Source organism: Prinia subflava, chromosome 1 (assembly GCF_021018805.1).
Source record: "Prinia subflava isolate CZ2003 ecotype Zambia chromosome 1, Cam_Psub_1.2, whole genome shotgun sequence".
NCBI classification, from domain to species: Eukaryota; Metazoa; Chordata; class Aves; order Passeriformes; family Cisticolidae; genus Prinia; species Prinia subflava.
Genome location: NC_086247.1, coordinates 3,369 through 142,098, shown reverse-complemented (window position 1 = coordinate 142,098; position 138,730 = coordinate 3,369). Strand labels below are relative to the sequence as shown.

Here is a 138,730-nt window from a genome sequence, read left to right as displayed (position 1 = left end):
GGCTGGCTGCAGAGGAGCTCACAGGGGCTTTGTGCAGGGCTGGCTGCAGAGGAGCTCACAGGGGCTGGCTGCAGGGGCTTTGTGCAGGGCTGGCTGCAGAGGAGCCCACAGGGGCTTTGTGCAGGGGCTTTGTGCAGGGGCTTTGTGCAGGGCTGGCTGCAGGGGAGCTCACAGGGGCTTTGTGCAGGGCTGGCTGCAGAGGAGCTCAGCTCCCATCTGATCCATTCCAGGGAGAGTCTGCCATAGTGTGAGGAGTTTAAGGTTTGCATCTTAGTCTGGACCAAATGAACTTTGACCTCCACTCACAGAACCATAAAATCACAGCATGATTTGTGTGCAAAGGGACTTTAAAGCTCATCTTGTTCCACTCCCACAGCCCCCGTGGGCAGGGACACCTTCCACTGTCCCAGGCTGCTCCAAACCCCATCCAGCCTGGCCTGGGACACTTTCAGGGATGGGGCAGCCACAGCTTCTCTGGGCAACAGGGAAAGGGATGGTTTTGTGGTGGGTGGTTTCAGTTAGGCTTGAGATCAGCCATTAACACATTACCATCCTTTTGGGAATAACAATCTTACTGGCCAAGGCATTCATTTTTGGCAAAATAAATGTTTTCAGTGAGTTGCAGTAGAAGAATTTCTCCTTCTCATATTAAAAGGGTGATGGGATAAACGCCTGTCATGCTCTAAGAATGTAATCACAGAATCACAGAATGTGATTGGTTTGGGTTGGGCAGACCCTAAAGCAGGGAGACCTTCTAGGCCACACTGCTCAAAGCCTACCATGAGTTGCTTCTTGTGGTGGAAGATAAGCAAATGGAATTAAGGGTATTTTAAAACACAGTATATGAAGAAAAAATTACAAGAATCTGATTAAAGTGCAGATTCCTTGATAATAAGATTCCACTTTGGTTTTTTCTTTTTTCCTGATGTTTGAAAAGAATTATTCAGATTTGATGCTGTACCAAACAACTAACTGTTCCAACTGGATCATTTTTTGTTTATGAGAACATCAAGTTAATGGTTCAGGACACTTCTGCCACACTCCCATGTGCTTTGGGCTTTCAAATATTGTATCATTTCCGAAGTGGGAAGGTGTGGAAGTGTTCAAGATAAGGCTCAATGAGGCTTGGAGTAACCTGGACTAACGGAAGGTGTCCCTGTCATGGCAGAGAAGATGAAACAAGGTGTGCTGGTCCCTTCCAGCCCAAACCAGTCTGGGATTCTGAGAGAGAGGCTGGTGAATTGGTAATGCAGCATTCTGGCACTTCCACATGGATATCAGGGACAAGGGTTTTGCTCACTGAAGGACACTGAGTATAAATTTTTTGGGAAAAGTACTCCATTTTGTAGTTGAGGTAGATATACCAACTAAAGAAGTCCTTGAGCCCAGACAACCCCAAACCAAGCTTCTTTCACATTAAGAATTTAAAAATCTGTGGGGAAAAAGAAAACAACAGTAATTCTAAGGGGTTTGTCCAAGCCCAGCAGGAAGCCAAGCCTCACAAAGGTGTCCCTCACGATTCCCAGCAGCTGTGGTAGAAAACTGTAAAGGTTTTCAACTCTTGGGTTGATACAGTTTTAACAGCTACAGCAAACCTGCACACACAGGCAAGACAAAATAAGGGATCCCTTCCCTGCTGCCCATCAGGCAGCAGATGGGAAAAGAAAAGCAGAGCTTGATTTGGGAAGATGAACACCATAATCCTGAACATCTTCCTCCCTCATTTCCAGCCCATCTCCTTCTGTTCAGTCCCCCCCAGACTGCGTGGGTGGAAGGGTTGTGCCCCCAGGAGTGAGATCTTGGGTTTGTCTTTTTGGAGGTTCCTGTTGGGACATCTCCCCAGCCTTTGGGGTCCCTGACTGGTGTCACCTGCCGGGTGCTGAGGGTACACACTGACTGTCCAGGTCATTGCTGACAGGTGAAGACAGGAACATCTGCTTCACAGAAGGATTATCACCAGCTCACACCCTGGGTGACACGACTGACTGGCTTTTTGGAGCAGAAACAATTTATTGCCTTGTCAAATTCTCTGCAAAGATGTGATCCCAAATCAGTCAAGCTGTTAGTTTTGGGAACAGTCATGTGTAACAAGTAGCTGCAGAGGATTTTTCTGCTGTTATTTTGCCCTATTTCTGCCTGGCCAGAAAATTTAGAATTTGCTTCAGGTGAGCAAATGTTTTAATGAGAACAGGTACAGCTGAGTAACTCAGTGACTTCTGTTCTCTCTGCAGTTTCATGTGGTCGTTTGAGAAGATTCACAGGAGCATTGCACACATCTTCCAGGGGGAGCTGGTGGCCAGCTTTGACGAAGAATTCCGCATTTTGTTTGCACAGTCGGAACCTCTTGTTCCCCCAGCCAACCTCCTGGCAAAGCCAGAGAACACGTTCGCCATGGCTCCCTTTGGCAATAACATGCCTTTCTTTCCCAAAAAAGGCCCCCTGATGTTCCAGAGGGACGAGAGTCTCTTCCCCTCCTTCATGGACAGAGTGGATCCAGACAGGTACTTCCTCTCCAACTTCCGCCGGGACGACATGCTGCGGCACACCGTGGAGGGCTCGGCCATGCGCATGTACAAGAAGGTGGAAATGGAGAACTCCCAGATGGACCCTGTCAGGGGCTTTCTCCGCTCCAAGCAGCTGGAGCTGGACGCCTTCAAGAGACACAGTTTTGCAGAAGGAACGTTTGAAAATTTTGCTTCTGCCAAGCAGTACACACGGCAGATGTTCATGAACAACATGGACGAGTTCAAAATCCAATCCAGTCACTTCCAGAAGGACCAGTTCTACCAGTACCAGTTTGAACATCCCCATCTTTCTGGTAGACCTCAGGGATTCTTTGAGAGGATTCGAGGGGGGAGGCCAGGATTCAATGAACTGGAAGACTACGTAGAGGGACCCCGATACCCCGAACTGGAGCCCAGTTTCCAGCAAGAGGGTTTCCCCTTGCGACTGGATTACGTGCCTTCAAATTCTTCCCGGGAGGTGAGACATGGCTCTGACCAGCTGAACCCCGCGGGCAACGGCCCCATGGGAATGATGCTACGGAGGCAGAATATAGGACAGAAGTTCATTTGCCAGACTTCTCCCACGCAGAAGCAGAGCCTGGAGCAGCGCCTGTTCCTACAGGACAAGGAGGAAGACCAGGATGACGACAAGAACACGCAGGAGAACAGGACAGGGCTACGGAACTGGAGGATTTCTTCGTACCTCAGCGCGTACCAGTCTGAGCCAGAGGAAGGGCTCCCGATGCCGATGGAGTCCGAGGCGTACAACGACGCTCCTGGGGATCCCCTCACAAAGCACCCCACTGACCTTGTCCCAGCATTCAAACCCCCCACGCCTTTCCTTAGCAAGCCACTGGGAATCGACAGTGCCAAGGAATCTGCAGATCCTGACAGAGCAGGTGAAGAAACCTCCATAATGAAACCAGATGCCTTCAGGTCCAGAATAAATCCCTTGATCCAGAGGAGCTCCAGGCTCAGGTCCTCTCTGATTTTCAGTGCTGCCAAATTAGATCAGCCCAACACCACAATAGAGAAGGTGCAGATGATCCAAAAAGAGCAAATGTCCAGTGAGTTAACAAAGGACAATGAAACCATCAAGACGGCTGCCTCCTCCAAAGTGGCCGAGCTGCTGGAGAAGTACAAAGCTGTGGGCAAGGACATGGAACGGGTCACCCACACCAAAGCTGTTTCAGGCTACCTACAGGAGGAATCCCAGAATACAGAGAAGAAATGTACCAAATCTGTGCAGTATAAGATTCTGGAGAGCAGGGTGCTGGACTCCAAAGACTCCTGCAGTACTTACAAAATGCATGGAGAGCTGGACAGAGCGTTTGGAGTGGCCTCATCCACCCCCCAGCTTGGGGACGCCTTGAGTAAAGATCCCCTGGCACACCTTGGCACCAAGGTGGACAAGCTGTCATCCCGATTTTACCCCATCGAGAACAAACCTCCTCTTCCAGAGAAGGAGAGCCTGATATTTGTAGGAGACACTCAGAAATTGGCTCTTCCAGAGAAGAAGGACAGAGTGACCTTCAGAGAAGACTCTCCAAAATTAGTCAACACAGAAATGAAGAAACCACAGGTTAGGACAAGTACTACATCCTCAGTTCTAGAAAGCCTGTCTAGAAGTCCAGGGTCTGACAGCTCTCTCAACAAATCTGAGGAAGAGTGTTCAAAACAAGAACAAAATCCCATGGAGTTTTTAAGAAAAGGGTCACTACGGCTGAAGCAGTTTTTGAACCCAAAAGGTGAAAAGAAACTGGAGGAGGAACCTGCTTCTGAGAGTGGGAAATGTGACAAGCAGGCAGTGGTGCTCAAGCGATCATCCACAGGAGACTGCCAGGAAGCAATGGAGGAAGAAAAATCCCACAAATTCGCAGCACCGCTGCCCCCCAAGAGCAGCCAGACAACACAAGGGAGGTTCCCCTCCTCCACAGCCAACATCCTGTACAGCAGCAACCTGCGTGACGACACCAAGGTGATCCTGGAGCAGATCTCTGCCAACAGCCAGAAGAACAGGGCCGAGCTGGCCAAGCAGCTGCCCTCCACCAGCAACCCTGACCTCTCCAGGTCCACCACAAGCTTGGAGAGAAAAGGGGAGAAGGAGAAAAGCTGCAACATCCACAGGTCTGAGAGCTTTGGGAGCCAGAAACGGAACTTCCAGCGGCAGCCGTCCGAGGACAGAGACACCCTCCTGAAGAAAATGGAGAACATGCGGAAGGAGAAGCGAGTGTACAGCAGGTTTGAGGTGTTCTGCAAGAAGGACGAGCACACAAGTCCCAGTGAAGAGGAATATGACACAGATGCCAAAGACAAGAAAATGGGAAAATTCATGCCCAAAATCCTGGGGACCTTCAAGACCAAAAAATGATCCTAGAGATCCTATTTAATTCCATTTAATCACTGACTGTCACAGGGAAACGAGGAAGAAACTTGTCTATAATCCTGATGGCTATGATGGCTACAATGGCAATGCTCTTTTTGGTTAGTGAGCAGAAATATATCCAGCATGAGCCTCCCATGGCACAGTTTGCTCAATAAAGTCAGGTGGTATCAAACAACTTTAACACAATATGTTCCAAATAAAACAATTAAAATGACAACATGCTTAAAAAACAAGTCTCTGTTACTGTACAAAGCTAAGTGATAGTCTCTGTTAAACCCAAGGAATATTTTCAGCAGAAAAAAAGATTCAAATTTTAGAAAAAAAAATAGAATAATAGAAAATTCCATAGTTGCATTTGGGCCAGAAAAGATAATACACACATAGGTATTAACTGGAAAAAGTATTTCTCGGGTGAAGTTACTCTTTTTTTGTATCTCACAGTGAATCAGAGATAGGAGGCACCTTTTTGAAGGTTTACATACAAAAAAGAGTTGCAATCAACGTCTTGGCCTAATCTGGTTCTGATCTTCCCCAGCAGCACAAGCCCAGCTTTTGTCTTTAGCAGTTCCTGAGCCTGCAGGGTCTGGTTTGCCTGTGGTTTGTTCCTTTGTGTGCAGGGAATTACTTGCTTTAGGGGCTGAGCTGAAAGAAGCTGCTGAGATGCTGTTGATGGAGAAGGGCTTGGTTTCAGGAGGCCTTCTCAGGTCAGTCTGAGTTTAAAGAGGCTTCTAAAGTCAATCCTGCCTTGGCCAAGCAGTGACTTCCTCGAGAGTGAATCTGCAGTTCATGAGCTGACGGGTCTGGAGCACCATGAGCAGTTGAGAGAGCTGGGGGTAATAACAATCATTCATCACGGGTAGAGTGAAACCTCAAGAGCTTCAGGCTAATGGGGAAAATGTATCCAAAATCACTGAAACAGGAATTTAAAGTTTCCTGTAGTCCCACTGTAGGCAGGCAACACCTTTATGTCTCAGCAATAGTATCTCATGAAACTTTGCTTTCTGAAAGCAAAAACAATAAAAAGGACCAATTACTCATTGGAGAAGACACAGCAAATGCTGCTTGAAAGACAAAGATTTTCTGCAGTGCAATATAAAGGATTTATTATTACAATATTACACACTAGAGAAGCTGTTAAATATTGTAGAAGAACCCACCAGTATTTCAAATGCTTTTCTACTTGATTTTAACAAAACCAGACCATAATGAATTCTGTTCATCTAGCCTGGAAGAGTCACAGAAATGAGTGAAGGGCTGTAAGATTATCTATGAAGAGTTACATCTTCAAGGTCTTCAGAGAACAGTTACCTGTTCAGCTCAAAAAAATATCCACATTTAGGCAGACTGCTGAAGAATCCTAGAATGTGTTGGAAAGGAACTTTTAAAGTCACCCAGTCCCAACCCCAGCCTGCCATGGCAGGGACACCCTCCACTATCCCAGGTTGCTCCAAGCCCTGATGAACCTGGCCTGGAAAACCTCCAGGGATGGGGCAGCCACAGCCTCTCTGGACAGCCTGTGCCAGGGCCTGCCCACCCTCACAGGGAAGGATTCCTGCCCAGTGTCCCATCTAGCCCTGCCCTCTGGCAGTGGAAAGCCATCTCCCCTTGTGCTGGCACTCCACACCCACGTCCCAAATGCCTCTCCAGCTCTCCTAAAACCCCTTCAGGTATTACAAGGGGCTCAAACATCTTCTGGAGCCTTCTTTCCTCCAGGCTGGACACCTCCAGTTCTCCCAGCCTATCTCCAGGGCAGAGAGGCTCAAGCTCTCAGAGCGTTTTCCTGGCCTTGCACTTGGCCTTGTTGAACTGCAGGATGTTCCCCTGGACCCTGAGTATGTCTAAAAAACATTTAAGTATCAGAATAATGCAGTTTTCTGTGATTTTTTGCAGTAGTTCAAACAAGGAGTATGAACTGACAGCATTCACTGTTCTCAGGGTGTGAGAGCAAACAGGCTGTGCCCCTGAATGCTGAGACTGGAGGGCAGAGGGCTTGGACTCCCTTTCCTATTAGCCTGTCCAGAGGAAAGGAGGACGTTGCCCTAAGCACTGATTAAAGCATTTCCTCCTATTTTGCTCTCTCCCGCTGCCCTTGCTCAGTCAGAGGCTGAGGGAGGAGCTGTACTTCACCTGTCTGGAATTCTCCACAGTCACTGCTCAGGGGTTTTGGAGGCCTTTTCTATTGGGAGACTCTGCAGCGCAGATTCACTGATGGTTCCATAGGCCTGCGAGTAGCTGCCCATGGATGCCCTTGGATCACCTGCAGCTCCCACGTTGGCAGTGATCTGGAACATCTTTTTACTGGGCTTCAGGAGGGGACGAACATCTTTGCTGTGACACTGAGAGTTTCTGGGATTCTGTGTGAGAAGAAAGGCCAAGAAAAGTTAATAACCTGGAATGCAAATTGGCTTTGGTCAGCACTATCCTCTCAGGAAACAAACACAAACTCAGGGCACGTGTAGGCTGATCTTCTCCCTCTTCTGCTCTTCTTGTCACAGAAAATTGGTCACAATTCCCTAAAGATTTGTCCAAATGCATGGGTCGTGTGTACACCTGCACGTGCAGCAAGCTCCACAATCCCATCTTGGGACTAAATGGCTTCTCTTTCTCTCAAAACGTTTTGGGAGGGGTTCCAAAGCAGAGGGGCTAAAAGGTGGGTTGCAAGTGTGCTACTGGACATGCTTGAAAGTTTCTGACAACCTGGGCTAGTGGAAGGTGTCCCTGACCATGGCAGAGGGGTAGAACAAGATGAGTTTTTAGATCCCTTCAGCCCAAGCAGTCTGTGATTCTGTGAATCTGGGGTGCCTCCTTACATACTCTTCCTCTGTCATGAGCTTCCTCCAATGACCTCTGCAGTGCCAGCAGCAGAAGGCAGCAGGCAGACAGCTCAGGAAGAGAAAAAGCAGGAGCAAGAGGTCATTAAAGAGCCCAGTGAGGGTGAGGACTTTTGCAAGGAAGGATGGCCAAGCTCAGGGAAGAGGAGGAGCAGAGGACAGGACTGACATCCTGACAGCTCAGCAATCACAATCCATCAGAACCACAGAATCATGAAGTGGAAATCATTGAGGTGGAAAAGCCCTCTGAGCCTGTGGAGTCCAGGTGCTCCCCCAGCAATGCCAAGGCCACCACTAATCCATGTCCCCCAGTGCCACATCCATGCTAAATCTCCCCAGGGGTGGGGACTCCACACTGCCCTGAGGCAGTCTGTGCCAGGCCTGCACAGCCCTTTGCAGGTGGATTTTTTCGAATATCCAACCCAAACCTCTCCTGGCACAACCTGAGGTCACTTCCTCTCATCCTGTCACTTGTTTCCTGAGGGCAGATCCTGATCCCCACCCTGCTACACCTCCTGTCAGGGAGCTGCAGAGTGAGAAGCTCCTCCCTGAGCCTCCTTTTTCCACAGCTGCTTCTCCAGGCCCTCCCCCAGCTCTGTTCCCTTCTCTGGACACACTCCAGATCCTCAGTGGGGCCCCTCCTTTCTTGCTGTGAAGAGCCCAAACTTGCCCCAGGGCTGGAGGTCCCCAGCAGTGTCTAGCACAGGGCACAGGCACTGCTCTGGGCCTGTGGCCACACCGTGGCTGGCACAAGCCAGGGGCCATTGGCCTCTTGCCCACCTGGGCACACCTGGGCTCCTGTTCAGCTGCTGCCATCAGCACCAGCAGGGGACCCTTTCCAGCCACTCTGCCTGGAACACTACAGGGCCTTGCTGTGACCCAGGTCCCCACAACAAGGGCTGGAAGTGAAGCTGCTCACATTGTGAAGGTTCTGCACGCCTGTAGGAGAGAGCCGAGTGTGTGGCCATGTGATTTGTCTCCCCAGTTTCTCATTGTTGGAGATTGTGCATTGCTGAGGTGGTGCAGAACAGTTCCTGATCCCAGCACCAGGATTTGCATTTCCTGCAGAAGGAAAAACATGAGAGAAGGTAGGAAAATCAGAAGAACACGGAACACATTGACTGAGGCAGGGACAGTCCCATACACAACACTCATTCAAGAGTGTTCTGTTCTAATTTCCCTCCCACACTTTCAGCCCCTCATTTTACCATGCAAATTCCCTTCATTTCTTTTACAGCACTCGTCTCTTCCCCACAGCCATCCCCCAAGGTGGGTCACACCCCGGGGTAGGAGGGTGCCACCTACTCTGCACAGTGGTGTGAGTGATGGGATTGTAGATCACCACACTGATCTGTGACCTCTGGCACACAGGTCTGGCCAAGTCCTTGCTCTGGCTGGACCCTGCTGGCTGCACCCCAGCTGTGGCACCCGTGGGCTCATGAGGAGGCTTTAGAGGAGGGGGTGCTGGTTCTTGGTGGCCTTTTCTGGTGGGTTCAGTCACTGAGCTGAAACCTGGGAGAAGTGTGCTGGGTTCAGAGTGCTGAATGTCTTCTCTCCACTCTTGCTCCTTTGGAAGGCTCTTTGACTTCTTTTCAAGGATCAGCTGCAGAACAGAAAAGTTTGTTAGACTTAATACAGCAATGCAGCAGAAAAAAAAAACATCAAAATGAAAAGGAACACTTATAAATATCTGCAGTTTATTTTACAGGGTAAGTAACAAGTATAATTTTGGAACTAGACGATCTTTAAAGTACCTTTCAACCCAAACCATTCTGTGAATCTTTCTCAGACATCATGCTTCAGAGATTTTTCTTTGCCCTGGGGGAATCTGACACTCAAAGGTCTCTCAAAGATTATGACAGTATGGAATTGGCTGATCAAACACCAAGGTGTAACTGTGCCAGCAGGTACAGAGAGCCAGGGGAACACAAAGACAAGACGATGACAGAATTTGTTAAGTGTGTGCAAGAATGGCAGGCTACCTGGAGGATTAGGATTTGGGAAAATAGGATGAAAGTACCTCATATAATTTATTTCTATATTCTGCCACAGACAGCTGGACATCATCACCCAGAGGAAGGATCACATCAAAATCCAGAGAGGGTTCCTGGGAAGGACAGTGGAATCTGAGGAAATGAGAACACATCATGTAACTCACTGACTGGAGGCAGATTATTAAAATTTAAACAGGATTGTTAAACAATCTCATGTAAATAAGGCTGGAGAAAATAAAGAATTAGCTTTGCCATTTTTTCTGTAATACATTTAAAGAAAATTTGTGCCAAGAGCAGGTTTGTGATGTCTCAGAAGACATCAGGGGAAGCTGCACGCTGGTGTCACTCTCACCTGCTCACATAGGGATGCTGCAGAGCCTGCTCTGCTGTGAGCCGTTTGACAGGGTTAAACACCAGAAGTTTCTTCAGCAGATCCAGGGCAGGCAGTGGAGTACAGGGTGGGAAAATCTCCTCAAATGCTACTCGCCGCCTTGAAGTCAGAAAAAAATGATACAAACTCTCAGCATCTAATTCCCAGTGAAGGCAGGAGTGGCAGTTCCAGGATCAAGGTGACACCAGACACAAATTCACTCACAAAGTGTGTCATGATCACTGAATCCCAGAATGGTTTGGCTGGGAATGGACCTTAAAGCTCATCACCTTCCAGTCCCATGATCCCACAGATCTAGACCCGATATTATAGAAACACACTTCTCAGTAATTTACAGAGATAAATTTAAAAGATAACATTTAAAAATCTGGGTTTGCATTTTGAAATCCTAAATATAATTGTGAACATAATGAAGAAGAAAGTATCTTGAAAAAAATCAGTTTTAAGCACCAAATCTTACTCATATTTTAAATAATTTTTATTTAAGGAGACAACTTAGAGCCCCTTCCAGTGCCTTAAAAGGGAGATTCCAGTGCCCAAAAAGGGATTTTGGACAAGGGCCTGGAGTGACAGCACAAGTGGGAAGGGCTCCCCACTGCCAGAGGGCAGGGTTAGATGAGGTATTGGGAAGAAATTATTGATTGTGTGGGTGCTGAGGGACTGGAATGATTTCCTGGAGAAGCTGTGGCTGCCCCATCCCTGGAATGTTCAAGGCCAGGCTGGATGGAGCTTGGAGCAGCCTGGTCTAGTGAAAGGTGTCCCTGCCATGGCAGGGGTGTGGAATGAGATGATCTTTAAGGTCCCTTCCCACTCAAACTGTTCTGTTTGACTCCATGGTCCTACATTAGATGATCTGAGACACACTGACACCTCGAGCTTACCTTGAGCTCATGTGGTTAATAACCGAGGCCTTGTACTCTGACTGCAGAGCCAAAATATCTGCAATAATAAAAAGATACTGTTACTGCCAAGATGAGGACTAGCAGAGCTACACAGTTTCTGAAGGAAAGCCAATATTTGATATTAACACAGGAAATTATCCTCATAAAACTTGGTCAGAGATCTATGGGAGAGGGATGGAATACTTACTTACACATTTTCTAAGCTGATTTTTGAATTCCTGTTTATTAATCATACACTTCATAAACTTGCATTCTCATAGTAACAGATGCAGAAGTACCATGATATGTGAATTTCTTATTTTCCTCTAACACTAACATTCAAGATGAAGATTCTAATTTCTTTGGAAAAGTGCCAGAATGAATGAGAGATACCTTCTTCCCTGACCCAGCCAGGCTGATTTCTTCCACCCTTAACCCCTTCTTTGATACCTTTCCCCACAGCAGTCCTACCTTCTGGGGATGGAGCAGGGATGACCCTAAGGATCTGCTCTATTTGATTCATTGTTGATGTTCCAGGGAAAAGAGGCTTTCCAAGCAGCATCTCTCCCAGAATGCAGCCAATGCTCCACATGTCCACACCCTTAGTGTAACTACAAACAGGAATAGAACAGAGGTAGGATTAAATCAGGCAAATATTTTCCTGTACCTGGTATTCACATCACCTACATTGATTTATTTGCTAGAATGAATGCTTGGTGACTTCTCAAACATTATGTTTTTTATGTTTCATGGTTTGAACCATAAATTGAATAACATTTGGGAATCATGAGACTGGCAAGCATGAAACAGAAAGGAGATTTATCCTACTCAAAGTCTAGTCTAAGAAACCATAAAAAGAAATATATTACAGGGAAATGCCAGAACAAGGTAATATATTAAAGGTAATGCCAGAACAAGGTATTACATCCTTTTCATATGACCAAGAATGAAGATACATGTTGTTCTTTCCGAACAATTGACTTTGGTCATAATGCACGTACAAAGTAGTCACAATTACTTAAGAATTACATTTTTAAGCAAATAAATGCCAAACAGTGGGTATAGGATAGTTTGCAAAACATCCACATTTAAAATTTGGGAAACTACCCTGCTTCTATTTATTTACTTTTCTGGTTTTTCATATTTAATTAAAAAAAGGACTAGGCCTGACTAACAGGCAGGTGGTTTAACATTTGATTAGGGAATGATATTTCATGAAGGTACATCAAAAAACACTGCTTCAATTAGGAAAGAGGACTAATGTGTTCAAGCAGATTTTGTAAAGCTGTGGGTTTAGGGGAGAAGAAGTAAGTCTGGTGGGAGAAAGGGTGACAAACAGATGAGCTGCTCACGTATATACACTGACACGCTAAGAACACAGGAAGAACATGCACATGTTAAGAGGTGTTTATGTCGCAGAATAACAGTTAATTAACACAGTTAATTGTGTACTGGGAAAACAGACTGCTGACATGACACTGCATCTGCTGACAGTGAAAATTGAAAGACTGAGGACTTTCAGACAGGAGACTCTGCAGTGGTGGAGAAGGGCCAGGTGCCTCACCTGCGGGCGGCCAGCAGGATCTCGGGGGCGCGGTACCAGCGCGTGGCCACGTACTCGGTGAGGGCCGGGCCGCGCCGCTCGGCGCCGCGCCGGCACAGGGAGCGCGCCAGGCCGAAGTCGCACAGCTTCACACGGCAGCGCGCGTCCAGCAGCACGTTGGAGGGCTGCAGTGAACACAGCACAGGCAATCAGCCCTTGGCTCTCTGAACAGCACAACGCTACTGTCACGGTTCTTTTACTGATCTCGTATTTCTGTATTTCTTCATGCTTTTCCTGTGGAGACAGGCTGGGACAGCTCGGGGTATTCCTCCTGGAGAGGCTCCAGGGGAGAGCTCAGAGCCCTTCCAGTGCCTGAAAGGATTGCCAAGAGAGCCTGAGAGGGACTTTGAACACAGGCCTGGAGAACACAAGGGGAAATGGCTTCCCACTGCCAGAGGGCAGGGTTAGATGGAATCTTGGGAAGAAAATCCAGAGAAGCTGTGGCTGCCCCATCCCTGCAAGTTTTCCAGGCTGGGTTGGACAGGGCTTGGAGCAACCTGGGGTAGTGGAAATCCCCTGTCAATGGCAGGGGATGGGAATGGATGGGCTTTGAAAGTCCCTTCCATCCCAAATCAATCTGTGATTTTACGTAGTGTTCAACAAAAAACTGGAGTGAAGGATACAGACCATGATCAAAATGTACCTTCTGATCCCTGTGAATAACATTCCCTGAATGGATGAATTTAGTTGCCTTCAGGAGTTGGTAGAGAATATAACACTTGTGGATGTCTTTCAGCAAATTCCCCTTCTTAATCACAGCATGTAAATCTGTCTCTGTAATACACCAGTAATATATTTGCATCAGTAGGTATCAGCAGGATCACAAAGATTCATCTATATCACCCCACACCACTGTCACAGTGATAACAAGGATAACTCCCAAGGGAGGCTGGCTTTGAGTGGCTGCTGCAGTGCTGAGCTCACCCATGGACTCGAAGACGAGGTAGATGTCCTTGTCATTTTCTGCTTGGATAACATCGAGCAGCTTGATGATATTTGGATGTTCTCCAAACTCCTGCACAGGGAAGAGACCCAGCTGTCAAAATCGTGTTCTGCTTGTGAATCACAAAAAGGGACAATAACCTATTTCAGTTTGTATTACTGTCTAGAACAGACATGAACATGTTATCTCCTCTTTAGGGTTCTTCTGAAATAAACTTTAAAAAAAGGATTTAAGTTTGTTCCATAGTAGGAAACCAGTCAGTTAATCAAACAAATAATCTCTGTTGAATGAGACATCAGTTCCAACACTCCATCTGTAGCATTTATAATAAAATCCAGCCCCTTTATGCACCTCACATTTCCTACTGAACCCAAGAATTATTGTGGCATGAAAACAGATCACAGTTGCCATCAACATTCACAGTTAGAAACCCAAACAATCAGGACAAGCCACTCTGAGGGCTGGCTCAGACACTCACAGGCTGCCTTGAGGACCTGACTGCACACAGAGATCCCTGAACACAGGTATCACACTGCAGGGGAGGAGTCCACCCTCACATTTCTGCAGACTGACAATCCTCATGGGATCTTTAAGTTCATCCCCAGCTTTAACAGCTTTTTTTCCCACCTCTGCGCAGCCAGGGACACCGTAAACACTTTATAATGCTCTGAGATTTTATAATGTGTAACACCTAGGGAAGTTCACAAAACAACACACCCACAAAGCAATGATGCACAGCCAGGCCATCACACCTTCGTTTTCATTCTGAGATAGTCACAACAACCATCCCAATGATCTAAAGAAGGTTTCTACCCAAAAGGGGATATTGCTCTAGAGATGCAGCTGAATCGTGACAGTGTCACTCGAGTGCTACTTAAGAAGGAAAATTCCACTGTCTCACACTGCCTTGCCCTGGAACTGTTAACAGAAAGCCATGAAAAAAATTCAGCCTGTACTAAAAAAAACCCCATGTTACCTTGAAAGAAGTCTTGTCAGGGCCAGTTCTATTAATCTTTTCTTAAAGAACAATAATGCTACTAACATACTTACCAAAATGACATTCTAAAACTGGCCTAAAATACACCCATAGATCTACAACTATAGCAAACACAAAATCTGCAAGCAACAACCACAGCCTCAGAGAATCATTCACATCCCAGATTTTACAGCAACTTCTCAATTAGAATAATTGAGATATATAACATAAAACAATAACCTAGTCCATCAAATGACCTTGTGATAAACATCAAGATTCACAAAGCAATTATTATGCCCAAATTAAGACAAACATACAGTTATGAATAACAGCATATTTTTTACATCTTTTCCGTTCTGAGCCCTCAGTCTTGAATCTCAAGAAAGAGGTTTAAAATAGGAGGGAAAACTAAAATTCTTAAAGTCTATTGAGCACCAGAAGTTATGGAAGTATGGTCTGAACAGCACATTCCCTTCCCTCTCCCTGCCCTCCACTGCCAAGTGACTCCTTCTTTCCTTCAGAAGAAATATCCTTTTCTCCCCTGCTCCTCCACCATCCATCCATTCCAGAAGTGCTGCACTTTCAGAGATGATCTAACTTAGAGGTAATTCACTTCTAAGGAACTGTTTGTATTTTTACCTTTAAATTTTGCATCTTCTATTTCAGGCTTCAAGAATGACTAAAAAGTTTTAAAAATCATCTCTTTTGCACTTAAACTTGGCAGTCTTAGGAAATACCTCTTCTATGAGCCCTGCCTCACTTGCATCCTTAGAAAATCACAAGTTATTACAACATTATTCCAAAATATTGATGTTTCTACATGGTAAGTCTGAGGAGGAGTGGACAGATAACTGGAATGCCACTGTTAAGGTCAATTATAACAAAACAAGAGTAGTCTTAAAGTATTCCTTGCAGAACTTCCCTTTTTCATTTGGTTTGATTATTTTAAGTGATTAAATTGCTTATAGCATGATGGAGGAAAACAATTTTGGAGTGTAAATCCCTGTCCCAACTCAGCCTCTCCTCCAAGCATGGCAGTTAAAATGTAAGAGAAACAGTTTCCATCCACAAAGAAGCAAGAAGTGACAGAAGGTGCTGATGTGCTGATGCTGCAGCAGACATTGCTAAAATGGGGAAAGAGCAGGAAAGAGTAAAAACAAGCCCAAATGGAGAGTGTTTCATTCAGGTGGGTCACCCTGAAAGGCTCTTTGCCAAGATGGTGCAGAGAAGAAATTAAAGTTATCAACACTAATCAATGACTGCTACATTTTGGAAAACAATGGGAAGAATAGACTTAGACATCAGAGACAATAAAAAATCAGAGAAGAGGGGGAACATGGACATTACCTGCAGGAACATAATCTCTCGAAATGTTCTCTAGAAATAAAGAAAAAACAGACTATTATCACCTCAAGAGAACGGCAGAACAGAGATGCAGTCAAATGACAGGGTGAAATCCACTCCTCTTTTGTACATGCCATGATACACAAAGCCTGATATTTATCACTTGTTTTTATCCCAATGTAGTTTTTATCCCTGCAGACTGTACTGTTACATGCATGATCATCATCTTTCAGAGACAAAAGCCCTGAAAATATCCATGGGATCCCACCACGTCTCAGAATACATCAGGACAGTAATTTCTCACCTGAGCATCCGTTCTGTTCCTGAAAGCATCAAAAATCTTTTTAATGGCAACTGTTTCTCCCGTCCTGCGGTCGGTGGCTTTCCAGACGATGCCGTAGGCCTGCGGAGAGGCACAGGCAGGTGAGCAGTGCTGACACAGCTCAGGGCAACCACAGCGTGCTCAGCACGGACTGGAGGCAGAGCAGGAGACAGAGAGATCAGGCCAAGGAGCCACTGCACTCAGGAGACAAACTGAGGGAGCTGGGGTTGTTCAGCCTGGGGTAGAGAAGGCTGCAGGGAGATTTTAGAGCTTCTTCCAGTGCCTGAAAGGGCTCCAAGAGAGCTCCAGAGGGACTTTGGACAAGGGCCTGCAGTGACAACACAAGTTGGAAGGGCTTCCCACTGTCAGAGGGCAGGGTTTAAATGGGATTTGGGAATAAATCCCTCTCTGGGAGGGTGGTGAGGCCATGGCACTGGTTGCCCCAAGAAGCTGTGCCTGTCCCATCGCTGGAAGTGTCCAAGGCCAGCCTGGATTGGGCTTGGAGCAACCAGGTCTAGTGTAAGGTGTCCATGCCAGTGGCAGGGAGTAGAGCTGAGAGGGGTTTAAAGTCTCTTCCAACCCAGGACTCTGTATGGAGAGCAGCCCTGAGAAGGACCTGGAGTGCTGGTGGATGAGAACCTGGAAATGAGGGGACAACATGCACCAGCAACCCCGACAGCCAGCCATGTCCTGGGATGCACCAAAAGAACAACCACGGGATCAGCCCCAGCTGGTGCCAGGCTGAGACAGGCAAGTCCTGCCTGACCAAGCTGCTCTCCCTCTGTGACTGAGTGACCTGGAAGGGCTGCATGGATGGGATGGAACCGATGGGATGGGATCAGTGGGATGGAATCGATGGGATGGGATCCGTGGGATGGAATCGATGGGATGGGATCAGTGGGATGGAATTGATGGGATGGGATCAGTGGGCCAAGGCTGACGGTGCAGGGGTCAGCAAGGCCAAGGTCTCGCTCCTGGGTCACAACAACCCCACAGAACACGCCAGGCTTGGGACAGAGTGGCTGGAAAGCTGGAAAAGGACCTGGCAGTGCTGGTGACAGTGGCTGAACATGAGCCCAGGTGTGCCCACGTGGCAAGATGCCAATGGCACCTGGCTTTTACCAGCCTTGCTGTGGCTGGCAGGTCAAGAGATGATTTTTCCCCTGCACTTTGGTGAGATTCCGATATGGAGCACTGCATCCAGCTTGGAGCTACTCAGTACAAAAAAGACATGGACCAGTCTGAGCAGGAGCAGAGAAGGGAGATGCTCTGAACTCTGGAGCCAGGCTGAGACAGCTGGGGGTGTTCAGTCTGGAGAAGAGACAGCTCTCAGAAGAACAGTGGTCTTTCAAAACTGAAAGACGGTCAGTAAGAAGGATGGAGAGAGGGTTTTTACCAAAGTCTATAGTGACAGCATCCCAGAATTGCTGAGGTTGGAAAAGCCTTCCAAGACCACTGGGCCCAGCCACTGACACAGCACTGTCAGGTGCAACAATAAACCTTTTTTTTTGTTTTGTTTTCAATTAAAACTGTATTGTCTATTAAGGTAATGGGAAACTTCTACCCGAGTTTTCCCTACTCTGGATGACTGTGATAGCTGCAAATGATGATTATTCAGCCTCACTTGTGGTACAGATCCAGTTTATTTTAGACCACAGATTTGAAACTTGACTTTCCACAGTCTAGGAGCTGCTTTACCTTTGCACAAACAGATCACATCCCACTCAGAAATACCCATTTAATGTTTGAATACTTGTACAGAGCAATAGAGCTGCAATGTATTATTCTAGCAGTTAAACACTCATGTAAGGACATCAAGACAGGCTTCCCAGTAACATCTGTGGTCCTGGAGCAGGGGATCGTGACCTTTGCCACGCCTCAGGCAGCACAAACAGTCGTACAAGTACTGTTATTGTTGTTGTACAGTTGTACAAGGTAAGTGCTACAGTATTACCCTGCTGGCAATTGGGAAACAGCCTCAAGCTGTGCCAGGGGAGGTTTGGGTTGGATATTGGAAAAAATCCACCTGCAAAGGGCTGTGCAGGCCTGGCACAGACTGCCTCAGGGCAGGGTGGAGTCCCCATCCCAGAAGGATTTAACAGCCACATGGATGTGGCACTGGGGGACATGGATTAGTGGTGGCCTTGGCACTGCTGGGGGAGCACCTGGACTCCACAGGCTCAGGGGGCTTTTCCACCTCAATGATTCCTTGACTCTGTGAACATAATGAGGGAAATACTTAAATACTTGTACCAACGCAACTGAATGATAACAAAGAGCTGCCAGAATAGAAAAGCAGATAACTCGGGAGGGTTTAGAGACTGTCTGGGGAGACATATCTTAGAAATTACCACTGGCTCATGAATAAAAATACATTTTATGGGGAAGATATGACTTGATGCAGCACGATCTGAAGTGACGGGATTACAGTAAACATAGAAGGATTTGGCAGGCACAGAGAGAATGTACTTTGAGACTCAGATCCATTTTACTATTTACTTTTGATCTCTTACAATCCCCCCGGAGTTCCTCTGGGTCACCTGGAGCTTCCACCGGGCTCTGAGTGACAGACAAAGTTCCCACAAGTGCCCGAACTCCCGAACACCCCCTCAGCTCCCTCGGGCCGCCTGGGGCTCTCACGGTGCCTGAACTCCACACGGGGGCCCCGAGCTCTCACGGGCCCTCCCAGCTCCCACGACCAGCCCAGCTCCCACGACCACCCCGTGTAGCACAGGCCACCCCCGGCAGGCACTCACGCCCTTGCCCAGGCGCCTCTTGATCTCGTATTTGCGGCACACGAGCGGCTCCACCTCGGGCGGGCTCATGGCGGCGCCTCCCTGAGGGCTCCCGCTGCCATGGCAACGGCGCCGGCACCGCGCATGCGCACACACCGCGGAGGGCCCGCCAGGCGCCGAGGTTAAATTTTATTTCTTTGGGTTTTTTCCCCCTGTTCTTCATTCTTCCTCCCTACCCCCACCCAATTCCAACTTTTCTAATGAGACTAAAGTTTACTTAATGCGACACTTTTCAGTCTTGTTCTCTAGAGCTTTGCTTTTTTCCCTTGTGTTTTATAGCTGGTAGAGATGATTTCTGAAGCCTGATCCTTGTCCAAATTAGATGGTTGAAATCAAAATTGATAAGTCGAATGCATTCACTAGATACATTGTTGTGTTTTTCATGAGAATATTGTGAACGTGGATGTGAAATACAAAGTTATGTTTCGTGTCAGGGAAATGAAGAAAATCTGTGTGTGATAAATGCCAATAACTCGCTTTTTGAAATTAATGAAAATTTAATAAAGAATAAAAATTGGTTACAAAAAATATAATACAATAATAAAAGTTTAAAAAGTTTTCAGAGACAGGACAAATAATGAGGCAATAAGAGCAAAGTAGGTAGCCCGGGTCTACCGTCCCCCCTCCCTCCCAGACAAAGGCTGAGAAGGAGAAGGGCACTCTTTGGGAGGAATGTCCCCTTTTTGAAGACCAAAATTTCACGATTGTGCAATCTTTATCTTAAGACAGACCCGTTTGCCCAGAGTCCCCCTTCTAATCCTGGGCGTCCAGAAGTTGGGCTTGACCAAGTGGTTCGTGTGGATTCAGTCTGGGTTGACCAGGTGGCTTCTGTGGATGCAGGGAGATATGCCTCTTGTCTTCTGAAAGTCCTAAGGGGGGGTTCTCTTCTTCTTGTTGTAACTGTTATCTCTGTTGAGAAACACCTCTGGGCCTCTCCCTTTTTTTTTTTTTTTTCTTCTTGAGCTAAAGAAAATATCTTACACACAATTCTTTTATTACTAAAACTTAATGCTAAAAATTACATTTACTATATTATTCAAATGTCAATACAGCATAACTTTTCTACCTAGCATTATTGTATATAGTAAATATCTGCATAGAGCCACACACACAACAAGCCTTTTTCACATGTGTAATCATAGTGGTGGAACACAGCCATGGGACAGTTATAAAGATGAGTTCTAATAAACAGCTGAGGAAAGCATGGAAGGAAGTTTTTGAATAAATCTTTTGCTTGCAATTATCTATTATAAGTCTCAAGCTATTCTGCAATAAGTGTCCTTTAATTATAACTTTAGAAGCTTGCTTTGTATTAAAGAATTTTAAACTGTAGTTTTAGAGTGCAAAAAGGTTTTTTTAGACAAAAGAAGGAAATAAGGAGGGGGCTCAGGCCTCACACAAGGTGGGAAAACATCCTGGACATGAAGATATGACTTCAGCTCACTGATTTATGGCTCCTGGAGAGGGAAACTGGACATCAGCATTGGAGATTGATGGACTTGAAAATAGAGATGGGACCCCACATCTGGAAGCCAGATCCCACCACCTGGAAAAAACATAACCTGGAAGTACATCCTGGAGTATTGAAATATCAGAATAGATCACAATGGTCTATAGAATTATACAGGACAATCTATAGATTTATGGCTGTTAGGTATTGAATTGTGACGTTAAAACTAGAAATGGAAACTGCTGAGAAAGCTTATGAATATGTATAAAATACCATCAAATCCAGCAATGGGTGTGCAGTTGGAAGGGAAAACCCCTACCACTGTACCCAGCGCTGCCTTTTTGCTCACACTTTACCATGTTAATTAATTAATTATTAAATTGCTGCTTGATATATTGGCCGTGTCAAGTGTCTTATTTTTAACAGTGGATTTCGTGTAATGGATTTGTATGACTGTAAATGTTTCTTTATTACTTCAGTTTTATTAGTGAACTGGCATCTTTGGTCATGCAGGGATTTGGTTTGCTGATGTGTGCTTCCATCACTGACATCATTCATTTTGTGTGGAAGTTTCCTTTATATAATGCTGAATTCTGACTCTTACAAAGAGGCTTATTCCTCTCAGCCCATGATTTTTAAGAAATTGCATTCAGTGTAGTTTAAAATGTTCATTTAGGATTCCTCGAGGGACTCACTAATTACTTTAGGCTATTGTTTATGTCTAATGGGATACTTTTATCTGCCTTATCCTGCTCTTAGAGACATAAAGTTGTGTGTGTGCAGTTTGCAGCAGACGCCAGAGTTGAGGTCTTGGTTGTGACAATTTCTGCTGCTCCGTGTGGTTCATCAGCCTTTGGCAGGATGGTACCAGGTGGGAAAAGGCCTGGCTGCTGCTGAGACTGCTGGCTCAATTCTCACCTGCACCCAAGTCTTACCAGTGCCTTGAGCACTTAAATCTGATTAAAATGTGATTTAGACAACAGCTGCCAACTCTTGACTCTACCCTCTGCATACAGTGCTGTCCTGAGGATGGTGGTGATGAGAAGAACCCTTGTACTGCATGAGCTTATGCTAAAGCTTCTAATTCATTATTAATTAGAAGTTTGAATTTTATTTAGAGAAGATATTTTAGAGAAGTAACTTTAACCTATTGTAGTGAAACTTTCTGGGTTGTTCAAGTTTTTGGTTTTTCACTCTTGACTTAATACTGTTATGGTAGTGTTTTAAAATGGTCCTGAACTGGGGGGAGGTGAAATACTTCTTGAAACAGTATTTATAAACTGCATTTAGCATTACATATATGCAAGTAGTGCATCACAGGCTGTTTAAATAATCTTAGGGCTCTGAAATTTCTTACACTTTTTAAGTTTGAAGGCTGGAACACTGCTCTTACTTCACTTTGTGTGTACTTCGCTTTGTGTCAACTGTAATGTCACATTTTTCAGGAGATTGAGGTAAATGCCACTGGCTAGCTTTTTAGTATATAAAATGGCATAGAAAGTGTTTTGTAAAAGAATACCATTTTGTATTGCAAGATAAGCAGCAAAACTCTGGATACCAACCTCAATATACTGCTTTTATAAGTTGCTGATGCCAAATTTTACTCTAGTAGGGGAAAAAACCCACCAAATTTCTTCATCTAGTCTATATTTCTGTTAACTGTCAGTTTATACAAACCAGCATTTTTTCTTTTCTCATTTACTCAGGATGTATGACTCAAACCCTGAAAAAGCATCTGAAATATCTAAAGAATTTCCAGAGTTGAAAAGCTGTTTCCCCAACAGTTAGTCACTTAAATCCATATCTCTATGTAAATGTCATAGTTACATAGTTGCCTGGAAGGGAAAGCTGTAGATAACTTGAAGAGTGTTCAAATGCAAAATAATTAATTCTAGGCAGAATGTTGGTTTCTATCTGCTTAATTTCACTATTTGAACAGTTTTTTCTGTGCCTTCAGGTTTGTTTTATTAAGACCCTGAATATCAATAACTATGTTCCTGACAGGCCTTATTAAAGTTTCAATCAATGTTAAAATATTCAGCCATTGATACTTATTGTTCCAAAATACACTATACAGTTTTAACTGTTTCCTATAATAGAGTCTCAAATCTTGAAAAATTGTCACTTATGTTTTTAAAAATAAAATAATTTAAACAGTTTCAGAAGTAGAAGATCAAAACCTAAATTGTAGGGAAATTACAGTTCAAAAAGCTCCAAAAGTGTTTTGACTTTTATTTTTCTTACAGGCTGACAAGCTGTAGGATTTATCTGAAAACAAGAAATGATGACAGTGATTGCAAGATACATAAAAGTAGATCTGGCCTGAATGATTGGAGCCTCATAAATTTGTGTTTGCACTGTCAGATGCACCTCTACCAAGGTTTGTGCCACTTTAGAATATTTATATATTTTGAAGTAAACCGCAGTGCATATAAGCTCGTGTTTCACAACACTTTGCTGGCCAAGCAGGCTGGTGCCAGTGTTCTCTCATTTGTCAGTGGCCTGTGTGCAGCACTGAGGGTGAGCTACAAGGATGATGTTTTTTTCAATAATCTCACATAGGCCTGCTGAACTTTAGGAATGGTGCTAATAATTTTTAGAGAATTACAGAGACACCTTCAGTTGCTGAGAATCTTTTTTGCACAGTGGCCTTAATAAACAACGTATGTGCCATACAAAAACTCCACAAAATGCATGCTTAAGCTTTTAAACATGAAATGCAGGTGTTTGCTGAGGTCCTTGCACCTTTACAATGCTGTTTATGTGTGAACAGTGCAAGAACCAACTCCAGAACTTTATTTTCTTTGCCTCAAGTTGTAAACCTATTGTTTGCAAACATTTGAAGAAAAGGCTGTAACATACACGATTTGTCTTAGTTACATAATGCAAGCTCCTAGCTTTTCTTTTTTGCAAGATTTTTCTTTCTTTCCTTGGAGGAAGAATCACTACTGTACTGAATTCAGATCCTCGGTACTCTGCTGGCTGGTATCTGTCTTGTGTAATTTACTACAGAGTGAATTTAGAGCTCTGAATAGATCTTTTTGCTGTCCTTTTTCCTCTGAAGTTGCAGGTCATGCAAAAACAAGGGCTGGAACTTCCTACCAAAGTGTTTGTATAGAATAACAATAAAAGGGGTTTTTTTTTCGCTTCTAAATTTACAATGAAAACAATCGTGTGTATTATAATGTATGTATCTGTATTATTTATATACTCACTGCACATGACTAATTGTACAGAGGATAAAGCCATTGCAAGTGCCTGAGCCCTTGCAATGAACAGTTGGTGACAATTATCTTGTGCATTTGCGTATGGAAAATGCGTTTGTCCTGCACCAACAGCGCGTACCGCTTGGGGTAGCCGGAGGCTAAATAAAAGAAAACAGGAAACAATAGAAAAACCAGGCGCTTTTAAAAGCCGTTCCCGGCGCCCGGGCCTCCGCTCCGGGGCCCCGCCCCGAGGAGGCCTCGCCGCACCGGCCCCGCCTCGGGAAGATGTCTCCGGCGGAGCCCGGGCGGTTCTTCTGCACCGCGGGCCGCGGCATGGAGCCGTTCCTGGCGCGGGAGGTGCGGGAGCGGCTCGGCGCCACCGAGGTGAGCGGGGCGCCGGTGTCCATCTGGGCGGTCCGGTCCGGGTGAGCGGGGAGCCGGAGCCCACCCGAGCGGTCCGGTCCGGTCCGGGTGAGCGGGGAGCCGGAGCCCGCTGGGCGGTCCGGGTGAGCGGGGAGCCGGAGCCCGCTGGGCGCTCCGGTCCGGGTGAGGGGGAGCCGGAGCCCGCTGGGCGGTCCGGGTGAGGGGGAGCCGGAGCCCGCTGGGCGGTCCGGGTGAGCGGGGAGCCGGAGCCCGCTGGGCGCTCCGGGTGAGGGGGAGCCGGAGCCCGCTGGGCGGTTCGGGTGAGGGGGAGCCGGAGTCCGCTGGGCGGTCCGGTCCGGTCCGGTCCGGGTGAGCGGGGAGCCGGAGCCCGCTGGGCGGTCCGGTCCGGTCTGGGTGAGCGGGGAGCCGGAGCCGGAGCCCACCCGAGCGCTCCGGTCCGGGTGAGGGGGAGCCGGAGCCCGCTGGGCGGTCCGGGTGAGGGGGAGCCGGAGCCCGCTGGGCGGTCCGGTCCGGGTGAGCGGGGAGCCGGAGCCGGTGCCCGCCCACACGCTCCGGCCGCTCCGGCTCGGCCCGGCGAGCACGGCCCGGGCTGCGCCGCCTCCCGCGCGGGGCCGGTCGGGCCGGAGGAGCCTCCGTGACCCGTACGGGGCTGGGGCCGCGGGAGGGGCTCACCGAAGCCCGGCCGGGTCCGATGGGTGTTCTCCCCGGAGGTGGACTGCGTCTCGGGAAAGGTGTTCTTCAGGGCGGCGGCGGGGCCGGGCGAGCTGCGGAGGCTGCGGTCGGGGGAGCGCCTGTTCCTGCTGCTGAGGAGGCGCGGGCCGCTGCCGGTGTCCGGGAGCAGAGGTAGGGCCCGGGTCCGGGCTGCGCGGGGACGGGGAGCCTGGTTTGAGTCGTAGTTACCAAATTTGCGGTGTTTGTTTTTTAACTAGTGGGTGTAGTTCTAACTGACAGTAATCGATTCTCAAGTGTCTTTCACCCACGTGTGTTTTCAACATTTTTTAACCCGAAAAGGGCTATTAAATTGTTTACAATAGCTACCTTCCAGCCTGTATTCTGCCGGCACTGAATTTATATGTGTATTTTTGAGACTCTCTCCCCCTGCCCGGTTCCAAAAAAAAGAATACTCCACCCAAAAACCAGAGTTCACTTGTGGATTTCTTGTGTTTGTTTTAGCAATAAGTCTTATTTTCTGTTAAACAAAGTGAATCCCAACCTATATCTTACGTCAATTTACTGTTACGCAGCTTCTTTCTAAGTCTCAGCTGCTTGGGTCATCCTCTCTGTCGATGTCGGAATGAGAATTTCAAGTTAGATGGACTGATGTCTGCCTGCTGGTGGGTTTTTATTTGGGAGATTACCTTCAGCTTTGAGGATGAAATTTGGTCATGATTCTAAAATTTTACGTGATAACTAGAAAGACCTTTAATTTTTGCTTGACCAGCTTTGAGATATTTTAAGTGAATTGGCCTCTCTGTTCCTCATGCCTCTCTTGTAGCTAGGACTGCCCACACATGTAAGTGTGTGTTGCAGGGTTGAAGGCAGAGGGAGGAATGGGAAACAGAAATTTTCTTTCTGAAAGAATAAACTTGTCTTTGCCTGAGATGACTCAAAGTAATTCATGTTTGTATCTGTCTTTCAATTCTGGAAAGTGTCCTGCATCTTTTAATCCTAGGCCAAGTGCTTTCTGGGGAGGGTGGCATGGCAGGCTGCTCCTCTGTCCTGGGAATGGCTCTCACAGGTGGTCTGGTTTTCTACAGCTGCTGCATTCTTGTGCAGAATTCAACCCTTGCATGATTTAATCTTGGTTGTGCAGAGCTTGTAATCAGAGGGATGCCTGTGTGGCTTCTGGTGGGTGTGTGGGTGCTGAGAGCTCAGCTGTGCCTGTGGTGTCAGCTCCTGGTTTCTGGATTCACACATAAGAAATCTGAACACAGTTTAATCTGTTAACAGCTGTTCTCAGTCGTTAGGGAAATGGAATGCCAAGGCTGAAGTACTATACCAAAAATTGTTCTTGTCTTTCAGGGAAAATGCTTCATGAGATTAAAAGCTTTGTCATTGAGGAACCAAAATACTGGCTGGATATTATCTCTGTTTGGAGAAAGCTTCATGGACACAAGGGGAAGACAGATGATGTCTCTCAAGAAAACACATTGGCTCTGAAGAGAAAGTCAGAAGAAGAGACAAATACTGCAAGTAAAAGACAGAAAACAGAACAAGTAAGAGCAGTTGTGTCTGAGCTATGTCAGGTGGAAGCTGGAGAGACCTGTGTGGCACTAGAGAGAATGAGCAGTGAGGAGTGCTGGACTGAGAGCAAGACTTCCTCAGAATTCTCTTCCAAAGGCAGTGGAGAGGATCCTGCTGCGAATGAGCAGCTTGGCTTCAGTTTCAGAGTGTCTTGTCGTTGCAGTGGAGCGATTGCCAAAATACTCACTTCACAGGTATGCTGAAGTATCTGTGTTTTAAAAATTCAACAAAGGTGAACAGAGATGTGTAGTTTGTCATTTCAGTTGTGTTATGTGTTCTGGAATAATAAACTAATGTAAGCTTTTTCTGTATTTTTTCAAAATGCCCTTAACCTGTGTTCACCTTTAACAAGCAGAAATACAAATGCTGTTTTTAATTTCTGTGCAATATTACCCTTAATGTTTTTCTAATCAATACCTTTTATTGAGGATTAGCAAAGGTAAAAGTTTGAGGTTTCTGGGCCTGTGGAGGCTGAGGAGTGATTAAGTTTACAGCTATTTAAAGGGCCATTGCAAGGACATGGAGCCAGGCTCCTCTCAGCTGTGGCAGGCAGTCTAGAGGAAGGGGTAAAAGCCAGAACTTGCAGCTTCAGTTGCCTCTGGTTGGGTATTGGGGAGAACTTGTTCTTCAGAAGTGCAGCCCTAGGACAAGTCTTGGGAGAAGTGGAGCTTGGTCCTTGGAAAAGAATAGTGGCATGCAGACCTCCAAGGGTCTGTTCCATCCAGCTCTCTTCCCACCTGTGCAAGTTTCTCTGATTTGAAAGTAACATTAATTTAGATTTTTTTTTCCTACTAAAGCTAGTACCTTGGTGAGATGAGACACATGAGCCTCCCTACAAGGCTGTTTGCCTAAATTTGTGCTATGTTTTAACTTATACTCTGAAGGTAACCAGAGCTTTCTGTATGTAATGAAGGCATTAAAATTGTGAGTTGTAGTTGTGCATTTTCAGGTTTTCTGTTGGGTAATTGGCCATAGAGCCACTGGAAGTATTTTGTGCGTGTGATTAAGAATTCCAAAATTCTGGCAATCACAGAATATTTTGAGTTGGAAGGGACCCACAAGGATCAGATCCAACTCAAGTGAATATTTTGTTGTCACTTGGTCAGGACTTTAGCCTCTCTTGCTCCAGGTGAGCATTGGTTGTTTGCTGTGTGTCGTGTTTGCTTTGCCCCTCGCTCACCCGCTCTGCCCTATTGTAGCTCTTCTGGTATGAACTGTGTGAGCTGTTCTCTTAGGCACAGAGCCTTTCCTTTCCCAGGCAGTTCTGAGAGTAGCGCCTCCAAGGCTGTGATCTGCAGTTTCCCAAATTCTGTGGTTTTTTATTGCCTGTGACTGTACCTCCACCTGTAGGAGATCGGGAGAGCCATTGGTGTCACGCTTGTGAAGCAGTGCGGGTGGCGTGCTGATCTGCGGGACCCCGACCTGGAGGTACTGGAATTGTCTCCTGTTGGTGCTTCCAGAATCACCCCTGGCACCTTTTGTTCTGTTCTCTGCTCCCTTCACAAATGGGACCGTGGCCTCTCCCTGCTGGTCTTTCTGCTGCTGAATTTAGCTGCAAATCAGCTGGAAGCACTGAGCAAAGCATGCACGTGGCCCTTTGTGCTTTCTAGAGCTGGGGAATAACCACTAGGCTGCCTGCATGGCAGGGGAAGGATCCATGGAGGAGGTGTTTCAGGATCCAGCACCCTTACAGACTGCTGGACTCTGTGTGGAAATGGAAATCACCTGAGCCATGGGGCATCTGTGGCCTCTGCAGGGAAAATGAACAAGCAGCAAGGGCGTGTTCTCAAGGAGCTGGGCTTGAGATTGCTGTTTGTGTAAGAGCCTCCTCCAGGCTCTGTCTGTGACAAACAGCTCACTTAGTGCACCCTTGCTGGTGCAGCTGCCTGGAGATCTTCCAGAGGACTCCTTGCTCTGGGCACGCTGCTTCTCCATCCCTGCTCCCAGCACTGCTGCTGAGAGATCTGAGACCAGCAGAAACTCTTGAGTTCATTACTGGCACTGCTTTTCCCACACCGAGCATTTCTCACACTGAGCTGTGTTGGGGCTCATATGGACCTCCTGTTCTTGCCCTGATTTTTTGCTCTGAAACTATTCAAGTGCTGAGGACTGGGATTTTTTCAATAGCATCATATTTCCCTTTGTGCTTTCTGGGGGCAGGGATTGCAGTCATGCAAGACCTGCTGGGGAGCTCAGTCTTCTTTTGGGATGCTTTCCATGGGACAGCAGAACAATTTCTTTTAGCTGCCTACATTTCTGGAAGGATTACTTATACATAACTTCTACATTATACATTATACATTACTTATACATAATTCAATTCAAATTGAATTGCCCCTTTGTGGTACTAGTGGGGGTAATGGTGGGGTTGTTTGTTGTTATTGTTGGGGTTTTTTTGTGGTTGGTTGGTGGGGTTTGGGTTTTTGTGTCATTGTTTGACTTTTTGTTTGGGGTTTTTTGTTTGGTTAACATTTTTATATTTATTTTGTTGCTAGTATACAGTGAATAATATTTTCCCGCTTGTAGTAAATGGATTTATAAGTAAAAATTCCCATGCTGTGTTAAGGAAAAATAGACCCCCTTATAAATTCAAGTGCTTGCTGGTGGATTCCTGGCTGACAAAATCCCCTTCAGCTTGCTTAAGCATGAAATCATCTTTTAAGTGGCATTCAGATTATCTAGTTTGATTTCGTCCAATGAATTGTTATTGTTTATAGTATGCATTTTTGTTCTTGAAAAAGGAGATCAGAACTTTCTAGAAGCATCTGTGTCTGGTTTAAATGAGTTAAAGCTATTGTCATGTCAGTTTGAGACTTTAAAATGTTTTGGTTGGGTTTTTTCCCTCTTTTAGATCTTTGTACATCTTAATGACATTCAGACTGTGGTGGGGATTCCTCTTTTCAGGTAAGCATCCTCCCTACCAGATTTCTCATGGCACTATCAGAACAGGCAAGATTTGTAAATCCTGCTGTCCACCATGAGTATTTTATCTTTTGGTTTGGTAATCACTGGTTGTCAAATCAGTCTTGTGATCTGCCTGCATTTTAAATGGACACACGGACCAGACTTTGCAGTGAGTTATGGTTAAAAGCAGACTTCTCTGTTTCTCAGTAGATCTGTCCAGTTCATTTGTTCTTTGGCATTACATGGCCTTTTCTGGGTGGTTCTGTTGTTTTAGGTAATTTTTTTGTTTCGTTCTTTGCTATCTGCAGGCTTCCACTGGCAAACAGAGAGTATATCAAAACAGCAGGACTGCGGTCAACAGTCGCGTGGGCCATGGCATCTCTGGCTGAAATCAGTGTCAGTGGATGTTCCTTGCACAGAAATGGAGCCCTGAATGAAGGGGAGGGGGTGCTGCCCATCGGGACTGGGGCTGGGTGCTGTGAAGGAGTGTGGTGATTTTAAATTCCCATTTTCCAGTGCATGTGGGCAGTGTCTGCCATGCCTGTGATGGGAGTGTGCTGTCACTGCTGTTCAGCCAGGTATCTGCTGTAATTCCAGGTGCTTCTCAGCAGAGCTGTTAATCCTTCTACAGATACATGTCTAAGTGGCAAGGTTTTTTCACTGTCCAGTGACAGTGGAAAAAATGAAACTTTGGTGTTGTTTTCCAGGGAAATGTGATACCTTTTCACAGAATAATTTGGTACCAATATCTGTCTGCAGTCCACTTGTACCTCAGGGCTGTCTGTAGTGAAGCTGTTGGTGCTTTTTACCATATTGCCTTACAAGCGAGTTTGGCCTGGGATTACCACTGATTATTGTTAACCTGTGCTGGATTCAGAGGGAGGATGTACATCCCTTTGTAAGCTTTGTCCTGGGTAAGGAATCTGTCCTGTTTGGGATGCAGTAACGCCTCTGTTTCCCTAGGCTGGTGCCCTTGTGCTGGATCCCATGTGTGGACTGGGAACGATACTACTGGAGGCTGCCAAAGAGTGGCCTGTGAGTATCCCAGGCACAGCTGGCTGCACCCGTGCTGGGAAATCCGTGGTTGTGACACAGGATTGTCTCTCATCTAGTCCAAAGGGCATTGCTGTAAAGGTGAAAACAAACCAATCTTCCTAGGCAGCTGCTAAAAGTGTTTTAGTACATGTTCTCCCAAATGAGTGAGTCCTGCTAGGCCCTATTGATTCACACTGCAGGGTTTGTGTGAGGCAGCCACGGACTTGTAAAACTTCCTGGGCTTATCCTGGGATCAGAGGAGTCGGTGTGATGGGACAGTCTCAGCGTTAGAGGCAGTGGGGCTGGCTGTAGCTAGCTGGAGGCTTGCTGTTAGGACATGCTCGTGATGTTTCTGTAATTTTAAGTGTCTTGAGCAGACCAGAACATTATAGGAGTGAAGACAGCACACACTTCCTCCATTCCTCCATCCTCTGGATTGTGAATTGCTCTGTTTAACAATAGCAGATGTCCCAGAAAGGGGGTTGTCTTGCAAGAGCTGTGCAACAAGGCAGTTCTGAGAAGGGTTTATAAAATAAATAATCTGAGTGTTAACAAAAATAATTTTCTCTTTCTCTCTGAACAGGAAGCCTGTTACTGGGGTGCTGATATAAGTGATTCACAGTTAGAGGGTGCAGATGAGAATACTAGAACTGCAGGCTTAATGGATAAGATTGAGCTGCTTAAAGCTTCTGCGAAAGGTATGTCTGTGGGCTTTCCAAGTGATTTTTTTTGTGTTTCTAGGATTGTGCAGGAAATGTAGATTCTCTTGAGGTGGTATGTTGTAGTGCTAACTCCCAAGAAATAGCCGGGTGGTGCCTCTCCCATGTGGGTGAAGGGATCATGATTTCTTCTTCCTCCCTGCTGCCTGCACCTGGGAACTTTGGTGAGAGTGAAGTCAGCAGAAGACAATAAAAACTGTCATTGTCTGGCGTGGACAGTAGTTGTCTCTCTTAATGGTAAATGTGTGAATACCACAAAGAGTATGTACCATGTCAGAGATCTTTGTATCTTAATGGAACACAGCCAGGACAAATCCACATAAAATGCAGCCTGCAACTTAAATTTGAATAATGGTGAGGACGCATTTAGTTGAGCTGAATTGTTCATGTTTTGCAGTGGGAGTGTTTTGAATGATGATGCCTTTCTCCTGTAGGAGAGAATCTGTTTGCTCTTAATTCACAAGCTAGTCTGCAGAGTTGGAATCATTTCATGACCTTATTCTGGACCTCAAAGTCTGAGGCCAAATTATCCCTATATGAAATACATGAGAGGCAAACTGGCTGTTTTTCCTTGTGCATGAGTGATGAAGTGTGCATGTTTTTATACCTTGCAGAATTTATTTCTTACCAGAATGGTAAGAAATATTATTTATTTTTTTTATAAAAATGTAGGTTTATTCCTCACTTAAAAGCTGGGTTTGACTTTGGTTTCTAGGATAATGGAAGGTACTTGGGTGTCAGGTTTTCTAAACTGAGCAAATAGTTGGTGTCTTGATCACTGCTCAAAAGCTGTTATTTCTGCATGTCTTGAGCAGGACTGTAGGTGGTGTGTCCTTTCATTTGCAGATAAAATTGATATCCAGTTGTTGTGCTGCAAATGTTGACCCAAGGATGGTCCGGGAAACATCTTCAGCTAGTTCTAGAAAATTTGGCATAGAATTTCAGCAGAGTTTATGTGAGGAGGGACTACTGGAGGTCTTTAGTCCTGTTGTCTGCTCAGGGCCATGTCCAGTCAGTTTTGAGCTGAGGGATGGGGAACCCACAGAGTCTCAGGAGGGATCTCAGCCTGGCATGTGGCTGACCTTCATCACCACAGGCACAGTGCTGTATCTTCCTCTGGGGAGCTGACCTTTGCTGGGGTGCAGAAATTCTAAGGTGACACTTCAAAAACACTAGCTCTTATGGAATCCAAGTGATCCTGGCTGTAACCAGATTCCTGGAAGGAGAAAAGGGGGATGGAGAGGAATTTGATGTGATTCCTTGCCATTCATACATGTGCACTTGAACATTTGCATTTAGTGCTCACAAACTTAGTTCTTCTTTTATATTTTGCTAAATTATTTTCATGTTTAAGATGTGCTTTGTGCTGAGACACAGCAGTTAATTTGGACCCATGTAGTGCCCTATAGTGAAGCTGGGAGCAGATAAAGATCGGGGACTAAAGAATGTGATATACCCACAATGGGTTAGACCCCATTCTTTAGTCCTTTGAGATCCACCTGTCTGATCCTCCTGTAGGTATCAGCAACAGAGGGACTCTAGGGTCTCTCGAAGGGCGGGTGCCCAGCCAGCAGCTCGTAGCACAGCACCCCCAGGCACCACAGGTCCCCTTCTCGTCATGGCCGCTGTTCTCCACCATCTCGGGGGCCAGGTAATCCAGGCTGCCGCAGAGCGTCCGGCGCCTGAGTGACAGCGCATGCACGGACCAGCCGAAGTCAGCGATCTTGATCTCCCCCTTGGAGCTGAGCAGGAGGTTCTCGGGTTTGATGTCCTGGTGGATCACCTTGTGCCTGTGCCAGTACAGCAGCGTGTCTGCCAGCTCCTCCATCACCGTGGCGGTCCTGGTGACATCCAGGTGCTTGCAGCGCTGCAGCTCCTTGTAGAGCCCTGTCTGATCCTCCTGTAGGTATCGGCAACAGAGTCTCGAAGGGCGGGTGCCCAGCCAGCAGCTCGTAGCACAGCACCCCCAGGCACCACAGGTCCACCTTCTCCTCGTGGCCGCTGTTCTCCACCATCTCGGGGGCCAGGTAATCCATGGTGCCCATAGCGTCCAGCACCTGAGCGATGGCGCATGCACGGACCAGGCGAAGTCAGCAATCTTGATCTCCCCCTTGGAGCCGAGCAGGCGGTTCTCGGGTTTGATGTCCCGGTGGATCACCTTGTGCCTGTGCCAGTACAGCAGCGTGTCTGCCAGCTCCTCCATCACCGTGGCGGTCCTGGTGACATCCAGGTGCTTGCAGCGCTGCAGCTCCTTGTAGAGCTCCCCGCCGGACGCGAACTCGAGGATGAGGAAGACGTGGCGCTCGTCGTGGAAGTAATTGTACATGCGGAGCACGTTGGGGTGCCTGAGATGTGTCAGCATGCCTTTTGTGTTCTGCACATTCACAGTCACCAGTGCAACAGTGGAGAGGGCAACGCACAAGCAGATGCTGCAGTCAGTTGCATTGCTCATGTCCCTCCTGAAAATAATTTTGTGCGAGCTCGTGAGAGCCATGACAATTTTCATCAGAATGCTAGAGCCTTGCGTCTCTATGAACGATGCACAGGGGATCGTGCGTGCTTGCCCTCAATGCAGTCATCATGGGCCAGGCCTTGGTCTAGGCGCAAACCCAAGGGGAATGAAAGCTTTAGAATTGTGGCAAATGGATGTAACTCATGTTCCAGAATTTGGAAGGCTGAAATATGTCCATGTCACTGTTGATACCTATTCTAAATTCATCTGGGCCACAGCACAGCTGGGAGAAAGAGCTTTGCATGTTGAAAGACACTTGACTGTTTGTTTTGCAGTGATGGGAGTGCCTGCAGAAATTAAGACCGACAATGGTCCAGCCTATGCTGGTCAGCGAGTTGCTAGATTTCTGCAGAAGTGGGGAGTCAAGCATACCACCAGAATTCCTCACTCTCCCACTGGTCAAGCCATTGTAGAAAGAGCTAATCGGACGCTGAAAGAATATTTAGCAAGGCAGAAGCAGAACGACGAAACAGACATAACTAGCCGACTATCAAAAGTCTTGTTTACATTAAATTATTTGTGCTTAGCAGAAGGAAGAGAAGAGCCTGCAGTTGTTATCCACCACCATGCAGTGAAAGAAGGAAGACCACAAGCAATTCCAGGGCTTTATGTATATCATAAAAATATGCGAACGGGTGAATGGCAGGGACCAAGTCCTGTGCTGTTTAATGGTCGTGGATATATGTGTGTTTCTGCAGGAGAAGCAGGACTGGTTTGGGTGCCAGATACCAACTAACAGTGGTAACCACGGTGGCAGCAGTGATTTGCCTGAAGCACCTCAAGAAGACTCAAAGACTGTTGAAGATTAATCACTATAGCAAAAATAAATAGTTGTATTATTAGTTATATGATTAGAGTTGTGATAAGCTATTGTTAAGATTTAATTTTAAGCAATAGACGAGTGTTATTTATCTAGTTTTTATAAGAGACAACTAAAACAATGAGCAGAATGTTAGGTGTCAGAATGTCTGTTTTAATTGGTGTATTAATAGAAATGGGATCAGGAATGCTTGACATCGACCCAAGGCAAAATATGTGGGTCACATGGGCCAACCAGAACAAACAAGATTCCTTTTGTTTGTCTTTGGCCACACCATCTAATCCTTTTTGAACTTGTTTGATTGGGGTCCCAGTGAGCTCCATGACAGAGTTCAGAATCTGGTCTCGAAGTCAAATTAATTCAGAAGGTGTTTTAGGAGCACAAGCTGCTGTCATTGCACAAAATCTTAAAGTCACTAGTGCAGAGCCTCAGGAGCTTGATCTTCTGGGCTCTGTGCCAGGAACTTGCTGTTTGATTTTTGGACATTTTATGATAAATTCCAGTTTGTTAATCATAAACAAGCAACAGCTAAAAGATGACAGCACTTGGTTATCTCCCCATTCCTCATTGTACTACAATTACACTGAATATTGCAGCAATTGGACTAAGGCTGTGACACCGTTAACAGGTGTTGCTAAGAAACTGCCACCAGGAATCTTTCTCATCTGTGGAGACAGAGCCTGGTCTGCAATGCCCCAAAAAGGTACAGGGGGACCATGTTATTTCGGTAAATTGACATTATTTGCTCCTACCATTCATCAGGTTTTAGGATTGTCTCAACCGACCTGACGAGTCAAACGAAGTCTGTCTCAGCTAAGTCCTGATTGTAAAGATCGAGTTACCCTATGGCAGCCTGCAGCTGTAATCTCAGCATCCGTTTTTGCCCCAGGAGTTGCTCCGGCTCAAGCTCTCACACAATTGAAACATTTAGCCTGCTGGACAGGAAAACAGATTAATATAACATCCAATTTGTTAAGTGAGCTTGCCAAAGATGTTAATGACATTCGTCATGCTGTGCTCCAAAACAGAGCCGCTATAGACTTCCTTCTTTTATCTCAGGGACATGGATGTGAAGAATTTGAAGGCATGTGCTGCATGAATTTGTCAGATCATTCGTGATCAATTTACAAGCAGTTATCGCAGTTGAAAGAAAACATGAAAAATCTTATAGTTGTAGACACTCGTTTGACAAATGGCTTGGATCTTGGGGTTTTACTGGGTGGATCAAAGATTTAATTCATTTTAGCATAATAGTACTTATTGTTATCGTTATTATCTTAATTATCGTGCCTTGTTTAATACGATGCATGCAGAAGTTAGCCAGCCATGCCTTGACGTCAGTTTGGATAGCTCAAAAAGAAAAAGCGGGAACTGTAGCCAAATTTCTTAGAGATCGCGGGCATAATGTGCTGTGGAGTGAGATGTGAGCTACCCCAAACTAGGCCTCAGACTAGGCCTCAGACCTGGGCCTGCTAGGCCTCAAACGTTTGCCCGACGTAGAAAAAGATAAGCTTGTTTTGCACTGGGAATCGTGTTAAGGTATGGGTGTTAATACCATAGCACAATTACTGAGAAAATACCGTAGCTGCCTTAAGTTGTGAATGTTTACATAGTTGCTCACGTTCCTCTGCCAATGGAAAAGCACCTGTTACTGTAAACTATTCCTCTGTATTTAACCAGCCATCTCGGGAATAAAGAGAGAAACGTATGATATGATCATAGTGGTCTGACCTACGTTTGCTTGGTCTCCGATACCACAAATAGTCCCAACTTCCCTACAGGAGAGTCTTGCTGCAGGGGCAAACATCATCAGGAGCAGGGAATCTGCAAACTAAGCAATGCTGTCATGTTTGTCTCTTCCCAGTCTCCAGAGGGGTGGTGGCTCCATAGTGGTGTTTGTGAGGGCAATGCAAAAGGAGCTGTGAATCCGTGTACATAACCCCAAAAGAGCTGGCAGACAGTGTTGAAAGGGGAGTGGGGGCATAGCTGCTGTGCTTTTTCAGACAGTCAGAGATAAAGACCTGCCTTTGTTCTGCAGCATTGCCATTGCCTTCAGAAAGCTTTGACAGTGTTATTTCGGATATTCCATTTGGGAAGAAATTCAAGACCACAAATGATGCCCAGCTCCTACCAGATATTCTCCAGGAAATGGAGAGGTATGTGTAGCCTTTGGCAGGCTTGGGGTTTGATGTAAGTGCCATGGGTTTGTGATCTGAGTATTCAGTCAGCTTCAGATTTGCTTTATTCCAAAGGTTCTCCAGCTCTGTAGTCTGACCCCGTGCAGGCTGTGGAAGTCTCAGCCCTTTACTTGTCCCTTAGAGACTGTTGTGTTGTGTTTTAGAGCTGTGAGTGCCAATGGCAGCGCGGGCTGACAAGGAATGATCCTGTGTGAGCCACGCTCACAAATGCTCTTTGCAAGGCACAATGGTGAAATATTTCTGAGCCACACTCAGAAGTGTGGCAGAAAGGAGAAAGAGGAGAGGCTTACCTGGGCAAAGTTAAAGTGTGGCCAGGCAAATAAAGCTATACTCCTTTTTCACTTGAGGCCCACTTGTATAAAATCATAGGCTTTCCTTTTTGAGGTCACAGCCAAGCTTTGAGCAGCCTGCCTTGACAGGAAGGATCTCAGACTAGAAACACTGGCATGCATTTTCCTTACTGTCCAGGAATACCTCACTAGCAACCCGGTCTGATTTTAGGTGTGTCCTTTGATCTCTCACCGTGTCATTTTGTGGCAGAGCTGAGCCCAGCTAATAGGTGGGCTGCTTCTAACAGACAGTTCAAGCCATCTTCCCCTCTCCTTTTTGCCTGAAAACAAACCCCTTCCCTAGGCCTGGTCTTCAGTGGGTGTTGATCTCACTCACCCAATGCAGGAATGTGGTGAGAAGGTGGAGTGGCTCCACAGAATGGTGTGGCAGTCATACTGTGCTTGTCTCCTGGCCTTATTTGCTCTATTGGTCCATCCTAAGCAAAATACTCCCTTGGGAAGGTGGAGATGAGGAAGGGACCATTTCCATGAGAACCCCACCAGTAAAACTGGTCAAACTACCTGCTGTAAATTTGAGACAATTTTTTTTCTCTCTCTTTCAAAGCCAAGTGTAATGTCTGGACATATTCCTAGAAAAATTAATTACAAACAACGGTTAATTTTCTTCTGCTTCCTGAGTTTGAAAACCATTAAGGATCAGTGGAACAGGGAAAGGCCAGACCTTGTAAAGTTTCCAAAAGGAAGGGCCACTTTCAGAATTACCCTACTAACCTGAGAAGCCCTTGCTGCACTGAGAGGCTGTTCCTTTGCAATATTCAAAAACCCCAGGTTTTCTGGTGGTAAAAAATGAGTCCTTCTTCCCTGCTTACCCAATAGAAAGAACTGCTAACATCAGAAATGGTTTCAGAGTGAGGATAGGGCCCTGTTCTCCCATTAGAAAGAGGTAAGAAGATCTGGGATTTAAATTCCTCCTGGAGATGCAGCTCACTGAGTTGAGCCATGGCCCACTCGGGTGTTTTAGGGCATGCAGATGCCACCTGAAGTGCCGGCAGAGGGATGCCGGGAAGGATCAACACCTAACCTTGATTTCTCCTGTGACTGCCAGAGTGCTTCGTGTTGGAGGGACCCTCGTGTTGCTGCTGAGCCGGGAGCTCCGCAGACGCGTGGATGGCCTGACCGGGTGTGCTGCAGGTGACTGTGCCGAGGCCTCTGCTGATGGTGACCCCGGAGCAGCCCCTGCACCGGCCCTGAGCGGGGATGGGAATTCCTCCTCCGTGGCACAGGGCAATGGAGAATCCCTTCTCAGCAGCCATTTCGGGTCCCTGGTGCCAGAGGGTGTCTTTGCCGTCAGTCTGGGGAAGACTGATGCCTTCATACACAAATACAGGAAGGTTTCTGCTCCTGGGCTGAGGGAACCTGAATCCTGAGGCGCTTCGGGAGCAGCAGGCAGGACTCGGTGGGGCCCTGCAGACACAAAGCCAGCGCCATCCACTGGATTGCCTCACACCCCTCGGGTGTCCTGAGGCACTGTGCTTTGTCTCCTCGGTTTTTAGGAGAGATGGAAGATGCCTACCAGTGTTTCAGCCAGTTCTACTGTACTGTACACAGTGAAACAGGATGTACTATATTGTAATGAGGCAGAGGCCTCAAATTCTTGTTTAGGCAAAGCTGCTCAGTATTGGGAAGGGTTTCTGTGGGAGAGAAGGTCTTTATTTGCAGAACTGCAAACCCAGATGTGGTAGTCCACGATCTTTGGGCTGTGCACTCCAGCTATTAATTTTAAAGTAATATTTAAGCTACAGCTTTGTCTGTTCTAACTGTTCCTAATGTTCAGATTGTTCTTGGGTGGAGGATAGGCAAGCCACGTGAGCTGCTGAGAAGGAAGGGAGCACAGAAGGAGAAAGAAGCAGCACAGACAGCCAGAGTTTCAACAAGCCCCAGGCCCTGACTCTGTTTTGTGTGTCCTGGGTCCTCCCTGCCCCTGCCTCTCGCCCTCTCTCCCACACTGTTGTGACACATTTTTTTCACATTTTTTTCTTCCCTGTACCTTTTCTCCTGATTCTTCTGTCCTGTCAAAATAGGGCCTCTAGGACTGTATCAGTGTTAAGTAAGGGGCCCAAGGCAATACTGAAATCACTCTCTCCCTTGGCTTTTAGCACCCTTTGTACAAAGGCTGACAAGCAAAAACCAAAAATTGCACATTTTCTCTGAGTACTAAACATAAAGGCTTCTCACTGCTTTCCTAAGCCACGCCAATCTGCAGGAACACTGGAGACCTTTTGAGAAGAGAAGGTTAGGGTAGAATGCTAAATACATTTCTCTGTGCTTGTGTCAAGTTTTTGACTGAAGATCACCTTAAAGAGTAGAGTTGGGTTTAATAATGTTATTTTGTTGACTTCAACAGAGTTTCTCTCAAACTTTTTTACTGAGGAAAGTATAAAATGGGAATAAATTTGCATTTTCAAACACTTTTCTGTCCTACAGTATCTTGTAGTTATTAATGTATATTTTTGCAGCTGTGCAATCTGCAATAAACACTTTCTTTTGAAACTCCACCAGCATTTTGTACTAAAGCAAACTTTGTTATGTAAGGGAAGGGTTGGGGGGGTTGTTTTGGTTGTGTATTCTGGTTTTGGTTTTGTTTCATTTGGCTTGCCTTTTTTTTTTTTACATTGAGTGTATCAAAGAATAATGTAAATATATTTTGAAAATGTTACCTTTTTTTTTAAACTATTATTTTGGACTCGGGTTAGCTATATTTTTCTAGTGTGGTTCAGCATTCTTCAGCCATTGCTGCCCACATGCAGCTGAGAGACGTTTGTTACCTTACCCATGAGATATGGGAACATGGTTTTGTGATGTTTTATCAAGTTCTTTGTGTGTATTGTAGTGCATTTACCTGTGTTCTAGAGCTATTTTGGGCCCTTTTTGTTGGTTTTTTTTGTTTGTATGAAAGCTGATTTTTCTAGGCTTGCAACACCCACAAAAAAGGAATATAAGTGGTTCTTGCAGTGCTGATCCTTACATTGACCCTCACTGTTTATGTGTGCTGCAGTTTTAGGGGCAATGAACTGATGTCTTCAGCCCCTTGCACTTTGAAGTTGTTTGATGTTTTGTGGTTGTGATGAAACCTGAAAATAATAGTGCCCTGCAGTCATACCAACACTGAAAATTTTGCAGCTGTTCTCTCTAAGTTTCTTCAGTGCTGAACTACAGACATGTTTAAAAAGTACCCAAAAAAACCCATTCTGTGGAAAAACACCTACCAAAGAAACATCTATGTGTGAAATTCTGAGACTTACTGTAAGTATAGATGAATTCTTTTGTAATCACTTGGGCCATACATTATATATCACAGTAATACAAAAATAAGAGCTGTTCTTCACAAAACTCCTTTTCTGAGGAATGACAAGCAAAGTTTTCTATATTTTATCAATGAAACTCAACTACAAATAAAAATAAATATGCACTTTTACATCAGTACTTCAAAATACTAAAATATATCCAGCTGATTAGAGACAACTTTGGAAGAAAGAAATTGGAAATGAACCCAGACCTTTGCAATTATTTGTTCTTGTACTATATACACCCTCTAGAAACTGGATACATTAAAATTATATTTTAGCAACAGTACAGTTAGTAATTGTACTGTTGTACAATTTTTAATTCGCTGTATTCACAGAATATATAAAAACTAATTAGATTCTCAATACATTTAGATATTGGATAAAGTTCTGTGTTATATATGCAAAAATATTACTTTAATTGTTAATGCCATTATGTTGTCACAATTATTTTAGTTTGAGGAGTACTAAATTAAAACTGACTTATCAGGGATTTTATAGTCAAGAGCTGCAACTTAACCAGAAGTGAGGTAATTACAGATAGATCCCAAGCTGCGTGCTACCAGCTTATAATTAGTGTTCTTTGAACAGCAGATTATGAGACATACTAGGTTTGTTACATATGGCCATTCAGAATATCCTAGTATTAAATATAGAAGGGAATGTTATTGCTGGCACACCATGCCTGGGGGTAACTGTAGACATCATCAGATCTGAAATAAATACAGAATTTCTGCTCGTACTCATTTTTATGTATTAAAACCTGTAAAGTTTCTCATTTTTATATACAGAAAAAATACTAATTTGAATATAAATAGATTTCCAAATAAAAATATTCTATACATGGCTTTAGAATATAAGAAATTATATGGAGGCTCCTTTTGCAGGCAGGCTGTACACACGTAAACAGCATTATTAAAGCAACATGCTGCTGTCTGGACTACTGATTCATCTTGTGCCGCCTTTGGGGGTGAGAAAAATTTAATAAATAGCGGTATTTATTTGGACCCTCAGGGTCCTTCTTCTTGCTGAGCCTTTTCTCTCCCTGTTTCATCCCTCTCGTTTGTGGTGTCCTGTGTCACGGGTGTTGGTGTGCGTTTGGCCCTGCGCTGCTCTGCCCTGCTGCGTAGCCTGGGTGTAGGGGTAATAGGGCATGTCCCGGGGACTTGAAATTTGCAGTGTAGGGTGTAGTGGGAGTGTAGAGGGTATTTCTAGATGGGCACGAGATGCCTGGAGCTTTGAAGTTATCCTGCAGCCCTCTGACTTTTGTCCTAACTCTCTTTCAGGTGCAGATGGATTAAATCCATGGCAGAGCGCCCATCCTGGGTGAGGGGCGAGAATTTTGTAACTCTCCAAACCTCATTGTTTAGTAACAATGAAATCAAAAACAAAGGAAAAAAAAAACCAAAAGCAAAAGAACAACAACAACAAAAAAACCCCACAAACAAATCCCCACAACACAGAAAGGGAAAATATACCAATATTATTTTCATAAAAATAAATTCTTTCCCCCTTAGAAAACCAAGCTAATTTAATTCTGATTAATTGTGGTTCTGATGTCTTAGGTTAATGAATATAGTTTAAAATATAAACAAATAAACCCAAATTTTAAAAAACTATAAAAATAATAAAAATATAAAAAATAGAATCAAGAATATAAATAAAGACTATTTATAATAATGCATATATTATTATATTCTATATTTAATACACATAGATATTAATAGAAAGTATAAATTGTTATGATAAATATAAAAACAATAAATGTAAAGAAATAATGGAATATAGCTTAAAACAGAGGGGTTTTTTGGTTTGAATTTGGTTAGTGGCAGGGTTCCTGTAGTTGTGGTTGGGGTCTTTCGGGACGTTTATTTTAGAGGATTTTTGTTCTTTTTCGCCTCCGCTCTCTGCCTGTTGCTGCTGTGTCAGCCCCGGGCTGGGCCCCGGCGCTGCCGCCCTGCGGACACAGACCGGTACTGCAGAGGTTGAGTCGTGATCATTTAATATTTCTTGAAGGACCTGGTTGATTTCACGATACTAAAACCAGTAGGAATAGAAGACTGAGCTTGGGAATCGTGATGGTCTTCTTGGGTTTAAAAAGATCTCATGGCGTTTAAAGACATTTCTATCAGACCTGGTTTATTTTTATTACACTTTTTTAATTTAAAAAAATGCTCTGATCCATCACTGCTGCTGTGATGTGCGACAAAAGCCCATCTTCCCTCCCCTTGGAACGGGTGAGAGACGGAACTAAACCCCAGAGCATTTTCTGCTCATTGATTATACCAGAGTTTTACGGGAATTGTCTGTGAAATCTGATAAATTGTACTTGAATGTGGCCGTGAGGGTAGCTGAGCATGCCAGTCCAGATCCACAAACACACAGTGCCAGAACGAGAACCTTTGAAATGTAAACCAGAATTTATTCAATTGACTCACAACTGCGTGCTGTGCCCAGGTCCTCTGTACAAATACTGCACAGGGAAAAAACAGAACTGCACATTCCTTGTGATACGTATTGAATTTTGGGAGTGGGGTAAATAAAAATGAGATGCAAGTGAGGGAATTGCTTCTGCATGTAAATATTCTTGTCCTAAAGGAGCCATCGGCTCTGTACCAAGATTGGGATAACAATTATATTCCTTTAAAAAACCCCAAGCCCTTTAGAGGGTACATTTTGTGTCATGTAGAATTACTAGCAGGTAATAGCCGTCAGGAAATCCGTGAGCCACGCCTAGCTGAGCTGAGGCGAACCAAACCGAGCTGGGCCGAGCGCAGTCACTGCCCTGAGCTCCTGCGCGGCCCCGCGCTCCCGCCCGTGTCCGTGCACGGCCGCACCGGCAGCAGGAGAACACCGAGCGTTTAACGGGGCGGCCCCGCCCGCCCGGCGCCTCGGCCCGAGCTCAGCCGAACCGGCCCAATGGTACCGAGTTCTGGCGAGCGGCACCGAGGTCAGCCGAGCCCAACCCACTTCTGCCGAATCCAGCCCAGATGAGCCGAACCGGGGCAATTCCAGGCGTACCGAACTCAGCTCAGGCGAACCGATCGAACCCAGCCGAACCTGGACGAACCTGGACGAGCACAGCCGAACCGACCCTAGCCGAGTCCACAGCCGAATGTAGAGATTAGAAGATCCGAAATTCTGCTGAACTTGTGTTTCCTGATGTGTAAAGTGACAAAGACTCTGCTGAATTCCAGTACATGAGCAACAACAGCAGCAAAAGCTCCGCGGGAAGTTAATTTACCTCCTTGGAAGCGGCCAACATTACAAAAGACAAAGCCACTGACAGTAGGTAGGCAATATTATTTATTGTTTCCTTCCACCACTCCTTGGGGGCTTTCTTTCAAAAACATTACTGACACCTTGAACATGTCCCACAGCATTCCCAAACTTCAAACCGCTGGGATCGCACAGGATTCCAGCACATTCCGGTGGCAAGCGCTCCGTCCCGGGAGCTGCTCTGGGCGCTCTCGGGCCCGTTAATTAGCGCGCGTGCAGTCACTGCCTAATGAGCTCCTGCCAGACCTTGCGCTCCCGTTCGTGTCCGCGCTGAAAGAATGAGAAGAAGTTCTTTAGAAACAAACTGTGGGCCTGCTGATAGATAAACCCAGATAGTGAAGGTGAAAGAAGTAATGAATGGAACCATAAATTCCAGAGGAATTCCACTAATTAACACAAACTGTTACTCACTCAAGGCCGTGCTAAATTCCTGGATTTACAGAAAAAGAACAGAGACACAAAAAACAGAAGGGCTCAGGGTGGGGGGAAATGGGGGAAATGTCCATGGCCTCTCCCTTTATTCAAATAATAAAGGAATAATAAATAATAATACAATAATAAATACAGGATTCATCTGTCTCCTTTTTGGACATAGACATCTGGTGTTTGTGGTTAATTTTCCTGTCCGTGCCATGGCCGGGCCGCCCGCGGGACTCGGCAGCAGGAAAACACCGAGCGCTGCGTGTTTAACGGGAGCCGGCCCCGCCCGCCCGTGCGGCGCCTCGGCCCGGCCCGCGCCGCCCCCAGGGAGCCGAGCGGAGCTGCGGGAGCGCGGGGAGCGGCACCGAGTGCGGCCGAACCGAGCCGAACCGAGCCGAGCGGAGCTGCGGGGAGCGCAGCGAGCGGTGCCGAGTGCGGCCGAACCGAGCCGAGCTGCGGCGAGGGGCGCCGAGTGCGGCCGAGCCGAGCCGAGCCGAGCTGCGGCGAGGGGCGCCGAGTGCGGCCGAGCCGAGCCGAGCCGAGCTGCGGCGAGGGGCGCCGAGTGCGGCCGAATCGAGCCGAGCTGCGGCGAGGGGCGCCGAGTGCGGCCGAACCGAGCCGAGCCGAGCTGCGGGGAGCGCAGCGAGCGGTGCCGAGTGCGGCCGAACCGAGCCGAGTAAAAAAGCAGAAATAAACCCCCAACGTTTCATCAGGAGGCCCAGCACAGGTAGGCAGGTTTGGAATTTTCGTTGCTATGCTGCAGGTGTATTCAAGACATGTTTCCTCTTTGTTTGACAGAAGCAAGATTTAAAAAAAAAAAAATCTTACCAGAAGAGGACTTTTCTTTCCAGTCTATCAAGTAGCTAAATACCACCAGCTAGCTATCCATATTTTAATATCAGCTGTAGAACTTGCATCCCAGAGACCCAGGGCCTGTCTGACAAGAACTCTGGCCAGCTCTGTTGATTGTTAGGCACCCCTGGAACAGCAGAGAGGTTGCTGTGGAAGCGTTCCAGTGTCCCAGTACCCAAACGGACCGACCTGGTCAAGCCAGGTCACTCTTGGGTGGTGCTGCGACTGACCTTGGCCCAGCCAAAATCACACAACTAAAGCTAAGATACAACTGAAAAAGTCTTTCAAAGGACAGGGAAGCTGATTCCAGACTATGTGGGTTTGGACAAAGACAAGTACAGTGACAATGTCTGATGTCATTTTTTGAGGGAAGTGTGATTTGAAGGATAAAGGCAGCTGCATATCTATGGTTCACCATGAGGGTGGTCATGCCCCACATCCAAATACTGAATGGAGTTCCTTACTGTGAGAGATCTTTCTGGAGCCAGCAGGGGGGTCCGGAGTGCTAGATGGAGCCTCTCCAAGAGCAAGAAACATGGATGAGGAGTGAGACACATGCAGATCTTCCAGCTCTCTGGGCATCCAGCTTGGGTTTCTCTCCAACACTACACTGCCTAGTTGGAAAGTGATAGCTGGAAGATTTGTGTTGTGCATGGCTATTGGGAATGCACAGCCTCCACTGAAATGCATGAGACACCTGCAAGGAGCTTGCTCTGTCCTCGTTCCACTGTGCAAAATTCCAGCCTTGGCCAGGAACCATCTCCAGCCACAAACCCTTATTTTCCTGTATCATTTTGGATGTTAATACACATTGCTGAAGCAAATGTTAATGCTCTGCATTCCAGCAGTGTGATCATCAGCTGCCTTGGCAGGCAGATGGGTTTGAAATCATTGGTCCCATGCTGCAGACCTTTTGTCTTATTTCTGTAGGATAGTGCAGTGCTGTCAAAAGGGACTGGGACATGGATACCTCACTGCAGGGCTTGGACAGGCATCAGCCTTCCCCCTCTCCCAAACTCACCCATCAACACTGGCACCAAACCATCTGGTATTGCAGAGAAGTGTGTGGTGCAATCAGATCATGGATTCGGGTCCAGGACCTCTCCGTGTCTAAGGATTAAACTGTGGCACAAGTAAACAGAGCTTTTTTGGCCTTTTGGAAGACACTTTGACAGCGACTTGTTTCTGTGCAGATGTGCAGGTAAGAACAAGGGACTCTGCTGTGGAGGGTGGAGTGCCCTTGCCAAGAGAGTTAACCCTTGGTGTTACACAGTGCGGGGAGAGATGGGTGTGATGCACAGCCAAAATGGCATCAACACGGCATCAGAAGAGGTGGGGATTCTTCCAGGGCAGGGGGGACTTTGGCCCTCTCCCCTGCTCAGGTGAGACCCTACCTGCAGAGCTGCTGCAGTCCAGTACAAGAAATACATGGAGCTGTTGGAAGAAGCACAGAGGCCATGGAGATGCTCCCAGGGCTGGAGACCCTCAGCTCTGGAGCCAGGCTGGGAGAGCTGGCTGTGTTCACCTGGAGAAGAGAAGGCTCCGGGAGAGCTCGGAGCCCCTGCCAGGGCCTAAAAGGACTCCAGGAGAGCTGGGGAGAACTTGGGACAAGGGATGGAGGGACAGGACAGGGGGAATGGCTCCCACTGCCAGAAGGCAGGGATGGATGGGATACTGGGGAGGAATTCTTGGCTCTGAGGGTGGAGAGGCCCTGGCACAGACTGCCCAGAGAAGCTGCCTCCTCTCACCACGATGGGGGCGAGCTGGGAGAGCACATGGGGTCCTGCATGTCCCTCGGCTTGACAGAGATGGATGAGCACGAAGCGAGGAAGGTAAAAGTTCTCCAGCCTTGACCGGTGACGTGAGCGTGCATTCGTTGGGTGAGTGAATCAGGATTATAAAAGAGACACAAGGTTTCCATACAGATACTGGATGATTGTCCTGCCAAGGGCAGGGGGTGACACAGCAGAGAGGATGCCAATGCAGGGGTGCAAATTTACACTGGTGGCTTCTTTCAGGCACATCACGGGGTTTCGGGGCTGGAATTGGGAGAAGGGGAATTGAAGTGGGGCTTGAAAAACAAACAGAACTCAAGCAAAAAGGACAGGTTTTGTGTGTGACTGGGTTTAATAGTTTCTTCAGTCCTAAAATTGTTTTCTTACAGCATGCTTCAAGCTTAGAAAAATGATAAGATAGGATGGTTTCAAAGCCTAAACAAATCTCATTGAATGCTGTTCTTCATTAATAATTTCTGGGCACTTCAGGAAACATTTCTAGACTTGCCCTGTTTAGAATGGCTCCTTTGATGGGCAAAATTGAATACATGAGGGATAAATATGTGTATTATTAAGCCAAGTATTTTGCTCAGTAAGATGATGAAAAAGTGAAAAAACTTAAAAATTAATACTTTGTTTAAGTCTTCCAAACACTCTGAGATTTTCATGGACACAGACTTGTGCCAGTTTTTTAGGAACAGTAAAGTTTTGGTAACATGCCTCTGTTACCCTGCAACCTCATATCTATTTCCATGTGTGTTGTGTTGTTAGTCCGCCTCCTGCTTTGTGGGTTTTTTGGATAAACTGCCTTTTTTTATTGTTTTTGTTACCTTTTGTGAGCATGCCAGAGGCCCTAGGGTGCCAATAAAGGAGTATGAGTGCTCCTTTTGACTGCTGTTTCCCTCTGCTTGTTTGTGACCTAATCCCGAATCTCTGCCTGAGCAGAATTTTCTGCGTCCTGACCAGATAAGGAGGAGCAGTGGCCAAATGCATTCGGAGGAGCAGTGTGTCAAGGGACACTCCAACCAAATACTGATGGGAAAAGTTGCACCTCTGTGCAGTAATAAATGTCTGTCATTGCTGGATCACTTGAGGCAGTGAATGTTTCCTGCAGGTTATTTTTTCTCACCAGTATCTGCTTCCTTTCTCTCTGGTTATACTTACTTTGCTGGCGTTGATCCAGAGCAGGACATACACAGTAAAATAAGGAAAAGAAAGGTCACAAAGGCAGCCAGGCCGACCCAAAAGGCAATGACGATGGAGTCTGTGGACACAGCACAGTAATTCTGTCAAATGCATTTTGCATGGCAAAAATAAAACACACAGTAAGATGATTTATCATCTCTAGTAAAGGTGTGGCATTTGATTCATTGAGTTTCTCCTTTTAGAGAGAGGAATCTAATTGCTGATTTGTTAAAGGTCTTGGGAGCCTCCTAACAGTGTCTGGTAACAGGGATGAGGGAGGGAGTGGGAAAAGCCTCCAGACAGTGTTCTGGTGACTAGAACTGTGCAGATATTTGAATTTACACAACCACAGTGCAAGAAGCCTGCGTGGTTACTGCTCAGTCCTGCAGGATCTTTAAGGAGGGGCACTCAGGAAGGGAATTCCAGCCTTGAAAACATTTTATACCACAAAAAATAGCCAGGGAAGTTTATGGCAAAGTGCCTGTGACCCTCCCAGGACATCATCAGTGCAATGGAAGAGAATGTGCCCCTTGCCCTGTCCAGCTGCAGTGCCCCCACAACCACCATCAAACAGTGCAAGATGTTGCCTGCTTTGCCAGAAGCAAATGCTTTATTTAAGGAAGAAGAGGATTGCCAGTGCCAAGGTGTGTTCACAGCTGGTTTAGTGGGAGTGTGGGGTGGCTGAGGGAGCAGAGAGCTGCTCTTTCATGAAGGCTACAGTGCTGTGCCAATTATTGCCTGAGCCTTGGGCTCACTGAGGGAGGGGAGCAGTCCACTCCCGCCCCCACAGCACATTTCACCACTGTTTCAAAAATGCTCCTTCCTGGGATCACTGTGGTGGTGGTGGCCTTGGGAAGTTTGGGTGCTCTGCCCTGGATTCGTAGCCAATGACTCATTTTAGATGAGGTGGAAAAAGAAGGGTCACTGACTCCAGAGACAAATATTGACCAAGATAAATCTTCCCTCTGAAAGTACAGAAAACATTGTGTTCTTTGAAACAGATCCAGTATGTTTGATTGAGTGTTTCTTTGTGAAAAACTTCAGTATGTGCTGGCATCAGATTCACAAAGAGATTAAGGGAATTAGCCCAGCTCCTTTTAAACCCAAAACAGAGCTGGCCTAGCTGTACCCTTATCAGAAACCTGAGTTTCAGCTGGGCTACTGAGAAATACCAGTTGGGAGGGGCACCTGATTTTATTCTTCCTTTGCCCAGGGACATTTTGAAAAGCCCAAAGTTCTGAAATGTTCCACGCCATTGGGGTAGAAATTAAAAGTTTGGATTTACAGAATTCCCTATCAGAGGTGTTTTGGCTTAATCTTTTAAAAACAGTTTTAATACATTTCATGGAATTCACTGAATCTAAATAAATTTGCTCCAAGGCTCAGGTGGAGCTTGAACCAAAATCTCCTGGGTTTAAATTCTGCAATTAGTATTTTTTTTACCTAGAATAACATATTTTCATATTTTACCAATCTATGTAAAGTTTTCCTATTGCTAAATTTTATCATCAGCTTTTGTGCACGTGTATGTGAGTGTTTTCAAATAGCCTATTAGTTCCCGGGCCAATTAAGACTTTTCATTATTTTCATACAGAGTGGAGAGAGATGCACAACATTACAAATAGAAAGCAAGGCCATGGCTTTTAACTGGGTCTAGATTCATTTTCATGAGACAAATTCAGTCTCATAAAGTTTCAGGGACCAGCCACGTAACAGGAAAAGAAGTACAGAGATTTAGGTCTGTGTTTCACATTAAAAAAATTTTAAAAACCCAGCAGGCAAACTGAATTAGGGAACTGCAATCCCACCCCAGGGTTATGGTGACTGTACACTTCCCTTGGGCTGCCCCAGCAATGGCCCTGAGCACATGAAGCCAATAATCCCAGCAGCGGCTTCTCGGGGTGTAAGAATGGAAATATTATGCAAAGACAGGAAAACCTGCAGAGTATATTCATTGCTTGAGTGGTGCTTGTACTCAAAACAAAAAAAAAAAACTGTAACGAGCTGTGGAATTGTTTCCCCTGGTGTTTTCTTTAGAATTTGTAACTCACTGTTCTCCCACTGGTATTTGGAGAAGGAAGAATAACAGTACCAAGAGGATGCAGTTTCTATTTCTCCTAGGCTGCTGACATGGGAAAATGTCTATTTTCATGATAACATAAAAACACCTGAAAGGTGGCAGACTTCTCTACTTCTTTAGGGGGAGAGAACAAGTGGGACAAAAAAGTCAAGACAAGATCCTACCCTGCTTTTTTAATGGAAATAAGGCTGATGAGATCACTCATCAGCACATATGGGGTAATTTCCTCTGCAAAACTGTCGACAAATTAAAATTAAACTTAACAGAGGGTGGGCATTTTGTCTCGGAAGCACAGTTTCCACAAATTTCAAGAAAACAGGCAGCTGAAGAAAGAGAAATACCCTATCAATTGCCAGGGAGGGAATTGCTGTAACACCAGTGCCACCTCTGTAATGCACCAGGTAGAAATGGTAGAAAAATGTTATTAAGGAGAAAACAGAGGAAAGGTTTATTCCTGATTTTTGGGTTTTGCGATGCAAGACACATGCTAGAGACTTACATTCAGCTTAGCTAAGCAGTTTGAGGTTTCCCTGGTGGAATTTGGGGGTAATAATCTGCCCTAAGTTCAAACTTGAGAGAATCAAAGGAGCTGCTCATAACTTGCCTGGTCCCAGCAGCACCAAATGTTGCTGTACAGCATTAGAGAGATGGATTTTCTGTATGGAATGATGTGGATCTTCACACCACTTTTTTTAAGGTGTGGTGCTCTAAGTTTGGAGGCAATAAACCCTCAGCTAATCTGAATGCACAGAAAAGCTTTTCTAGAGGTGGTGCAGAGTAAGTTTCTGCTCCTTTTTCCTACTGCTGCCCAAGCAAGCGAAGGACAAGCAGCTCCTGACACTGGCTAATTCAACCTTCACCATCAGAAAGGCAGTTTCTTGCATTGCTAGTGAGAGACATGAAGATATTCTGAAGGGCCATCACATTTTCCTGGAATATGTAATAATTTCACTGTAAGAACCTTGGGAAAACAATTTTAGTCTCTGAAACCACATCTGAACAGCTGCAGCCATCTTCAGCAAACTAAACAGCAATGAGTAAAGCCTGTCACTTTGTTAATTAACTGAAGATACAACCACAGGCAGAGGCTTGACAGAAATCAAGGGGAAGCACTGCCTGCAGCATAAGTGACTCCAACACACCCTATCTGCTCTCCCCTGGTCTTTGTCAGTCCATCCACCACCCTCAGTTGATCCACGGTGATGTAGCTTGTCATTTTATCTTAGCAAAACCTAACTAGTGCAGTTACATTAGAAAAACCTTTTTTTTTTCATAAGCAGACATTAAAAGACATTGCTGTTTCACTGTGCAAAGCCAGGTGTGAAATGGAACAAGCTATTGCAAGGTGAGTTGGGTGAATGCTACTTCATATCCTTTGGAAATAAACTGCCAAGCCCAGCAGAATCAGTTTCCACAGCAGCAAAGCATTTTCACAATAATGAAAATTATTACGTTATTAGTTCAGCAGCACTAAATCAAAGGAGGAAAGGTAAAACAATGTTTGCAGCTTACTGTTCCTGGCTAGTGGCAACATACATTTCCTTTACTAAAAGTCTGAATGTTTACCAGCTGCAGTGTTAGCCTTGTCCCAAGATGAAAACACAATATTTTTATGAAAACCTCTGCTCTTTCAGTGAACTTTGGTGACAGTAGCACACAGGCAACCAGCACTCCACGCCACAGATTTGCAACTCATCAAATTTTCCCAAATGACTCAAAAAAAATCTGTCCTTGTAAACAAGAATTAGTGTCAGCAGTCTTATAGCTTCAAATACTGTAAGATAAAGCCCAGAGTGTGTGTTAGTAACTTGCCAGCCTGAAGGCAAACACCCAATTCACACAAACCATGGCATGGAATCTATTGCACGGAAACAAAACCAGGTCAGCAAGACAAGCTATGCAACATTTTCCCTATGCTAGATTAGCAACTACTATTCCACAATACTTACACTTATTAACCTTCAACTTGCTTCCATCCACCGAGATTGGATCTATGTAATCCCAGTAATATTCGTAAGACCAGAAATACTCAGAGGAGTTTGTTCTGTTAGCCATGTCAGTGGTGCCTTTTAAGCCAGCTCAGAACTCCGACCCACTGCTTTGCTTCATTGTACTTCAGTGCCCTCAGAAAGAGAATTGCACAACTGATGCCTGTGCCAATCACTCCGGGGTCCCGCAGCTCAAGGACTGCCTTGGGACTGAAAACATCTCGTGGCAACGAGTATTAATGTACAGCACAGATGTAAGAGCAGCCCTGAAAATGCAATCCTCGCCTCTTGCTGGACACTCATGTCATTTCTCGGCATGTTTTACAGAGATGGATGTCCCGTAACCTAGGGACAGGGTGGACAAGGGCCAGCTGGCTCACAACCCCTTCTCTTAGAGCAGGGCACTGTTTCTGGGAGCTCCTGAACACGGCTGGGCTGAAAAACATTGCTGAACGTGTCTGGATGGAAGGGCTGGGATCTGGGGGCCACACCAGGAGCGGCTGAGGGCACTTGGCCGATTCAGCCTGGAGGAGTCTGAGGGCAGAGCTCCCCGGGGGCTGCAGCTCCTGCCGGAGGCAGCTCCGCTCTCTGCTCCCTGGGACAGGGACAGGGCCCGGGGAACGGCTGGAGCCCTGTCTGGAGGGGTTTATGTGGGATAGCAGGGAAAGGTTCTTTCACCAGAGCGTGCTGGGCAAGGCCCGAGGCTGCCCGAGCTCCAGGAGCGTTTGGACACCGCTCCCAGGGGTGCACAGGCTGGGATTGTTGGGGGCTCTGTGCAGGGCCGGGGCTGGACTGGATGATCCTTGTGGGACCCTTCCAGCGCAGGAGGTTCTCTGAATTAGGTGTGACTTGATAAAACACTTCATATAAACAGGATGTTCTGAAATACCCAGACCCTTTGCTTTGAGTCCACGACCAAACCCGCCAGGGGCGGGGGCGGCCCTCAGCGGGGCGGGCGGGCCGCGGCCGGGACCGGAGCAGTTCCGGGGCGGGCCCGGGGCGGTGTCCGCCGTCACTGCCGCTTCCTCGGCGGGCGATTCCAAGGCGCTGTCGGGTTCGCTGCCGGCCCCTCGCGGGACGCGATGGCGCTGTGCCCGGAGCTGGAGCGCTCGCTGTCGCTGCTGGAGCCGGGCGCCGGCCGGGCCCAGCAGCAGCAGGAGCAGGAGCGGGGGGCGGACGCGGCCCCCATGCCCATGGTGTTCATGTGCGCCGGCTGCGGGCGCCCCGTGGGCGACACCTCGAGCTGGGTTTTCAATGACGAGGAGAGCGGCTGCATCCTGCTGCGCAGTGAGTACCAGCGCTGCCACCCCGCGTCCCCGCGGTCACTGCCGCCATCCCTTCTTCCTTCCTTCCCTCCCTCCCTCCCTCCCGCTGCAGGTGCGGCCGCCAGCGTCGCCGTGGACCCGGAGCGGAAGGTTTCCCAGCTCCCCGGAGAGTACGGATGGTGAGGGCCGGGCCTGGCTGGACACAGTCCCGGGGGAGTCGGGGGTTCCCGGGGAAAGCGCTGGGGACAAGCCCGGCAAAGGGCCCGGAGCGCTCGTGTGGCCCGAGAGCCCCTGGAGCACTTATCTGGGGTGGGCTGTACAAGCCGCGTATGGCCTAAGGGAGAGGGATTTCTCACAAGGACATGTAGTGATGGACAAGGGAGGCAGCTTTAGATTAAATGTCGGAAAGAAATATTCCCCTGCGAGGGTGGTAAGGCCGTGGCACAGGTTCCCCAGAGAAGCTGTGGCTGCCCCTGTGTCCCTGGAAGTGCCCAAGGCCAGGTTGGACGGGGCTTGGAACACCCTGGGATAGTGGAAGCTGTCCCTGCCCAGGGCTGGGGGTGGAATGGGGTGAGCTTGAAGGTCCGTTCCACAATTTAATGATTTTCCTGGTCTTGCTGATGTCAGTCAGCGTGAGGAGCTGATGGAAATTCAGGCTAAAAGATGAGTGCTCATAGTTTACACTGTGTGAAGCATGAATGAATGTGTAAAAAATTCTAATGCATGATTTTTTTATTTTTTTAGAAAAGGGATGGGGAGAGGTGCCTCCTTTTATTTTCTTCTGAATAAATGTTATTCCTTGCTTGCAGCATGGTACAAACCCTATTCTGCTCTGGCTGCTCCAGGACCCTTGGCAGCATATACAGGTGCACTTCAAGGCATCTCGACTACAAGAGAGATTTGTTCTGTTTCAGTGTTGACTCTGTTGAAAGGTAAGTGCAGAATGTTTATGGGTCAGCCTGCCAGCTCCACTGCACTCACCAGGCATGGCACTGAGGGTGCTCCTGTTACATCTCTGGCAAGGCTGGAGGGAGCTTCTTCTGCTGCTCTGTCCCACGGTGGTTTTCTGTATTGGTGCTGTTGGCATCCCAGTGCTCAGCTGTAGGGAACATCACCTGTGTAAGGCACATCCTAGAAAATGAACCAAAACAAAACAACCTGGCCTGCCTTTTGTGTGGGAAGTTGCATTCCAGCCCAGAAAATATCACCAGGTCCAGGGCACTGGAGGGTTCCTTCCCATTTGATCCGAAGAGTTCACAAACCAAGCACCAAAGAGGCCTGGCTGGAGCCTGTTAGGGGTCCGCATGATCAGCAGGGAGTGTGGCCAGAGGGGCTCGGGCAGGACTTGGGGTGGCTCTGCCCTGTGCTGGCCACATCTGCTCTGTCCTTGCTAAGATGGGCAAAGGCAACTCTGACAACTGAGTACGTGCTTGAGACTCTCACTCAGCTGTCTTAAAATCTGTCTAGAAAATGAAAGTGTGCTTGGGTTTAGTCGGTTTATAGCACTTCAAAGTGGTTATTAAAAACTGTATCCTCAATTAAGGCTCTGCACCAGAGTCCTTTTGTGCAGGCATTGTCCTAATAGACAGTGTTTGTTCATCTGGGCTGGTTTTAATGTCTCTGGTTTTTTCTGAAGTTCCCATTTATTTTGCTGTATTGCTGTGGATATTCCCCCTGGTACTCTGGACAGGGTTTGGAGATTTTTTTCTTCATTCCACCGCTAGAGTACTTTTTTTATTGCATGGCAGTAAAATTCTCTAAAGCACTAACCTGGCTGCAGAATGGGATTTTATTGGAGAGTGATGCTGCTTCTCCCAGCCAGCACTTCACTGGTGTTCTTGCACTGTTCTTGGTGTCTTGGTGCCATTTTTCACTGTATCCCGTATCCCCAGAATCCACGGCTGTCTCTCAGGGTTCTAAAGGAGTGCTGTGTTTGGATTTTTGGCTTCAGAGTGGGAATTGCATGATGTAACCTGTGGCATCTCAGCTATATTCTAGGCACCCTGGAAAAGCAAGCTCTCATTCATGAGGAGCCACTTACTCTTGAAAGTCGAGCTGTCTTGGAAGAGGTGCTGGGAAGGGTGAGATTTAACCTTACATCATTCTTTGTTTAAATCACTTCTGAGAAATCTTAATATGCTTCAATAGTTTCTGCAGAACAGCTTATTTCACCCAGAGCAATTCTGCAGGTGGATACGATACTCAAGGCTCTGGAGACAAGACTGACCGCTCTGGAGTCGCGGGTGGCTGCTCTGCAGAGCCAGGTGTGAGAGGAATCCGTGGGGAACTGCAGGAGAATGGGAAGGTGAAGCTTGGCCCTGTCATCCTCTGGGATCTGCGGGGACGTTGCACAGGCTGTGAAAGAGCTGAAAGCCGTGGGTGGCCTGTGCTGGGGGGAGCAGGGCTGAGCCAGGCTGTGTCCCAGCCAAGGAGCTCCTCTTATGTCCCCTCAGAGGAGACCCCCAGGGTTTTCTTTTCTTAATAAAGCCTTCTGAGCAGTCAAGCTGAAGACTTCTGGTTTAATGTAAATACTGATTTAAATTTTTATCTCTGAAAGCAACTCCTTCATCTCCTGACTTCCCTGCTATTGAGTATCTACTGAACTGGGAGTGCATTTTCCTAAGCTAATGAGAAACCTCCCCATGATTCTGTCATTTCCAAAGGAACAGCATTAATCCCTTTTCTTTTTCTTGTCTCCATAGCTTTAGCCTGACTTGTGCTCAAAGTCAGGAATGACTCAATAACTGTATGCGGTGACATGTTTGTTTGGTGGGGTTTTTTGCATGTTCAGGGCTAAAATATGATGTAAGAAAAGGCTTTTTTGGCAGCATTAGATAACTGCTTTTCCACAGTGTTGAGGATCAGTTGTTTTACAACTTCAAATGGAGGGAAACCACTCCAGGCTGATGGTGACACTCCTTTAAGCAAGACTTGGTATATGTTTGAGCAATAAATTCAGCAGGTTGTGTTAATGCTGCTCTTTTGGTTGTGTTTTGTTTTCTGTGCATTTGACTAGTTGTCTGTGTTTCTCATACAGTACATGTGTTCCACCCAGTGTTTTTCAATAAAAGTGAGCAGTTGTGGTGTAAAGCAAGAATAATCACAAATTTGGTTTGGGTTTTTTTGTTACCCAACAGTACTTAGCTTTACTACTGTGAGTTTTAAAATTTTCTCCATCAACTCGGAATGAATTTCCCTCTCTGTCATGCTGCCCATCCCCAGTTTTGGTGGTTTTTATTTTTTCTATTTCATCCTGCACCCCTCTTCCATTTCTTCCTGTGTCCTCTCTGCTGCCACTCCCTCTTTCTCCCCTGTGACAGCAGGTCTGGGGAGGGACTGCAACCCTTCTGGGGGCTGCCCCCCTTTCTTATTGCAGCAGAGTCTCTTTTTGGGGGGATCTGCACTTGGAAAGGGCTGGAATAAAGTGCCGTGCTGCTGTCCAGGGCAGCTGGACTCGTCCTGTGCCGCCTTTGGGGGTGAGGAAAAAAGGCTGAGGGGAGGGGGTGGAGACTCTGGTGTCATTTGGGGCTCTATTTGGGGCTCCCCAGGAGAGGGAGCCACGCTGCCCTGGAGGAGCGGGTGAGTGGGGAATGAGGAGGGGTCGTGCTGGGTCCCCTCCCCCAGAGCATCCCAAGACTGCCAGGAAATTCACACAGAGGGGTGAGTGTAGAATACTAAAACTTGTCAAGTTTTTTCTTTTTATAGGTATTGCCCAAGAATAGGAATAGAGTTCATCTCTAAAATAATTTGGAAAGAAACCCTCTCTCTATCCATTCTATTGGATACAGGAACATAGGAAACTCTGACCAGAGATGGGGAGTAGTTTTGACAATAATGCCATAACACTTTTATCTAGGAGTGAAACCATCACGTGCCTGGAACCATAAGAACAGATGCTGGGGCTGAGGGCAATAGAAAGGCTCTCTGGCAACTTTTGCCTCTGTTCTCTGCCTGCCCCCGAAGCGCATCGCAGCCCTGGAAGAGACATTTGTCATCCAGGTTGCCAAAATGAAGACCTGTCAAATCCCAGCTCTGCCTTGTGTTTAATGTTTCTGCTTTGTATTTATGTTATCACTAAATCAAGGAAAGGGTAAATGTGATTGGATCCCGCTATTGCAATTTGAAGGTTTTTTATAGGCTGGTGTGTTTATGTTGTCTGTTTCCACTCCAAGCTTGACTTTCCCCTCCTTTTTCGATGTCTGCTGCATTGGGAGTCCCAAGGAGGGCTGGGTTCCTCAGCAGGGGCTTTAGGAGTTCCCGGCACATTCATTCCCTGGGAATTGCCCAGCTGGAACGGGAATGTGGTGTTATCTATGTGGTTTTAATAGAATATTACATTCTTTGGTGTTGTATGGTGTTTTATGTTTTGGTATTTATTTTATGTCATTTGGGTTTAGAGTGAAGATAACTTAATGGATTGATTTGTTTGTATTTGAGGTAGAATTAAGTAGCTTTTTTAAACAGACTTCTGAAACGTATTATTGGGGGTTTGTTTTTGTTTATTGTATGGAAGGGTTCAGATTGGTAAGGCCAGCTTGCCTGGTGGAGCTTTGGGTGTTTTGTTAAATGCAGTTTTTCATTTTTAAAATTTTTCTCTGTTCAGTGGTTTTAAGGTGGGGTTTGATCTTTCACTGGGTAGTTTTACTCTGTTTGGACATGAGATGTGACAAGGGATGTGGTCTATTGATTTCATGTTATGCTTCTTAATGGAGGTGTTGATCAGGTTGTGTTTGATTGGAGTTTTGTTGATTTTTTTTTTGGTGGGCTGTTCTGTATTTCAAGGAAATGTTTTCTAAGATTTACATTGGTGTCATGGGCTGTAGCCTGAGGTAGAGGGCAGGTTTTTATTGATTTAGTGGTGGCTTTTATTATGGTGAGTATGTAGTGTTGGTTTTGGTGGGTCTGAGGTAGTTCATTTGTTAGGATTTATTAATATTTTTAATGGTTTCTTGTATTATAGGGGTTTATTTATTTAGCTTGATTGCAGTATGTTCTATAGTTATAGATAATGTGGGAGGTATTGTTTATGGTTCAATTGATCTTTTAATTTGGGTGTATTTAGAGGTGGCATTTTTTGTTTGGATGGTTTGAGGCATTATGGGGTTATTGAGTTAGGAATTTATTTTTTGGTGTTGTTATTTAAAGTTTATTTCTGTTATTTTTATTTTTGTAGTTTGAATTGTTTGTTGTTTGGGTGGTTTATATTACTTTTATTTTTGGGAACGTGGGTATTGATATGGTGGATTTTTTAGGTATTTTTTTGGGGGTAGCGATGCTTCTTTTTTAGTAGTCTAGATTTTTTCATGTTGTTCATTAGTTTGGCTAATTTTATAGAGTATTGGTTATTATTTTTTCACTCAGTGTAGGGATAGAGGGTTTTTTTAGTCACGTTTAGGGTCAGTTGTACAGTTTTGAGTTTAGTAAGTTGGTTCATGTTTTTTACTATTTTTATGATTGGTTATGTGGGGTTCTCTATGGTTGTTTTTCATTTTTGTTTCATTTTTAGGAGAGGAGTTGTCAGCGAAAAGAGTGCAGTGGGATTTGTTTGCTGGCATTTGGTTGTATGGTGGAGTTTTTTAGTTTGCATTTGTTTTAAGGTTTTTCGTAATGAGATTGAAGTTTTTAATTTTTGGCTGATTTGTGATTGTTTTAAAGATTTTAGGGAGATGTCGATTTTTCCTCCGAAAGCGCTGTATGGAGAGGGTAATTTATTTGTTTTATGTGATATTGGTGGCAACAAAGAAGTTAACAAATTACATCCATGTCCACTGTATGTTAGAAAAGCCTCTGTATTTTCTGCTACATTAAAAAAACTGAACAGAAAAAGCTGTAAACATTCTGGGGCCAATTTTTGCCTTTTTTTCCCCGGACAGGACTCAACCTACCCATTTACAGGATCAGCAGCTTATCAGGTGAAGTCAGGTGTATTTCAGAGATAACAGTAAAACAAAGTAGTTGTTTAATTTTGTAACTCTCCAAACCTCACTGTTTAGTAACAAAGAAATCAAAAACAAAGCAAACAAATAAACAAACAAAACAAATCCCCCAAACACCCTTGCCCAAAAGAACACAGAAAGAGAAAATATACCGATATTATTTCAATAAATATAAATTCTTTCCCCCTAAGAAAACCAGGCAAATTTAATTCTGGTTAATTGTGGTTCTGATGTGTTAGGTTAATGAAGTCCAATAGTTTAAAATATAAATTAAGAAACATGAATTGAAAAAAATAAATACATAAAAACATAATTAAAGAGAAATATAAAATATGAAAAATAATATCAAGAATATATATACTATATAAATATTGTGTGTATTGCTGTGATTTACTATGTATTATATAGATAGATATGACTAGAAAAAATAAATGTAATAATAAATATTACATAAATGTAAAGAAATCATGGAATAGAGCATAAAACAGAGGGGTTTTTTGGTTTGAATTTGCCTGGTGGCAGGGGTTGTGTTTGAAGCGGTGGCCGGGTGTCTTTCGGGGCGTTTCTTTCGGGGGTTTCTGTGCCCGTTCTCTCCGGGGGTCCCTGTCTGCGGGTCCCGACACAGCGCGGGGCTGCAGCTCTGCCCTGCAAACCAGGGGCGGCCACACGGGAGATGCTCCGGGAGGAGGAACAAAACCTCCTCAGGCTTCACACCCGGCTCTGCCAGGCCAGCAGCGCCTCGGCTGCGCTCTCCAGGCTGGCTTTCCCTGACTCCCCCTCCCCACCAATATTACATTGTCCCATCCCTGTTCTTGTGAGATGCATCAGCACCAATGCTGGTGACGATGGCTTTTGGATTTCGAACCTGACTGGAGAAAGGTGACCTCTATCCTCTCAACCCCTACACCGGGAGAAGGGATACTTTGGGTCACCCCCCTCCCACTCCTGTCACCTCCAGCTCAGGCTGCTCCTGCATCGCTTACCTAATTCTGGGCATGGGGCTCCCCAGAGGAGCTGACAAGCTGTTCCACCTAGTCCCAAGCTGTAGGACACTGCTGGGGAGCCCCAACTCTGCCCTAAACACCTGGGGTGGGCCTGGCAACTCCCCTTTCCTTCCCACCAGGTTTGGTGAGGAATCCAGTCCCCCTCCCCAGGAGGCCCCTGTGCATGGGAACAGCAATGGTGGGAGCCCTGCCCCGGCTCTGTCCCCACGGGCACCAGTGTCCAGTGCTGGAGGGATCACGGCGTGACCAGAGTCACCCTGTCCTACACACTGTCCCCACTGGACTGCTCCTCCTGGCTCCTCCACTCAACCTGCAGTTTCTGTTTGCCTTTTTTGGGTGGTTCCTGCACAGGGGGTGAAGGCTGAACCAAAACCACAGCCAAGGGCGAGTGTGAGGGGTGCACCTTGCTACCATCCAAACACTGAATACTTTTACTTCCATGGAGCTGTCCCAGAGAGAAGTAGTGATGCTGTGGTGGCCTGGCAGGCCCAGAAATGACACCAACTTCCCCAGCAGCATGACACAGGGGATGTCCAGCTATGCCACCACAAGGTCGACGTCCCTCCCTCTAGTCCTAGACCCGGAGGAGAGTGTTTGGCTGTCAGGATGGCAAAGCGCAGCCATGGGGCAGCCAGGGAGGGAAGAGACAAGGGGGCTTTTGTCTCTGCAGTCCTGTGAGGTGATCACTTGTCCCCATGGTCTCCCCGGAGACGACTGCTGGTCACTTTGTGCTGAGCAGCAGAGAGGCCACTCACAGCCCTCTGTCCGATGTAGCTGCATACGACACTACCGGTGCCTGAGTCGCTCATAGGACAGGACCAGGCACCTGGCTTGTGTGGGTGGTCACAATGTGTTCAGCCCCCTTGGAAATTCCTTCAGTTGTCTCCCACTGATGCAGTGGATCTGCTTTAAAGTTCTGCTTCAGCCCTTCTACTTCTCTGTTGAATGTGCTTCTCAAGTTTGGAGTTCTTTTCACTTCCTTTTTTTGGTCACAACCTCTTCCTCCTTCATATTATCAGTTCTCTGACCTGAAAATGACCCAAGGGGACAGGGGCCTGTCGGTCCACGCAGACCATTGGTCCTCAGAGTCCTCTCAAATCACCATGGTCCTCAGAGTCACCCCCAGATTACCACTGGTCCCCACAGTTCCCTCAGATGACCTTGGTCCTTACAGTCCTCTCGAGTGATTACTGATCCTCACTTTGCCCCGCCCTAGAGGACTATCGGAATTTGAAATGCTCATGTGACCCCACAGGTGACATTGGTCCTTGCAGTCTCCCTGAGGTGAAGGCTGCAACCCCCCAGGCTGTGTCTGGGTGAGTTGGGGTGGGGTGGCCGGGGATGCAGTGCCTCGGGGGGCTGTACTGGGTGGGTGGGTGAGCAGCAGCATCCGCCGCACTGGGCTGTGGTGAGGTGCCCTAGGAACCCTCTAAAAATGCCTGGGTGGGGTGTGTTATTGTAAATACCTTAGGGGACATGAGCAAACACTTGCAGACCCCCCCTGGTACCAGGTGTTTGTGGGTGTGCTGCTGTAGGGTCTCTTGGGAGATCATTTCACATGAACAGCTTTCCTCAACATGTTTCCTCAGTGGTGGCACCTGCTCTCAGGTCTGCCTGGTCCCGTGGCTGCTGCAGGATGTCCCACTCTGCCTGGGGGAGGAATTGCCCCGTTTGCCCTGTGGGTGCTGAGCCTGCAGAGAGGCACGGCCACGCCTGAGAGTTTCATCTGTCTGTCCCCATTCGGCAGGGGCCGGGAGAAGCTTGGGGTCACTCCTCTTGCAGCGAAGTCCTTGAGTCCTGTGATGCCCGCAGGTGACTCTGGCTGCTAGGGAATTGCAGTCCCCCCCCAGCATTGGGGTTTCCAGGTTCTGGCCAGGGGAGAACGAGCACTGTTGGATTTGTGGTGGATATGGCCACAAGCCAGCCAGGTTTTCTGGCTCGCACTTGGCTGCCAGACTTATCCTGGGAAACTTTCTCGGAAGTTGTCAGTGAAACCAAACCTTTTGAAGCAACATGTTCAAGTTGATTGGGAGCATGAACTACATGCTTTCCTCTGTGTGTGTGAACTCTGCTATCTTTGATGGAACGGGCTTCTTTTTTCTCCTTTATTAGGAGCCTTGGGGTCACTTTACCCCCATGTGCACAGTTGCTTGTTTCCATGCAATATGTGAGAACATGTTCATATATGCACAGGCACACATGTACTGTTTTTTCCCCATGCCTTGGTGCTTTCTGCAATTAGTGCCAATAATTTGGCGGTGTTTCAGCTTCCATATAGGGCTGATCAAAACCCCTCCAAGTCCAATCAGCTGCTAAGGAAAGGCACATGACCTTAGTAAAAATATGAATGGTTTATTTCCATTTCATACTCATCTGCAGCTCCCACACATTTCACCAGAGTTTCAGTGTTACTCAGCACTTTTTAAAGCCATTCCTGGCCAGGTTCTGTTAGTCTGTGTGGAACTGTTCAGTCTCAGCACAATTATTTCTGCAATATGGTTAATAAAGGCAATTTTTAGGAAAAAATATACCAGTTGAAGGAGACAGCTTTCCAGCTTCTGACAAAACCGTTACTGAAGTAGAACCAGAAGAATTTGCCACTGGGCATTGAGGTGCCCTAGAGCATCAGTAGGTGGACTGGCCAGTGCCACAAGCTAAGAGATGATCATGTGTAACAAATGAGAAGGTCTCAGAATGAATTTGTGTCTGTTTAGAAAGTTCAAGTGCATCAACAGCTCAGGTTTCTCTTGCCAGGTTTCTCTTGTGCATCTCTGAATCGAGTTAAGTCTTGCAACTGGCAACACCTAAAACTTAGTTGAAGCAGAAAAAGTTGCTGTGAAGGCAGTGGGAGGGAATTGGGACTGTTGGCTCCCTGCTGAACTAAGCTCCTTTGCTCAGGATGGAGTTCCTGGACTTTGATTCCTCCATTGCCTGGTGCTTCTGAAATGAGAGAAGGACAGCTGGATGCTCCATGGCAGAGACCTTGTGGGAGTGCAGACAGAATCTGTCAAGGCCAAAGCCGGATCTTTGCTGCTCGGTGCAGAAATCCCCTGGGTGTTTCCTCCCCTCCTCTCTCACTGCCGCTCCATGGGGCAGGGAGGGACTCACCTTTGTCTCCACACCCAAAGCACCACCACGGCAGCCATGGCCACGGCTGCAAGCAGCCCGGCCACGAGCCCTGTGATCAGCACCACTTCGGAGTTCCCTGGGAAACATAAGGAGGAGCTGCCATGAACTTTCTGGGTTTTGCTCCATCGTGTGGGGCAGGGTGGCTCAGGACCCCCATCTCCTCCCCGAGGGTGACACCTACCCCATGGGATGAGGAGGCTGCGGGTGCCCAGGCTGTGGTGGCGCACACGGCAGACGTAGCTGTGCCCGTCCCGGGGGGCCACGGCCAGGACGCTGCGGAGCTGGTAGGTGAGGTCAGCGTTGGGCAGGATGGGGCTGGTGTTGAGCGCCGGCCCCGGAGGCACCTCCTGGCCATCCCGCAGCCAGGCCACGCTGATGGGACGCGGGTAGAAGCCAGTGACGTGGCAAACGAGCAGCAGCTGGCCTAGGCTGGGGCCGCGGGCGAAGACCGTGGCCACAGGCAGCTCTGGGGAATGGGAGCAGAGGGGTGGGGCAGGCCCCGGTGGGGCACGGCTGGGCCCTGGTGTGGGGGTGGCTGTTGCAGGGTCAGGGTGGTCTCACCTTGTCTCTCCACAGCTGCCCTCCCATACTGCAGGAGCATCTTCATCTCATCGACACAAGTATCATTGAGGATCATTTCCACCATGTCGATAAAGGCAGTGTAGTTCTGAAGAAGTGCCTTGACATACCGTGACAACGTGGTGTCCTGGGAGAAGGTCCAGGTGGGATTCTTTGTGTCGAAGCTGAGGAAATCCTGACCATTGTAACCCATGTAGGCAAAGGCCTGGGAGGTTCTGTTGGGGTGCAGTATGCAGCCTCCCATGGCCTGAAACACAAAGGGGTCTGGTGGAGCAGAGAGGAGACAGAGGTTGCATGAGGGGCTGGGATTGCCTTCCTGCAGCCATGGTCAGTGTCTCCTATACAGCACCAGCACTGTCAGATCCTTCCCCACCTCCCAGCTGCTTTTCAGAAAGGGGATGCAGTGAAGACTGGGTACTCACAGGGGACATCCATTTGCATGGCCCCTTCATTGACCATATGGTTGAACTCTTGCGAACAGACCTTAACCATGTTCTCAATGGTGTCCCAGTGAGGTTGGGGCAGGGCTGAGAGCAACCAGGGCTGGCAGAAGTGGATGGACCATGTGCGTTTATCAAGAGAACCAAGTTTGATGTCTTCCAGCAGGCCCAGCCCCTCCGTGTCCACAAACGAGGTGTTCTGGAAGGTGGAGGTCTGGAGCAGCCGGAGAGTGAAGGTCCCTGCATGAGACAAGGCTTGACAGGGAGGAGATGGGACTGGGAGAAGAGGGCTGAGGAAAGTGGAGGAGCTGAGGGATGGGTCCTTGAGGTTGCAGGGATCCCTGGGCCCCCCATAAGCCCCTTTCAGCCTTTGCAGCCCCAGTTCCCATCCCCTGCCCCCACCTGGGGTGGCTGCATCCCTGCTGAGGAGGAGGTGTGGAGCCAGGGGACAAGGAGGAGGGAGGAAGCAGTGCCCAGGGTGGGTGGGGAGCAGGAAGCCTCTCTCCTATGGAGTCCCATGGAGGTAGATGTGTATGAGCCAGGGGTCCAACTTACCCTCCAGGTCTGCCCATGTCCCAGAGAGGAGGAAGAGGTAGAGGAGGAGGGAGAGCAGGCAACAGCAAGGGGACTGCATAGTTCCAGCAGGGAGGCCCCGAGTGTGCAGCAGTGGGTGCAGCAGCAGCAAGAACAGACTGTTGGGAGATGTGGCCGCAGTTGTCTCCTCAGGCTGGCTCTGCCTGGGCAGCACTGCTGGTGCCAATGGCCCTGGCAGCCAATGGGGCTGGCACTGAGGTTTAGGGGAGGGCTCTGAGGTTCCCACATGGAGTGAGCTGTGGCATCCTGAGTTTCCCTGTGAGTGCTGGGGAATTTGATTGTGAGCAAGGTCATTTCATTGCACGCAGGAGCAGTCCCTCATGGCTGCAGCAGCAGCACCTTGACAATCAGGGTGATGTGGGTGAGCTGAGTCCTCTGTTCTACCCCGTCAGGTGGACGTGTCACTTGGCCATGTGCTGCATCCATTGCCCTGGCAGGAATGTCCCTTGCTTGTGCCTGGCATACCTGGCCCTACGTAGAACACACATTGCCACCTGCTCTGAGCTGCCAGCTGGGTTCATAACAACACGGCTGTTTTTCCCCCAGGGCAGGCAAGCCCTATTCCCACCACAGGGCCTCATGCCTGGCCTCTCTGTGCCCCCAGGCTGTGCACTGGTCCCATGCCTCTTTCTCACCTCCCAGCCATCCCACAGCCAGGCCACTCTGATGGGCCACAGGTACATGAGCCAGTGATGTGGCAAGCCTGCAGGAGAGCTGGGCCATGGCCTTGGAAAGTTCTGAGAGGTAAGAGAGTGAAGGAGAAAAGCTGATGGTAATATCCCTTGACCCCTCAGCACTGCTGGTATCATCCTGAGGAAGGGACTTCCCAGAGTTGAGGTGATGAGCACTTCCAGCCCAGACCACAGCTGTGGGGTCAGGGATGGCTGCAGGAACAGCTGGAGGGAGCAGTCCTCCAGGAGCTCTTCTTGGGGTGCAAGAAGTGAAGGGACTAGAGCAGCTATAGCATGGTGGTCCCCAAGGGGAAAGATGGGCTGCAGGGCCTGGAAAGGGCTATTTCCCTCTGACAGTCATCAGACTCCTGGGGCAGTGGCAGTTGGCTGGACAGGATCTTCAAGCTGGGAAGGGACCCCACCATCAAGCCCATTCCAGGGAGCTGCACTGGATATGCAGCTTTCCCCTTTCCACAGAGCTGTATCCATGCCATGGGGCCTGCAAGCTGCCTCTCTGCTTACCTGCACCCCACCGTTTAGGGGAGCCTGAACTCTGCCCTAAACACCCCCACAGGGGAGGGCCTGAGGATCGGCTGCAGCCTGGCACCTCCCCTTTCCTTCCCACCAGCTTTGGTGATGAACCCAGTCCTCCTCTCCAAGAGGCCCCTGTGCATGGAGCAGAAATGGTGGGAGTCATCCCCCTGCCCTGTTCAAACTGGCAGCAATGTCCAGTGCTGGAGGGACAATGTGGGGACCAGAGCCAGCCTCACCCCACAATGTCCTGTATCCACTGCTCCTCCCTCCTGCAGTTTCTCTCCCCTTTTCCTGGCAGTGCCCATGTTGAGGGCAAAGGCAGAGCTGAAACCACAGCCTTGGGCAGGCCTGAGGTGGGGTGCCCTGGTAACAACCAAACACAGCAGGGGCAGAGCTATCCATGTATCAAGGTATGTGACCCTTCCAAGCACAGCTGGGACCAGGTGTCACCGCTCCATGTCACCATTTCTGGTGTCTCCAGCTGTAGGGACATGGGGAAGGCCCACATGGAGCTGCTGCAGGCTGAGCTCCAGTACCCCATGACAGTGAGTCACATGTGGGACAAAGGGACACCAAACCCCTTCCTTTCCATGGAGCTGTCCCAGAGAGAAGTAGGGTTGCTGTGGTGGCCTGGCAGGCCCAGAAATGACACCAACTTCCCCAGCAGCATGACACAGGGGATGTCCAGCTATGCCACCACAAGGTCGACGTCCCTCCCTCTAGTCCTAGACCCGGAGGAGAGTGTTTGGCTGTCAGGATGGCAAAGCGCAGCCATGGGGCAGCCAGGGAGGGAAGAGACAAGGGGGCTTTTGTCTCTGCAGTCTTGTGAGGTGATCACTTGTCCCCATGGCGTCCCTGGAGATGACTGCTGGTCACTTTGTGCTGAGCAGCTGAGAGGCCACTCACAGCCCTCTGTCCGATGAAGCTGCATACGACACTACCGGTGCCTGAGTTGCTCATAGGACAGGACCAGGCACCTGGCTTGTGTGGGTGGTCACAATGTGTTCAGCCCCCTCGGAAATTCCTTCAGTTGTCTCCCACTGATGCAGTGGATCTGCTTTAAAGTTCTGCTTCAGCCCTTCCACTTTTCTGTTGAATGTGCTTCTCATGTTTGGAGTTCTTTTCACTTCCTTTTTTTGCTCACAACCTCTTCCTCCTTCATATTATCAGTTCTCTGACCTGAAAATGACCCAAGGGGACAGGGGCCTGTCGGTCCACGCAGACCATTGGTCTTCAGAGTCCTCTCAAATCACCATGGTCCTCAGAGTCACCCCCAGATTATCACTGGTCCCCACAGTTCCCTCAGATGACCTTGGTCCTTACAGTCCTCTCGAGTGATTACTGATCCTCACTTTGCCCCGCCCTAGAGGACTATCGGAATTTGAAATGCTCATGTGACCCCACAGGTGACATTGGTCCTTGCAGTCTCCCTGAGGTGAAGGCTGCAACCCCCCAGGCTGTGTCTGGGTGAGTTGGGGTGGGGTGGCCGGGGATGCAGTGCCTCTGGGGCTGTACTGGGTGGGTGGGTGAGCAGCAGCATCCGCCGCACTGGGCTGTGGTGAGGTGCCCTAGGAACCCTCTAAAAATGCCTGGGTGGGGCATGTTATTGTAAATACCTTAGGGGACGTGAGCAAACACTTGCAGACCCCCCCTGGTACCAGGTGTTTGTGGGTGTGCTGCCGTAGGGTCTCTTGGGAGATCATTTCACATGAACAGCTTTCCTCAACATGTTTCCTCAGTGGTGGCACCTGCTCTCAGGTCTGCCTGGTCCCGTGGCTGCTGCAGGATGTCCCACTCCGCCTGGGGGAGGAATTGCCCCGTTTGCCCTGTGGGTGCTGAGCCTGCAGAGAGGCACGGCCACGCCTGAGAGTTTCATCTGTCTGTCCCCATTCGGCAGGGGCTGGGAGAAGCTTGGGGTCACTCCTCTTGCAGCGAAGTCCTTGAGTCCTGTGATGCCCGCAGGTGACTCTGGCTGCTAGGGAATTGCAGTCCTCCCCCCAGCATTGTGGTTTCCAGGTTCTGGCCAGGGGAGAACGAGCACTGTTGGATTTGTGGTGGATATGGCCACAAGCCAGCCAGGTTTTCTGGCTCGCACTTGGCTGCCAGACTTATCCTGGGAAACTTTCTCGGAAGTTGTCCAGTGAAACCAAACCTTTTGAAGCAACATGTTCAAGTTGATTGGGAGCATGAACTACATGCCTTCCTCTGTGTGTGTGAACTCTGCTATCTTTGATGGAATGGGCTTCTTTTTTCTCCTTTATTAGAAGCCTTGGGGTCACTTTACCCCCATGTGCACAGTTGCTTGTTTCCATGCAATATGTGAGAACATGTTCATATATGCACAGGCACACATGTACTGTTTTTTCCCCATGCCTTGGTGCTTTCTGCAATTAGTGCCAATAATTTGGCAGTCTTTCAGCTTCCGTATAGGGCTGATCAAAACCCCTCCAAGTCCAATCAGCTGCTAAGGAAAGGCACATGACCTTAGTAAAAATATGAATGGTTTATTTCCATTTCATACTCATCTGCAGCTCCCACACATTTCACCAGAGTTTCAGTGTTACTCAGCACTTTTTAAAGCCATTCCTGGCCAGGTTCTGTTAGTCTGTGTGGAACTGTTCAGTCTCAGCACAATTATTTCTGCAATATGGTTAATAAAGGCAATTTTTAGGAAAAAATATACCAGTTGAAGGAGACAGCTTTCCAGCTTCTGACAAAACCGTTACTGAAGTAGAACCAGAAGAATTTGCCACTGGGCATTGAGGTGCCCTAGAGCATCAGTAGGTGGACTGGCCAGTGCCACAAGCTAAGAGATGATCATGTGTAACAAATGAGAAGGTCTCAGAATGAATTTGTGTCTGTTTAGAAAGTTCAAGTGCATCAACAGCTCAGGTTTCTCTTGCCAGGTTTCTCTTGTGCATCTCTGAATCAAGTTAAGTCTTGCAACTGGCAACACCTAAAACTTAGTTGAAGCAGAAAAAGTTGCTGTGAAGGCAGTGGGAGGGAATGGGGACTGTTGGCTCCCTGCTGAACTAAGCTCCTTTGCTCAGGATGGAGTTCCTGGACTTTGATTCCTCCATTGCCTGGTGCTTCTGAAATGAGAGAAGGACAGCTGGATGCTCCATGGCAGAGACCTTGTGGGAGTGCAGACAGCATCTGTCAAGGCCAAAGCCAGAGCTTTGCTGCTCGGTGCAGAAATCCCCTGGGTGTTTCCTCCCCTCCTCTCTCACTGCTGCTCCATGGGGCAGGGAGGGACTCACCTTTGTCTCCACACCCAAAGCACCACCACGGCAGCCATGGCCACGGCTGCAAGCAGCCCGGCCACGAGCCCTGTGATCAGCACCACTTCGGAGTTCCCTGGGAAACATAAGGAGGAGCTGCCATGAACTTTCTGGGTTTTGCTCCATCGTGTGGGGCAGGGTGGCTCAGGACCCCCATCTCCTCCCCGAGGGTGACACCTACCCCATGGGATGAGGAGGCTGCGGGTGCCCAGGCTGTGGTGGCGCACACGGCAGACGTAGCTGTGCCCGTCCCGGGGGGCCACGGCCAGGATGCTGCGGAGCTGGTAGGTGAGGTCAGCGTTGGGCAGGATGGGGCTGGTGTTGAGCGCCGGCCCCGGAGGCACCTCCTGGCCATCCCGCAGCCAGGCCACGCTGATGGGACGCGGGTAGAAGCCAGTGACGTGGCAAACGAGCAGCAGCTGGCCTAGGCTGGGGCCGCGGGCGAAGACCGTGGCCACAGGCAGCTCTGGGGAATGGGAGCAGAGGGGTGGGGCAGGCCCCAGGGGGGCACGGCTGGGCCCCGGTGTGGGGGTGGCTGTTGCAGGGTCAGGGTGGTCTCACCTTGTCTCTCCAGAGCTGCCCTCCCATACTGCAGGAACATCTTCATGTCATCGACACAAGTATCATTGAGGATCATTTCCACTATGTCCCTCACAGCAGTGTAGTTCTGAAGAAATGCCTTGACATGCTGTGACAACGTGGTGTTCTGGGAGAAAGTCCAGGTGGGATTATTTGTGTCAAAGCTGAGGAAATCCTGACCATTGTATCCCACGTAGGCAAAGGCCTGGGAGGTTCTGTTGGGGTACAGTATGCAGCCTCCCATGCACTGAATCACAAAGGGGTCTGGTGGAGCAGAGAGGAGACAGAGGTTGCATGAGGGGCTGGGACTGCCTTCCTGCAGCCATGGTCAGTGTCTCCTATACAGCACCAGCACTGTCAGATCCTTCCCCACCTCCCAGCTGCTTTTCAGAAAGGGGATGCAGTGAAGACTGGGTACTCACAGGGGACATCCCTTTGCATGGCCCTTTCATTGACCAAATGCTTGAACTCCTGCAAATAGACCTTAACCAGGTTTTCAGTGGTGTCCCAGTGAGCTCGTGGCAGGGCTGAGTGCACCCAGGGCTGGCAGAAGTGGATGGACCATGTGCGTTTATCAAGAGAACCAAGTTTGATGTCTTCTAGCAGAGCCAGCCCCTCCATGTCCACAAATGAGGTGTTCTGGAAGGTGGAGGTCTGGAGCAGCCGGAGAGTGAAGGTCCCTACATGAGACAAGGCTTGACAGGGAGGAGATGGGACTGGGAGAAGAGGGCTGAGGAAAGTGGAGGAGCTGAGGGATGGGTCCTTGAGGTTGCAGGGATCCCTGGGCCCCCCATAAGCCCCTTTCAGCCTTTGCAGCCCCAGTTCCCATCCCCTGCTCCCACCTGGGGTGGCTGCATCCCTGCTGAGGAGGAGGTGTGGAGCCAGGGGACAAGGAGGAGTGAGGAAGCAGTGCCCAGGGTGGGTGGGGAGCAGGAAGCCTCTCTCCTATGGAGTCCCATGGAGGTAGATGTGTATGAGCCAGGGGTCCCACTTACCCTCCAGGTCTGCCCATGTCCCAGAGAGGAGGACGAGGTAGAGGAGGAGGGAGAGCAAGCAGCAGCAAGGGGACTGCATAGTTCCAGCAGGGAGGCCCCGAGTGTGCAGCAGTGGGTGCAGCAGCAGCAAGAACAGACTGCTGGGAGATGTGGCTGCAGTTGTCTCCTCAGGCTGGCTCTGCCTGGGCAGCACTGCTGGTGCCAATGGCCCTGGCAGCCAATGGGGCTGGCACTGAGGTTTAGGGGAGGGCTCTGAGGTTCCCACAAGGAGTGAGCTGTGGCATCCTGAGTTTCCCTGTGAGTGCTGGGGAATTTGATTGTGAGCAAGGTCATTTCATTGCATGCAGGAGCGGTCCCTCATGGCTGCAGCAGCAGCACCTTGACAATCAGGGTGATGTGGGTGAACTGAGTCCTCTGTTCTACCCCGTCAGGTGGACGTGTCACTTGGCCATGTGCTGCATCCATTGCCCTGGCAGGAATGTCGCTTGCTTGTGCCTGGCATACCTGGCCCTACGTAGAACACACATTGCCACCTGCTCTGAGCTGCCAGCTGGGTTCATAACAACACGGCTGTTTTTCCCCCAGGGCAGGAAAGCCCTATTCCCACCACAGGGCCTCATGCCTGGCCTCTCTGTGCCCCCAGGCTGTGCACTGGTCCCATGCCTCTTTCTCACCTCCCAGCCATCCCACAGCCAGGCCACTCTGATGGGCCACAGGTACATGAGCCAGTGATGTGGCAAGCCTGCAGGAGAGCTGGGCCATGGCCTTGGAAAGTTCTGAGGGGCAAGACAGTGAAGGAGAAAAGCTGATGGTAATATCCCTTGACCCCTCAGCACTGCTGGTATCATCCTGGGGAAGGGACTTCCCAGAGCTGAGGTGATGAGCACTTCCAGCCCAGACCACAGCTGTGGGGTCAGGGATGGCTGCAGGAACAGCTGGAGGGAGCAGTCCTCCAGGAGCTCTTCTTGGGGTGCAAGAAGTGAAGGGACTAGAGCAGCTATAGCATGGTGGTCCCCAAGAGGAAAGATGGGCTGCAGGGCCTGGAAAGGGCTGTTTCCCTCTGACAGTCATCAGACTCCTGGAGCAGTGGCAGTTGGCTGGACAGGATCTTCAAGCTGGGATGGGACCCCACCATCAAGCCCATTCCAGGGAGCTGCACTGGAATATGCAGCTTTCCCCTTTCCACAAAGCTCTATCCATGCCATGGGGCCTGGGAGCTGCCTCTCTGCTTACCTGCACCCCACCGTGTAGGGGAGCCTGAACTCTGCCCTAAACACCCCCACAGGGGAGGGCCTGGGGATCAGCTGCAGCCTGGCACCTCCCCTTTCCTTCCCACCAGCTTTGGTGATGAACCCAGTCCCCCTCTCCAAGAGGCCCCTGTGCATGGAGCAGAAATGGTGGGAGCCATCCCCCTGCTCTGTTCAAACTGGCAGCAGTGTCCAGTGCTGGAGGGACAATGTGGGGACCAGAGCCAGCCTCACCCCACAATGTCCTGTATCCACTGCTCCTCCCTCCTGCAGTTTCTCTCCCCTTTTCCTGGCAGTGCCCATGTTGAGGGCAAAGGCAGAGCTGAAACCACAGCCTTGGGCAAGCCTGAGGTGGGGTGCCCTGGTAACAACCAAACACAACAGGGGCAGAGCTATCCATGTATCAAGGTACGTGACCCTTCCAAGCACAGCTGGGACCAGGTGTCACCGCTCCATGTCACCATTTCTGGTGTCTCCAGCTGTAGGGACATGGGGAAGGCCCACATGGAGCTGCTGCAGGCTGAGCTCCAGTACCCCATGACACTGAGTCACACATGGGACAAAGGGACACCAAACCCCTTCCTTTCCATGGAGCTGTCCCAGAGAGAAGTAGGGTTGCTGTGGTGGCCTGGCAGGCCCAGAAATGACATCAGCTTCCCCAGCAGCATGACACAGGGGATGTCCAGCTATGCCACCACAAGGTCCACATCCCTCCCTCTAGTCCTAGACCCGGAGGAGAGTGTTTGGCTGTCAGGATGGCAAAGCGCAGCCATGGGGCAGCCAGGGAGGGAAGAGACAAGGGGGCTTTTGGCTCTGCAGTCCTGTGAGGTGATCACTTGTCCCCATGGCCTCCCCGGAGACGACTGCTGGTCACTTTGTGCTGAGCAGCTGAGAGGCCATTCACAGCCCTCTGTCCTGTGCAGGTGCATGTGACGAAACTCAACATGCAGTCCCCTGGAGGTCAAGATGAGGTTCAGGGTTCACAATCCTCTTATATCTACTCTCATGTCATTACTGGTGGAAATAAGTAAGCAGAATAGATACAGAATTGCTAAATCCCACAAACTCCACAGGAACAAAGACAAACCCTAGGTGGTACTCCCCCCTTTCAAGATGGCATCTGCCATGGGCAGCCCTGTTTAGGGAGACAAAGGGAAAACAGAGTCAGCCTTCCTCCCTACTCCTCTCTGCATCAGCAAAGGCAGCAAAGGCAGCAAAGGCAGCTGGCCCATTCCGGCAGGTGATACTCAGCTAACAGCTAGAACCCATGGAGGGATTCTGCCTTCATTGTGGCAGAGAACAGCAAGGCAAGGCAAAGCAGAGCAGCTGGGCTGGGGTGATTTGATGCCTTCTTGCCTCAGCTGGGCACTGCTGGCAAGCTGTGGGCAACTCAGACTGGAGCAAGGCCACTCTTCTTTCTGGCACACTGCTGCTGGCAGGCACTCCTGGAATTTGCATTGAGGCAGAGCAAGATGCAAAAGAGGAACAAAACTGGGGGCAGGACGGGAACCAACAGAAAAACCCAAAGCAAAGCTTCTGCCTTGAGCAAAGACCACAAGGTAAGAGGGGTCTGCCTGAGAGACCCCTGACTTTGCAAAGGAACCCCAGAAACCCCTGTCCCTTGAGTGTCAACTTCCAGCCATGGCACTGGATCTTAAAAAGATAATAACAGTTTTGGGCACAGATAGATATGGACTATGTTGTAAATGAAAAGGTCCCCAAAACATCCAAGTTAAATCTAGCAGCAACTTTTAATTGAAATGAATATACTTAAATAAAAGGTTACATTTAAATAAAAATGTATTCCATTCTTTATAAAAGTAATTTGGCAGTGAATGGGTCCAATCCGATAAAGCACGAGCAAAAGGCAGGCGCCCGGGTACATGTGCAGGGTTTAAGACCCTACTCCATGTACGAATCAAAGCTTATTCCATCTATAGTTTTATACTATAGTTAACACCCCATCTCCTCTCATCTTCAAGGGTTTCCTCTCAGTTTCAATTCTTGAAGTCTGCGTCACTTTCTTCATCGCGCATGCTCCAGGTGTTTCATGAGGGTCGTCTGACTCCTTGTGGTGGTCGCAGGTGATGAAGACTACTCCTCTTCCTCGTGTGTCCTTTGTATGACCTTGCAAGTTATATATGTGTACCTAAATAGTTAATTTCCATTATAACAAAAAAAGAAATGAAAATCTGGACATCTGGGCTTATCTCAGTTTTCGTGGACTCTTCTCAATCTCTTTTTAGCATCTTCAAGGACACTACTCCCTAACTGTCCTTGGTCTTATGTCCTGTTTTCTCATGGTATTTTGCCAAGGAAAAAGGGGGGCTCTTCTAACACTACGTCTTTATCTGAAGTTAGTTTTACTAATTTTGCTAATATTGATTAAATATAAAATTACAATTCTATTGATTATATATATAAAGTTACAATTTAGCATGAACCATACTCATTTATTACAACTACAATAACATCCTGGGTTACCCAGGACACTTGCTCATTGGAAGTAGACCAATTTGGCTTTCTTCTTGCCTTTTCCCAGGCTCAGCATCCCCTCAGACTTCTCTCCTCCTGCTCATTACAGCTGCAAGGCACACTTGATGCCACTAGCCAAGTGCAGGGTACAGGGCACAGTGTGGCCTCTTGCTTTGCCTGTGCTCCCACCCAGCTTCTCTGCAGATTGCAGCCCCTTCAGGGGTGGGAGGGGGTGGCCCTGCTGGCAGGTGACCCCTCATCCTGCTGCCCACTCCCACTCCCTCAGGGGGACAGGGGAGAAAGTCACAAAGGCAAATGTGAGAAAACACTCATGGGTCAAGATACACGCGGTTTAACAAGGGAAAGAAACTCTCTCAGGAAACACTTCACCACATCACACGGTGGCCAAGGCTGGCAGGGAACTCTGGAGGCCACTGGGCTCAAGCCCTTGCTCCAGCAGAATCACCTACAGCCAGCTGCCCAGCTCAGGGGGTGGTTCAAGAATGATAGGTCATTAAAAAAGGATAAGAATGGCAGCAAAAAGCTCCCTGAGTGTAGCCTTGGCATGTCTGAAATCTTCAATTCCAACCTCATCCCATTACATATTGAATATATAAATAATTGCCCAAATTGTAGTGTAGTGGTAATATGGAATGCAAAATATTTATCCATAATTTTGACCTTTTTAATGCTGTGAAGCATAGTACTGGAGTCTAATTCTAGAAACCGCTGCTTCTTTTTCATCTTTGATATAGTTGCAACATTTTATACAGTACATCTCTTTAAGAAAGACCAGAGTTGAAAGATCTTCCCTTTTCCCACAGTGTTAATATGCAGGGACTGATCCTTCGCCATTCACTCAGTGAGATGAAGTCCAGTTCCTATAAGCAGCTGCATGATGGTGCCCCTCAGCATTGGTAAAGACATGATGTAGAGAATAATTCAGCAGCTGCAGAACAATTTTGAATTGATTTGCACTCTCCTTTGGCTTAAATAAAAAGCAAAATAAGCTTAGTGGGTCAGGAAGTAAATTGATGCATTGATTTCATGCACAAGCAGGAAATTAGTAACCACGGGGAAATGACGTTCAAGCAAGCAGATAACACCGTGGAAAACACAGCTTCACTAACAGCTCTAACCTTCACTAACAACACAGCCCAGCATTCTGGGTGCATCTCAGCAACAAGGGCTGCATCCTGTTTGAACTGCTCTTGCAGAATAGCAAATGGGAGCTCTAAGTTGGTTCTACAGTAGAACAGCATCCTCGGGAATCCTACTGCACTACTGCCAGATAAAGTGACCTCAAAAGCTGAAATCCAATTTATTTTTTTGTTTAAATTAAGTGTCTTAGCACTGCTGTGCTTCCTGATATCCCCTGGTCATACCTGGAGCACTGTATGTAGCTCCCCGTCTTAACCATACTAGAGAAAATGCTGAGGGGGAAGGCTGGCAGGTGTTCATCAAGTCTAACCCACAGCCACCTTTAAGGTGTATGCCTGTCTTTCCAATATTTTCATGTCCAAGAACACCAATACATTTTATACACTATGTTCTTGTGCTCAATATTCCATTGATAGGAATAAACAAGGAAAAAATTGGTTCCATTCTCCTTCTCTAAGAAAATTATCATGTGGTTTCTTGCAGCTGTACTATGTAGAACTGAGATATTTCATATGTGCCATACAAAACTATTCAAATTAATGCTTAAGATGCTTAAGCACTTAGACATTTTATTCTGTTTTGTATTTCAAAACAATTCCAGTAAATAACTTACATTTTTGGTTTATATAAAACACACGGTAAACCCTTAAGGTGAGTCTGGGGCACAGGAAGTTGGCCGAGATTGCTTTTTTTGTGACAGTGACATGGCAATGCTCTCTGGTGAGCAATTACAATATCTCTGAGTCCTGGCTGCTTCTGAGGAGAATCTGTGCCAAGGCAGGGAAGGTACTTAGGCATTCTGAATATTTGTTTGTGTATGCTGTGAAAAATGTATTAAATCAACCTGAACGTAATACCTGAAAAACAGTGAATATTGCCAATGTGATAATTTAACGGTGTGATCATATTTTTAATTTAAAAAAAAATGGTTTTCTGTATTTTTAGGGGATTATTATGAATTTCTTCTGGACAGGTAGTAACACCTTGCTCTGCCTCAGTAAGAAAACCCTGTGTTCTTCAGTCAGTTTTGCTTTCATGGGCCTACTGTGTTAGAAAAATAATTTGTTTCAGCTTATTATTAGTTTTCTTTGAATAGCAGATTATGACACATACTTGGTTTGCTGTATATTGCCATTCAAAATATCCTAGTATTAAATATAGATGGTAATATTATTACTGTCACACTATGCTTGTGCAACTGTGGACATCATCAGACCTAAAATAAATACAGAATTTCTGCTCATATTCATTTATGCACTAAAAACTGTAAAGTTTCTCATTTTTGTATGTACAATATTGATTTGTATAGAACTTGATTTTCAAATAAAAATGGATCTATTATATACAAGATTTTAGAATATAAGAAATTTTACAGGAATTGGAACTACAAATGTAACTTTTCTATATATAAATTTTAAAAATAAAAGGCTTGAAAAATGTAAGAAAATAAGATCTATATGAAAGAAATAAAAATAGTGTGTGTTTACTGCTCAGCTCTGCTCACTGCCCCTCATTTTCTCATTCTGGCCCAGGTCCTCCCTGATATTCCTTCCGTGTTACTCTGTCCTTTTATCTGTTTGTGCTTCTTATCTGTTCTGTCCTACTCTCTGTCCTCCATGCCTCTCTCAGGATCCCTCTTCCTTTTTTATTCCGTCGCTCTTTCGTGCTCTGTGGGCCATTGTTTCTCACTGTATCTTTCTGTCCTGTTCCCTATTATATTTTAATAGCAGTGTCGTGCTGCCCGTCCCATTTCTTTTCTTGGTCTCCACTAGGGTGGAGTGGCAGCAGCCCCAGGGAGAGCTGGAAAGATGACGAGGGGCAGCTCCTGCCGAGGCTGCTTTAGGAGGGGTTCCCTCAGCTCCCTTTGGGCTGGAGCTGCCGGAGGAGAGGGGCTTGTGCTCCCTTTGGGCTGGAGCTGCCGGAGGAGAGGGGCTTGTGCTCCCTTTGGGCTGGAGCTGCCGGAGGAGAGGGGCTTGTGCTGGGCTCCGGGGGTGTCTCATGATGGTCAGAGCCTCTCCTTGGCTCTGGGGGAGCACTGGGTGCACTTGGGTGTGGGGCATTGCTTGAAGGAGGTGCTGGGGGCAAACCTTTGTGCTAGACGGGGCAGCAGCAGCTGAGCCAGGGTGGGTTTGTACAGGGAATTTCCTCCTTTCCCTTTTCAATTTTATCTTGCCAATCCCTCCCTGGTGGCCCCAGAAAAAAATGGGGGCTTATGAGGAGAAAGGGAGTTTAAATTAAGGGAATAAGCTCCTCTTTTGTTATTGTGTGTTTAAACTGGGGGGAATTCCCCTTCACCTGGGATTTTAGGGGTATTGATTGAAGGAAAACTTAGCTTTTTCAGGGTGTTAAGGGTATCAGTTGACAGGGAATCCCTGTGTTCTATTTTAAATAGAAGGGAGGAAATGTTGTATTTGGGGTTTGAATTGAGGGTAACTCCCCCATTTTTATCATGCTATGGTTTAAAGTGGCTGCGAAGCCTCGTTGTTGCTCTTTTAAAAGGGTTTGAATTGAGATAAAAATCTCCCTTTTCCCATCATTGGAGAGCTTTATTTGAGGAAACAAGCTCCTTTTCTGTTCTTGTCGGGGATTAACTTGAAGAGGAGAATACATTTATTTGCCGTTCTGTTGGTTTAGGGTGAGGTGAGCGCTCGCTGTTGCCTCAGTTTCAGGGCTTGAACTGAAGCAAAGCTCAGCTTTGGCAGCATTGGAGGGGTTTAAATTGGGCTGTGCTGCTGCGTTTGAGGCGCCTCTGCCCCGGCCCCGAACGCCTCGAGGGGAGCGCTCCCGGCACATTCATTCCCTGGAACGGGAATGTCGCGTTGTGTATGTGGTTTTTATACGACATTACATTATTCGGTGATATGTGGTGTTTTGGTTTATTTTTTGGTATTTATTTCGTGTAACTTGGGTTTGAAGTGAAGATAACTTAATGGATGGATTTGTTTGTATTTGAGGTAGAATTAATTTAATTAGCTTTTTAAAACAGACTTCTGAAACGTATTATTGGGGTTTTGGTTTTGTTTATTGTATGTAAGGGCTCAGATTGGTAAGGCCAGCTGGCATTATGGGCATTATGGGGTTGTTGAGATGGAGGTTTGTTTTTTTGTTGGTTTGTTTTTTTGGTTTTTTTGTGTTTTTGTTTTGTTTTGTTTTGTTTTGTTTTGTTTTGGTTTGGTTTGGTTTGGTTTGGTTTTTGTTTTTGGGGGTTTTTTTTGGTTTTTTTTCCCTCTCTCTACTCTTTTATAGCCCGAGTAGGTGGAAGTTTGGCTGTTGGCAACAAAGAAGTTAACAAATGAAATCTTTTAACAAATGAAAGCTATTTTAACAAATGAAAGCTATTAAGAGGGACAGTAAATAGTAAGTGTCTTCTTTGTGAAGGAAAATTAACTAATTTATGATATACTGCCTTGCTTGCTTCCACAAGAGAAGGCAAAATCAGGGTGCCAGCTCAGCCCATTAAAAATACCACTTAAATCCTAAAGAAAGATTTACTGGAAGAGTTTGTGTATTATAGAAATTGCTAGGTAAATAAAGACAGGCTCCTGTGTCTGTACAACAAGGATTTCTAAGTGGCTTAAACCTGACAGGCTGGACCTTCAGGAGCAACAAAATTCAGCGTATTTCTAAAAAGAGAGCAGAGAATTTCTTGTCTCTTTCTCTTTATTTCACTGAGCCATGCTACTAGTGTATCTTGCAGTCATTTAATTAGTTTGATTAACTAGTCTGATTCTGCAGCATCTCTGAAGCCTTTTCATTTAAGGCTTTCATGAGGTTATTCCTCCTCAGTCTTTCTTTAAACCTCCCTCTTTTTTGTCCAGATCTCTAAATTTCCTTAGTATTAACTGTGCTGGTATAGGAAAGGTAAAAAAAAATTCTTAGCTTATTTTCATGGTGGGTTTTTTTTGTAATTTCCTGATTTTCCTCTTCTGAAAACCTCAAATGCAGGCTACAAGCTGAATGCCCATCCAGCTGGGACATGAGGAGAATGCTAGAGCATCTCAGTGCCACTGGCCATGACAGAATCTATTCTGGCCTGAGGAGGGCAAGGAATGGAGAGGGGATAGGGAGACAGGATGAAGTCCCCACGGCCTCCTTGCTTCTCTGGCCCCAAGCATGGCAGCAGGGATGCACCCCAGGGACGTGGCCAAGGAGCCATGTGCCACTGACAGTGTGTGGGGTGGCTTTCTCTCTGTAGCAGCTTTATTGGCTTTTAAGAGATATAAGCAGTGAGTCAGTGACAGATCCTGCTGTTAGCATCCCACCCAGGCTGCCAAATTTCCCCAGAGAGGGGAAGGGAGGGAGCTACATCCGTGCTGCCTTTATACAGCCAGTACACATGAAGGACGATTTTGCTCACCAGACACAGCTCCCCATATCCATTTGAAACAAGAAATCAAGTAGAAAATGCACAGGGATCTTGCAAAAAGACATGTCCCATCAGTAATATCCTTGTTCAACCAGAGAATCCCAGATGGGTTTGGGTTGGAAGGGGCAACAAAGTCCATCTTGTTCCAACCCTCCTGCCTTGGGATCTTCCACTGTCCCAGGGTGCTCCGAGCCCAGTCCAACCTGGCCTTGCACACTTCCAGACATGGGCCAGACAGGTGCTCAGGGCAACCTGCATTGGGCCCCTCCACCCTCACAGGGAGGAATTTCTTCCCAATGTCACATCTAACCGTGCCCTCTGGCAGTCAGAAGCCACTCCCCTTTGTCCTGTCACTCCATGCCCTTGTCCAAAGTCCTTCTCCATCTCTCTTGGAGTACAGTTAGGCACTGGAAAGTGCTAAAAGGTTTCACTGGATCCTTCTCTATGTCTAAGCAGGATGCACGAAGGATGATGCCAAAGATGATTTCATTCCTGTCCGTTTCACTCTGCACCCCAATTCCATTCTTTTGCCATGGCATTATGAGACCTTCATTTATTCTGATTTATGGGCTGCTGGCTCCATCCTTGAGCCAGGTGCTGCTGTCACATCATCAACACCTCTTAGTGTAGCACCTGTGATCCTCATGCGACCATGATCCAACCAGAGCAATCCATTGGGAAGAAGAACAAGCTGTCACAGATATGAGACACCTTCTAATAAAATACAGCCAAACCTGACATATTTTTGTTTTAAATACATGGGTTAAAAAGTACCCAAGTATCCAAGAGGAACAAAACCCAGGTGGACAACTAATGTGTATTGAATTTATTGTTCTGCTCATTCAGCATTGTGGAGATATGGAGGATAAAGCTGAAATCCTGAGAAACCTTTATTCTGTCCTAATTGAGAGCCATCACTTTGCTGAATTGAAGACATGAATCTCTTTTTTTCCATCTCATTTTTTCATGTCCCAAACAAATTCTACTGTCTTAGAGACTGGTGAAGTGGTAATTGCTCCAGCTGCACCGTGCAGCCTACTCCAGAGAAAGCTCCATGTCCTCAACTTAGGCACTGATTAGGTGCACCTATATGTTATTGTATTCAACCTTCTCTTGCACAGGAGACAAAATAGCTGGTAGAGAACTGTAGGAGCAAAAGAAATTTCATTTTCATGGATTTGGGAAGGCAAAATATTTTGCAGGATAAGACAAAGGAGGTTATTATTGCTTTTTGCTCCTTTTTCTTTAATGAACAAGAATGTGAAGAAGAGATAAAACATGCAATTACTTGGTTCAGATTCCATTTCAGTCTGTTTTTTCTCACCTAGAAAGAGTCTGATGGACAGACGGTGATTGTTGCTGTGATTTTCACCCAAATATAGCACCCAGCTCATAGCTTTTTGCTTTTTTGTTTTTCTGATATTTCTTTCTTATCTGTTTATTTGTTTCTTTGTTATCTGATATTTCTTTCACATCTTACACAACCAAAACTTTCAGCACTCATTCTTTGCCACCTGCCACTCCTCAGGTCATTCCTGTTCCAGTCTTCATTGATGTGAATATTGGTTGTGCCATCTAAGGGCTCTCCTCCACATTAAATCTAATCCAAGCAGTCATGCCCATGGCCGAAATCCTCCTGATGGTACTGATGAAGAGGCAAGAGGCTTAAAGATTCTCATGTCTTTTTACTGCCCCTGCTGAATGCTGTGCCCATCAAAGTAACTGAATCTTAATTCACATTGGCTGTAACCAGCTCCCTAGGAAAATTCCACAGGTAGATTTCAACCCAGCTCTTCTTTCTTGAGTGATCAAGAAGAGGAGGTTGGAAAAATGCTCACTTGCTGTCCTTCAGTTTTTTCCTTCCCTGCCCTCCTGTACTTCACATCCCCCAGGTTTGTGGATTCTTTGTGGCACCCCACAATTTGGAAAGACCATTTTCCTGGTGAGCAGGAGGCACAGAGCTGGAGCAGGAATGATGAAGGTGCCTATTCGCATCTATAAGTATTTGTCCCTGCAAGTGTGAAGCAGAATCCTTCACTATCTCCTTTATCCACTCAGGAGGAAACAGCATCAAGTTGCTCCAGAGAAGGTTCAGGTTGGGTATTAGGGAAAATTTCTTCCTGGAAAGGTTTGTCCAGCCCTGGCACAGCTGTCCAGGGCAATGGTGGAGTCCCCTACCCTGGAGAGATTTAAAAGCTGTGTTGGTTGTGGCACTTGGGAGATGTGAGTTAGTGGTGGCCTTGGCAATGCTGAGATAGCAACTGGACTTGCTTACCTCAGACAGCTTTTACAACCTAAAAAATTCTGTGATTCTCTCCAAAGTTCCTTTGATATCCCTGTTTTCTTCACCTACTGCTGTTCTCTCTGCCTCTTTTTCTCCTTAACAGCAACACAGAGGTCCCAACCGCCTTTCTCGTGACCTTCATGTATTTTATATTCACACATCAAATGCTTGAGGAGGGAGGGAGGTAAATGTGTTTTGTGGCTTATATCTTATTGATGGGATTCTCTCCAGTGCTTTTGATACACAGACTTGAGTCAATCAATTTCTGGCTCTGTTTCCCCCCTGAGCCTCCCCTCTGTCTGTTCTGAATTGGTTTTCATGTGCAGATTGCAATGATACCGATTCTGTGTGCGAACACACATCCACGAGATTAACTTGCAGAGCTGCAATGCAGGTAGCATCAAGATTGTTCAAAAGAAAAAAAAAATCAGGCCTGTTGAATTGCTTTTCTTTTTTGCTCAGTCTTAATGGAAGAAAATACATGAGGACCACATCATGGCCAAGATCCTGAGAAGCAGGTGAGTGGAACAAAGAGGGGAGGAAATTTGTTGCCCCATGAACTAAGTCTGGGAGACCAAATTTTTTAAACTGTATCCCCTGAGCTTGTACAGGTCCATTGCTTTAGCATTTTGTTAGGGAGCATTGTGGGCTGCACTGCTTCTGCCTGAAGCTCAGGGCTCTGTTTAAACTTTCAGTTTAAAGCTCGATTTAAAGTGAGAGAGGGCAAGATTAGATTGAATATTGGGAAGAGATTATTCCCTGTGAGGGTGGTGAGACCCTGGCACAGGTTGCCCAGAGCAGCTGTGCCTGCCCTATCCCTGAAAGTGTCAAGGACCAAAGTGGACTTTGGGGCTTGGAGAAACCTGGTCTACTGGAAGCTGTCTCTGCCCAAGGCAGGGGGTGTAATGAGATGATTTTTAAGGTCCGTTCTAACTCTAACCATTGCTTGATTTTATGATTACTCTAGGCCTTTACAGTGTTGACAGATCTCCATATTGTCTCTGAAAGCTGGAGATGGGAAGCCAAATGTTCCAGCCTACTATTGTCTTGATTAGATAAAATCAATCATAGAAGCACAGAATGTCCTGAGCTGGAAGGAATCCATAAGGATCACTGAGTCCCCTGGCTCTGCACAGGACACCCCAACAACCCCATGCTGTGCCTGAGAGCATTGTCCAAATACTTCTGGAGCTCTGGCAGCTGTGGGGACATGCCCGTTCCCCTGGGCAGCCTGCTCAGTGTCTGACCATCCTCTGGGGGAACGACCTTTCCCCGATACCCACCGAAACCTGCCCTAACACAGCTCCAGCCATCCTCTCGGGTCCTGTCACTGGTCACAGAGAAATGAGATAAAATATCCTATTTCCTGCCTTAAATGACTGCATGTTGTTCCTCACCACGTTTCACTCAAACCTAGGATGTAAATCATCTCTAATCACTGGTGGGTTATAGGGAGGGCACAACTTCATAATGAAAATATGCCACAATTCCAAAGCAGGTCCTTGTTCTGAGTCAGAGAAAACATTACAACCTCTGCTGGAGAGAACCATAAAATTTTAAAACAAAAAACAAAACAAAACAAAACCACCACAGAGTGTTAGTGACCGTGCATTATTACAGCTTTTAATGAACACGGAGATGCACAGAATACACAGAAACTCCATCAAATGCTCATCAAATGACTTCTCTCTCCTCATCTTCCCAATTAAATATCCTGAGGCACTTCTCTCAGTATTCCCTTAAACTCTGCTGAATCCATCACGCTTTGTTATGCTGAGTTTTTCTCCTCACAAAACTGCATTTAGACTCACTCCCAAACCCTAGGAATCACAGTAACAAGTTGGTAACAACTGCAGTACCCTTTCTAACAGTTCACAGCACACATTTGGGTCCAGTCCCTTGGGTTAATGGAGCTTGAGCAGGTAAAACTGATCTTGTCCAAGACCAGCAATAGTTTGCTGACAATTTGAAGTGCCAAAATGATCAACCATGACTTTTCCACTCATGGTGTGCTGCCTACCAGATCAACACTTTTACTCATTGTAAGAAATGCTAGAACTTATTCTAAAAGATGACACAGATTGCTTTCTGTCTTTGTTTGAACTGAACATGTAAGGAAGGTGAGAGCATTTATGTCCGTGCTTCCTCTGGTGACACAATGGTTATGAAAGACTCTAAGAACAGACATACCATCGTTTCACAAGATTGCATGGTGCGCAAGGATTCCAAGGAAGACTTTGGAGAGGGGACAGCACCTTCTTGTACAGCTCCCACACAGCCAGGGAGAAGTTAATGGCAGAAGTCAGGAATGGACACCAACAAAACTGCCCAGCAGAGAAAGAATGTATTCAGAGTAAAGAGACACAAGACAAAACCCCTCAAAACACAATCCCTTACCCACACAAACCATTTCTAATCATTTTCTGTTAAGTATCGGGTAAGCCAATGTGGCAAGATTGTTATGATTTTAAACTAGTGTCTTGGTTTGAAAGACAGATATCTGCTAGGAAGGGGCAGGACCTCCCTAGAGATGGAGAATTCAAATCCCCTCCCTCCAAATTATTCCAATTAAAAGGAAAATTAAAGGAGCTTTCAGGCAGAGGTATGGGGGTAGGAATAACAGTTCTTTACTAGTATATATGACAAAACGACAAACAAACAACAACTACAGCATCAATAATAAACAGAACCAAGAACCTTGAGGGCTTTCTTTTACAAAAGCCCAGAGCAGTTTGATCTGGGTGCCCCTGCAGGACTCCGAGAGGCCGAACTGGAAGGAAGGAAAAGTCCCGGGCTGGTGGATGAGATGAGGAGCTCTGCGCTGGCAGCTGGAGCAGCAGGGGTGTCCCGGCAGGGCTGGGCAGTGCAGGGCTACAGAGTAACAGGAGAGCCTCAAAGGTCCGAAGAAGCAGCGGCGGTGGTGGGAGAGGCTGGAGAAAACGAGTTCAGGATTCCCGGGTACACAGCAGATGACGATAGATTTCCCAGGACGAGGCAGAGGCAGAGGGCAGCCTGACCGTCCTCTTCGGCGCTGAGAGCAAGAGTGCCTCCCCCTCCCCCTCTGAGGGACACTCCCAGGGACTCAAAAACAATAGGTGTAGCTTCGTGCTGCTATATCCCTCAAGCACTCTTTTTGTTCTGACTAAGTAGTCATTAAGGCTTCTTGGGAACTTATGGGAAAAAATTCTGTGAGAAGAGGGAAAAAAAAAAACAAAACCAAATCTAACCCCCAACAACTAGTAATACCACTAACCTATCAGACAGCTCTAAAGATGTACTTCATGTAAGGCTGTCATCCTGTTTTAGTGAGGAGGCAGGACCATTTGTCTGGGTAACTGGATTCAGCTCCTTGTCCTTTCATTTTGATCTATTTCTTGTGTATGAATTTCAAACACATGACTATGGTTGTTACAGAGTTGCTTTTTCTTAGAAAACCTCATAACCAGATATGTCACACAAGGAATATTTGTGTATATTCCCTACATATGTATTTCCTAAGTATTCCATAACCTTCATTTGCATTCCAAAACGCCTTGCAAAGTGTGAAACACCAAAGAGTAAATGCCAGTGCAATATTCCACCACCCATTGTTCACAAGGATTCATCCAACAGCTCTGTGAGAAACCAGGCGCTGCATCCAGATCCTAACTCCATAATGTACCTGGAGAGTGACCAAAGGGAATAAATGCCAGCAGACCTATTAATCAGCACGGGAGTCCTGTTCCAGATTCAGATGCTTGTTCCCCGTCAGCGAGTACGGATATGGAGCGGGCAGAGAGTGCCGGGACCGGGCACAGGGCATGAAAGCGCGCCGGGAGGGCGCTCATTGGGGGCACTCACCGGGGACGGTCACTCCCTCGCCGGGGGCCGGTCACTCTGGCATGATCGTTGTTTCTGGTGATCTCTGCACAAACGGGAACAGCTTCTGAGCCAGCGGAGAACAGCATCACGTTCACTTTGAAATTTTGTGGCTGCCTGAAGTTCTTGCTGTGGTGACTAAAGCTCTTTCCGCTGTAAAGGAAAGCAAAAGTTAGAGATTCTCTGTGTCAGTATGGCTAAGCGAGTGCGGCTGGGTGTGCATTTTGTGCTCCCCGAGGTCCCACGGAGGTGAATGCAGCTGCCCCCGTGGCGGGGAGCAGGGCAGGGCTGCAGCTCAGCCTCGGCAGGAAACCTCTGGCAGGGGAGATGCGCTCACAGTGCCCACGGGCAGCGGTGGCTGCCCTCAGGGGACAGCTGAGCAGGGATTCCTCAGCTGGAACAGGCTGCCAGGGAGCTGAGAGCTCCGCCTGCTCCCCACAGGGAAAGTGGGGCTCTATTCCTTTCCGTGGGCTGGCAGCCAGACCAGCAGTTGCTCTTCTTTCTGGGGCTGTGTCCAGATGAGTCAAGCTGTGCTCAGGAACCGCGGCTTCGACCCAATCCTGGCTAAAACCCTTCTGTGCAGGGCTTTGGAAAGCGGGACGGCAATTGTGCTTCACGCCTGTGGGTGAGTGTGTGTGCTGTGGCTGTGAAAATGGCTCACTGCTTTCCTCTGATGGCTTCAGTTCATCTGACAGAAGCACAGACCTGAATGTGGAAGCGACCTGATCTCCCCTGTCCCCACCTCCTCCAGATGTTTTCTTATTTCCAGCTCGTGGCACAAAACCGGCTCTTAGACTGTGCAAGGGAGTTTTCACCTACAGAAGGAGGAGCAGGAAAACCCAGCATTAAAATGTGCTTACCAAACAATCAAGGGAACCCTGAGGAGGGGGAAAAGACAGAGCTGAGGTGAAGCAATGGATACAAACCAAACCCCTTTGAACACAGAAATTTTATACAAAGTGAATGAGACAAATGGTAAAACTTCTGCTAGACCTTAAAGCTTGTATTAGGTGGTGTCAAAGAAAATGAACATTGTTAAGCCCTTTAAAAAGGGGATGTTAAAGCCATCTTCAGACTTTCAGCCTTCCACTATCTCTAGATGCTAGTGAAGGTTTTATCAGAGTCCCAAGAATATTTTTTGTCCTCCTTTGTCGCTGCTTGAAAATCTTCAATATGCAATTTGTAACACCAAGCATATTTGCAGTTTTTTATGGTTTTGGTCTATCTCTGCAAGCTCCATTTGGCTTTGTATTTTTATCATTACTTCCTCCGATCGCTCCTTGCTTTTAATCTCATTAAAGAACCCGTTCCCTTCTCCGCAGCAGCTCCATCCCCACGGAATGCGATCGGCGGCATTGCCGCCGCGTACGCAAATTGCGTAACCCGCGCTATTAACGAGCGCTCCGTAGATTGCGTAACGTTCGTGAATACCAAACTTACGCCAACTGCGTAGCTCGTGCCGCCCGTGTGCCCCGCGCCGTTTCCGTCCGCTCCGCGCTCTGCGGGACTCTGCTCAGGGCCGAGCGGTTCTGCGGGGAAGAAGGCAGCGGGCCCGGCCTGTCCCGGCCTTGCGGATGTCTCCCTCGGCCATACGGGCAGCGCCCCCGGCCCGGGGCAGCCCCGCCGAGCGAGCGGAGTTTGAACACGCGGGAACCGGGCCGTGCCCTTCAGCAGCACTGCGCATGTGCAGCACCGCCGTCCGTACAGCACAATGGCGGCGCCCTTCGAAGAATTCTCTTACAACCGATTCTTGCGAGTTCTGTTAAAGGATGCTTGGCTAAAGTTCAAAGTACAGGGTTTTTTCTCTTTTAGAAAGGCAGCTCCGAGCGGCTGAGTTTTATCCTCTAGACTGTGAGATACAAAGTAGTCTTTCGTGTCAGGGAAATAAAAAGAATCTGTGTAATTGTAATTGTACAACACGGCCATGAGACAGTTATAAAGATGAGTTCTAATAAACAACTGAGGAAAGCATGGAATAATGTTTCTGAACAAACTTTGCTTCCAATTACCTATTATAAATCTCAGGCTATTCAGTAATAAGTGTCTTTGAATTATAACTTTAGAAGCTTGTTTTGTATTAAAGAATTTTAAACTGTAGCTTTAGAATGTAAAAAGGCTTTCTCACAGACTGGTAAAAAAACATCCTGGATACGGAAGAAAATATTTCAGCCCGCTGATTTATGGTTCCTGGAAAAGGGAAACTGGACATCACTATCAAAGACTGATAGACCTGGAATATAGAAGCTGAACTCCACATCTGGAAGCCGGACCCCACCACCTGGGATACATATCCTGGATGTACATCCTGGAATATTGAAACCTAAAATGGACCACAATAGGTATTGAATAATGACGTTAAATATTGGAAATGGAAACTGCTGAGAAAAGCTTATGAATATGTATGAATATGGCAAATAAAATACCAGCAAGTCCAGCAATTGGGGTGCAGTCGGAAGGGAAAATCCTTCCACTGTACCCAGCGCGCTGTCTTTGCTCACACTTTACCATGCTAATTAATTAATTACTAAATTGAATTGCATCTATTTAAGAAGAAAGTAAAAATGGTTTTATTTGTATTTGCATTTGTAATGGATTTGTCATTTAGTCATGAAATGTCCTGAAGATGTTGGCCGAGCTCTCCAGTCCTGGGAATGGCAGAACACTGTGGTTGTGGTTCTGGTGTCACCTGTGAGTGCTACAGGCAGTCACCCAGACTGAGGGTGAAAGTGCCCCTGCTCCCAGCCTGTTCCCAAAGTGAGTTTGTCCAGAAAGCATCCAAAAGGGTCAAGTGCTTTATTTCCAGGAGGGGGAAAGTAAAGCTTTGGATGTCTTTGGGGATGTTCATAAGAAATGACAGAGCAAGCTGGAAGAAGGTTACTTGAATGCTAAGGGGAGAAAATAGGACAGGATAATGAGGAAGACAGATGGTAGGAAGAGAAGTGAAACTGTGATGGACAGCTGGAATGGCTATGTAATGAAGGGATTGGAAACCTGTGGGGTGGGAATGAAAGAACTGTAAGAAATGTCACACTGGGGAGAAATGGTTGTGGACAACTGGAAAACCGAGAACAGGGAATTTATGGTAAAGAACGGATGGGCCTGTAGCATCACAGGACTGCACGGTGTCTCAGTTTGTGAGGGCAAATGCTGAGGTAGCTCAGAGGGGACAGCAGGAACTTGAGAGGGGAGGAACGCTTGAATCCCCAGGCACCACCTGTAGGCATGGAGTGAACATTTTGTGGGTAAAGCTGAGGAGTTTTATTTCCACTGGACGGTGGGAATAAAAGCTGCAATAATCTGTGGAGGACATACGGCAGAGATTTTTGGCGGGAAAATCTGAGGGGATCTCTCGGGCAGAAAGGTGGCTTTGGGAAAAGGCGGCAGAAGTCTGAGGTAATGTGGAGAGGTCGGGCGGAGAAAATTTTGTGAAAAAAATCTGAGGTAATTTTAAAGGGAGAAAAAGAACATTTTTAAAGTAGAATCTCAGGTAATCTACAGGGGACTACAGGAATATTTTGGAGACCAAATCTGAGGTAATTTATATGGGATAGAGAACATTTGTGAAGGAAAATCTGAGGTGAATCAGTAGGGGGAAAAAAGGACATTTTGGAGATAAAATCCGACCTAATCATTAGGTGGAATTTTGGGGCTTAAATCAGAGGTAACATATAGATGCAGATGGGGACATTATGAAAGAAAAATCTTATGTAACCTCAATGGAATAGAACATTTTGGAAGGAAAATCTGAGGTTATATATAAGGACCAGAGAGAACGCTGAGGGAGAGCTGGGTGCCCCTAGTGATGCTGAGGGAATACGAGTGTCACTGAGGGGACATGTGTCCCCGCCAGGGGGTAATAGGGCACTGAAGGAAGGGCTGATTGCCCGTGTCCTGCTGAGGGGCCAGGAGTGTCACTGAAGGGACGTAGATGCCACTTGTGTTGCTGATTGGCACCGCAGGGACGCGATTCCCGCCCACGTGCGGGACCCTCGCCCCTCAGAGCCCCTCAGACGCAGAGGCGGGAACTCGAGGCGGCGCCATGCGCCAGTAGGGGGCGCCCTCTCCCCTCAGAGCGCTCAGAGCCCTCAGAGCCCCTCAGAGCCCTCAGAGCCCCTCAGAGCCCCTCAGAGCCCTCAGAGCGCTCAGAGCCCTCAGAGCCCCTCAGAGCCCCTCAGAGCCCTCAGAGCGCTCAGAGCGCTCAGAGCCCCTCAGAGCCCCTCAGAGCCCCTCAGAGCCCCTCAGAGCCCCTCAGAGCCCTCAGAGCGCTCAGAGCCCCTCAGAGCGCTCAGAGCCCCTCAGAGCCCTCAGAGCCCTCAGAGCCCCTCAGAGCCCCTCAGAGCCCTCAGAGCGCTCAGAGCCCCTCAGAGCCCTCAGAGCGCTCAGAGCCCCTCAGAGCCCTCAGAGCCCCTCAGAGCCCCTCAGAGCGCTCAGAGCGCTCAGAGCCCCTCAGAGCCCCTCAGAGCCCCTCAGAGCCCCTCAGAGCCCGCAGAGCCTCAGAGCGCTCAGAGCCCTCAGAGCCCTCAGAGCCCCTCAGAGCCCCTCAGAGCCCCTCAAAGCCCCTCAGAGCCCTCAGAGGCAGAGGCGGGAACTCGAGGCGGCGTCTCTGTTACTGTCATGCATACAGTGCGTGTTTTCTGGGCTGGTTAATGGAATGTTTGTTTCCTGAAGGGAAGGCTGTCATCTCTACACTTAAATTGATGCTTGCCAAAGCATCAGTTGTCCTCTTCCGATTGAGGAAGGTTCTCTTTAGGTAGCTCAGATGAAACCCATTCTTCTATGTTAGATCAATGTGTTCATTGAGAAGCTGGAATTGAGCTGTGTACACGTTGGCATAGCAAATACATGAAAAAGACACATCATGAATTGTAATAGTCTATGGAGGACACTACTGACCAGAGTATTTGAGGGGACATTGCTGGGTTAACTTAAGTGTTTGAACATGTTGAGACTAGAAAATTCAAGTTGTTCTTGCCCAGTCTGCACAGAAATGCTTTTCGCATGTCTGCACTTTGGTGTTTCTATTTGTAAAACAGAAAGATGAAATTACTGCCTGGACCTTCCAGAAATACTGCAAGGGTAGAAATCTGTAAGAAATTCAGTCATGTATTCAGTACATGAAATAGAACAAACCTTATCTTTCTGGATGTTGGTGGTTTGTGCAGTTGCTTCATGTACAAAGCACTTAAACCTCATTAATTGAAAATGTGGTGGGTGAAATTACTGTGATATTTGAGGGGTTTTATTGTGACTACCAGACTTGATGTTGTGCATTTTTAATCTCAGGTGTGGGATTGCTGGAGTGTGGGAAATATCCTAATTTTCCTTAGATTTAGCACTCATTCAGTCACTTCTGCTTGAGCCCAGGAAGACCAATCTATTTTCAGCACAACTTTTTCTTTCTTTTAGGGAGATTAGCACTCCCTTTTTTAAAACGCCTAAGTCTGTCTACTTCAAAGCTGAACAGCTTGGCTATTGGTCTGCGTCAGATTGCAGCATCCTCGCAGGACAGCGTTGGCCGTGTAATTCGACGAACTCGAATAGCTAAAGACTTGGATTTGGAGCAAGTGACAGTGCCAATTGGTGTCCTTCTCGTCATCTTTGAATCTCGTCCTGACTGTCTTCCCCAGGTTTGTAAGGAAGGTAGATTACACTGTTGGGTATTTCTGTTGGTGAGCAAGCAAGAGACTACAAAAAGTATTGTTTCAAAGGACTCTTGCGGATTCATCTACAATTAGTTTTGTTGGCCTACCTATTTTTTATGCAGAGATGTTCTCAGAACTTGCTTCTGCAGTGTTCAGTTAATCATTTGTCTTATGCCAGGAATAAGGCAGGTATGTTAATGGCAAATGCCTTCCCCTGCAGCATTGTGTGGAAGTGTTGCTGCAAGTAAATACTGTTGTAAAATGCATGAAATTATAGATGCTGAACTAATGTTGCAGAGGCAACCGTGGTCTTACTCTCTAACTCCCAACTACTTTACTGAGCAACTGAAGTAGATTTTAAAATTAAAACAAAAAGCCCCTCCCCCCGATTAGTAACATCTTTTCCCACAATAAACGTTAGGTATCTAGGAAGCTTGATTGAGGCGTTCTCTAACATAGGAGCAGGTGTTTTAAGTAGAAAATGATGGGTACAGCCACTTCAAGAGGATGGGAGGCTCAACCAGTGGACACCTTTGTACTTCATGCCAGATTTTTGTAAGTAGTCCCCATTTCACAATGAAAAGGAGTATGCTGTAAGAGAAGTTCCTATGAAACAAGAAGACACTAGTCTCCTTTGACTTCCAGCTCTGTTTGTTACAGATAACCAATACGTCACCTTGTTGAATTTGCCTCTGTCTTCCTGGACTTCAGCCCAGGTCTCTTGCATAGCTGATGTCTTCCTCTTTCTCTTTGCTATATCTTAAAACTTACACCAGACTGACTCCTGGCTGCCCTGCCCTGCCCTTCCTTCCCCTGCTTTGTTTTACAGACTTAGGATAGCTTGTCTTGGTAGTTGCTTTGCTTCTTGCCAGCTTCTTATCCTTATACTCACATCAGGCTTCCTGATTGCCATAGTTTGAAAGACAGGTATGTGCTGGGGAAGGCAGGAGCCTCCCTTGGAATGGAGGCTCCTCCCTCCAAATGACTATAATTTTGAAATTAAGGGGCTCTCAAGCAAGGATATGAGGGTAGGAATAACAGTTCTTTACTAGTATGTATAACAAGGCAAACAAACAACAATAACTATGGCATTAACAACAATTCAGAAAACAAGAACCTCATGATACCCTTCTCAGCCAAGACAGGAAGGGATGGAGGAGAAACTTTGCTTCACGAAACCCTGGGGGCAATCTGATCCCCTGCAGGACTCTGAGGAGCACTAAGCTGGAATGGCAGGAAATGAGCAGAAATCCCGGGCTGGTGGATGAGAGGTACTCGAATCTCTATGGTGGTAGCTGGAACTGCAGGGCATCCTGGCAGGGCAGGACGTGCAGGGCTACAGGGTAGCAAAAGACCCAGAGCAGTGCTGAAGAAGCAGCAGGTGTGGGACAGCGGCAGCCCAGCTCCAGCAGGGTGGGCAAAGGCAGGCTCAGAGTTCTGGGCACACAAGCAGATGATAGTAGGTCTCTAGGACTAGGCTACCGTGATGACAGTGAATTCTCTCCGCAGTAAGCAACGGCTTGACCCTCCTCCTTCCGATGCAGAGAGCAACAGAGAACAGCTGCCCCCAGCCCGGTCCTTTATCTGCTCCCAAAACTCGGGTATCTTCCCCCTCCAAGAGAAACTCCCAGAGACCGAAAGAGTGAAGCCAGGTGCTTCATTCCTCTCCTTTGGCTACTTTGTTTTTTCCTTAAGTACCCATAAGTACCCAGTAGTTAGTGTCCTAGCAGCTTATGGGAAAAAATTCTGTAAATAGAAAAGAAACAAATCTAACCCCCAACACTGATTCAACTTCAGAGGACAATTTTTGATAACTCTGTCTTTGAATTGCATGATCTCTGTTCCATCCTGCACTTGATGGTAGGAGGGTCTCTGACTGAGGAGCAGTTCCCTCCTCTTAGTTTACTACTGCATCTCATACTTGTTTGGGTTAAGATTTAATAAGCTTCTAGTAAGTATATACAAGCCGCATGTTTGCCTCTAATACTTACAGGGCGAAATTGCAAGCATCCTTCAAGAGACTGTTTTTTATAGATTCTACCAAATCCAATTGTTGCTCTGAAGTATGTTTTACTAGTCTTTAAGACGGAACCATTTTGAAACTCCTTACCTTGTGTTCTGCTTTTAATCTTTTAATTTTTGAGTCTTAATTCTTGGTATTCTTTTTATTTTTTCAAACCTGGTCAAAACCTTTCTTTTAATCTTATGCCTCTTTACTTAAATAAGCTTATTTGTTTACTTTTCCTTTGTGATACTGATCTGGAGGGGCAGATACTTGGAAGGTACTTTTAAAATACAATCAGATAGCTTTTTAAGGTCTATTTTTTTAAGTTAAAAAGACACATGATAGTTATGTAAGGTAGACTTCCCAGACAGTTATACTTCAGTGTGTTTTTCTAAGGTGCTTCTTATTTTTTAATATTCTTTTCAAATGAGGTAGAATACCAAACATTCTGATTATTATTACATTTGATGCTAGAAGGGGAAAGATGTATTTGGCTGGTTATTTTATGAATCAGAATCTAAAGTGTGCCGTCAAGCTACCTTCTTGTTAGGCGTGAGCCTGGCTGATTTTGGCATTTGCATCTCAACATACAGTAGATACTCTCTCTAATGAGTGTAGGTTTGGTGATGATGTATACAGGTGATGATAATGATACATATAATCTTTCCCAGAGGATAGTAATTCAGCAAAATTACATACTGAGTTTGTTTTTTCTAAAGGTTCTGGAGAGGAGGTGATTTTATTTTCCAAAGGAGTGCATGCTTTCAAATTTTTTTGTTTTTTTAAGTAGGTGGACAAATTGTGAGGCCGTTGTGAACGAAGTTGGGACAAAGAATACAAAAATGGGTTAAAGAAAAGGTTTTGACAATGAGCTTTATCACACCTGACATACTCTGAGGTAGAAAAGAACAAAAACCTCTTGCATTGCTAGACTTAAATGGGTGCAGTCTGACACCTTAAACAGAAGGACAGCAATGTCTACCGGTTTCTTCTGGTGATAAACATGGAAGCAAAGATGATCCTGGGCTATTGACTCAATTTTTTTTTTCTCCACACTTAGAGGACGTTTTGTCTATTTATGACTGCTGTTCTAGACAGCATGATGAAAATGTTCTTCCTGTTCCTAGGAAGAGCTTATTTGCCACTCTCTGCTGGAATTGTGTTAGAGACAAGAGTTCTTGCTCCTATAATTATTCTCCTTGGTGTAATTGCCCACGCAGCTATCTAGTTCGTATGAAGCCCTATGTCCATAGTTTCCTCTGATTTGTTCACTCTAGTTTCCCCATGGCAATAGTATCCTGAAAACTCAAGTTTGATCTTGAAACTAGCAAATTTAATTTCTAGGCATAAATGTGTTGCTACTTGTAATGGTTTTTTGGAGCCATGAAAGGAAAACTGTAGATTGATATTGAGTAAGTCAACTGAACAAAAAATTCTGGTTTTATTTTGTGGATGTTGTTCTGACAGAAGAACCAGATTACATTTAAGGGTGTTTTTTTCCCCATAATAAACTCCTTTAACAGGTGTCTGCTTTGGCCATAGCCAGTGGAAATGGCTTACTACTCAAAGGAGGAAAAGAGGCAGCACATAGCAATCAAATCCTTCATCATCTGACACAAGAAGCACTCTCTATTCACGGAGTCAGAGATGCAGTGCAACTGGTAAGTGCCTAGAGTTAAATCAAATATTTCTTTGCTATGGTGTGTATAAAAAGCGTGAGCAAAACTTGAGAGTTCAAACTGTAAACTCTTTGTATTGCAACTACCACAGGTGAATACGAGAGAGGAAGTAGAAGATCTCTGCCGTTTGGATAAGCTGATAGATCTCATCATTCCACGTGGTTCGTCACAGCTAGTCAGGAATATCCAGAAAGCTGCTAAGGGAATTCCAGTGATGGGACACAGTGAAGGGATCTGTCATGTGTATGTTGACACGGATGCCAGTGTTGAGAAGGTCACACGAATAAGTAAGCTCTGGGAGGGTGACTTGAATTTCATGGATATAATTGAACTTTGGAGTTTGCAATGTAGTTATGGTAATTTATAATTTATATAATATCCAAAAATCTTTGTTGTAAATGTTATGTAACCAATTATCTACTCTTGAACTTCAGTTAGAGACTCAAAGTGTGAATACCCTGCTGCCTGTAATGCTCTGGAAACTCTCCTAATTCATCGAGACTTGCTGAGAACGCCATTGTTTGATCAGATCATAGACATGTTGAGAGTAGAACAGGTTAGTCACTCATACTTTGTGGGTTTTGTCTGGGTTTTTTTAATAAAACTGTAGAAGCATTTGGTCTGGCTGGTGTAGCCCTGTCTACATGGCATAACGTTTCAGTTACCCATATGTGTCTTTGTACACGTCAGTGAACTTTGCTTCTTCACACAGTGTCAAGTGTTTCTGTAGAAATTATCTGAAAGCAGCTTATTCATGACAGCTGTAGGCTGTTACCGGATACCTTTGCTATATACTTCCTTGTATATAGCAAAAATAATGTTCTGCCATAAAAGCATATACACAACCCTTTCTCTCCCTTTCTCTCCCCTTTCAAATTCAGCCAGATGCAAAGCCTCGTCTTCCTGAATCTGTTCATTTAGCTTCTTACCTGTGGTGGTGGGTTTCTGTTAAGCTGTTTTGGAGTTTCATATCCCAGTGGTTCCTCCCTATTTCCACTCTTCCCCCCCGCGCCCCCCCCCCCCCCATAAGTCAGGTACCATCCAAAGGTATCTCCTCCCTGTCTCTTTGTCCACCTCTCCTGCCCCTACCCTGTCTCTGTAAGCTTCGGTCAGCTGTCCATCTTTCCCCTGACCCTGCCCTATGTTTTAGAAAAACACCTGTCCGTCTATCCTGGGGCCAATTACCTGCTTGTCTCACACCCCTTGGTCACCGGGTTAAAAGTGCACGCAGGCTTTGGCACGTCCTCTTTATTTCATCCCTCCCTCTTGGGCAATAAAGGTCTCTGAGAAATCATATGGAATAACCCTTCTCTAGTCCTTGCTCTGAAACCTAGACTCTGCAACACCTGTTGCAGTAGAAGTACAGCCTTGTTGTGCACCGTTACCCGAAACTGCTGGCAGATTTGGGTACGGCCTCTGGCACAGCCAGGATTCAGAGCTAGCTGGGGTTCTGCCAGCCCGATGCCACTTACCCAAGTGAATTCCTTTCCTGTTTTTATCCTTTCTGAATTTGCTTCATACATGTGTTTTTTAAAATTTTCCTCTTGCATGCCCTTTATTCCCACCAATTTTCCCTCCTGGTATGTGAAAGGAAATCAGAAGGCCAGCATACTAATTAATTTTTCAGACACAAGCAATGTTTTTTCAGTAAAGGTAGTAGAAATGCATCAGGAAGAAATATCCGTGAAGTAGTATGAATTGCACGTAAATCAAGGGTTTTCACACAGCACTGTGTATTTGACAAATACATGAGTGCACAGGTAGTGATTAATGCAGGATAGAGAGGTCATATGTTTCAGTGATGTTAAAAGGGTTAGAGTAAGCGAAGCTGATAAGTAGTCAAGGAACAAGTAATGTTTGGGGCTTTTTAATGTCTTGTTCAGTTGTTTGTTGGGAAGGGTAGAGTGCAGGGTAGATGTTTGTATTTTGTATGGGAGGAATATGACTACTAGTACATTTCCACCACCAACCCTAATCCATCCTCTTACACAGTGGAGAGGATATTCTCTCTCTCTAATCTGACCTGACAACAAGAAACATGCAAATATTGGGCAGGATTATGCAATTAAAGTAATTTATAGTTGCACAAGTAAATGCTGGTTTACAGATACCATCTCAAAAGCCTTCACATTCAGTAGACTTAGGACTTATTTCCCAGTTATGCTTGTCTTGTCAAAATTCCTTGTGTTTTGTTTGCATGGAATTTCTGTGCTGTATCTGTTCTAAATTATCTCTCATTGTTTAGGTGCTTTAGCAAAGGTTGATAATGTGTTAAAATCTTCTTTATAACAAACAAAAAATATCTGTGTGTTTTTTTGGGTTTGGACCTAGTAACTCCTTTGTGTCTGAGAAGTGCTTCAGAGAGGGCTGGTATCAATTTATAAAGTGAAAGGATAAAAGTCATTCAAAATCTTAAGACTTCTGTAGATGCAAACTTGGAAGCATTCCTTTCGTTATTCTCTGCATTGCAGTTGCTGTCTTAAAGGCTGGTGCCTGTATTGTAGCTGTTTTCCTAGCAGTGCTAGGAAGTACTGGAAGTATTGGTCTTGTCTGCCTGGTGACTAAGTGATACAATTGCTTTAAATTATTCCAAATAAATACTTTAAATAATTTAAAAGCATTTATAAATGCTTTAAATAATTTCAAATTAGTCCCGAATTAGGGGTTTGTCATGGTAGGTAGCCAACTTTACATGTCAGTTATTGCACCTTGTAGCTAATTCATCTATGTGCAAAGTTTCCTAAAGTATAGGTGTTCTTTTCTTATGCTGCATGCATGTTGTGGATTAACTCCACTTGGTGGCTGAGCACCATCCAGCTGCCTGCTTACTCTCCCCTGTTTCCAAGTGGGACAGGAGGAGAAAATTAGAGCAAAAGCAAGGAACCTTGTCGGTTGAAAGACAGTTTGATAAGTGAAGGAAAGAGGAAGAAGAAAGGGGACAAAGAGGATGAAACAACCCAATGAAAAAGTAAACTCCAAAACAAAAGTAAAAACCCACCAGTCCCCCAAAACACCTACAAGACAAAGCTAATTACTTGCTGTCTGCCACTAAAAAATCAATGCCCAGCCAGTCTCTTGAGTAATGCCTACCTTCTTCAAAATCCCCCTCCCCTCCATTTGTATTGCTGCACATGACATTATATGGCCCTTTGGTCAGTTCTGAACAGCTATTGGCTGTGTCCCTCCCAATTTCCTGCACACTCCCAATCTTCTTACCAGGGGCACAGAGATGGAACAGGGGGGAGGAGAGAATCTTGATGCTGTACGAGCTCTGTTCAGCAACAGCCAGAACATTGGTGTGTTTTTAACATTGTTTTAGTCAGAAGTCCAAAGCACAGCACCACAGGGAGGGGTGTCTATCCCATATTGAGTACAAGAAGCTACACTTTCACCTGAAAGGCTCTGGTATGATCAGTAGCCACAAAAAAATGTTTCTGGTGTTGCAGGTGAAGATTCATGCTGGCCCAAAGTTTGCATCTTACTTGACATTCAGTCCTTCAGAAGTGAAATCTCTGTGCACAGAATATGGGGACCTAGAGTGCTGCATTGAGGTAGTGGACAGCGTTCGAGAAGCTGTTGAACATATCCACAAGTATGGAAGTTCCCATACGGATGTTATTATCACAGAGAATGGTTAGTGACCAGGCTCCTTCTTTAAGCTGCTGTTTTGGTTTGACTGCTAATTCCTGGTGTTAGTGCAACTAACTACATTGTAGTAGTTTGTCTCTTGGGTCTGTGCCAGTTCAAAACCTTACTTAGAGCTGTGCCAAGACTAAAGTTGACTCTCCAACCAAACCAAGCCCAGAACTTCTGAGAATCAGCTGCAGTTAAGGTCATGTTGATCTGCAGCTGGCCAATGTGACTCAAGTAGACTTCTGTTTCTATACCTCTTGCTGAGTTTAAATGCATGCCACTAAAAGGCATGCATTTGATACCGTAAGCACTGTCACAGGACCTGATGAACTAGTGATTTATTCTGGAAAGAGAGTTGCTCTTGAATGTCTGTCTTGTTGCTAAGGGCTACTGATGTCCAAGTTCACATCTTGCATGTGGCATTTCTGCATTGTAGTTCTCAAATATTACCTGCAATAGCAATTGAGTTTAGGATTTCTCAGTATTTGGAACAATTCCATGTTTGAGACTAACAGAGAGCTGCTGTGTTTATTGGAATACATGATCATAATGTAGGCAATGGATTTTATTTTTGTCTCTGCCTCTTTCCCAGAGAAAACAGCAGAGTTCTTCCTCCAGCATGTGGACAGCGCTTGTGTTTTCTGGAATGCCAGTACCCGATTCTCTGATGGCTATAGGTTTGGACTTGGTAAGAGGGAAGATATTTGCAGGGTTGTGACTACAGAATTTTCTTGTGTGTGTAAAGTGTGACAGTATGAACCCTGAAAGATAGAATTAGTCTCTTATCTTACTGTCTAATAAAAGATTTTCAGGAAAGGTACTGTACAAAAAGTTGAAGCCTAGAAATTTTATCCACATAAAGATGTTTTTAATCCTTTGAAGCTCAGTTCAATTGCAGTAAAGTATGCTGCATGCATATAGTGATAGAACAATGCAATACAGGATGTGAAACTGCTGAACCACTTTCCTTTTGTTTCTCTTTCTACTGATGCTGTAAAGAATGCAATGCTTCAGTCCTGCTGGGCAGATTGAGATCCTGTCCAGTGTGGCAGTCCTGCAGTGTTAAGGGATGAAGGGCAGGAACCAAACTGAGTATCAATTGATTAAATAAACAGACGCACCTACCATGAACTGCAGAAGACAAGGGAAACATTCTTTGATGAGGTAGAGAATCAGAAATTCCCACTACCCGCTGTTACTGTGTCAGCTGGAACGGTGTTCCATGTGACTGAAAAATTCCAGTTAAGGTCTTCCAATATCTCCTCAATGTGATAAAAAAGGACATAAGATCATAATCTTTACCAGTTTAGCTTTTTAGTTTTTTTAAGGATTATGCCTTTAGATCAGTCTGAGAGCAGTGTAAGAGATACCTCTTTCTCGCTCTCTCTTGCATCTTTCTTTCTGGAAGTTACTGTAGCAGCCAGAACTATATAAACATTACAATTTATAATGTAATAGTTGATCTCCTCAAGCTTCTCTATCAGGTAAATGGAACCGGTATTTGGAGAGGAGCAGAGAATGGCAGGCCCCTGAAAGGCAGGCAGCTTTTTTACTTAGAGGTGCAAAAACTTTTAGTATGAAGTGATCATCAGAGGATTAACTACCTTTATCTTGGGTGTTTCTTACAGGTGCTGAAGTGGGAATTAGTACTTCGCGGATCCATGCACGTGGACCAGTGGGAATTGAAGGACTCTTAACTACAAAGTGGTTGCTGAGGGGGGATAATCATGTTGTTTCTGACTTTTCAGAGCATGGGAGCATGAAGTATCTTCATGAAAACCTCCCTCTCCCTCAGAGAAATGCCAGCTAAAAACCCAGGGGAGAAAACCCAGGGGTATAATTATTTCCTGAAGAGGTACAGGCTTCAGGATAATCTCTGGTGATGGAGTTTGTTTTTCAGAATCTTCAATCTTCAGAAACGTTGTTCTTGGTCATTTTGCAGTACAGTGAATACAAAACGTTCCCATCAATGAGAATCCCCTCCCCCTCCTTTTAGTTCCTTAGACAGTATCTGCAAACTAACCTCACTTCTCCCAAGGAAAGATTATTTTCAAATCATACAGGTAACATAAGGAAGGATTTCAGTATCAACTACATTCCTTTTTTTATCCCAGTGCTCCCTGTAGCAAATATGGTGGTGGAGCTTAATTTTTTTTTTTCCCTAAGTTTTGTTTTATTCAAGTATCTATTCTGGAGAACACACTCTGTAGTTTTGGTTTTGAGGGGGTTTTTTTTTCAGTCTTAGGATCATGGCATCTCTTGAGAGCCAGAAAGCTTTATGCCTAATTTCTTTGTATTTGATCAGTCTTGAGATAGGGGGACAGATGTTCCAAATGTATAATAAGCTTTTGACCAAAAAACCTTTTATATCTAATTCTTTGTATTGTTGACTATTGTAGATAAATAATTGTATGCTACATTAATTTTGTTACTTATTTGTATCAAAAGCTTTTATTTCTGTGGTTTAATATAAAACTTACTCCGACAGCACTTCAATGATGGCTTGTCCAGAATGAAGCTCTCCACCTGCACGAACACTTCCCGTGGTGCCCTGCAGCCCTGCCGCACGGCTGGCGGCCAGAGCTCCCCACCGGCTGCAGGTCATCCTGCTCAGTTTGGTGCTGCCGGGGCGTCCCGGTGTGCTACTGCCCCATCAGGGCGCCATTTCCTTTCCTGCCCGCCGCTCTTCACTGCTGTCCTGGCATGGGTGGCGGACGCACCATGCTCAGGATCTGGTGCTGTTGCACCCATTTCTCGGTCACAGGGGCATCATGATGGCGCGGGGTGCATCTCCCCTTTGAGCAGATGCCAAGGGCCAGAGGACATGGGTGAGGCAAGTGGGACGCTTCGGTAGGTGTGGATGACTCCTGATCACTGAAGGTGGCACGGCAGGGGAGCTCAGATCGCACCAAGGGGTCTCAGTGCAGAGGTTACGAGGAGGCCTTTGCCTGGTCATGAGGGCCACGGTGCTGTTGCAACCACGGGCAGTGCGTGCGTGCACTCGGCCCCAGGTGCATGGGACATGCATCCAGCAGCGGGCGTGCCCTAGAGCAGGGCAGTAATACTGAGGCTCGCCTGCCTGGGCTTGCTGGCAAATAGCAAGGAAGATGGCTTCAGAACCCCATTCCTCTGAAGTGAAGGGGAAGGAAGGATGCTGAGAGGATAGGAGGCAAGGTTGGGAATTACAAGGAGGAGTTTAAAGTCAGTGTACGGGAGAGAGCCATTCAGGAGCAGGTCAAGGGAGCACATTAGTTCTCAGCACAATGTGAGGACTGTGCCTAGGAAGGCAGTTCCAGCATGTGTCTGTGTTGTGTAAACTCTGTTAAGTCTGTCTTCTGCATTGTACACTCTACCTTCCTCGGGTCCTGGTGTCTCCATAGTTCTAAGTGATCACCAGGCACCTTGGTAGCCCTCCCGTGAGTCGCAGGTACATTGCCACATCGGCATAGCACTTTGTCAAGCCTTTCTTGTCTTCCAATTCTAGCTTAAGGTGTGGATCTGTCTGGTGTCTGTCATATTGTAATTGTTTCTGAGCGGTGATCTCTCACATTGGTGAGCCAGGTGGTGCCTTCAGTTCCACTTCTGTGAGTTCTCTTTTGACAGAGTTGTCTCTGGGGATTGCATCCCCAGGTAAATAACAGTCTTTTGTCTTAAAGCTTGGCTTCTTGCTCATCCATCATTCTTTTGATGGCTCTCATCCACGTCTCCTCTGATGGCTGCAGCAGTCACCACTTTGCAGGGCTGCTGTAGAGCACCTGCACTGTCATGGCACTGTTGGACCTCTCTGCTGATGGGTGCCATGTTCCCTATGGAAGTCATTTTTGCTTATGCACTTATCACACAGTCTCAGTGCTTGTGGTGTTGGATGTCCGTGTCACGGTTGTAGCTGCCCTGCCCAGGGGTGTAGCAATACTAAGGACAAGGTAGCACAGCCTCCGGGTGGTGTGGTAGTACATTGATCTAAATACTTTTGGCAAAGACCATACAGTTCCTCTCTGGGCTGTAGAGAGTTGGCACAGTTATCTTGATTGTCTTTTGAGGGCGCCAGGCTCTTGGCCTTCAGGGAGCAGTAAGTAGTTTGTGTGGTAGTGGAGTGGGCTCGGTCTTGAATGTGCCTTGTCTTTTACAGGTGGGGCTCAATATCTCTGTTCTTTCCGCTGTGTTAAGGTAGAACTGGACAAAGTCAATATTTGATAGACCTTTACTTGTCATGAATTAAAAAAACTAAGTGTAAATTTGAATGCTCAAGCATTTCTAATGAATTTTTAAAGCCTACAGGCTTTTAGATAAGGTAAAAACTCTACTCCTTTTAACTGCCTATTTGCCTTATGAATTCTTTGGTCAAAGCCTGGAATTTTATTTTTTCAAGGTTTGGAAAAAAGTTACAATAAAAAGCCTTACAAAAAAGGCTTTGTGCTGAGTGTGAGGGAATGAGAGCACTGATCAAGTTTTATTTAACTTGTAAAGGTTAATAAAAAAATTAAAAGTTTGGGGTTTTTTTTATTACTGTTTCCTTTGCAAGTGCACTTCTTTTCATCCAGGAAAACACTGTTTAGTAGATAAAAAGTTGCTATTTTTCCATGTTCTGTAGACAAAATGGAATAGTCTTCAGAGTTTCTAGTCTCTAACAGACTGAGACAGCCTGGGAATTAATTTGTGGGTTGTTAGAAATGAGATGCTTGACACGGCCAATATATCAAGCAGCAATTCAATTTAATAATTAATTAATTAGCATGGTAAAGTGTGAGCAAAGACAGCGTGCTGGGTACAGTAGAAGGATTTTCCCTTCCAACTGCACACCAATTGCTGGACTTGCTGGTATTTTATTGGCTATATTCATACATATTCATAAGCTTTTCTCAGCAGTTTCCATTTCTAATTTTTAACGTCACTATTCAATATCTAACAGTCATAAATCTGTGGTGGTAATGTTTGGTTCCTGTTCAGTTCTATACGCTATTGTGATCTATTTCGATATTTCAGTATTCCAGGATGTACATCCAGGATATGTATCCCAGGTGGTGGCATCCAGCTTCCAGATGTGGGGGTCCAGTATCTATTTTCCAGGTCTGTCAATCTTCAATAGTGATGTCCAGTTTCCATTTTCAAGAACCATAAATCAGTGAGCTGAAATCCTTCTTTTGTATCCAGGATGTTTCCAACCTTCTGTGAAAAGGCCTGAGGCCCTCCTTACTTCCTTCTTTTGTCTAAAAGCCTTTTTACAGTCTAAAACTACAGTTAAAAATTCTTTAATACAAAGCAAGCTTCTAAAGTTATAATTAAAAGACACGTATTACAGAATAGCTTCAGATTTATAATAAGTAATTGCAAGCAAATGAGTTATTCAAAAACTTCCTTCCATGCTTTCCTCGGCTGTTTATTAGAACTCGTCTTTATAATTGTCCCATGTCCGTGTTCCACAACTACAACTACACAGATGTTCTTCATATCCCAGACATGAAACTTCGTATTTCACAGGGTGATATAGCAGTGTAGAACATTTCACTTTAGATTGAAATCTAATTAATATTGGAGTTCTCTGATGAAACTTTGGTCAATGTAATTTCCTAATTCTGTTGTGATTTCTAAAGATCTTGTAAGATGATAGGTTTAAAAAGGTGTGAGTATGTGGAGTGTTTCATAATGCGGGTGTATTTAGTGCCAGAGACAAAATTGTGCCTAGTCAAAGTGTGAATTGAAACATTTTAGTGGTGTATGTTACACGATGCTAATATACAAAGCAGTGTTAGGGTTCTAAAGCATTCTTACAAGCACGTGTTTTAAGACAACTACAGAGGTAAACAAGCATTGGGGTTACTTTGGGGAACTTTTTGTATCCAAACTCCTGACCAGGAAGAAAACATTGCTGAAGTTCCTGCTAAAACGGTCATAATGGTGAAGAATTAATGCGGGGTAAATTACGTTTAAGTGCAGTACTCCTGTTTTAAAGAGCAGAGCAAGCACTTCCCTTGCGTTGCTGTGGCCCTTGCGTATTTTTAATGAAACCCGTTGCAGGGCCAGCACCTCCGTGTACTGCTGCGCCGCGGGGCCCTGTGCCGCCATCGCCGGCGGTGGGCGCGGGCCGGGGGCGGTGCTGAGGCGGTGCTGAGGCGTCGCAGCATGGCGGGCGCGGGGGGGCGGGCGGCCGCCCCCGCCACCTCGGGGTCTTACACGGGCCGCGGCTCTTCCACGCCAGGAGTGGGCGGGCGGGCGGAGCAGACGCCGCACTACACCCTGGGGCTTCTGCAGACGCCGCACGGCTCGGAGAGCACCGGGGGCTCCTCCAGAGGCGGGACACGGCCGGGCGGCTCCAGCGGCGAAGGCCTCGCAGCCGGCCGGGCCGCCAGGAGCAGCGCGGTGAAGCCGGCAGTTTCCGAAAGGGGGGGTACGGTCTCTGCCCGGGCCTTCATCTGCTTCTTTATGCTCCTGCTCTCTTTGCTAGGGTCGGGTTCCGAAGGGGCTGTTAAAAGCTGTGCTTACTGAGATGGGGCAGCAGCAACTAACCGTCATAGCGACCTCTTTCATTGAGCCGGTCAGAACAACTGAAATCGTTCCTTGCACTTCTTTGAAGAAATCTGTCTTATTTTCTTTAGATAATAGTAGCTGAGTTCTCTGGTGGGAACCGTAAACGTGTTTGAATTACTGCACAGTGTTTGGTTTGGGTTTTGTTTTTATCTTTTTGGCCCAGCCTTTGAAATAGTTTTAAGTGCCTGTCGATCCCGATGTGTGGTAAGAATCTTGTGCTCCTACAATGCAATACTGCGATTTGCCATCCTTTACAAAAATCTGCTATCAAAGTCTGTATCTTGGCAGGCAGCAAAAAAAAAAAGTTTAAATTGTGATATTTTCAGAACAAAAGAAGCTATGAAAGGCGTTGGAAAATATTTTAACACTTGTTGCAATGAATTCTGATGTACGTGTGTATAAATTATGTATAAATTGGAAATTAGGGAAAATGGGCTTGGGTAATACATATGATTACTGAGGAATCCTAAAAATCCCAGATAGAATGCTAATTCGAATGGGGCATGATTTAAATGTTGGGTTTGAGAAATACTTGTATATGATTTGGTTCATGTGGTCTTCAGATTTGGTTCATGTGGTCTTCAGAATTACTGTTTTCCCCCTGTTATGCCAGATTCAGTACCTTCTACAGGAAGTCTCTTCTGCCAAAATTCTGACTGAACTTACACCGAAATCTAAATGAATACTATTTTAAAAAAATTATCAGTATGCATTCCAATGGTGATGTGCCCACTCTTTAAAAATCCCCAACCAAAGAGCTAATATTTTTATCACTTGTCACAGTTTTAAGATTAAAAAAACTCCCAACCAAACAAACACAAAATCCCACGTCACCCTCCAAACAACCCAAACAAACTCCAGAACCCCAGTATTGTAGATATTTTTGTACCAATGAGCCTTAATAGAGTCATGCAGTTAATTGATCATCTAAAGACAGTACTTAAGTATTTTGTCTTGTGTGTCAGTTTTTAATGTAATACAAGAAACAGAAACATTTGTGTTTGGCTTTTTTATGACACCTGGAGTTTTTTAAGTGGATCTGCTGTTTGTGTTTTCAATTTTTTAAAAAATCTTAAAAAGCAGTTATCTAAACTAGGTTAAGGATGTCTTCAGTCATGTCAAGAGAATTTAAAAAAAACCAAGTAAATTATTTAAATAATTTATTGAAACTTAAAAGTGCTTTGAGACAAAGGTATTTTGGAGGACTTAAAAACATTGGTAGATCATAAGTACATGTGTAAAAGAAAGTGCTATTAAATACATCCCAAATTAGTGTTTGATTTCTGAGAGTTGATCCCCATCAGTTCAAGGGGTTATCATTCCCAATTGATTCTTTGTTTTGTTTTTTCTTATTGTCCTGTTTTTTAAAAGGAATGCTCAGCTTTCAAAAAAAAAAAAGTTTTCATAAACACTTGTGAAGTTTTAGGTAATGTTTTTTCAAATAATGGGCAAATGTGAGATAAAGTTGATTTATAGCATTCTTTCATAAACCTAGAATTCATTAGAATAGGAAGTGATCCTTAGTAAAGTGACTTCTGTTGTATTATTTCAGTTCAACAATGTAAATCCTTACTTTTTTATTGGCACTGCAGGTAACCTCTTTGTAGAAAATCATATTAATGCAAGCTTGTTTTCAAAGCAGTCTGACTTTTATTTCATTTTATACTCTGGAGAACTTTCATAGAAGGACTTTTTCATATCTCTGCTTATAAAAAATGAAGATTTGTAAGGTGTTGTTTGTATATTGCTTTGTGGATAAAAATTGTTTGTGGCTGTTTTCATAATTTACTTATTTCTCTCTCCCCTCAGAATCATATTTTGGGGACAAAAGTTCTTGTGTAGAAAATGCTAATACTTTGAATCTCACGAGTTCTTCTTCTGTGCGAGGTCTGAATAGCACATGTATAGGGAAAACACCTCTCTCTTCTGGTAGATCTGGTTGCAGAAGCCATACTTCTCTTATGGGATATTCGGGTAAGTTTAACAGCTCTTGGAGGAAACAGGCTAACTTGCATTTCTGACTGTATTTTATTAAACAGTTCTATTTTAAATGTTGTATGTTAAGATACTGAAATAAACTCAAAACACGTGTGTTGTACCACAGAGAATGCTGCCAAGGAACAATACACCAACAAGAAAATACTACTTCATGTACTGAGAAGATGCATTGGTGTTGCATCTTCTTGCTACTTACTTGCATTCATGTCTGAATTATCAGTGTAGTTAGAATTCAGACATTTTTCAAATTGTCCAAAATCAAATTATATTTGTGGACATGTAGTGTGGTCACTTAGGAGCCCAAATTCATGCACATTTCTAATCAAGGTTTATTTTTAGGCTTGTAATGCATTTGACATAATTTATAACATAGTTCTCAAGTTTCTTGATGCAAGTTTTATTTATTTTATGTTGGCATGTTCAGAGGTGTAGAACACTCGTCCTTCACAACATTTACACAGTAGCTGATTGGACATTTTGCAGTGCTTCATGTGAGCAAAATGGTGTTACAGGGTAATGGTGCCTAGTGCCATGTTATACGTATCATATGTGCTCTGGTAATGCAGAAATAATGGGATTTAAAGTTAGTTCCTTCCCAGTCTGACTAATCATTATCAGTTCAGTCTTTAGTATTCCTAAAGACAGAACTGGTAATGATTCTTTCATGTATCTGTATTTTTTTTATTCTTGCCCTGTCATTTGTGATGCTCCTTGATCAATCTTTCATTGATCTGTATTGAATGTAACTGAACATATACAACTGTTTTACAGTTACATCCTCATCTGCAGTTTCTGCTCATACTGTTGCATCGGTTATTGTAGCTGTAGTGGAAGGAAGAGGCCTTGCCAGAGGTGAAGTAGGAATGGCCAGTATAGATTTAAAAAATCCTGAGTTGATACTATCTCAATTTGCAGACAATACTACTTATGCCAAGGTATTTTATGGGTTAATTATTATGACTTACTTTCTTGAAAAATGGGAAATTAAACTTCTAGTTTGTGAAAGGGATTTCTCAAAAGTGGAAGTAACAAGTTCTAGAAAATGTGCAGGGTTGAAAAGACTGCTGTTTTCCATATTGTGCCTCAGATATTAAGAAAGAATGTTTTTCAAAAGAAAAACAGCCTTTCTGCAAAATACATTCTTGTGGGACTGAGATGCCTCGTTTTGAAGAGCACTGGTCAGTATATGGTAGTAGAACTTGCAAGTATTCTTCATCGGGCAAAGGAACTCTGAGAACAGAACTGCATAAATGTGTGTGTGTGTGTGTGACACACACACAAGAGTAATTCCAGTTCTGGCGTTGATTACATAAATATTCCATGTCAGTTTTCTCAGGGTTGCTGTTCCCTGAGATTCTCCTCTGGGTTGCTGTTCCCAGAGGTAATAAGGTTTTCAGTCTTCTCTTTGCCCTAAGTGTTTCACACCAGAGGTAGAGACGACAAGCTGAGTCCGCCAGTGCATGTTTCCAAGGTTGTTTATTCTTCATTATCTCAGTTCTTTCTCAGCTCTGCCAGGCCTCCCTGGCAGGGTACCTTATCTTAGTTCTTTCTTAGCTCTGTGAGGCATCCCCAGCAGAGCAGGACATGTGGCAGGACTGGGTGGGTCAGAGAGCCCCACACCTTATGTACGGTACCCTCAACCCAACCACCGTCCACAACGTACTTTTTATTTGCAAAATTTTACCCATGCCTACTACCTATGCTAACATGTCAGTTCTACTCTAAACCAATCCTTGAGATCCAGCTCAGCAGAAAATGGGGGACGAGAGCAAGAACAAGGAGCACAAGGGCCACTCCCCAATTCCTCCATCTTGTCTCTTCAACCCCATATAATAAAAATCCTAGATTCTACATTTACATTCTATGATAAACGAAACACTACTTATTTTGAATTCTCTCAGCTTGTGATTCTTCATACAATGTGGGCATTCACTCCCATGGCCAGGGATCAGAGGCAGTGTCCTCCTGGGCTCTGTGTGAGGCTGGCTGACCCCCTTGTACAGATCTCAGACCCCCCTGTCTGGTCTCCAAACCCTCCAGGGTGGCCAGAGGGATGTTCCAGACTCCGACAAGTTTGAAATCAGATTCACTCAATTTACAGCCAGCACTGCATATGCTACATTAATTTAGAGAGTAATCTCTGGATTATGCAGCAACAGCATTAGTGGAATGTCTTATTTCGTGGTTCTGTTGTAGTTAAGCATGCTAGAAAATAACATGGCTTGTAGCATCTTTACAATATTCAAAGAAACAAAAGCTCTATTAGTACAGTAAGTAGCTTTGACTCAGGATATAAACAACTATCAAATACGTTTACTAAAACAGATGTTGTAATATGTCCTTGTACAATGTATATTGTACAACATTGTACGTTACAGTTGTTGTAATGGGCAACATAACATGTTGTATAATGGGTTTCTTTGTTTTGTTTTATATTGAAGTATTAGTGCTTTTAGAGCCTGTTATGGTCTGAACACACACAGTTACATATTGAACATCCTTTATAACTGCCCCGCACACCATGGTTAGAATTGTTCATTGTTTTCCCACCTAGCCATTATAACAGCTGGCGTTTTTATTTGTGCACATATGTTCCTAATTTTCCATTTAGATTACTGAGTTCTCCATTGTGCTCATACCTGATACTGCATTCACCATTCAGTCAAAAAAAGAGAGATGGTAGCATACTTTTCCCCTAATGCAGGAAGTGTCCTACCAGCCTGATTTTTTGCTTTAATCTCTTGCACCTTTAACAATGTGTGAAAAAATTTATGTCACCAGAGGAGGAGACAGAGGAGTCTTGTACCTTTTATTTTTGAACAAAGGCAAAGGCCATGGGGTCTCTCAAATTGTTAGAGGACTGTAGCCTCCTTTTTGTCCTGATCTTCCCAGCTGCAGAACCTTTGCCCATTCCCTATTGGCTGAGGTACTTGGGAGGTACAGACTTCCCGATCTGCCTGCTAAATGTGCCCCTTACTATGCTCTCCTGTGTATAACATATGATAGGTGACTATTAAAATCAGCTTTAAGAGCTAAATCCATCCTGGGTGGGGAAGTTAAATATTCATAAACCTATTAAGTGTTTGTTCTTCTCAAAGTTCAGGAGCTGAGCATGACCTTGGCTAAGCAGCAGTCCGTGTCAATTAGTAACACTTTTTGAAGTTGATGGTTTGTCCCCTTAATTCCTTATCTACAAGTCTCTGGGCCTATCTGCAAGCAGATTCACACAATCTGTTTGTAAAGACATATTCATCTTACTCCTTTCAACAATTCTGTCTGATCTGCTGATCAGCTGTTTTGTTACACTCTCAGAATCCATGCTTTACCTAGTGATTGGTATCCAGCCTACTGTATTTTCTCTTTCTTGTGCATACTTCTGTTTTTGAATGTTCAGCAAATACATTCAGGAAAATTTTCTGTACTTTTAAGTTCTTCAAGATTTGCTGAACTGTGATGCCACTGGAAAAAACCTTCCTAGTGGTTAGCAGATATGAAGGGCAATGACAGCCTTCCCATCCCAAATGCCCTTAGATGATTTATTTTGTGTATTTTTTATGCTTGTTTACCTTTTCAGTAGGACATCATCTGTCCCTTTGTGCACATCTTAACCTCTAAGCAGTTAAAATATAGTCTGATTTTTCATGTTTCTCCCTTGAGAATTTGTGAATGCTGGTATAAATGAACATAAATGCATGTTTGTCCTTTCTTATACAGTAGAAGAGCATATAGTCTACTAATAATCCCTACAGGGGGTGTGCATAACGTAAAGCTGGTAAAATATACACTTTTTTTGCCATGTTAATACTGAGATAAATGTTAGTAGAGGAGGTTAAACAAAATAAAAAACTAGTCTCAATCAAAAGATTAGTAGTATTCAGACATGTTGGATTTGTTCTTCATCCAGAGCACAATTAACCTTCCAGCTGCAAGCCCAGAAAGCTGACATCTGTTGAAATAAGTCCTTCTCCCCCATCATAGCCATGGAATAGTTTTGGATATTCATCTCTTGCTTCAACAACAAGCATGATTCTGTGTTCAAATAACAGGGGATAAGCTCTAAATTTTCTTTGTTTGTTTTTAATTTAGTTTTGTGTATATTTAGATACATATGAATTTGACTCATTAATGTAGAAGTTAGCAGAAAATTTCAATCTTGAACTGATTCTAAAATACAAGGGTTCTGTATTTTGTTATTGCTGTTCATTATTGTCTAAAATATTTTAGATTATATAATTTTTTAATTGAATTATTTTGATTTTTTTTTCAGGTTATTACTAAACTCAAGATTTTAACACCACTAGAAATAATAATGTCAAACACTGCTTGTGACGCAGGGAACACAACAAAATTGTTCAATCTGATAACAGAACATTTCAAGGTAAGATCTAAAATTTCATTCAGTGTTTTAGAGTTCTTGTTGATCACTATTAAATGATGGTTGATTTGAGAGTTTTGCACAACTTTTAGAATCTTAAGTGCAGACAGATTTTGTTTTCTATGATTTTCAGGTCTAATTTTAGAATGACAGTGAATAAACTAAATGGAGCTCCCATGCTGCCACTCCTAATACTGACAATTACAGAGATAGGTATATTGCTGACGAAACCTGGAAGTTTTGAAATTGTGGCATTGGGTAATTTGAGTAGTACCAAACCTAGGAAAGATACAGAAATTAAAAAAATAAATATTCTCCTTTGTTTCTCCCTTGTTCTCTCAACCTGATAAATCAATGAGGTTTATGTATCATAGAATAGGAAAAAGAGCACTGTCAGGGTAAAAGAGGATGAGATGAATTGGTATAAGTCATTTATGAGTATTAAAGCCTCAGAACCTTAAAAAAAACTATTAATTACTACCTGAATTGCTTCATGCCTACAGAGCTGATAGCTTCTTTGTGAGTGCTCTTCTGCTTCCTGATCTCTCTCCCCTTTTTGTCACATAGATCACTTGTGCATCACACACCCTCAGTTACATTGACCTACTTGTGCCCGTAAGCTAGAATGAATACTTCTATGAAGACAGATTGCAGGATCAGTTGATAGTTTCTTGGAAACATATCACTAGAAAAATACAGAAGACTCTCTGATGTAACTTTTAAAACTATTTTCTTTCACCCCCATCTTCACAGAATGTGACTTTTTCAACTGTCCAGAGAAAATACTTCAATGAAACAAAGGGTTTGGAGTATATAGAACAATTGTGTGCATCTGAATTTAGCACCATTTTCATGGAAGTCCAATCGAAGTATGTTTAAATAAGGAAAAGCATACTGTGTCCAGATAAGTTTTTAACAGAATCATTTTATGTACTCATTACATGTACTCGTGACGTGTGTTTGTCATGTAGCAAAAGTCAGAAAATCATAACAGAGCTGTCTTTTTATTTGCCCTCCAGTGTTTCTGACATATCTAGAAATGTAAATAGAAATCCTGTTACATAGTTGGGTGTTTTTTTGAGTTTTCTCAGCTTTCTACTTTTTCATTCTTTCCTTAAAGATACCTTTCAAGAGTTATCATTTTCTATGTATCAACATTTTTAAGTGTTGATACTTGGTGACCAGGGTCTTCAAGTCACATGTATCTGTTGAAATATGTATGTTCACTATATCAGCAATATAGTGTAGGCTGTCAAGTGTACAGAAACTAAAACATTTATGAATATTTGATGAATGTATTTTCACTAGACATGGGTTTGTGCATATTTGAAATATACTGCTTTTTCAGTGCTATCAATCACAGTAGTTGCCAAGCCACAGTAGTATGAACGTTATTTCTATAATGCACTACTTTTGTGGTATTTCAATAGCAGTATTCAACATTCATAGAAGATTGTTTCTTTCCAAGGTATTACAGTCTTGCAGCTGCTGCAGCTTTGCTGAAATATGTTGAATTTATTCAAAACGCTGTTTATGCTCCTAAATCACTAAAGGTGCGTTTCCAGGGGAGTGAGAAAACAGCTATGATAGATTCATCATCAGCACAAAATCTTGAACTAGTGATCAATAACAGAGATTCGCGGTAAGAATAATTTTTCCAAGTTACGTTTTTATAAAGATGGATTTTGCTAAATTTCCTTGACATTTGTGTCAAAGAGCTGACCATTATATTTATTTCTATATGAGAGAATTTGCATACCAGTCTGAGCTTCTAAAGAAAGTATTTAAAATATGTAACAATTCAGCACAAAATTTCTAGCACAGGAAATCCTGAAGTGAATGGTAGAAAGAGATGATGCATAATCATCTTTACATTGATGTGTATGTTTTATTCAGACTTTAAAATTTTATTTATGCAAAATTTCACAATATGAAATGAAAGACATAGTATTTCTGCAAGTTTCTTATGTTGGATTAAAACATCTACATTTTACTCATTTTACACAAGATACATGCTTCAGCCTTGAAAGGTTGTTTTCTTTTGGGTCTAATAGTGGGAAAGAGTAATTTCTGTAATGATGGGAATGTACAATGTGGTACTTGATTGCATGGTAGTTTTCCACATTGAGATAAATGCTTGGAGCACTTCATCGGCAGAAGAAACTTCAAGGCTTGCCTTCTCCAGACTGTTACACTTCTGGTTAGCAAGCAAAATACTTGGAACTTACATTTTGCCGCCTGTCAGGTTCTGAGATCCACCTGTTTAGATGTCCACTTAATCACCCTGATGTAAAAAGAGCTTTCCCCTTGGGGAGATACAATAGAACCACAGAATGCCTTGCATAGGAAAGTACTTTTGAAGTGATACATTTCTGAAAAAATGTTTTTCTGTTCCTAATTTCACAGATGGTTTTGAAAGGAAGGTGATTACAGGAGGAACTGAGTAACAGTAAACTGCATTAAGTTTCTCTGTTGTTTTGGGTTTTTTTTAGCATCATTGATGCAGAATTTTTGCTGATCCACTGGCAAGTTTGAATCAGCCAAACATAACTATTTTTATTACATAGATCTTACCCCTGAAGCCTGGTTAGATATCTTTGTCTTAGGTATCAGAAGCTAATAGTTAATAAAATGGTTAATAGTAATAAAAGTTAATAGTACAGGCACAACCAGAAATACCTAAGTCAAATTGTGTGCCAGTCTTAATTCTAGAGGGACTTGTCTTTCTTCATTTAACTGTGCAGGGAAATAAGTCCTCAGCTGCCTAAAGATAGGCACTGTGGATACTCTCCCAAATGTAGAATTCCACTTCAGTGTTGTCACAGGTTACATCGTACAGTAAGTGCACCCTTAATATGACTGAGTTTGAATTTCCCCCTCCCTTTTTTTTTTAATTCTCTTTGACTATTGCTTTGCTTTTTTATACTATGGTATTTCAGGGTGTTTCTGCTCACTCTGTCTATCTACCTACGTGTCTGTCTTCATGGTGTTTGTTTTGTGTACTTGTGTCTTCCTACTGAAGTTCTGGTTTAAATGAATATGTTATTATGGCCCTGGTGTTTCACAGGTCTTCTTCCAGCTAATAGCATGGAAGATTTCAGGTTTCTAAAACTGTTTAACTGTGTAGTAGGTGTAAATATTATAGAGGGCTTATTCTACATAGATGTAATCACCCTTAAGTGTGAAACCCTGGGATATATAACATATAAAAGCCATAAAGATGAAACTAATACTTACAAATTATAAGCATGTTATTTAGCTCCTATATTGACTGAAATATGTTTTTTAAAAGAATAAAACCAAAAATTATTTCTCTTTTTGACTTCTAAGTATTTTAAATTATTTTCAGAGGTGTATTTCAAGTAAATTGTTCTGATTACTATTTCATATCTGATTATAACTTGATAATTTGCCTCCTTGTGTTCATTTTTAATTAGTTTAATTTAGAGAGAAAATGTGAACTTTACCACTGCAGTAGCAATGAAATACTACTATATAATGAAATACTACTATGAATAAAATACTAAGTACAAATGTATTTTGGTACTTATATAATTGAGGGCTAATATTATATTAAATTACATTGAATTACCTAGCTTCCTAAACTGCTGTAGTTCATATAATATACACAACAAACAGGGAGATATTAAGCATGCCAAAACATGTCTCAGATTTGTAGGATACTCTTGCCTGTAAATGTCTCCTTACACTTGCCATCTCTTTTTTTTTGGTACATGTATTCTTCACATCTATTTTATTTTCAAAGGAATGGTCACACACTCCTTGGTGTTCTAAATTATACTAAAACTCCTGGTGGAAGTCGAAGACTTAGATCCAATATCCTGGAACCTCTAGTTGATGCTGAAACAATTAACACAAGACTGGACTGTGTTCAGGAGTTACTCCAGGATGAGGAGCTCTTTTTTGGTCTTCAAGCAGGTAGTAGTTTATTTTGTAACACCTAATACTATATATTCTTTTTAAACATTTTTTTCTAATATAAGAAGATATGTAGTGTGAATCAGGATGTTTGAAAAGTATTTTTAATGGTTTGTTAGATAACATAGTGAACACCTAATTTTTTTAAGTAATCTATATTATCATAGTGATACTTTTCTCAAGTATTTTGCTTAGAAAAGTTGAATTTCTCTGATAAAGTATATAGAAGTCTCTGAGCCAAGAGCTTTTTAAAAGAGTTGGAGTTTGTCTCTTTGCCTCTGTGGCTGGGTATGCATTATGTTTGATGTATACAAGTATATATAATGTATACATGAAAAAGCTAACACATTCCTTAAGTAATACTTGCATATAAATATATTTTTCTATGGCTTCATAAAATATGCAGTCCAGAGAAAGGTAAAATACAATGCTGAAATTAGTCCACCTGAAACTGGATCATATAATCTTTATCTATGTCACAAGAGAAATACAATTCAATCTAAGAAAAAAAAGTATTTCTGAGTTGACAGATGTCTGCATGCTTAGGTATAGTAAGTCATAAGTATAGTCACGACAAAATACTTCAGATACTAGCTATTTTAAGCTAGTTTTTACCCTGTAAATAATTTGTGACCACAGAATGTAAGGAAAAGATTAGCATTAGTATAGCTAAGTAATTGTGTGCTTTCAAAGAAAATACATCTTCTTACAATTTCAGTTTAATTTCTGATGTGTATACTTTTGTTTTACAGTTATTTCAAAATTCCTGGATACAGAACAACTACTTTCAGTTTTGGTACAGATTCCAAAGCAGGATACAGTATGTTTCAAAATACACTTTGGAATATCAATTATCTGTTTATAACATGCAATATATAAATATGATGTCTATAATTCATCTTAATTTATGCAAATGTACTTCCAAAAATGTTGACTCTTTCATCACTCCTCACCTTTATTCTTCATAAGTGTACATTTTATTCAACAGTACTTAGATGAGAGAGAGGAATTTTCTTCACATCGGCAGAAGTGAAAAAAGTATTCAGTGACTTACAGTCCTAGTGACTTTATGTCTAAAAGCAAGCTTATTTTTTCATCAGATCTTGCCTCATATATCAGTCTGTATGTTAACACTTGTAATAAAATACCAAAATTGAATAAATACATACAGTTCACCAGTGAATCTTGGTTGAGACCAGACCCAACAGTTAACTACAGTGAGCCTGAGGTTACTGAACCTCAACTTTGTTTCCACTAAGCATACTGAAACCATGGTGTTAAAAGCTACATTTGCCTACGGTGCTTGAGCTGGATATTTCTGCCGCTGCTTTTGATGATTCCTTATGTTTATGCTTGTGTGCCAGCATCTTAGATACTCAAAACTCTTTCACCTCTCAGTGTCTTCTCACATGCTGATTTACCTGCTTAGATGAACAGTTTGTCCAATTCTAGTTGAACAAATCAGGTACAGACTCAAACAGGACAGTAATAAATGCAGATCAATCTCTTTAATGACATAATCAAAACCCAGAAGGTTTATTGCTCCCAGCTTTCCTTATAGAAGTGTGTAACGTGAATTTGTAAGTTCATCTGTATGACTAAAACTGTCACATAGGATGCGTTTATGTATGCATAGGACCATGTACACCAAACATTTTTACTGCAGCGCTTTCATCGTTGACTGTTTCCAGTATAGCAGAGCTTAGTATTCATGCAACAGACATGCCTATTCAAGTGCTAGCTCAGTTGCTGCTATCAAATGCTAGGTTGGGCAATTCAGTATGTTTCATTCCTACTCTCCATAAAAGGTTTCATTGTAAACCTTCCACCAGTCAGCAGATGAGATGCACTCTGAGAAGCCTACAGTTTCAGATAAATCTATCAGTGGTATATTCAGCATGAGCATTCTCTCGTCCTAAGGAGGGTGTCAGTCACACAGAATCACTGGGTTGGAAGAGACCTTCAGGATCATCCAGTCCAACCCATGCCCTAACACCTCAACTAAACCATGGCACTGAGTGCCACATCCAGTCCTTTTTTTAAGCAGGTCCAGGCATGGTGACTCCACCACCTCCCCAGGCAGACAATTCCAGTACTTAAAAAATAGGTTTGGAACGGTCAACTTTTTTTTAATAACTGCTCTCTCTCCAGGCTATGTCATGCAATTACAAAGTAGTTAGGAAAAAGCATGAGTTTCGAAAGGGACTAATCGTCTTTTTAAGAAAAAAACATTCATATTCATTACATACATAACATCTGGCACTTCAAGGTTACTCCAAGAGACAGAAGCCTTACACTTCAAAAACTGTGCTTGATCCAGTCCTGCTGAGATTTGGTACTTAAAAAATCATGTCGATGGTGAAATAATTTACTGCCTTTGGGGTTAAGTGTATCATGTGCAGAGATTCACTTGTAACCCTAGTTTAGTTAAAATTCCTATAAGAATTAGTTGGTCAAAGATCCATTCCACTGCCAGTTTTGTATGTGTGACCACATTGGTTCTTTTGATCTCTGATTCTTTCTTCAGACTGAGAGCCCATATTTATTTGGAGATTAACATTCTTCCATTCATGCATTTAGCATTGTTTAGTTCTATCTTTTACAAAAAAAAACCAACAAAAAAACAAGCAAACAAACAAACAAACAAAAACCCCAAACACCAAAAAAACCCACAACAACAAAAAAACCAAAACCTTTATATGACTGTAAGATAAGAGATGCCCTCAGTCACAAGAGTAAAGAGATATTATACATGAATGAGAAAAGATTTCACATGGGATCATGCTCCTATGTTCATGTGCAATCTATGTTTATCTGTGTTATTTCCTTAAAATCCTGTTGCACAATGCATATGTACTGCATATGCTATGCCCTAGTGTCAGCAGCAAAATTCTTTATCATGAGTCTTAATGGGACATACAAAACAAGTTTAAGGGTTTCTGTGAATGAAAGATTCTGAAGAACAGTCACTATTGTGAGAAAGATTTTGAAATATTTACTGAATTTTTTTTATTACTTTATGAGCAGATGTTTAAGAATGTATGTATATTAATCAAAGAGAAATCAACCAAACGGGGTTATGTTGTGTTTAACAGCATTAATGGGAAAAGGTTGTGTGCTTCATTATAATACATAATGTATTTGCTTTGAAAAAGTCTACAAATTGTGTAGCACTTGTGTAGAGGTAACTATACATAGAAGATGAAAAGTTTTCCAGCTTGGGCTAGCAGGGTGTTCTTGGAGTCAGTCATCAGTTCAAACATAGGAAAATCTGAACTATTGATGGACAAACTATCACAGCAGGCAGTGTAAAATTTAGGTAAACATTTTTTGTGCAGACACAAAGTTGTCAAAGGGAGCTTATGAAGCATGTCAGGAATTTGCATTAAATGTATAAGCCTGTTACTGTTAAGAATAGGAGTTTTACTAGTTCTTAAGTACTTTTTTGGAACAGTCATACAAATGCCTCCAATATTGTAAATATTTTTCAACAGGTTAAAACTGCTGAATCAAAAATAACTAATTTAATCTACCTGAAGCATACCTTAGAACTTGTGGAGCCTCTAAAAGTAAGCAGTCTTTGTTGTTTTGTTCTGTTTTGTTTTTTTTAATAAAGTCCAGACCATTTTGTCCTTATTTTTATGAAGTGCAGTTTATTAAATGTCATAGAATATCTCAAGTCAGAAGGGATTGATAAAGTAAAAAAATAATGTAATTACAGAACACAATACTGACAATGTCGACATAGTATGTTGATTCTTAACACCAATCAGAAATACGCATTTGTGTCTATAGTGTGAAGAGCAGGATTCCTACCATTACCTGAATAACTGATTATATAACAAACATTTAACTGAAACTCCTGCTCAGATTCCACAGACTGTTTATGCAACTGCTGATTAGCCTCACTGAATCTGAAAACTTTCAGTCCTCTAAAAAGGCTACAAAAAGAAGTAACTGCTATGTCCATATTTTAATCTTCAACAGGCTGCTTTAAGAAGCTGCAACACACAGCTGCTAAAGGCTTACTACAATTCTCTTGAAGATACAAGGTATTTATCATAATACTTAGCTACTGTGTTAGAAACTCTTATCTCAAAAGTGCATGTAAGATAAAAGTTGTTGCATCTTTGCTTGTTTATAGTTATCGGTATAGCTCAGTTCCTTTGCTCAAAGCTGATTTTAAGGGTCAGAAAATCTAATTTTCAGCTAATGAATAGAGGGATACAAGCAAGAGAGCTAGCTGTGATAGTGGAGTTGGAGATGCTGCTGAACTGAACTCCCTTAGAAATAATTCTGAAAAGACAAGAGTAGTGGTTTCCTAGAGTATCCATAATAATGCAAAAATCAAGTGTTGTGTATTTGAAATAAATGTATATTTGAGAAATAATTTATATGTCTCAAAGATGTGAATAGTATTTTTAGTCAGACTTTGATATAGTCACAGTTCATTCTGAGGTGAAAACAGAAATGAAATGTAGTGTTTTGTTCCAACAGTAGAAAGTTTAAAAGTAGCTTCACTTATTTGCAATACTGCTACTTCTAATTTGGGGATGATAATGCAAGTAAATATCATAAAATTAGTGATACAACTGATATTGCAGATTTGGAATTATACTTGAAAAGATTACAACTGTAATTAATGATGATACAAGATACACAAAAGGATGTCTGAGTATGAGGACCCAGAAGTGCTACGCTGTTAAGCCTAACATCAGTGAATTCCTTGACATAGCTCGTAGGACATATACAGAAATTGTTGATGACATAGCAGGTATTTCTAAACTAAAATTTGTATTCATTTGGAGTTTAAAGTACATTGCACTTGACATATAGAAGCCATGTAATTATATGTATTATAACCTTCTCATATGTAAAAAGTGTTTAATAGTGGTATGAATTGATTGTCATTGATAAGCAACTGAGAGTCTCCGTTTCTGGATAAAAACTCAGTTTTATTTTAATAAAATTGAATAATTGTATGGTGATTCCTATATTCAAAGCTTTTTTAGTCCTTGTCCTCCTAAAGTGCAAAAAAGTTGAAGTAATAGAACAGAATTACTCCACCTAAAACATTCTGCATAAAACATGGAACTCTTTCGTTTAACTTCCTCATTTAAAATATCTGAGTTCTTTGTTCTTTATATTCTAAGCAGTCCTTATCTATCTGTGGATGAAGGTATTAAAAGTCAGAAAATACGAACAAAAGGAGTTTTGGCATGATGTGCATTATTTTGTTTTAGTAACCTTCCTGTTTATCATTCTGTCAAAATAGAAGAAAAAATTTCTTCTGAAACTGATTTCCTTTTTTCAGTATAAATTGTTGATTTCTAGCTAAAGTACCATCCTAGTTTAGTCTGTAGTTGGAAACATAAAAGAGCATCAGAAACTTTAGCACCTGTCTTTCTGTTTTATTCTAATCCCAGATTCATACATCATGAAAAATACAGATTTTGTATTTCTGAAACCTTCCATTAACAGTTTCCAACTTTGTACCAGCACAAGTGGGGAGTGAGGGGGAGGGGGGTACATGAATGTATACAATTTGGGTTAAATCTTTGTATGTGGTATGTAGGTATGATAACGCAACTTGCAGAAAAGTACAGCCTACCAATGAAAACAAGTTTCAGCTCTGCTCGTGGATTTTTTATCCAGATGAATGCTGATTGTTCAACATTACCTAATGGCCAGCTTCCTTCAGAATTTACAAAGGTATCTGCAGAAAATACGTTTTAGCATAACATATTTGTATACTTCATTTGTTATATGTAATACATTAATAATAAAGTATACATTATACAGTAAATAACAATAAAAATAATTTCAGTGAAGATATTTAAAAGTAAATGAAGTTTTAATTCGGATGTTTTTATAAGTACTCTATATTCAGTTATATAATCAATAGTGTGTAAGTACATGCAATTATGTTTTGTGTAAGAATAAAGTTGCATATCTTGCTAATTGTTATCTTAAGTGAAATTTTCATAGAAAATTACATTGTAAAAATGAAACTGGGCATTGTTTTTTATTTCCCCATATGGTTCATAATTTGGTTTATAGAAGCTGGTTTTCCTTCTGATAATAAGGCAGGCTCTTATTACTGGTTTCAATTCCCCATAGATCACGAAAATGAAAAACACATACAGCTTCACTTCAGCTGATTTAATAAAAATGAATGAAAGATGTCAGGAGTCCCTGAGAGAAATCTATCACATGACCTATTTGTAAGACCTGTTAAAACTATTTAATATTTGCTAAGTATGTTCATTTTCTCCAGTTATCAGCTAATTATATGGGATTTTAAAGCTATCTTTCTTTTAAGTTATGGTTACTTACAGAAATAGTCTAAAGCAACACTGTTCAAGTGTACTCCTGAGACAAACAGAACCCATAAATTGTGTATTGTATTAAACATGATTGCAGATAGATTGGCATTTATTAATAGAAGTGGTCATCATATAAAATTTTAATGGGTGAATTATCTGTACAAAATGGCACAATGAATGCATTAGTTTTGCATCAGTAAAAATCAGAATTGTTAGTTTTAGTCAGTTCCTTATATTTAGAGTAGAAGTATTTCTGTATCTTGTCCTTGCGTGTGATCTTGTTCTCCTCTCTGATTCATAACTTAGTAAGTGTAAGGTTACCTGTCAGCTGAATGGAAATTCTTTCTAGCAACCATGTAGGGGTTTTTTAACATGTAAATCTAAGGGAATTAGAGTCACATTTCACATGTTAATAAAACATACTTGATCCCATAGCTATATTTTTAGTTCATTCTCTGTGCGAAGCTTTCATATGAGCTGTTGTATTTGAGGTATGTGTGTTGTGTCTGATGAGCAGAATGTTAGCTGAGATGATGGCACAAGATCTTTACTGCAAAGAAATTTATACATTTGCTCGCATCTGGGGGACATGATTGTGATTTATGAGTGACATTTTATCCTAATGTATACAGTATGAACATTATAGTTTCTTTATTTCTGTAAGTTGTATAAATTGAGGATGTGCTGTGCAACGGCTAAATCAGTGTCTTACTTCAGAATAGTGTGTAAACTACTGAATGAGATCTATGAACACATTCATTGCTTATACAAGCTGTCCGACATTGTGTCTATGCTGGATATGCTGCTTTCGTTTGCCCACGCCTGCACTCTTTCTGATTATGGTAAGTTTCTTCTTTGATTCTGTTACGGGCCAGGTAAAGACCCTTCTGATGGAGAATAACCAGGCTGTTTTGTCTGGTTCCATTTCTTTTTCTGTATCTCAGTAGTCTTTAGGTGAGTGTCTCTGGTCTGTCTTTGCTAGTTTTATGCTGATGTTCTTTCTGCTTCCATTCATCCAAATTAAATTCTGTTAGTTAGGTGCCATAAGCCTTCCCAGTCGCTCTTGTCAAAATAAACAGTTTAAGCATATTCTGTTCAAAAGCGTGAAGTGTATGGACATTCTCGGTTTACACGTTTTTCTGTTCCATTAATGCTGGTAGATAAAGAGGAGCCATGTGTAATCGGTTCAGAAAATAACTGTATTCTGACAGAAATCCATAGAGAGAGTTCCAGCATCAAATAGACTTTTGTAGGCATGGTATATTCCCAAATAATCAATATGGTAGCATATAACAAAAATAGAAAGAATGCTGCTTTCTTGTTTACCATGCAAATACAGGGTACATATGTGGAAGTAACAGGAGTCTACAACCCTTGTACTTTATAAAAATACTTTGGCTCTTTGTGGTTTTATTACTGGAGTCCAGCTCTACTTACTAGGGAACAAAACCACAGAATGTTAATTTAGAAATAAAGTTTTAGTTATGGGTTTCTTTCTGTAGTCTTGAATCATGAAAGCTTGAATGGTAATCAGAATCTGTACCTGAAAGTGGCTGGTAATTCGTCCCAAGAGCTCTGCTCTGGAAGAATTAACTTTATTTCAAAACATACTGGTTTAATAATGTAAAAGTTCCCACACTAACTCCTCAGTGTTTTACATCTTTTTTTCTCATTTAGTTCGTCCAGAATTTACCGATACTTTAGCAATCAAGCAGGGATGGCATCCCATTCTTGAAAAGATAGCTATGGAAAAACCTGTGTCTAACAACACATACCTGACAGAGGGCAACAATTTTGTCATTATTACAGGACCAAATATGAGTGGAAAATCAACATACCTGAAACAAATTGCTCTCTGTCAAATTATGGCACAGATTGGTGAGTAAGAGTATACAATATTAATCATCTTCTGCAGCACATTTCCCCCCGCCCCCTTCAAAATATTTATAAAGTTGAATGATTTAGCTTCCAGAATAACATTATGTCTAAATAAAATAATAACAGGTAGCCCATTTTCTTCTGTCAGCTCTTGTGTTGCTGACAGAGGCAACTGTAAGGTTTTTCATCTGCCATCAGAAACTTACTTATGTAAATCTTAAAGCCTCCCCAGTCTATCTTCAGAGGAGCACAGTTACCTGCCTTAGTTCTTTGGAGCACCATAACCCAATCTAGCACCTTCTGCTAGACTGATTGTGAGTGTCCTTCAAGTATGCTGGTCAGACGTGTGTTAGTCATCCAGAAGAAACACATGACCTTAAGCATGCCTAAATTACATAGAGAAACATGTTTCTAGACAAGTACAATGAATAGATAAATAATCAACTGCTTTGGTTAAAAGTCGTATCAAATACTGCAAGGTTCTGTTACTAAAGTTATAAAAGGAAACCAACTATTTGTAAAGTCTGACTGAGACTCACTCCTTATGTTCAGGAATTCCTCATGACTTTTTTCTTAGAAGTTAGTCTGGTAGCAAAAGTCAACTCTATAGAATGAAGCTACTTAGCAGTGGAGTATAAAATTTATCCATCATGCATTTGTGGGTTCAGTCCCCAATAATTGCAAGTTCTTGAGGAATTGCTCTCAAAAACATGAGTTTAATATGAATAAAGCAAACTGGGAAGTTTTTGGCAAGAGGTTCCTGTTCTTTCCTATTCAGTAAAAGTTCTATGCTTTGAAGTCTTATAAGGGCAACGTAATTTTGATTTGGGGAAACTAATGTTTCTCGGGATTAGCAAACCAGTGGCCACAGAAATGTAAAACAATCCTAGAGTTCATTGTTTTTTTCTGTATCCCTTCAGACTGACCAACAGCTTCAGGCATATGATTTCTTACAGCTTTCACTGATAAGCTTTAATTATCCTATATCTATAATAACTTTTTTCTTTTCTTCTACCATAAATTAATGGTAGAATATAATCTTACCAAACTTTATCAAGTAAGATGCATTTTCTGATGTGCACAAAAACCAAGTGTAAAAGTTTTTTTTTTCTCAGTGCCGTATTCAGGCAAATGTCCTAGTGATGAGAGAAACTTGTATTTTACTTGCTTTGTAGGTTCTTATGTCCCAGCAGAGTATTGTTCTTTTCGAATCGCAGAGCAGATTTTTACCAGAATAGGTATGGATGATGATATTGAAACAAATGCATCAACATTCATGAAGGAAATGAAAGAGGTATGAAATACAGCTGTCCAAGTCCAAGGCCCATTTTTACTGTTAAGCTAATACAAATGGTACTAGTGTATTTCCACTGAGAAAGTGTACTTTGAAAAATAGTCAAAAATTCAGCCTTCACCTCTTTTATGATAAACCGTAGAAACCCAGGCATCTCTTAAATAGAAAGATATTCCAGTCTGAGTAAAAAATCAGTGCTTTGTTGGATAGTACTTGGTAACATTTTTGGGTTTGCTTAAACTTTAAGTTGTCATTTGTAGAGGCCTGAGCTCTCTGAATTTCCACTCACAAACTGATACCATTTTGAGGGTAAGTTCAGTGGAAAAGAGAGTGCTGTAGTGTGAGTCTGCTTGATTAGAATTGACAGCTGTTTAAAAGCTTTGAAAAGGTAAAATTGCTGTATCTCAAGAGATTTTTTAAAAATTTCTGCATTATGTTCCATCTGAATAACAAAAAAAATCCTTTTTAAATAAAACACATAAGAATGATAACACTGTGAATATTTTTCTAGATAACGTACATCATACAAAATGCTAATGATAAATCTCTCATCATTATTGATGAACTTGGCAGAGGTACCAGTGCCGAAGAAGGTATTGGCATTTGTTATGCTGCCTGTGAATATCTGTTGAACTTAAAGGTAATTCTGTTTAATTCTGTTTTGAAACAAATTTAAGCCTTGTTTTGTCATCCTGAAAGTATATACAGTATTTTCTCATAATTTAACATTTGCAAAGATTTCTTGGCTAAATATGGTATTTTTCATAACCGGTGCATAGTAAGAATTACAGTGATAGAGGAAACTTGAGGACATAAGCTGCAGTTCTGTTCACTTGTTGTGGTTTAACCCGTCGGCTGCTAAACACCACCCAGCTGCTTGCTTGGTCCCCATACTGCTGTGGGGGAGAGATCAGCAAGGTAAAAATACAAGAACTTGTGGGCTGAGTTAAAGACAGTTTAGTAAGTAAAGAGAACCATATGCAGAAGCAAAATAAGGAATTCATTCACTGCTTCCTATTGGCAGGCAGATGTTCAGTTGTTTCCTGCAATGCCGTGTTTCCTCACAATGACTGTTACCACAACGCTGAATGTCCCTCCTTCCTCCTCTTTCCTCACAGTTTTTATTGTGGTGGTGTAGTATGGTGTGAGATATCCCTGGGGTCAGTTTGGGTCAGCCATCCTGGCTGTGTCCCTTCCCAGGTCCATGAACACCCCCAGCCTGCTTGCTGGGAGGAGCAGAACAGCCTTTGGTGCTGTGCGAATGCTGCTCTGCAGTGGCTAAAACATGTGTGAGTTATCAGTACTGTCTTGGTCACAAATCCAAAACAACATAACACAAGCTGCTATGAAGAGAATTAACTCTAGTCCATCTAAAACCAGTACACTGATCACAATATCTTTCCAACTTGCAAGCTTGTAATTCTGTCTAGAAAGAGAATAATCCAGTCTTTAGTTTAATTTTGCTTTTAGTTTGGTTTTAGTTTTGCTTTATCCTTGAATATTAAAAGTGAACCTCTCTACCTGGTGGTTACTTTTCAAAGTACAGTGGTAGTTCTGCACAACTTATGAATTGGTCACAGAGGTTATAAAGTTGTTTAGAAAACTGGAAGATAATTTTAGATGAAACCCAAATTTCACATCTGTTGCTAGTTATGGGATCAACCTCAGATGGCTGTTACATACCTTTTGAGTGTGCAGGTGTTTGTTTCTCCTCAGAGTTTATTCAGCATCCTTTTGTGGGTTTTTTGGTTTGAAAAGCTCAGATACTTTCTGGCACTTGTACTTTTGATAAAGAATTCCTTGAGAGAATTAAACAACCGTTTGACAGTCATTCCAATCCACACCAGTCAGATTTTGTAATCATCATGGTTTTTCTTTTGTTTCTGATACTTTTTTCCTTCTATTTGGAAATGAACAGGAGAATCCCCAGTTGGAAAAGGTGTACTTGCCAGTGGTAGAATGCATCACTGAAGGATTTTAATTTGCTTTAGTAATGTAAAGACAGCTTTTCGATGTTTTGGAGAAAACCTGGACATCTATGAGATTATTTAATTTTTCTTATTTATTATAATTTATTTCTGGATCGTTGCCAAAATAAATTTTCTTTCTTGTTTCCTTATTTAGGCATTTACACTGTTTGCTACACATTTCCTGGAACTATGTCATATAGACGCTTTATATCCTAACGTGGAAAACTACCATTTTGAAGTGCAACATGTGAGAAGCAGTGCTGGAAATAAGGAGAAAATTGCTTACACTTACACACTTTCTAAGGGATACACAGAGGAAAAGAACTATGGTAATGGATTCCACTGTGACTTACAGTTGGCAAAAGTTGCACAAGATATTATTTAAGTTATTAGGCATCTAACATTATTTTTTCTGATGACAGATTTCCCCTGAGTTTGTGTCTCTCAGAGAGATACAGGGATCTCCAGATCTATAATTTATTCCAAATAATTGTGTGTTTTAAGTAACCATGTAGTTAGATAGTAGTTTCGGGTAGTATGAAGAACTTATATGATATTTGGTTGTGAAAAAAACATCTTACTGATGTTAGTATCTCCCTGGTTCATGTCTGTTTGAATGAGTTGAGTCTGAGCATATGCTACTTGAGTTCATTTAATCTGCACTTAGGGAAGTGAATGAATGTGCTGGAGAGATTTAAAGATGTGTCTGTCATAAGCAGTGATATGACTGGTTAACAGCAGATTGGCCCTTTTTGATTAGCAAAAAGGAAGCAAGTTTCTTTAAAAAAGGAGAGGAATTTTATGGAATATTAGGCTAAGACAATTTTGAGCGGGTCTGCAAAAGCATCAGTGTTCTCTGAAAAGTGGATTTACTTTTCTTTCAACTATAGAATAAATTATAGTGTAGATTGTACAGATTGATTACTTGTGGGTCCAGAAAGAAGAAAAGAGTGAGTGACAAAGATTTAAAGAAATCTGTATGTTTCCAAATACTAAATTTGAATGTTGATTCCTTGATTTAGGTAATACTTAATCAAGAGGAAATCAGCTGCACATGACTTTTGCAAGCTATTGTTAACCTAAGACTAGAAATTATTCCAGTTAAACTTCAAGTAATAGGACTTAAAACTTTTCTTGATCAGAATTTTAGAGTAAGTTAAACTTTGATGCCACAAGCGCAGTTTTAGATGCTATGCCACCCCTAACTCCGAAGAATCGTATGTTTAGAGAGTAATCTCTGAGAGCAGGAGACCTTTAGAAACTCAGTGTTCATGTCTTGGCTTTACCTTACTTGAGCAACATTCTAAGAAAGGGTACAAGGGCTCTTCATGACCCTTTTTCATTTTTGAACCTGCTGTATTAAACCACCCAATGAACCAAAGACTTTCCTGGGGTACAAACAAAGGAAAAAGTTAAAAAATCATGTTAGGGCAGGAAAAATATCTATTTCTTACCTTGAGTATCTGGAAGTTTGGCTGTTGGCAGCAAAGAGGTTGAAAAATGGCATTCATGTCCACTAGACGTCTGGATATAATTGAGAGTGCAGTTAGCAAAACCTCTGTATTTTCTGTCAAATTAAAAAACCAAACGGAGAAAGCTGTAAACACCATGGTGCCGTTTTTTTTTCCTTTTAACCTCCTAATAGGTCTCATTCTACCCATTTACAGTATTACCAGCAGTAACTTGATGTTGAGGTGTATTTCAAAGATAGTATTAAAACAAAGGTGACGTCTTAGTTCATAACTCTCCAAACCTTATTGTTTATTAACCAAAAAAAATTCGAAAACAAACATAAACAAAACAACACACAAAGAAAAACAATACCAATATTATTTTAGTAAAAGTTAAATCTTTATCCCTTAGAAAAACTGGTGAAGTTAATTCTGGAAGACATAAAATGGAAGGTAAGGATAAAAATTACATTAAAAATCCTGATTTGTGTTTTATATGTTTAGGACTAAAAGCTGCAGAAGTGTCCTCCCTACCATCATCCATAATTTTGGATGCAAAGGAAATTACAAATCACATTGCAAAACAAATTTTGGTACGTAGTAGAAAATTATAATGCTGTATTTTACAGTTTCTATACAACTCAAATGTATTTCCAGTTTCTGTAAGGATACAGGATAAGCACTGCCTTTGTTTTAGTGAAAACAGTTTTCATTAAACTTAGTATTTCTGGAACCAGTTCTGAAAGTCCCTGTTATACTGAAGGTCCCTGTTAGCTGACAACCCAAGTGACCCTTAGGGTAAAGGAGTATTGGATGTAATGTTCGTATGCAGCCCAAGAACTGTGAGATCAAAAACAGGTAAAAAATAGGTAATACTGGTATTTTTATAATGGAACATAATTTATTTCATATTTTAATGTATGTATATTTTTAAGAACAGCACAGGCAGAAAAGCACTCCTGAGATGATGAAACAGAGAGCTGCATACCAGTTAGCAATGAGATTGGTTCAGACTGCCAGAAATTCTCGACTGGACCCTGACAGTTTGCGTGTATATTTGAAAGCCCTGAAGAAAAAGTATGAAGCCAGTTGTCCTACACCTGGAAAAAATTATGAGCAACAGTAATGTATAACATAGACTGTTGTTCTAACTTTTATGACTGCAAGATGATGCTGGTTTTCCCCAAAGTATTAGTACTGTCTTTTCACGTCGTGTTATGTTTTTAATTCTTAGTCTAAATTACACTCAGTAATGGAAGACCATATCCTTTATGGGTTCCCTCTCTTCTCTGACATACCTGGAAGAAAAGCATTTGCCTTCTATGAGGAACACAATTCTTTTTGACAGTAAATTGTATCATTTCATCATTTTAGAGCAGCATTGAGAGGAGAGGGAAGGACTGGGGCAGAATACTAAGGAACTCAGAATTTCAGGCATGACCCAAAAGAAAGCTGAGACTGCAAAAAGGGAAAACTGTGTCCAAATTGCCTCGAAGCAGTTTTTGCTGTCTGTTCTTATTCCTGTTTTATTCTCGACGCTCCCTGTGCCATTGTTTCCCACTGGATCCTTGTGTCTCGTTCCCTGTGCCTGTTCCTATTTTATCCCTCTCTGCCATGCTGCCCATCCGCTTTGTTTCGATTTTTAAAATCGTTTTCATCCTGCACCCTGTTCTTCCTTTTCTTCCTATGTCCTCTCTGCTCCCACTCCCTCTTTCTGCCTCTCATCGTCCGTCCCTGGTGCTCCCATCCCACGACTGGATGGGTCCATGAGCGCAGATCGGGATGCCGGTGCTGCAGCCTCCCGGGGGCAGCAGCAGCAGCGTCGTGGGGAAGGGAGGAACCACCTGCTGCCACCGGCCCGAGCGCAGGAGCGGAGCCTGAGCCAGAGCCGTGGCAGCGTCCCTGGCCCGTGCCGTGGGGCGGCTGGTGGCCCGCCACAGCGGGGCTGGAGAGGAACTTCAGCCCTTCTGGGGGCTTCCTCCCTTTCTTGTTGCAGCAGAATCCCTTTTTGGGGGGATGTACGTGTGGAAAGGGCTGGAATAAAGTGCCGTGCTGCTGTCCCAAGCAGCTTGACTCATTCTGTGCCTTCTTTGGGGGGGTGAGGAAAAAAGGCTGAAGGGGAGGGGGTGGAGACTTGGGGACTCTGATGTCTTTTGGGGCAGTATTTGGTGCTCTCTAGGAGAGGGAGCCACGCTGCAATGGAGAAGCCAGTGAGTGCGGAATAAGGAGGGGTCGTGCTGGGTGCCCTCTCCCAGAGGATCCCAAAGCTGCCAGAAAATTCACAGGGAGGGGTGGGTGTAGAATACTAAAACCTGTCAAGTTTTTTTGTTTCATAGGTATTGCCAAAGAATAGGAATTAATCGCTAAATTCATTTGGAAAGAAACCCTCTCTCTATCCACTCTATTGTATACAGGAATGTAGGAAACTCTGACTAAACATTAGTAGTAGTTTTGAAAATATTGCCATAACATTTTTATCTAGGAATGAACCAATCAAGTGCCTGAAACCATAAGAACAGATGCTGAGGCTGTGAAGGGAATAGAGAGGGCTCTCTGGCAACCTTTGCCTCTGCTCTCTGCCTGCCCCCAAAGTGCGTTGCAGCCCCAGAAGAGACTGCAGCCACAGGTATTAGCAGTGACGGTGAGGAGGGGGCGGCTCCTGCCGGGGCTGCTTTAAGAGGGGGTTGTCTCAACTCACTTTGGCATGGAGCTGCTGGAAGAGAGAGGCTTATGGTGGGCTCCCGGGGCTGTCTCATGGAGCAACAGTGAGAGCCTCTCCTTGGGTCTGGGGGAGCAGCTGGATGCACTTGGGTGTGGGGCATTGCTTGAAGGAGATGATGGGGGCCAAACCTTTGTGCTAGACAGGGCAGCAGCAGCTGAGCCAGTGTGGGTTTGCGATTGAGAGGGGGATCTTCTCCTTTTAAGTTTCGTGTTGGAAATCCCTCCCCGGTGCCCCCAGAAAAAGATGGGGGTTATGAGAACCAAAGGAGTTTAAATAGAGGGAAGAAACTCCTCTTCTGGTATCGTGTGTTTAAAGTGGGGGGCATCCCCACTCACCTGGGATCTTAAGGGTATTGGTTGAAGGAAAACTTGGCTTTTCTAGGGTGTTAAGGGTATCAGTTGACAGGGAATCCCTGTGTTCTATTTTAAATGGAAGGGGGAAAATATTGTTGTATTTGGGGTTTGAACTGAGGGTTAACCCCTGTTGGAGTCCAGGATATTCCTCTGGCCGCCCTGGAGGATTTGAAGGCTGTACAGGAGGGTTTGGAGACTGTACAGGGGGGTCTGGGATCTGTACAGGGGGGTCAGTTAGACCCACACAGATCCCAGGAGGACACTGACTCTGATAGCTGTCCATGGGAGTGAACACTCACATGCAGGAAGAATCACAAATCCTAAGAATTTAAAATAAGTAGTGGATGGTTTATTATAGAATATAAATATAGAAATTAGGATTCTTAGTATATGGGGCTGAAGAGGCAAGATGGAGGAATTGGGGAGTGGTCCCTTGTCGTCCTTGTTCTTGTTCTCATCCCCCATCTTGTGCTGAGTTGGGTTTTAGAGATTGGCTTAGAGTAGAACTGACATGTTAGTAAAGGTAGTAGGTATTGGTAAAATTTTGTAAATAAAAAATACGTCTCGGACAGTGGTTGGGTTGAAGATACTGTACTTAAGGTGCGGGGCTCTCTGACCTGGGGTGGTCCAGCCGCGTGTCTTGCTTTGCTGGGGACGCCTTGCAAAGCTGGACAAGAACTGATAGAGAATTAAGAATAAACAGCTTGGTAACACAAACTGCTGGACTCAACTTGTCGTCTCTGGCTTCGGTGTGAAACACCCAGGGCGAAGAGAAGACTGAAAACCTTATTACCTCTGGGAACAGCAACCCAGGGGAAACTCCCAGGGGACAGCAACCTTGGGGGAACCCTTAGTACCTTGGAGGCCAGCAACCCCAAGGAGAATCTCAGGGAAACAACAACCCAGAGAAACCCCCCCCCCCCCCGCTTTTTTTATCATGCTAAGGTCTAAAGTGGGTGCAAAGCCCTGTTGTTGTTCTTTTTAAAGGGTTTGAATTGAGGTAAAAATCTCCCTTTTCCCATCATTGGAGAGATTTAATTTGAGGAAACAAGCTCCTTTTCTGTTCTTGTCGGGGATTAAATTGAAGAGGAGAATACATTTATTTGCCATTGTATTGGTTTAGGGTGAGGTGAGTACTTGCTGTTGCCTCAGTTTCAGGGCTTAAATTGAAGGAAAGCTCAGCTTTGGCAGCATTTGAAGGGTTTAAATCGGGCCGTGCTGAGCCAGGCGAGCCGTGCGGAGCCAAGCGAGCCGAGCCGGGCCGTGCCGGGCCGGCGGGCGGGAGCCGCGGCTCGGAGCTCTCTGCCCGGCCCGGCGCTCCCCGCCCAGCGCGGGGCCGCCCCTGCCCGCCGGGGGAGGAGCGCGATCGTTTCAGGAGGAGCAGCGGTTCTGGCAAACAAATGGGATGCTCGTTTAAAAAAGTAAAAAAATGGTTTCTTTGTGTTAGACAATATAGTCGAGAGAGAACTCGGGGGAGGATGATAGAGGATACCGTATTCTAATATCATTTTAGGGCATTTTGTATTTTCTTTTGTAGCATCAGCTTAATGCTCAAAATCATATATTATAAACAAAAATATGCACTTATATATAGGTACAGTTAAATGTAGAGAATATAAATGGCTATGCTATTTCCTAAATGAAGATATATATGTGGTTTTCATATAATATTACATTCTTTGGTGCTATGTAGTGTTTTGTTTTATTTTTTGGTATTTATTTTGTGTCATTTGGGTTTGGAGAGAAGATGGATTTGTTTGTATTTGAGGTAGAATTAAGTTAAGTAGCTTTTTAAAATAGACTTCTGAAAGGTATTATTGCGATTTTGTTTTTGTTTATTGTATGTAAGGGTTCAGATTGGTAAGGCCAGCTTGCCTGGTGGAGCTTTGGGTGTTTTGTTAGATGCAGTTTTTAATTTTTAAAATTTTTTTCTGTTTAGTGGCTTTAAGGTGGTTTTTAATAATTTACTGTGTACTTTTATTTTGTATGTAGATGTTATAAGGGATGTGGTCTATTTTTTCTTTCTAATTTTTTTATTTTAATTTTTCCTTTGTAAATTTTTCCTTTGTAAATTTTACCTTTTTCTTCACATTTCCTTTTTCTTCACGTTTCCTTTTTCTTCACTTTTCCTTTTATTTTTCTTTTTGTGTCTTACTTGAAATTTTATTTCAAATTTTTTTTTTTCATGTTTTCTTTGTGCCCCTTTTTTTTTCATTACTTATTTATAGCCCAAGTATGTGGAAGTTTGGCTGGTGAGAGCAGAGGAGGTGACAAATGAAATCCATGTCCACTGCAAGTCTGGATAGAATTGAGAGTGCAGCTAGAGAAACCTCTGTATTTTCTGCTAAATTAGAAATCCTGAACAGAGAAAGCTCTGAAGACCAAAATGCCTTCTTTTTTTTTTTTTTTTTTTTTTTTTCCTTTTTACCCCCTAACAATTCTCATTGTAGACATTTACAGGATCAGCAGCAGTAACTTGAAGTCGAGGTGTATTTCACAGGTAGCAAGAAAACAAAGTAGACTTTTGATTTTGTAGCTCTCATTGTTTAGTAACAAAGAAATCCAAAACAAAACAAATAATATTATTAAAAAACCCACTCTAAATAACAGAGAAAGAGAAAATAGACCAATATTATTTTAATTTCAAACCACTTTCCCCCTTAGAAAACCAGGCTAATGTAATTCTGCTTAATTGTGGTGCTGACGTGTTAGGTTAATGAATTAGCAGAGTTTTAAACATACAGAAATAGACACGAATTTTGAAAAATAAGTACAGAAATATAAAAATATGAATAGATATAATAACAGCAGAAATATAAATATGAAAAATGATATCATGAATAGACATAAATACAATCTATAATATTTCTCATTACTTATATTATATACAGTAGTCTATATATTATATCCATAGATATGACTAGAAAAAAGACAGGGTAATGATCAATATAAAACTAATGAATGTAAAGAAATCATGGAATAGAGCTTAAAACAGAGGGGTTTTTTTTGGTTTGAATTGGCTTGGTGGCAGGGGTTGTCTTTGAAGCGGTTGCCGGGTGTCTTTCGGGGCGTTTCTCTTAGGGGATTTCTGTGCACGTTCTCTTTGGGGGGTCCCTTTCTGCGTGTCCCCGACGGGCGGGGAGCCCCGGGCCGGGCCGCGGTGCTGCCGCCCTGTGGACACAGCGCGGTACTGCAGCTCTGCCTCGTGCCCGGCCCCAAGGGGCCCCGGGCTGGAAGCTGGTTCTTAGTGCCCGAGTGCAGTCACTGCCCGGGAGCTCCTGTTCGATTCCGCGCTCCCGGCCGTGTCCGTGCGATGGCCGGGCCGCCCGCGGGACTCGGCAGCAGGAAAACACCGAGCGCTGCGTGTTTAAAGGGAGCCGGCCCCGCTTGCCCGTGCGGCGCCTCGGCCCGGCCCGCGCCGCCCTCAGGGAGCCGAGCGGAGCTGCGGGAGCGCGGGGAGCGGCACCGAGTGCGGTTCGACCGTGTCGAGCTGTCCCGAAGAGCGGAATCTAAGGCACTGCATCCAGTAATAGCCGAGCTGTGCCGGTTAGATCCGAGTGTAGCCGAAGAGCCGAAAACACCCGAGGATCTCCGAACAGCCGAAAAGAGCCGAGCATTGCCGAGATCGGCCGAGTTAAGCTGAACGGCCGAAAATGGCCGAGTGCAACTGATAACAGCCGAACCCAACCGCGTTTAGCCGACTGGAACGGAGTCGAACCGAACAAGCCCCGCCGAACCTCGCCGAGTTCGCCCGGTTTGGACCCTATAGCCGCGGCCGAACCAAGGCTCTGCTGCAGGTGTATTCGAGACATCTTTCCTCTTTGTTTGACAGAAGGAAGAGGGAAAAAAAAAAAAAAAAAAAAAAGAGGAAGAAAAAACGGGAGCAGTTCCGGGGCGGTCCCGGGGCGGTCCCGGGGCGGTGTGCGCCGTCACTGCCGCCTTCTCGGCGGGCGATTCCAAGGCGCTGTCGGGCTCGCTGCCGGCCCGTCGGCGGGCGGGCGGCCGGGACGCGATGGCGCTGTGCCCGGAGCTGGAGCGCTCGCTGTCGCTGCTGCAGCCGGGCGCCGGCCGGGCCCGGCAGCAGCAGGAGCGGCGGGCGGACGCGGCCCCCACGCCCATGGTGTTCATGTGCGCCGGCTGCAGGCGCCCCGTGGGCGACACCCGCACCTGGGGTTCAGTGTCGAGGACAGCGGTCCCATCCTGCTGCGCAGTGAGTACCAGCGCTGCCACCCCCGCGCCGCCGCGGTCGCTGCCGCCGTGCCTCCTTCCCTGCCTCCCGCCGCAGCTGCGGCCGCCAGCGTCGCTGTGGACCCGGGGCGGAAGGGCTCCGAGCTCCCCGGAGAGTGCGGATGGTGAGGGCCGGGCCTGGCTGGACACAGTCCCGGGGGAGTCGGGGGTTCCCGGCGCTGGGGACCGGCAAAGGGCCCGGAGCGCTCGTGTGGCCCGAGAGCCCCTGGAGCACTTATCTGGGGTGGGCTGTACAAGCCGCGTATGGCCTAAGGGAGAGGGATTTCTCACAAGGACATGTAGTGATGGACAAGGGAGGCAGCTTTAGATTAAATGTCGGGAAGAAATTTTTCCCTGCGAGGGTGGTGAGGCCGTGGCACAGGTTCCCCAGAGAAGCTGTGGCTGCCTCTGTGTCCCTGGAAGTGCCCAAGGCCAGGTTGGACGGGGCTTGGAACACCCTGGGATAGTGGAAGCTGTCCCTGCCCAGGGCCGGGGGTGGAATGGGGTGAGCTTGAAGGCCCCTTCCACAATTCAGCGATTCTGATGGTCTTGGTCTTGCTGAGGTTAGCCAGCCTGAGGAGCTGATGCAAATTCAGGCTAAAAGATGAGTGCTCATCATTTATACTGTGTAAAGCATGAATGAAAGGTTAAAAAAGTTCTAATGCATGATTTAAATTTTTTTTTTATTTTTAAGAAAAGGGATGGGGAGAGGTGCCTTATTTTCTTCTGAATAAATGTTATTCCTTGCTTGCAGCATGGTAGAAACCCTACTCTGCTCTGGCTGCTCCAGGACCCTTGGCAGCAGATACATGCACGCCTCAAGGCATCTCGACTGCAAGAGGGATTTGTTCTGTGTCCGTACTGACTCTGTTGAAAGGTAAGTGCAGAATATTTATGGGTCAGCCTGCCAGCTCCACTGACCTCACCAGGCATGGCACTGAGGGTGCTCCTGTTACATCTCTGGCAAGGCTGGAGGGAGCTTCTTCTGCTGCTCTGTCCCACGGTGGTTTTCTGTATTGATGCTGTTGGCATCCCAGTGCTCAGCTGTAGGGAACATCACCTGTGTAAGGCACATCCTAGAAAAAGAACCAAAACAAACCAACCTGGCCTGCCTTTTGTGTGGGAAGTTGCATTCCAGCCCAGAAAATATCACCAGGTCCAGGGCACTAGAGGGTTCCTTCGCATTTGATTGGAAGAGTTCACAAACCAAGCACCAAAAAGGCCTGGCTGGAGCCTGTTAAGGGTCCGCATTATCAGCAGGGAGTGTGGCCAGAGGGGCTCGGGCAGGACTTGGGGTGGCTCTGCCCTGTGCTGGCCACATCTGCTCTGTCCTTGCTAAGATGGGCAAAGGCAACTCTGACAGCTGAGTACGTGCTTGAGACTCTCACTCAGCTGTCTTAAAATCTGTCTAGAAAATGAAAGTGTGCTTGGGTTTAGTTGGTTTATAGCACTTCAAAGTGGTTATTAAAAACTGTATCCTCAATTAAGGCTCCGCACCAGAGTCCTTTTGTGCAGGCATTGTCCTAATAGACAGTGGTTGTTCATCTGGACTGGTTTTAATGTCTCTTTTTTTTTCTGAAGTTCCCATTTATTTTGCTGTATTGCTGTGGATATTCCCCTTGGTACTCTGGACAGGGTTTGGAGATTTTTTTCTTCATTCCACTGCTAGAGTACTTTTTTTATTGCATGGCAGTAAAATTCTCTCATGCACTAACTTGGCTGCAGAATGGCATTTTCTGGCAAAGGGATGCTGCTTCTGCCTGCCAGCACTGCACTGTTCTTGGTGTCTTGGTGCCATTTTTCACTGTATCCCGTATCCCCAGAATCCACGGCTGTCTCTCAGGGTTCTAAAGGAGTGCTGTGTTTGGATTTTTGGCTTCAGAGTGGGAAGTGCTCTGTAACCTGATGTAACCTGTGGCATCTCAGCTGTAGGCCAGGAACCCTGGAAAAGCAAGCTCGCATTCATGAGGAGCCGCTTCCTCTTGAAAGCCCAGCTGTCTTGCAAGAGGTGCCGCACAGGGTGAGTTTTAACCTTACATCATTCTTTGTTGAAATCACCTCTGAGAAGTCTTAATATGCTTCAATGGTTTCTGCAGAACAGCTTATTCCACTCAGAGCAATTCAGTGCATTGTAACATGTACTGGACTGCTTCCTGTAATTGCTGTCTTGTGCTCTGCAAGACTTTTAGCCACTTTTCCTTCAGTTTTCTTGGTAGTTAGCATTTTCTGTTTATCAAGCACAGCATTAGGTTCCTCTGGCTGTCTCAGAAATTGGATCAGTTGTTTCTAGTTCGTTCTGATTCACTTCTCCAGATCTTCATTTAACTTTTAGCCATGTTTCTTCTGCCTCCTGTGGAAATGGACTTAATGCTTTTGCTGTAACTTTATCTTGAAATAGTAATCATAAATGAATCATGGTAAATCAGGTTGATGTTTTGCTCTACTAAAATCTTGTGACTGCAGGTAGGAAGAGTTGGGAGCGAACAGTCTGAGGAAGTGGACTGTGGAAGCTGAAGGTTGTCCAGCCAAAGCTGAGTGTGTGGCTCTGACACTGACCAAGGCTGGAAAGAGTTACTGTGTGGACAGAGAATGTTAGAGCCGGGTGAGCTTTCACAGGATGAAAGAAGCGAGGAGAGAATCGAATGGAAAGAATTGCTGAG

The 138,730-nt window shown here is 44.7% G+C and overlaps 11 protein-coding genes across 25 annotated transcripts in view; 6 read left to right on the top strand and 5 right to left on the bottom strand.

Moving 5' to 3' along the window:
* FAM83H (family with sequence similarity 83 member H) overlaps window positions 1-5,146 on the top strand; it is a 24,327-nt gene extending 19,181 nt beyond the window's left edge. For all 4 annotated transcript variants that reach the window (XM_063397336.1, XM_063397195.1, XM_063397266.1 and 1 more), the window contains exon 5: window positions 2,232-5,146. In XM_063397336.1, coding sequence (XP_063253406.1) covers window positions 2,232-4,875 — 2,644 coding nt within the window. In that variant the 3' untranslated portion in view covers window positions 4,876-5,146. The remainder of the gene's footprint in view (window positions 1-2,231) is intronic.
* A 147-nt stretch (window positions 5,147-5,293) lies between these two features.
* Window positions 5,294-19,039, bottom strand: MAPK15 (mitogen-activated protein kinase 15). The gene is made up of 14 exons (XM_063397508.1): window positions 18,932-19,039; window positions 16,158-16,256; window positions 15,857-15,886; window positions 13,515-13,605; window positions 13,234-13,364; window positions 12,552-12,715; window positions 11,459-11,598; window positions 10,988-11,045; window positions 10,068-10,205; window positions 9,742-9,847; window positions 9,027-9,324; window positions 8,641-8,783; window positions 7,018-7,244; window positions 5,294-5,891 (listed from the first exon to the last, which is right to left on the bottom strand). Exons 1-13 carry the CDS (start codon window positions 18,998-19,000, stop codon window positions 7,038-7,040), a joined length of 1,674 nt encoding a protein of 557 aa, XP_063253578.1. The 5' UTR covers window positions 19,001-19,039; the 3' UTR covers window positions 5,294-5,891; window positions 7,018-7,037.
* Window positions 19,040-23,590: 4,551 nt separating this feature from the next.
* THUMPD2 (THUMP domain containing 2) lies at window positions 23,591-39,287 on the top strand. Of its 8 annotated transcripts, none has more exons than XM_063394052.1 (10): window positions 23,607-24,010; window positions 24,721-24,853; window positions 26,033-26,448; window positions 27,605-27,682; window positions 29,106-29,158; window positions 29,467-29,554; window positions 30,122-30,193; window positions 30,777-30,891; window positions 32,431-32,516; window positions 32,892-33,693. In XM_063394052.1, the coding sequence occupies exons 1-10, from the start codon at window positions 23,912-23,914 to the stop codon at window positions 33,168-33,170; spliced, it is 1,419 nt and encodes a 472-aa protein (XP_063250122.1). In that variant the 5' UTR covers window positions 23,607-23,911; the 3' UTR covers window positions 33,171-33,693. The 8 variants fall into 8 exon arrangements, with proteins under 8 accessions (XP_063250209.1, XP_063250122.1, XP_063250545.1 ...); XM_063393887.1 differs by lacking the exons at window positions 32,431-32,516; window positions 32,892-33,693 and adding exons at window positions 36,283-36,400; window positions 37,838-39,287 and having other exon boundaries at window positions 23,800-24,010; XM_063394218.1 differs by lacking the exons at window positions 32,431-32,516; window positions 32,892-33,693 and adding exons at window positions 36,283-36,400; window positions 37,838-39,287 and having other exon boundaries at window positions 23,859-24,010; window positions 24,753-24,853.
* Window positions 39,288-41,013: 1,726 nt separating this feature from the next.
* MRAP (melanocortin 2 receptor accessory protein) lies at window positions 41,014-51,757 on the bottom strand. The gene is given in 5 exon segments (XM_063394724.1): window positions 41,014-43,698; window positions 43,701-43,755; window positions 43,758-43,785; window positions 47,567-47,666; window positions 51,617-51,757. Coding segments are annotated over 5 exon segments (339 nt in total). The 5' UTR covers window positions 51,723-51,757; the 3' UTR covers window positions 41,014-43,648.
* A 915-nt stretch (window positions 51,758-52,672) lies between these two features.
* LOC134549111 (protein Mis18-alpha-like) lies at window positions 52,673-59,047 on the top strand. Its single transcript, XM_063394598.1, has 5 exons — window positions 52,673-52,942; window positions 53,033-53,099; window positions 53,730-53,852; window positions 54,908-55,001; window positions 55,110-59,047. Exons 1-5 carry the CDS (start codon window positions 52,738-52,740, stop codon window positions 55,188-55,190), a joined length of 570 nt encoding a protein of 189 aa, XP_063250668.1. The 5' UTR covers window positions 52,673-52,737; the 3' UTR covers window positions 55,191-59,047.
* A 3,278-nt stretch (window positions 59,048-62,325) lies between these two features.
* On the bottom strand, window positions 62,326-64,642 carry LOC134561550 (T-cell surface glycoprotein CD1b-3-like). The gene is made up of 6 exons (XM_063418671.1): window positions 64,564-64,642; window positions 64,052-64,248; window positions 63,551-63,815; window positions 63,171-63,455; window positions 62,969-63,065; window positions 62,326-62,800 (listed from the first exon to the last, which is right to left on the bottom strand). Exons 1-6 carry the CDS (start codon window positions 64,640-64,642, stop codon window positions 62,755-62,757), a joined length of 969 nt encoding a protein of 322 aa, XP_063274741.1. The 3' UTR covers window positions 62,326-62,754.
* Window positions 64,643-69,171: 4,529 nt separating this feature from the next.
* On the bottom strand, window positions 69,172-70,741 carry LOC134561540 (antigen-presenting glycoprotein CD1d-like; the record flags this gene model as incomplete). The annotated part of the gene is made up of 4 exons (XM_063418658.1): window positions 70,663-70,741; window positions 70,090-70,347; window positions 69,650-69,931; window positions 69,172-69,554 (listed from the first exon to the last, which is right to left on the bottom strand). Coding segments are annotated over exons 1-4 (1,002 nt in total), but the record flags the coding sequence as incomplete, so codon positions are not given.
* Window positions 70,742-83,659: 12,918 nt separating this feature from the next.
* LOC134561531 (uncharacterized) lies at window positions 83,660-88,262 on the bottom strand. Its single transcript, XM_063418648.1, has 5 exons — window positions 88,256-88,262; window positions 87,494-87,729; window positions 86,759-86,868; window positions 86,036-86,206; window positions 83,660-85,125 (listed from the first exon to the last, which is right to left on the bottom strand). Exons 1-5 carry the CDS (start codon window positions 88,260-88,262, stop codon window positions 84,861-84,863), a joined length of 789 nt encoding a protein of 262 aa, XP_063274718.1. The 3' UTR covers window positions 83,660-84,860.
* An 831-nt stretch (window positions 88,263-89,093) lies between these two features.
* Window positions 89,094-101,444, top strand: LOC134561522 (delta-1-pyrroline-5-carboxylate synthase-like). Its single transcript, XM_063418636.1, has 8 exons — window positions 89,094-89,135; window positions 91,438-91,680; window positions 95,224-95,361; window positions 95,471-95,666; window positions 95,814-95,935; window positions 98,826-99,012; window positions 99,605-99,700; window positions 100,641-101,444. Exons 1-8 carry the CDS (start codon window positions 89,094-89,096, stop codon window positions 100,820-100,822), a joined length of 1,206 nt encoding a protein of 401 aa, XP_063274706.1. The 3' UTR covers window positions 100,823-101,444.
* Window positions 101,445-105,096: 3,652 nt separating this feature from the next.
* On the top strand, window positions 105,097-130,835 carry LOC134548551 (mutS protein homolog 4-like). Of its 5 annotated transcripts, none has more exons than XM_063393540.1 (20): window positions 105,099-105,397; window positions 107,347-107,511; window positions 108,307-108,470; window positions 111,803-111,913; window positions 112,664-112,779; window positions 113,379-113,552; window positions 115,677-115,849; window positions 116,602-116,669; window positions 119,344-119,418; window positions 119,837-119,901; window positions 120,454-120,623; window positions 121,425-121,561; window positions 121,970-122,073; window positions 122,893-123,017; window positions 123,985-124,053; window positions 125,229-125,347; window positions 125,859-125,987; window positions 127,472-127,646; window positions 129,273-129,361; window positions 129,709-130,835. In XM_063393540.1, the coding sequence occupies exons 1-20, from the start codon at window positions 105,133-105,135 to the stop codon at window positions 129,892-129,894; spliced, it is 2,679 nt and encodes an 892-aa protein (XP_063249610.1). In that variant the 5' UTR covers window positions 105,099-105,132; the 3' UTR covers window positions 129,895-130,835. The 5 variants fall into 5 exon arrangements, with proteins under 5 accessions (XP_063249843.1, XP_063249750.1, XP_063249610.1 ...); XM_063393486.1 differs by having other exon boundaries at window positions 123,853-124,053; XM_063393594.1 differs by having other exon boundaries at window positions 123,853-124,053; window positions 129,704-129,881.
* A 4,321-nt stretch (window positions 130,836-135,156) lies between these two features.
* The window catches only part of LOC134561517 (collagen alpha-2(I) chain-like), a 6,814-nt gene continuing 3,240 nt past the window's right edge, over window positions 135,157-138,730 (top strand). The window contains exons 1-5 of the mRNA XM_063418622.1: window positions 135,157-135,325; window positions 135,358-136,195; window positions 136,825-136,947; window positions 137,997-138,090; window positions 138,534-138,730. The exon at window positions 138,534-138,730 is cut by the window's right edge and continues 5 nt beyond it. Of these exons, the coding sequence (XP_063274692.1) occupies window positions 135,157-135,325; window positions 135,358-136,195; window positions 136,825-136,947; window positions 137,997-138,090; window positions 138,534-138,584 (1,275 nt within the window). The 3' untranslated portion in view covers window positions 138,585-138,730. The remainder of the gene's footprint in view (window positions 135,326-135,357; window positions 136,196-136,824; window positions 136,948-137,996; window positions 138,091-138,533) is intronic.

Coding starts and splice junctions, on each gene's coding strand:
- MAPK15 (XM_063397508.1), bottom strand. CDS start 19,000: ATGAGCCCGCCCGAGGTGGAGCCGCTCGTGTGCCGCAAATACGAGATC. Junction 13,606..15,856: donor GAGAGATTATGTTCCTGCAG/GTAATGTCCATG, acceptor TTCCCTGTGCAG/GAGTTTGGAGAACATCCAAA. Junction 11,046..11,458: donor CCCTGCTCCATCCCCAGAAG/GTAGGACTGCTG, acceptor TTATTATTGCAG/ATATTTTGGCTCTGCAGTCA.
- THUMPD2 (XM_063393887.1), top strand. CDS start 23,912: ATGTCTCCGGCGGAGCCCGGGCGGTTCTTCTGCACCGCGGGCCGCGGC. Junction 27,683..29,105: donor TGCGGGACCCCGACCTGGAG/GTACTGGAATTG, acceptor TCCCTCTTTTAG/ATCTTTGTACATCTTAATGA. Junction 29,555..30,121: donor CATCTCTGGCTGAAATCAGT/GTCAGTGGATGT, acceptor CTGTTTCCCTAG/GCTGGTGCCCTTGTGCTGGA.
- LOC134549111 (XM_063394598.1), top strand. CDS start 52,738: ATGGCGCTGTGCCCGGAGCTGGAGCGCTCGCTGTCGCTGCTGGAGCCG. Junction 53,853..54,907: donor AGTGTTGACTCTGTTGAAAG/GTAAGTGCAGAA, acceptor GTGGCATCTCAG/CTATATTCTAGGCACCCTGG. Junction 55,002..55,109: donor TGGAAGAGGTGCTGGGAAGG/GTGAGATTTAAC, acceptor GCAATTCTGCAG/GTGGATACGATACTCAAGGC.
- LOC134561550 (XM_063418671.1), bottom strand. CDS start 64,642: ATGCAGTCCCCTTGCTGTTGCCTGCTCTCCCTCCTCCTCTACCTCTTC. Junction 63,816..64,051: donor CCATTGAGAACATGGTTAAG/GTCTGTTCGCAA, acceptor TTTGTGTTTCAG/GCCATGGGAGGCTGCATACT. Junction 62,801..62,968: donor CTTTGGGTGTGGAGACAAAG/GTGAGTCCCTCC, acceptor CTCTCATTTCAG/AAGCACCAGGCAATGGAGGA.
- LOC134561531 (XM_063418648.1), bottom strand. Junction 86,869..87,493: donor GCACGAGCTACGCAGTTGGC/GTAAGTTTGGTA, acceptor CTCCTTCTGTAG/GTGAAAACTCCCTTGCACAG. Junction 86,207..86,758: donor CAGGTCGCTTCCACATTCAG/GTCTGTGCTTCT, acceptor TTTCCTTTACAG/CGGAAAGAGCTTTAGTCACC.
- LOC134561522 (XM_063418636.1), top strand. CDS start 89,094: ATGGTTGTGGACAACTGGAAAACCGAGAACAGGGAATTTATG. Junction 95,667..95,813: donor TGAGAAGGTCACACGAATAA/GTAAGCTCTGGG, acceptor CTTGAACTTCAG/TTAGAGACTCAAAGTGTGAA. Junction 99,013..99,604: donor TGTTATTATCACAGAGAATG/GTTAGTGACCAG, acceptor CCTCTTTCCCAG/AGAAAACAGCAGAGTTCTTC.
- LOC134548551 (XM_063393486.1), top strand. CDS start 105,133: ATGGCGGGCGCGGGGGGGCGGGCGGCCGCCCCCGCCACCTCGGGGTCT. Junction 105,398..107,346: donor GGCAGTTTCCGAAAGGGGGG/GTACGGTCTCTG, acceptor CTCTCCCCTCAG/AATCATATTTTGGGGACAAA. Junction 122,074..122,892: donor ATCTATCACATGACCTATTT/GTAAGACCTGTT, acceptor GTCTTACTTCAG/AATAGTGTGTAAACTACTGA.